The following is a 135,716-nucleotide window of genomic DNA, read 5'->3' as shown; positions in this document are numbered from 1 at the left end:
CAGGACAGGGGCCGGCGTGGCTCCCCAGCCCTGCCTGGCCAGGGGGTGGCGCACTGGGGGGCTGGGGCACTGCTCCTGCTGTGCACCCACCACTCGCCCGGCCCTGGAGCCAGACAGTCTGGTGGCGGCAGGCTGTGGTTTTGTGGACCAAACCCCAATTCATTAGTGGCATAGGTTGGGGCAAGAGGGTCGGTGTGGGCAGGGGCCGAGGCCCCGTCTGCGGTTTTCCGGGTGGCCTGGCCGCCTGGCTCCAGAGGCCTCCAGACCCCACTGGGCGAACCTGCCTCCAGCAATCAATCTGGTGGACAAAGCGTGCCGGCCGTGAATCACTCGGGCTGGCGGAGGACCGGCCAGTCGGGGGGTGGGGCACCGCACGGAGGCCGCCCAAGGTGACCAGAGCCCAGTCCCGCCTCTGAGGGGCACCCAGGAGCCGTGGGGCCAAGGTCACGGCCCCACCCTTTCCCTGTCCTGGCGTCTCTGCTGCTCCCTGCTCTGTTTCTAGGTCTCTCCGTGGCTTCTCCCTGCCTGGCCGGTAGCCTTGTCTCATCCTGGTGCACACGTCCCCTGCCTGTCACCCACCCCAAGCCGGGTCCCCTTCCCTCGCAGCTTCCAAGGGGGACATCTGCACTTCCTCACACCTAAGAAGGTCTTGGGGGCCGCAGGCCATCAATGCAGGAGGGAGTCAGGACTTTCAGATAGGGGAGCCCCACAGAAGAGGCCAGCAGCACGCCCGCCAGGTGCAGGGGCCAGAGCCCCATTCCTTGCTGGGGTGAGGGTCCCCCTGCCCAGCAGAGACCATGCTCCGGGGACCTCCTGGGGCACCCGCCAGGCCTGGGAGCTCGGCCGCCGCAGCCAGAGGAATGCCGGCCTCCCAGGGCCAGGCAGGCCTCCGCTCTCCCCACAGGGACCCTGCCAGGGCAGCATCAGGGCCCCCCGGCCCCCGGGGTGGGCCCAGCAGAACACAGTGGGGGCGGGGAGGGACGTTCATCTCTACATCTGTACACAACCCCAATAATGCTGCAAGGGCAGCCCCCCAGCTTCCTCAGGCCGCCTCCCGGCCAGCGTCCGTCCATCCGATCAATGGCCAGGCACGTCCTGAGCCCGGGGCGGATCTGCTGACCCAGGCGGCTGGCCTGCCCCATCCTGTCCGCGTCTCATCGATAGGGAATCATCCGACTGCTGTCCACAGCCCCCTAGGGAGCCGCGGCAGGACCACGGCCGGGGCCCCGCAGGCACCAGGCGGGCGCAGCCCTAAGAGCAAAGCCGGGGTCAGCAGGAGAACCCCCAGCCTCCCCACCCCACCGGTCTCGCAGTTTCTTGTGCTGGGGCCCATCCAGGCTCTGGGGGGGTGGGGGGACAGGGTCCGTATATCCCTCCCTCTGCCCAGGGGGCATCTCAGGTCTTCCCAGGATCCGGAGCAAGGCACCCCGCATGGCGAAGCCACTGCCAAGCCTGGAACAGAGCTGACCGTTCCCGTGCTCCCTGGGGACCGTGCTGCACCCCCCCAGCCCCTCTGCCAAAACGTGGCAGCGTGGGGACGAGGCAGGAGCGCGGCCCCCACGTGCTCCCTTCCGGTCCGCGGCGTCGGGGCCTGCGCGCATCTCGCACACGCGAGTCCGTCCGACCACATGCTCTGAACGAGCCGGCAACGCACCCCTCGGTGCGGTTCCCGGCTGTCCGCTCGGCGAGCACCCCGTGCGCGTGGCCCGGGCCAGACAGGGCGGGGGGCAGCGACGCGGGCAGCCCCTGGGGCAGTCACCTGGACGGGAGGCCCGCCCTGGCCGGGGAGGAGGCGCTACAAGACAGAATGAGTCGGCTCCGTGGGCGGAGTCTCCGTCTGGTCCGCCTCAGCTCAGCTCTTGATCTCAGGGCCATGTGTGCAAGACCGTGTCGGGCTCTGCGCTGGCCATGGAGCCCAGCCGGAAAAAAAAAAGAAATTCTCCAGGCCAAGCAAAGAAGCTGGAATCCGCCTGGTGTGGGGGGCGGGTTAGGCAGCAGGCAGGAGGCAGAGCCGCAGGTAAGGCCAGAGCTGCCGTCAGGTCGCTTGGCCACTGTGCGCCTTGCGGGTCGAGGGGGCAGCCAGGAGGTGTCCTGGGGCCTTGACTTAGCCTCTCGGGTCTGTGGGGCTGGAATTAGGTTCCTGCTTGAGTGCCCAGAGCGGTTCAGACACTTGTCCAGGGTCCCACAGCATCCGGGCGAGCTTGGCAGACTTAGACACGGCCCTCTGGGCCCGTTGAGGGCAATTTGTTGCAGTTTGACAAGGAACCCCCCACCCCAGGGCGGGCCCAGCCCCTGCCTCCACTTCCCGTGTGGCGGGGGCAGGGGTGAGCCCCACATGCGCAGGGGGCATTGGGGACGGTGGGATGGTGAACTGGCGTTTGGGAATATTCTAAAGAAGAAAATCAGTAAATCCCCCCGGAACGTGGCCACTGTTCTAAGTGGAGAGACAGGACAGGCAGTTTCTGGCCCTGGAAGAGCTGTGGGCCACGGAGGCTGACGTCACCCCTGCCTTGTCTGCGCCCAGCGGGTGCTGCGCCACCTCCCATCAGCCCTCCGGACGGGGAGCTGGGACCCTCAGGGCAGCCAGCCCGGGACGGGATGTCCTCTTACGCTCAGTCTCGAGCCCGGGGGCCAAGGTCCCCTCCCTGGGCCCAAAGACCTCCCCCCACCACGACCCTGCAGCCACATGTGGGCCCATGCCGGTCAGGAGACGAGCCCCGCCTGGGATCAGTCCTGGCCTGTGTTGGGGTCCAGCAGGGGTCGGGCTGGGGAGCCCTCCACCCCGGGGGCAGTGGGCAGCAAGGGAGAGCGTGGAGGGCAGAGCTGAACGCTCCGATAAACCAGCTAAGGTCACCGTAGCCCCTGCCCCCCACCCCATTCCTGTTGGTCCCCAGGGCCCTGCACCGCTTCTCTGGGCTCCCACACGGGTCCCCCAGCCTGGCGGGCCCCGGGACAGCCCCGAGCAATCCCCCCCGCCCCGAGCTCAGGCCGAGGAAGGCTGCCTTCGGAAGCCCCAGCCCCAGCCTGGCCTGGAGCGCGCCGCCCCCCAGGGCCCTCGGGCACCGCCCGCCCCCCCAGGAGAACCGTGGAAGGAGCCGCGGGCATGGGGTCTCCCCTCAGTCCAGGCTCCACAGGGGACAGGTGGGCCTTGAGGCTGTGAAACCCAGGACAGCTCGACTTTTAACAACTGTTCTGCGTCTGATAGATGTGACAGAAGATCCTGTCTTACCCCTTCTTACGTGTGCCCCCAGGGGTGCTAAGCCTGCTTTGTCCTGCGACCCTCATCCCCATCCAGCTCTAGAAGTTACCCCTTGTCCCAAACTGTTGAACAGCGACTTCCCGGCTCCCGTGGAGTCGCTGGCACCCCCTGTCCCCGTCTCCCGGCCAGGGGGCCCCTAATAGCATCCGTCCTGCAGCCGGCACCTTCCACCCAGCAGCCTCCCCTCCACGAAGCTCTGAGAAGGGGCAGGTGTCCGGCCCAGGCCAGGTGGGGGGGCCCGGGAGCGGTGGGTTTGCCCGAGGAGGCACAGGGGAAACGGCAGTGTTCGTAATGATCCCCACAGCCCTCGGTCAGCCAGTGCTGAGCTCACCATCGCCCTGTGAGGCTGGGGTGGGGGCACCTCTGCCCTCTTCTCCCAGCCCCTGGCCTCCCCTCAGGGCCACCGGAACCCAGGGAGAGGGGTGCAGGGCCCGTCCTGCGCTCCATCCCATGCGGACCCCATAACGACCCCTTTTTGCCAGGCCGGAACTGCCCTGCCCGTGGGGCCCCGCTGGGGGCAGGGACAGACTGGAAGCTCCCTGAGCACCCCCATCCTGCTTGACAAGGGCCCACTAGGGGCTGCCAGCTGCTTCTTCATCTGCCCAGCTGAGGGCTGGCTGCGCACACCCAGCTCTCCATCAATCGTGGACCCAGGCTGGGCAGGCTCCTCCACCTTGGTCTGGGCTGGGGGCTTCTGAGTGCAGTCCCCCCCACCCAGAGGCCCCCAAGAAGACTGTTTGTTTGGGGAGGACGTCATGTAGGACTCAGGGAACATGCCGGAAGGGCGGCAGCCAGGCCATCCCCCAGCAGCACGGCCCGGGCCTGGCTGGCGACCGGAGCAGGCGCCAGGGCCCTGGGCGGTCAGGGTCAGGCTGCTTGGCAACGTCGGCCCTCGAGGCCCAGCCAGCGGAGGGGCCTGAGGCTGACCCTGCTGGGGCTCTGGGCCCCAGTTTGCCCACTCGCTGGGCTAGAGACTGCGTGGGAGGCGGCCAGACCCCAGGAGGACCGGAACGGGGTCTAGCCACTGGCCTCGCAGGGTCGGCCCCTGCTGCCGTGGGGCGCCGGCCTGGCCGGGGAACAGTCTGGCAGCTCCCACGCTCTTCCCGGAGACCGTGGCCAGCCGTGGGCACGGGAGACGGTCTGGCCAGGCTCAGCAGCGGCCCGGGTCAGGACTGCCCAGCGCACTGTGGTTTATTCATACGACACCGTTGACTTATTTATGGGGCTCTTGCTGGTGGTGGCCGGACTCAGACTAGGAGCTCCAGGCCAGGGAGGCAAGGGGGTGACCCCAAACCCCTGAGACCTTCAAGGCCCCGTGGCAGAGGGGCCCACTCAGCTCAAAGGGACCAGTGGCCGGCACCAGCCTGGGAAGCCGTCCCCGCATGTCACCTCCTCCGTCTGGGTGGGCAAGGAGGGGCCACAGGATGGCTGTGCAGGGGAGTCAGGTCGCAGCAGTGCCGGACCGCACCGGGGCCGATGGCCCTCCAGGCCCGTGTTTCTCGGGAGCCCAAGCCCAGGGCGGGCCCCCAGTGCTCAGCAGACAGCCGGCCCCCGCTGCGGGAGGGCGGTGGGGATGACCAGGGCCAGGGGCCGGCTGGGGTGGCACGGACCCTGCCAGGCTCTGCAGTCGCCAGACCCCCTGCATGTCAGGGTCTGCAGCGAAACCCACGTCAGCCGGGGACAGCGAGTGATGGCTGCTGTGTTCCCCACACGGAGCACAGGAAGTACTTACGGTAAAGATGTTTTGGTGTTGATCTGGAATAATGGGCCTCTGGGGTTTTTATCTGCGAACCCGGCCGCCCTGTGAGCCACGGGCCAGCACCTGCCTGCCGGGGAGCAGCCCCAACTCTGGGGACACACCGGTCCTGGCCCGCTTTCTCCTGGGGTTTCAACCTCCCCCGTAGGCCTGGGGCCCTGCCGCTGCGGCCCAGACTAATTTGAGAAGGACAGTGTTCATTTATCGACGTCCGCTTGCTGCGTCAGTGGCCAAATTTATAGTCTCACAAGATGGGCCTTATTGAACCGAATCCACCCCTCCTCCTGACACACCAGCGCTGGGGCAGAGAGAGGCTGTCGATACAGACACCCCTGACCTTGGCCCTGCCTGTCTGCTGGGGGCTGGGGTCTCCCAGGAGAGGCTGTGGGAACAGCAGAGGAGAGGGAGTAGCTGGGTTTCACCACTGCTCCCCCCATCAGGGCGCCCCCCCCCCCAGCAGCAGCCGTGCCCTCGCTCCCAGCTGGGGGCCGGCATTGCCACGGGCCAAACTGCCCACCCTCGACACTGGGCGATGGGCACAGCTGGTGGAGAGGCCTGTGTCAGCCTGAGTGTGGAGGTGCGGCAAGGTTCTTTGGGGACAGACTAGGGACAGTGCGGGCCTCCGGGACCCCTGAGCCTCCAGGCCCACGCCCAGGCTTGCCCCAGCCCAGCGGGCCGGGGTGGTCTGGTGTCCTCCGTCCACGGGGTGGTCTGGAAATCCCTCTGGGGTTGCGGAGGGCAGGCCAGGCCCCATCAGCCACGGTGTGAGCGGGTGTGTTCAGCGCCCCGCGCGGCACTGGGGGGTGAACAAAGGCCGGGGGGCAGAGCCTGGGAGGAGGCCGTGCCCAGCCAGATGACAGGGGCTGCTCCTGCTGGAGGGGTCCCCCTGGGGTGTGCCCCCTCAAGCCCTTTCCAGGGGGTACCGGACGGCAGGCCAGGCCACGGACCAGGTGGGGAGGGGCCTGTCAGCCTCGATGGAGAATTGGAGAAGCGCCTGCACCCGAGTGGGGGCCTCCTGCAGCAGGAACGAAGGGGTGAGCAGTGGCCGTGCAGCTCAGGGAGGCCAGGTGGGGAGGGATGGAGGGGGGGGACCAGGACGGGGAGCAGGAAGAAGGAGCGGCCGGCAGCCCCTCTCAGCCCCGCCTAGGACTCCCTGTGACTGGGCTGGAAGTCCTGCTGGGTCCCTCTGGGGAAAGCAGACGAGTGAGTCGAGCGCCCAGTTTCCACACGCGCCCCCTTCCCGCATCCGGTTCAAGAGCCGCCTCTGTGGCTGTGACAAGCGAGTGTGCGCGGGACACGTCACCGTCACCGACGTCCACAGTGGACCTCCGCGCTCACTCCAGTGAGGATCCTCCGTGGGGCTGGACGAACCGGTAAGGACGTGTGTCCACCAGGACGGTGTCCCACAGGGCAGTCTCCCTGCTCCCCTGGTCCCTCTGACTGTCCCCTCCCCCGCCCCCGGCAAGCACTCATCTGTCTCCACGGTTCTGCCTTTTCCAGAATGCCGCAGCCCTGGGACCCCAGGGACGGGCGTCGTCCCCTTGCTGACCTGCACTAGGTCTGCCCCACGTCTCTCCCCTCACGAGGACTCATTTCCCTCGAGCGCTGTCCGGAGGGACCACAGTCCGTGTGTCTGTCCTCCCACCGAAGGACGTCTCGGTGGCGTCCAGGTCTGGGCGCTTGTGAACAGAGCAGCCGTGAACACTCGTGTGTAGGTTTCCGTGCGGGCGCGATTTGGGTGAATGCCAAGGAGGGGGATTCCTGGGTCTTACGGACAGGAAGAGTGTGTTTAGTTTTGTGAGAAATTTGCCCAATGGTCCACCAAAATGGCTGGGCTGCCCTGCTCCCGCCAGCCACCGGCCAGTGCCCTGCTCCCGGGACCCTCACCAGCTGCGGCTGCGCATTTTCTGCGTATTCCTGAATAACCTGCGAATAAGGCTCTTTCTTGGTTTCTGTGGTCATTCCCAGTGACCTTCCTCCCGCAGAATAGGGCTCTCAGCCCCTAACCCCCCATCTGTGGTCAGCACGTCTCCGGCTGGTCATCACTGTGAGGTGACACCCTGTGGTCCTTGGGGCCCCCACTCCCCGTGGCCACCTCCCCGCTCCCCGATGCTCACTTACTCTTCTCTGTCCTTGCCGGAAGTGGCTCATCCCACACTTGGTGCCTGCAGCTCCCGTGGGCTTCCCCAGGCCTTACTATCTGCCATCTGTCCCCTGTCCTGGGATGACCCTGTCACTGTCCTATGGCTGCTTCCCCAGGCCTCCGTCCTGCACTGGACTGTCCCTTTTCCTGGAAGTCATGTCTTTCTCCTTCCAGGTCACCTTTCCTATGCACCCACTTCCTCAGAAAAGACGAGGCAGGCAGACAGTTGGGAACTTTGCATGCTTTCTGGTCGCAAACTGGCCATGAAGGGCCACTCTGCTGTCCTCTGGTGCCTCCCTTTCTCATTCCCTTCTTCGTATGTGGCCTGCCCCCACCCCAACCTTTTAGGACCTTCTCTTAGTCCTCAATTGGAAAGTTTCCTGCTGATGTCCGCCTCAGCAGAGCCTGGTGGGCCCAGTCCCTCCTACTTGTGGGGCGGGGGGCAGCTACAGGTGTGCTGGGGAAGCTTCCACCTCTTCCTGCAAAGCTGCCCTCCCCGTGCTCACCCCACAGCCTCAGCTCCGGTGGTCCTGGCCCCATACAGCCTGGGGGGGCCCTGGCACACATGGGCAATTGGAGGGACCCCCAGGTAGGGCTGTGGCTGGGAACCCCAGTGTCTGGGGTCTCCCTAGCAGGGAGGCTAGGGCAGGAAGGAGGCTCTGGGGGTACCCCCCAGCCCCGGGCTGAGGTCACCTTCCAACATCAACCAGCTGCCTTACTCGTGGCCGGCAGAGTGGCCTGAAGCCCAACCCTGAGCCTCCAGTTCGCTCCGCAGGGAGGGAGGGTGAGGCAGGCAAAGACAGGGTCAGAAACCATGGCGGGGGGGGCGCTGCCGAGTGGTCACCCAGCCAGGACGTTGCCTTCTCCCTCCGGGGGAGGCCTCTGGCCTCTGGCTGGGTTGCCTGTGAGGTCATTTCAGATCCCACCTGAGGAAGCCTGGCACAGGACCCACCCAGCCGCCCTGTGGTTCCAGGGACCCTGTGGAATGAGACCACCCAGGGGGGCTGGAACCTCTAGCCAGAGACTGGGCTGCAGCCTTGGCCCCCCTCCCTTCCTCCCACGGCCCCTCTCAGCTTTGGAGCACCCTTGCTTGTCCCCCCCACCAAAATGTGTTATCTGTGATGTCATCTGTGACAAACACATTCCGCTGTGGGCAAATGGGTCCGATCGAGAGACCTGCTGAGCTGAACGACATTGCTTTGAGGAAATAGAGTAACGCAGGCTGGAATTAAATCCTACTTGTTTTTATAAAAACATATTGGTGATGAGCACCTGGGTGGCTCAAGGTTAAAGCCTCTGCCCTCGGCTCAGGTCATGATCGCAGGGTCCTGGGATCAAGCCCCACGCCGGGCTCTCTGCTCAGCGGGGAGCCTGCTTCCTCCTCTCTCTCTGCCTGCCTCTCTGCCTGCTTGTGATCTCTGTCAAATAAATAAGTAAATAAAATCTTTAAAATAAAGACAAAATGTATTGATGAAAGTGGTGGTTTTCTTTTCTTTTTTTTTAAGATTTTTTTTTTTTTAATTTTTCAGAGAGGGAGAGAGCGAGCACAGGCAGACAGAGAGGCAGGCAGAGGCAGAGGGAGAAGCAGGCTCCCTGCCGAGCAAGGAGCCGGATGTGGGACTCGATCCCAGGACGCTGGGATCATGACCTGAGTCGAAGGCAGCCGCTTAACCGACTGAGCCACCCAGGCGTCCCAAAAGTGGTTTTCTTTTAAGAGGGCCTCACCGCAGAGCCCTTCCCAGGTGTCCCCTCCTGCGGCTCCCAGTGACGGAGTTGTTTGCCCCCGGCTGTGTCTCCACGTGGTCCCGCGCCCCAGCACTCAGATCATGGGAAAAGCCTAGCTGGGCTCCCTTTCCAGCGGCCTGGTCCAAGATGTCCCCATCCAGCCAAGGGCCACAGGACACTCCGCTCAGGAGGAGACCCAAGATGAGGCCCCGAGGCCATCTGGCCCCTCTGTGGCCCAAGCCCGGCTGCCCAGGTCCCAGCGAGCCTGCTCCCCTCAGGCCCACCCCACCCGAGCGCTCCTCCTGAAAGACACGGCCAACATCTCCCCCGGGGCCTGGCAGGGCCACCCCTCTGGGGATGCTCCACGCCCAAGAGCCTGGCCCATGGCCGCCCCACTCCTTGTCCCTTCACCTTGTCCACAGAGCCCAGCACGGAGCCTCCCGCAACAACCAGGAGGGCGAGGGGTGGGTCTACTTCACCCTGGGGACCCTGGAGGCTGGCCCGGCCTCCCCAACAGGTCTGGGCAGAAAGAGAGCTCTGCCCCGTCAGCTCCTGTGACCTCTGATCCACCCACCAGCAGGGAGCAGAGGAGGTGGGAGATAAGACCCAGGGAGACCCGGCCCCAAGCTCTGCCCTGCCCGGTGCCCACCTGGCCCCCACTGCCCATACTGGGGGCCTCAGCGCTGCTCACAGACAAGCACCTTGCCCAGAGTGCTGGCGGCTGCCGCCCTTGGGCCTCCAGAGTCACCACACAGGAGCAAAGCCACTGACCCGGACTCCCACCCTCGTCCCCCGGAGGGCCCCTGCAGTCACGTGCTTGCTGCTCCTGCCCCTGCTCCCCGAATGGCCCTCAGACACCCACCTCCCACCGGCCTGGGTGCAGCGGGCCTGGACTAAGCTGAGGGGGGCACGGAGAGCCCAACACCCACACCCTGAGAGATAGTGCCAGCCCCCACCCCACTGAGGGGACTCTGGGTGCTGGGCCCCTCACTGTAGAAGTGGCCACCTGGTTCAGGCGTGTGTCCCCATGCGCACCCGGCAGGCCTGTGCACCCCTCCTTCCTGCCCGGAGAATGGCCGCTGGGCAGGCCCCCGACTCCTCTCCTAGAAGCTTTCCCTGCGGGAACTTCCTGCTGAGCCAAGCTGGACCTTCCAGAAGCTTCCCTGGGACACTGGAGCCCACCCCGCCCACCCTAAGCACACTGCGATTCCCCGTGGGGTGTCTTTCCTGCACAGGCCTTGGCGTGGGAGCCTGGGTAGGAACAAGCCCGCGAGCACACAGCTGCGCTTTCCACTCCGGTGCGGCCGCGTGGACCGGAGCACAGAGCCGTCAAGCGAGCTCCCCAGCGCCCTCGGGAACACGGGGCCTCCATCCCCTTTTGTGCCCGCACTTTCTGTTTTTATCTCTGAGGCTCTCCGGCGGGCGTGCTCTGGGTTTCCTGCCCGCCCCGGGGCTCGCCGCGGGCCAGGCTGGGGAGCGGCCAGGCCCGTGGGGCGGCGCGCAGACCCTGCAGCGGGTGGGCCGGGCAGTGCGGGGGCAGAAGACCCGCCGGGGAGCGGCGGGGGGCGCCCGGGGGGGCGGAGCGGCCGGCGGCTGAGGGCGCAGGAGCAGAGCGCCTCGCCCCCGCGACGCCGCCGCACGTCCTCGCCGCCCCGCTCCTCCCGCCCCGCCCCGCCCCGCCCCGCCCCGCCCCTCTCCGCCCCGCCCCGCCCCGCTCCTCCCGGGGGCGCCTCCCCGCACATGCGCATTGGCCTCCGGGCCGCCACCGCCGCGCAGATGCGGGGAGACAGCTGCGCCCGCCCGCGCCGTTCCCACCTCGCCCCTCCCGCGCACGCGGGGACAGCCCCAGGCGCCGGCGGTGGCAGCTCGGCGTGTCACCTCCCGTGCCACCCGCGCGGCGCAGCGGGCACGCGGCCCCTCCAGATGCGCAGAGCCCAGGGCCCCCGCGCGCTTCCTCGGCGGCGGGCGGGGGTCCGCCCGGGGCGGCGCCATCTGACGCGCCCCCCCCCCCGCCTCCGCGACCCCACCCCGCCCGTGCCATCTGTCGGCCGCGCAGCCGCGCGGGGCTGGGGGCCAGGACCCGGGAGCGTCCCCAGCCGCTTCCCGGGTCCGCTTGGCCGCCCCTGGGCAAGACCTCCAAGCCCCTCGTGGTGCGGGGTGACGCCCCCGGGCCAGGACCCGGGCTAGGGGAGAAGCGGGGGGGGGGCGCAGAGAGGGCAGGGTGCGGAGGGGGCGGTCCCCTGGCCTCCGCGTGGCCCCCAAGAAAGAAGAGCCGCCTGGCTCCTGCTCCCCCGAAGTGTCCGCTCTGGGGCCTTCTGCCCCACGGTCAAGCCTGGTCTGTCCCCACAGGGATACCCAGCCTTTGGGCTGGCCCCATCCCCCACCCTCCCCCGTGCTGCCAGGCTCCTCCGGTTGGTCCCTGAGGACCTTTCACCTCCATTTGGCAAGCCCCGGCCGCTGGGGAGCCCCGCCGCCCCTCCTCACGCCCACAGCCCACCTCAGGCAAAGCAGCTGAGGCCCTGAGGCCCTTGCCTTCCAGTGTCGGCTCTGGGAGAGCCCCGCTCACCGGTCCCCATCCGCCTGCCCACCGGCCTTCTCATGACATCAGGCCTCCAGCAGATCCCTAAGGGGCCTGACCCCACGCCCCCTCCACTCACCACCCCCCCAACGCTTGTCACCACTGCCCACTTCCCAGATGAGACAGTGCTGTCCTAGTGGGGGTTCCCCCTTCTCTCCTGACCAGCGGCTCCTTCAGGGAAAGGAAGAGTAGCAGGTCCTCCCATCTGACTGGGATGGAGCCGGGGCTATGAGCTGGACAAGGAAGGCTGAGTTCTCTGCGACAGACCCCAACGCAGCAGCTCCCCACGTAGCCTCAGCCTCCCCTCCCCCGCCTTCCTCAGCAGCCTTCCTACCCCCTCCAGGGGCTCTGCTCACCGCAGGAGGAGATGCGCTCAGATGGTGTGGGGAACTGACCACAGTCACCTTCCTGTCAGGCCGCTGGGTCGGGTCCCCGCTGGACAGCTCCACTACGTGGACGGGGGAGGGAGAGCCTGAGTCCCGAAGAGCCTGGGTGGTCACCGGCCAGGACCCTGGAGAGCGGTCAGAAGCCCCCTACCCCCACCCCCGGGGTGAGCTCTCGGCTCTCACGGCTCAGCTCGTGGCCGGAGGCTCTGGAACACGGTCTTCCCTGCCCAAGGCTGTGTGAGAAGTGGGCTTCCTGCTACTGGGCCAGCCCAAGTCACACCGCCTATCCTTGTGGGAGGGGAGCAGAGCCCGAGACCGAGCAGCCACAGGCCTGTGTGTCTGAAGTGGGCAGAGAGGGACAAGAGGGGCCATGGGCCCAGGGCCAGGGGGTGCAGGGAGCAGAGTCGTGAAGCCAGAGGGCAAGGGGCAGGGCGGGCTTGAGGGCGAGGGCCTCGAAGTGGGGGTCAGACCGGGAGACCGAGAGAAGGCTGGGGAGGTGACTGGGGAGGGCGCAGACACGGAAGGATCCGGGAGAGCAGGAGAGAGCTGCGGAGGAAGGGTGCGCTGGGGGCCGCCGGACAGCAGACCCTGTCAGGGGAGGGGGAGGGGCGCTCGCTGCCAAGGTTACCCTTCACCCTCCTCCAGTCTCCATCAGGCTGCTAATTAGCATCCTGACCACTCAATTAATTAGACTGCATGTGCTTCATTATGACAGAGCGCATGGGTGGGGGTGGGTTAGTGCCATCAGCCCCCCCACCGGCCCCCCAAGGAGCTGAAGTTTATTGACCAGAAAAGACACATGACAAGACCCCGGCCGCAGGGGGTGGGGTGGGGTGAGTAGAGGGGTCAGGAGGCAGGCAAGAGCCCCTCATCCCTGCGTGCTTGTGTGTGTGTGTGTGTGTGTTTGGGGTGCTCCTACATTTTCTCAGCCCGGGCCCCCAGGTCTCCCCACACCACCCTTCAGCCTTCCAGCTCCTGCCTGCCCCTGCCTCGCCTGCGGACCGAGTTACCTGGAGTAACCTGTCCCGGGTGGGTCGGGCGCATGGCCTGGGTCCCCCCCAGAGCAGAGGCTGCACATTTGCCCCTTTTCTCTTGGGTTCTGGAGCAGATGTGTGAGTCCGCCCCTCCCGGGAGCCTCTGCCCTGGGCCACCAGCTGAGCCTGCAGCGCTGTCCTCCTGCTGGCCCTCTGGGCCCGGCTGGTCGTGGGGGTCAGTTCCCTCTGCGCCCTTCCTGACCGGCAACCATCGGGGCCAGGCGAAGGCCCTCCTGGACGATGGCAGCCCACAGACACCTCCCTGGTCACTGCGGTCTGGGCAAAAAATACTCACTGTGGTACTTAATTTTCCTCAGAAGTTCAGGAGGCCATGTCTTGTGTCCTAACTAGATGATCATAAATGTGACTGGACCCTGCGTTCGTGGTGAGCTCCGGTGCGCTACGGGGCAGCGGGCAGGGCGGCGGCGGAGGTGACAGTGGTGGTGACGGTGACGGAGACGGGGACGGTGATGACGGAGGTGGTGACGGAGGTCATGGTGCTGGTCGTGGTGTACATGGCGGTGACGGTGCAGGTGGTGGTGATGGGGCCGAGGGGCCCTGCCCGGGGACGCTCCTCACAGGCTTGAGTGGGACGTGTCCTGAACGCAGCTCAGCAAGTCTGGGGAGGGCAGTGCAGGGTGTGGGCTCCTGGGCTGGGGAGGACGCTTGGTGGGGACCGGGAAGTCCTCGCCAGAGACTCACTAAGGTTCTAGGGTTCGTGTGTCTCCTGAGACCTGGGCCCGACCTCACCTTCTGCCGGGGGAAGCAGAGCAGAGCTCTGTCTGACCTCTGACCTCTACCAGGGCTGGTACATCCCAGACACACAGGAGGGTCCAGCTGCTGTGGGGGGATCCCCTGTCCTCTGTCTCCCACTGGGCCTGGGCCCGGTAGACGACAGGGACCTGGGGGGCCAGCGTGGGGAGAGGAGACAGAGAGCATGTATCCTGGGGAGTGGGAGCGGGAAAGAGGTAGGAGCTCTGGGGAGGCCTCCCAGCGGGGTCCCTAACACACCAGGCCGGGCAGCAGCCCCCAGGTTCCTGCCCGGGACCACCCACCTGTGCCTGTGACCGGCTGCAGCCTGAGCAGGGCCGGGGGTCCTTGTACCAGAAGAGACAAAGGCTCCCACCCCGCAATGGGCCCTTTGAGGAGTTCTGGAGGGCAGGAGGCTGAGGGGCTGGAGTCTCGGGCTCAGGGGCCTGCATTGCCCACACGGGCAGAGGAGGACGGGCAGAGGAGGACGGTGAGCCGGAGGGTCGTGGGCCGCGGGCTGGTCACGAGCGGGGGCAGAGCTACTGGGCTGAGAGGGCCAAAGGCTGGGAACCCCCACCCGTCCCCAGGGGTGGGCACAGGGAGTCAGATATAATTCCGCACTCAGTGTATCATAATTACCGCAAATAGCCCATTAAAGAGAAATTATCATCAATATGATATTAGCAGACGGCAGGGGAAATGAAGAAGGGAAAGTGCTTATTCTCCATTGTCCCCTTAATGGGGACAGGCGGTGGGGAGGCCGGGGCACTCCTGCTCATCGGCCTCCCCCCTCCCCCCTGCTGCAGGCCCTGGGGGCCATGGCAGGGCCAGTGACCCCGGCCGGGCCTGGGATTGGGATTGGGCCTCTCCCCGGCCCAGCCGAGGGGAGGCTCTGGGGGCCGTTCACGTCGCCAGCCCAAGCCCCTGGCTCCTGCCTTCCCACCCTCGCACCCCCACCCCGGGTTGCCGTGGGGAAAGCGCTGGGTCGGGAGAGAGCCTGGGCAGGGCCTGCGCCGGCTCCCGGAGAGACACCCAAGCCCCTCTGAATCCCGGGAGGGCAGACTTTTGCTGGACACGGGCAGCGCTGCCGGTGTCTGCCGAACAGCCACCAAAGTGACGGAGAAGGAACGGAGAGGCGCAGTGCGGGGGGACAGATGGAGAGGGGGGAGGACACAGAGCTTAGGGCTGTCGCCCCCGGAGCAGAGAGACCACGGTGGCCAAGTGTCCACAGGCGGTGCCTACTGGGTGGGGGGCCCCTGTGTGGGCCTGGAGGGGAGCGCGGCTCACCCCTCTCACCCCTTCGGCCGGCCCACCCCTGCAAGGCCAGGCCCAGGACGGGTCACCTCTGGAGGCCGCAGGTGGGACACAAATGTCATGGTCATCTTGGGCAGGAGGCAGGTGGAGGCGTGGGTCTCGGAGGGACATTGGCTCAGGTCGCCTTCCGGGGTGGGTGGGGGGCAGGCTGGGAGGGGGTTGGTATCAGGACCTGGAGAATTCCCCCAGGGGACCTGGAGGGAGCAGGGCCAGAGCCGGTGGCCGCTGGGTGGGAAAGGAGGGCCGGGCGGGGGGCTGCCTGGCGCTCGGCCATCTCCGCACCCCCTCCTCAAAGCTACTTCCCGGCCACCAGGCTGCACCAGGCCCTGTGGCTGCAGGGCAGGCTCTAGCACGGGTGGTGGAGATGCACAGACCCTGACCTCCAGGGCTGGCATTCTGGGGTCCAGAGAGGGGTGACGAGAGAGAAGCAAGCAGGGGAGAGGAGAGAAGAGCAGTAGGGGTCCCCTGTGGTGACACAGATTTCTTAAAACTAGGGGTGCAGGACTTGAAGAGGACTCTAGAGGGAGGCGGGGAGAGCGCAGGGAGTGAGGAGGGGGGTGCCTCTCGGCTTCCTACAGCATCCAGGCCCCATCCTCCTGCCCCCCCCAGTCACCTCCCCTCACGTACCCTCGCAAGCTGCCCACCTCCCTCCTCCGCAGCCATCGTCCTCCGGCCCCCCTGTCGGTCCAGCCGTCCCGCTCTCTGTCTGTCCAGCCAGCTGGCTCACGTTCACCATCCTCTGCTCACCCCAGGGGGCCAGTCCAGACCCTGGGTTCCCGCCGATGGCCTGACAGGGGTCTCAGCCGCAGTGGGGAGGCCCCAGGCGCGCCTGTGCCGGCTAAAAGTTGCGCTTTCCCGATTCCCGATTCCCGAGTTATAACTTTGATGCGGCTCCTGTGCACCCCCAGGGGTCCTGAACTCAGCGGAATTCAGCTCCCTGGCTCCGCGGGAAGTGTTGAGGGTGGAAGCAGACCTGTCCCCTGGGAGTGACCGCTGGTACACAGGTTGGTGCAGGGACAGTGTGCGGACAGATCCAGACTGGAAGCCCTGGAGGAGCGGAGGGCTGGACAGCTGTCCCCTTCTGTGCCTCCTCCCTCCCTGTCCCCTTCCTCTAGGACCAGGACCTCAAGGTTAAGCTCCTGTGAGGTGGTGGCCTCCCTCCCCACACTCTGCCCCAGGGCACCTGGAGAGCCACAGGCCGCTCCAAGTCCTCCCATCCATACAGAGCCTCCTCCTCCAGGAAGTCTTCCCAGACTGACAAAGGACTTACTTGCCTTTTTTTACTTGCCCCCCAACAAGGACCCTGTGTGGATATGGGAGTGGGTGGGGGGCGAGTTGTCTTTTTCACAGGAGACAGACTCCGCAGGAAATGTCCCCCCCCCCACCAGCTGGTGAGGGACGCAGTGGGAGTGGGCTCAGGCCTGACTCCCGCCATGTGATCTGCCGTGTAACCCTGGTGTTGGTGGGGTGGTGACCCAGTGCAGGAGCGTGGGGATCTACAGCGGGGGTCCCTCCAGCCTGACCCGGCCCCCAGGACCAGCCTCTGGCCACCGCACACTGCCTGGACCCAGCTCCCAGGCACAGGCGGCCCCCAGTGGGCTCCAGAGAAGGGACACACCGGTCCTGCTCTCTCTTGGGCATTAGGGGGCCGGCGGGGGGTGGCCTGAGGGGCCACCTGTGCTCTCTTCCAGCCGGGGAGGCCCTCGGGATGGAGGGACTGGGGCTGGGGATCTAGGCAGGGCATGTGTAGGAAGGCTCTGGGGCCAACCTGAACCTCACCACACCCACAGCGACGCAAACAACACAGGTTTTTTGTCACTCCTAGGCCACAAATGAGGAGGTGGCCAGAATGGGACAAACTTTGGTCCAGCTCTTACCCCAGGCAGCCCAGGCAGGGCACCCGGAGAACCCCGGGGAGCATCTGCCCTCAGCAGGAACAGGAGGGGGAAGGGCCAGGCCCTTGGGCGGCAGGCAGCCCACTGTGTGTCCCCCCCCCTCGCGGAGCAGGTCCTGTGGCCCTCCCTCCACAAGAGGACTTGGCCTTGTCTCAGCCCCTGGGCAGGGGAGGGAGCCTTGCTGCCAGGCCACCCCCGTCCCTGCATGGTGGCCGGTGGTCCCCTGCTCTCGCCCCCACAAGCTACAGAAGTAGGGATCCTTGTGCTGTTCCCAGCCCCAGGACCCTGTGGCCTCCCCAAGTCCTCTGCTCCCCCTGCACTCCCGCTGCCCTCCCCATGTCCCTCCAGTGTCCCTGCTCCCTCCTCCTTGCCCTGCCCCACTCTCTCCAGTGTGGGGACCCTCTCTGATTCCCTCCATTTCCCTCTTGAAGGCCCTGACCCGGCTCTCCCCCCAGAGGCGCTGAGCACCTGCATGCAGCCCCGAAGGGCCCCTGCGCGCCCTTGCGCGGCCCTCGCCCCACCCCAAGTCTCACACACACGGAGACACACATCTGGAAGTGCCACCCCTTAACACCCTGTCACGGGCAGCTGCCATCACGTGCCCCCACCAGGCCCTCACCTTCTCTGCTGCTAAGGGAGTTCAGGGTCGGATAGTCGGAGTCAGGAAGGAAGGAAGGACAAGGCTGGGACAGGGAGCAGAGGTTGCGAAGGCCACAGGGCAGGGTCTGGAGTCGTGGCTTGAGGGCACTTGGGAGCCACTGGGGCTTCTGTCCGAAGCTGAAAAGGAAGGACTCCAGGCGCCCGTCCGGAGTCACTGGGGAGGGAGTCTGGGCGGTGGTGGGGCCAGGGGCCTTGCGTTGAGGCTGTCCACCCACCCCCCACCCCACCACCCCCGCCTCCCAGGCATTGGCTGCCCCCCCCAGGGCCAGTGCCATAGAGGGGGGCGATCCTGGTCTCTGGAGTCCAACTGGGCCCCACGGAGTGACCTCAGGCAAATCCTGGGCTTCTCGGCGCCCCAGCCCCCATCTATAGGAGGGTCATCGCCTTCCCCGGCGCTATTCCTGGGATGCCACCAGGTCCCACAGACGTGGCATCTGGCACTTCCAGGTCCTTCTCTGAGGACAGGGTGGGAGGGAGGGCAGTAAGGGGACCACCTGCAGGAGAGAAGGAAGGTGGGGGCCCTGGGGAGCTAGGGCCAGGCTGAAGTGACCCAAGGCGCGGTGAAGGGCCAGGGAGGTAGGGCCACCCGGGCAAGAGCTGGAGGAATCTGCCCCGGTGGGGACCGGAGGGAGCAGCCCTGCAGGACTGCGGCCTCCCAGGTAAGTCCCAGTGCAGCAGAGGGGTGTCTCGGAAGGCAGCACGGGAGGGGGGCAGTTGCCTTTGAGACTAGAATGGCTGACCCCAGCTGGCCTCAGGACACCTAACTCAGGGCACCAGAGTCAGGGAGGCCACTGTGGAGAAGGTGACAAGGCTCACGGAGCTCCAGGACGCCAAGGGACCGCAATAGCCTGCGGAGGCGGCAGGAGGTGTTGGGGAAAATGCCCCGCCCCTCCCCGCCCCCCACCCCTGCGCCGCCACAGCCGCGAGCCCGGCTCCTCCCGCCCCCCGGGGATCGGGGCGGGGAGCGGGGAGCGTCCAGCCGCTTGGCCAGCGGAGAGGCTGGGGCTGGGAGTGTGAAAGCCGACACCTCCCTCCCCCGCCCCCAAGAAACCTGCCTCCTCCCGGGATCCCATCCCCCCGAAAGCAAACTGTCTGGCTGTGGCCTCTACCCCTGCCCGGTGACTTGGATCTGAGCGCCCTAGAAATTCAGGTTCTCCGCCCACCCTGAGGCCCAGGGAATCTGCATTTTGGCAGGATTCGGAAGCAGCGCACACTCCGAGAACATCCCTCCACCCCGAGCCAACTCGGGGGGTGACGATGCAGGGCCACTGAGCCGGGAGGCTTCCAGGAGGAAGGGGTGGAGAAGGGAGAGGAGGAACGCGGAGAGGAGGCAAGGGGAGGGGCTTGGAGGGGGAGCGGCAGGTGGAGGATGAGGGGGTGGAGAGTAGAGGGAAGGGAAGAGGAGGTGGGAAGATGCGAGAGCAGGGGTGCGGAGGGAGGAGCGGGAGGACGACCGCCGAGCAGCTCCCCAGGGGAGCGGCACTGGCCGAGCTCCGGGGGCACCAGGCCGGCCGCGCCCGGGCCGACAGGTCGCCCCGCCCCGTCCGCGGGCCAGGCCCCGCCCCCAGCCCCGGGCCGCCCTCCACCGCCGCGGGCTAATGGGCTGTGACAGCTCGAGCCCGGTGCAGCTGAGCGGCGTCACTGCGCATTAGGCCGGCGCTGAGCCCGCCAACAACCGATTACTCGCCCCGGCTCCGCTGGTGCCGGGGCCCAGCGGGAACGTGCGTGTGCGCGCGCGCGGGGAGGATGGGCGCCCGTGCACGACCCCTCCTCCCCTGTCTGTCCAGCACCGGGACTGGCCTCTCTCATCTCCCTGCAGACCGCTGCCCCCCCCCCCCCGCCTTCCACAGCTGGAGAGACACCCGACCTCCCGCCTCTGCCCGCCTGCTCCCCAGCCCTCCCTGCCTGGTCCCCAGGAAGTGTCCTGTGGCTCCTGGGGGGGGGGCTCCAAGCGGCTTCTGGAGGTGGTGGGAGGGGCGCTGCCCTGCTCCTGCACCTGATGGCTCCGCAGTGTGGGCCCGGCCAAGCCCACTCCCTGCAGCCCCACTGGCACCTGCCCCTTCCCTGCTCAGAGGCCCTCCCAGGGCCACCCACTCCTCCCGAGCTCCCACCGCCCTCACCAGGCCCCTCCATCTGTCCTTCCCCTGTCTCACCTCCTCCAGGCACCAGGGCTGGGACTCTGCCCACCCCCTTCCTCGCCCCCACTCTGTAGGCCTCTGCCCCCCGCTGTGCTGGCTGCGGCCCACCAGGATGGCCCCGGCTTGTCCAGTTCCTGGTCTGTCCCCGCCTGCTGGAATAGGCACGCAGTAGGTGCTTAATCAATACTTTGAAGTGAATGAAGGAGTCCCCTCCCACTGTTATGGCCAATTGTCCTGGAGCCAGGGGCAGCGGGGCCGAGGGTCCCTGTGAGGGTCCATGGGGGCTGAGCTTGAATCTGGGGGGCCCCAGGCCTCCTTCCCTGCACCCCCCTGGGGCCTCCGGGTCCACGGCTAGACTTCAGGGCTCAGGGACTGCTGAATAAGCGGCAGGCCCAGGAAGTGAGGGAGCTGGTCTTGCAGCCAGAGCAGCGGGAGTTGCTGTCCCTGTCCCCTCAAGTGCGAGGGACAGCCCAGCTGCTCACCTCTGGGGCTGGCTCAGAGCTCCCACCTGCTTGCTTCCCAGAACAGCTATCAAAGAGGCTTCCCAGGCTCAGCGGGGGCCTGGGGGCAGGCTGGCTTCTCCCTGCGGCTCACGCTGCCCCAAGTCCCCAGACCCTGGGCCAGGCAGTCCCAAGCGTGGCCACAGACAGGTGGTTGGACCCTCCCTGGGACCCAGAAGGGGCCATCAGCCCCAGGCTCGGTTCCTGTCTGATGGATAGGCGGGTCGCCCAGCCTGGGGCCCCTGTCTGCGGGTGGGTTGCTGAGCCCTTCCGGGCCCCACCCAGGCTGCTCCCAGGACCCACCTGGTGAAGCCACCCTGGGCACAGGGCCTCCAACCCAGCGCAGCTGGTAAAGGGCCCACCTGAGGCAGAGGCTGGGCTTCGAGAGGGGTGGGTGGGCCTAGAGAAGGCCCCGTACGGAGCCACATGCTGAAGAGCAAGGCCTCTGGACCTCGTTGCTGGCACTGAGGGGCCCGGCTGGGACGGACGTGGTCAGGAGTCCAGGGCAGGTGGTGGGGGCTGTGGGCTCCTGGGGTCACGCAGAAGCAAGCGGACAGGGGGTGACCGAGGGCAACATTGCCCTGGGGTGGCTGGCGTTAGAGGCCACACGGCCAGGATGGGAGGTGCAGGGACCGGGACAGACAAAACCCACGGGGTCCGTGTGGTGGGTCAAAGGCGTGTGCACTGTCCCGTGTGTGTGCATGTGTGTGCTCCCACGTGTGCGTACCCGCGTGGGTGCGCACCTGCGGAAGGGGTCGGGGGCTGTGGTTTGCACGTCTCAGCCTATGCATGTGGCCGTGTCTGCACGCACACGCCTGTCTGTTCCTGTCGCCCGGACCTGTGCCTGCACATGCCTCTCCTCGAGGCGGAAGAGGACACCTTGGCCTTGTGCTTGGCCACCCTAGGAGCTGGCTATAAATAGGGAACCGGGTGGGGGGGGGCCTTCGGACAGGCGCGGAGACTGGGCCAAGAGTGGCCTGGAGAGCCTGGGCTGCAGACAGAAGTGCAGTGTCCCCGCACGCAGCAGCCCTGCGGCCCATTTAGGGCCAGCAGCTGGGAGCTGGATTTCTGGAACCCCTAACCAGCTGGGGGACGAGGGGCAGCTGGGCTGGGCAGGGTGTGCACTTGTCTGGGCTGTAGGGAGCCTGGCAGGCGAGGAGGACAAAGCTCGGCTGTGGGTTCTGTGTGGGGCTTGGGGGCCTGGAGGGACGTTGGCCCCAGAGGCTGCAGGGCAGAGAGACAGCTGTGGTGGTATGGGGTACGGGGGTGCCCGGAGGGGACTCCCAGGCCTCCGCTAGGAGCTGGGGTGGCTGCAGCCTAGCCTCTAGGAGATGCAGTGAGTACAGCTGTGGCGGGCGCTGGCGTGGGGCAGTGGCCTCTGGCCAGGGACAGCTGCTGTGCGGGGGTGGCCATGCAGGGCCCGAGTTGGGGGGGGCATGTCCAGTGCACGCGGCTTCAGCGTCCACATCTGTGTTCGGGTTGGGGTGCACACATCAAGCACATGTGTGAGGCCCTGTCCCCCTACAGCACAGCCCCTTCACAGTCTCTGGTCTGCGGCCCCCCACAGGAGTCCTCCTGCCCCCCGCCCCCCCCCCCAGGTTGCCGGCCCCTGCAGCCGGCGAACCAAGGCCCCTACCTCCTCCCCTGGCACTCAGCAGTCCAACCTGCTGTCTTCCTCGGGCTCTGGGCCAGGGTCCTCATCTTGGTCCCTGCTGGGGTCCCTGTCACCGGGCACAGAGAAGTGAGCAAAGAAAGAGTGAATGCACGGGTGAGGGGCGCGGAGCCAGGCGGGCAGGCTGGACACCCTCAGAAAGACGCCTCCTGGCTCCTCCGCTGGGAGGTCAGAGCCTGGGCCCTGGGAGCCGAGGGGCTGAGGCGGGGGTGCCCCCACGGCCCCCCACACCGTCCCTGCGGGCCGCTCTGCACTCACAGACACGCGGACACTCGGAGGACCCTCTCTCCTGGCGGCAGACAGACAGAACCCCCTCCTTAGCCCGGTCGGCCCCTCCCCAGGGGGGCCGGCCCGCTGGGGGCTCGGTGGCAGCTGGGGGCGGCCAGGGGAGGCCCCGCAGAGCCCTAGGAGAGTGAGTGACAGTGAGTTGGAGCGTGAGCCGGGGCTCAGCCGGTGCGCGCAGGAGAGCTGGGAAGCCAGAGGGGTTTTCCTCAAACGGGCTGTTTTCCACGAAAAGATCTGCCTCTAAACACAAAAAGTCTCCCTCCTCCTCCCTTCCTCCCCCCCACCCCCCCCCTCCCGCAATGACTTCCCGCCTGCCTCCGGCCACCTTCTCTCCCGGGCAAGAGAAGGGTGGGGTTTGGGGGAGGAAGGAAGGAAAGAGAGAGAGGGGAGGAAGCAGACGCTAGAACAGGACAGGGACACCAAGCCCGGCTGCGGAGAAGCCCACCGTGGGCCGCGGGCCAGGGGTGGCCCTTGTGGGGACCCTCCCTCTGGGGCTCCAGAGCCCAACTCAGGCTCGGCACGCGGGGCTCCGGGAGGCCTGGCGGGCCTGAGCGCTGCTCCCTGCCTGCCACTGGCTCCTCACAGGGCCGGCCGTGGGACCCAGCGACCCTGGCCAGCCTCGGTCCTCCACGCGCCTGTGCCTGCAATCTCACCAGGAGGAAGATTCCCAGGTGGGGCTTCTGGTGGCAACAGTGAAAACTACCGGGTCCTTGTCCAATGCCGGCCCCAGACTCCGCCCATGCCCGAAAGGATACCGGCCTCCGGGAATCCCGAGTCCTGGGATCCCCTTCCTGAGGCTGGCTGGGACCTGCTGAGCTGGCTGCCCCCCATCAAGCTGCTGGCCCCCCACCTGGTGCCTGAGCTCATCCCCGCCTCCCCCCCACCACGTGCCCCCCAGATGTGTGGCCTCTGGCACTCACCGCCCCGGGGGCTCGAGATCTCAGCCCCGGGGTCGGGAATTTTGCTGAAAGCCCCAGAGACCCCACAGTCTTGATACCAGTTTTATTCTAAAGCCAAAGGGGAGGTGGCCGCTGTCACCTCTCCTCTGGGTCAGACGGGGACAGCAAGCCCAGCTCAGGCCGGCGCCCACAGAGACCGGCCGCCGTCCCAACCCCGAGGACGAGCCTTGACGGTCTCCAGACGGAAACGTGCCGGCGACCTGCGCAGCCCCGCTCAGTAAACGTGCACACAGCGGATCTTCACCGTCCTCCGTCCCTCGGTGAAGGGATGACAAGTCCCCTAAGTCCTGCAACTGCCCGGACCCTTTAGGGTGAGAGATTTCTAGAGATGCTGCTCCTCCCCACCGACCCACAGCCTGGCCTCCGCCCTTCAGAAGACAGAGGCCAGGCCACCCCTTGCGGGAGGCGGGGACTGTGGGCTCAGAAGGCATGGGGACAAGTACCAGCCACGGCCCCTTAGAGGGGCCTGAGGCCTTCCTCCCCCCCACTCCCCGGGCAGCCGGGGGAAGGTGCCTGCAGGTCCCACCAGCTGGCCGCAGCCTTGTTTACAACTCTGGTCGGAGTCTCTCTGGTGGCCCAGTTGGGTCACGGGCCTCCTTTCCTTTCTATCTGGGGAGAAACGGCAAAAACGAAAGCCACAGAAAAACCAACCAGGCTCCAGTGACTTTGGATCTAAACGGATTTATTTTGTGTGTGTTTTCCCCCTTTCCTCGGCTTCATAGCAAATGAAAAAATTATCCAATAAAACGCAACAACACAGGAAAACTTTCAAGGACTTAGAGTGTCTCCCACTCAGAACTCTGGGCAGGAGAGGCCTGGAGGGAGCACAGGACCCGCGGGAGGCCGGAGGCCTGGTGAGCCTTCAGGGACCCGCAGGCCAGGGGCGGCTTCCTCCTCCCCACTGGCTAGTCTAAAGTGCCACTGGGCGGTGTTTTTTTTTTTTGTTTTTTTTTTTAAAGATTGCACAAACAAAATGAAACACAATTTAAATTAAAATAAAAACACTTTTTTCACTTGCCCCCATGCCAGGAGGTTCAGGCTGAAACCTCCTCTTTTAAAAAAAAATTTTTTTTTTTTTTTTTGCTAGAAATACTGTGCATTACTTTTTTTTTTCTTCCACTTCTCTTGAAGGTTAAAATAAGATATATTTCCCCGGGACTCATAAATACGATCTGGTGCATAGAGAAATAGCAGCTGGGGAGTCCGGGCCAGCCCCCACCCTCAGAGCGCGGCGACCCCCCAGCCCCACCCCCACCCCCCTCCCCCCGTGAGTACAGCAGGGCAGCAGGACTGAACACGGCATAGATAATATCCCTCGGCTTCAATCTCTAGGGGACGCCGGCGGCAGGGCGGGGGGCAGGCGGGCAGGCAGGCAGGCAGGGACCGGACCCCTCCGAGCGAGCGAGCGACACATGCTGGGACACGCGGACGTCCGAGGGTGGACCCCGGCCGGGAACGAGGGAACTTCCTCCGAGGTTTTCTTAACTAATCACCGAGCAAAAGAAACAGAAATGCTTCGAAAATAAAGTCGCTTTAAAAAGGAGTCGTAGAAACGGGCAAGGAAGGGGAGGCCGCGAGAAGGCCGGCGCGCGGGGAGCGGCGGGCGGCGGCGTCGGGGCCGGGGAGCCGCGCGCCGCGGCCGGGCAGGCGGACGCCGGGGAGGAAGCCGGCTCCGGCCCCGCTTGGCCGGGAGGGCCCGCGCTCCGTGCGCGGAGGGGGCGCGGCCCCGTCCCGGTCCGCGAGCTGGGAAGGCGCGGGGCGCCCGACGGGCAGGGGCCTCCAGTCCGGCGCCGGCGGCCCGCGCGGCCCGAGCCTCTGGCCGGTGGCGGCGGCGGCGCGCGCTCGGCCCGGGCGCTCACAGGAAGAAGTCGGGTGCGCCCTTGGCCCCGCCGGGCCCGGCCTGCGGCGGCGAGGACTCCCGCGGGAAGCCGGCCCCGCCCGCGCCCCCGGGGCCGCCCCGGCCCGCCAGCTTCTCGTATTTCTCCTTGTACAGGTCCCGCTCCTTGGCCAGGCGCCCCACCTCCAGCTTCAGCTGCTCCACCTGGCTCTGGAGCTGGCACTTCTCGCTCTCCAGAATGTGCCGCTGCTGCACGCGCTTGAAGCGGCACGACTGCGCGTAGCCGCGGTTTTTGAGCGTGCGCCGCTTCTGCTTCAGCCGGATGACCTCCTCCTTGCTGAAGCCGCGGAGCTGCCGGTTCAGCTCGCGCACCGACATGGACACCAGCTGGTCGTCGGAGAAGCGCTCCTCCAGGCGCACGTGGTGGCCTGCGCCGCCGCCGCCGTGGTGGCCCGCGCCCGCGTGGTGGTGGTGGTGGTGATGGTGGGCGGCGTGGTGGTGGTGGGCGGCGTGGTGCGCGCCGTGGTGGTGGCCGGTGCCCATGTCGTCCGCGCCGCCGCTGCCCCCGAAGCCCTGGCCCCGGAAAGCCTCGTAGGCCGCGGCGGCCGCCGGGTGGTGCGCGCCGTGGTGCCCGGCATGGTGGCCGCTGCCGATGAGCGCCTCCACCGCGTCCTCGGGCGTCAGGTTGAGCGTCTCGGGGTTCAGGTGGTGCTGGTAGCCGCTCATCCAGTACAGATCCTCCAGCGCCGGCTTCCCCGAGGCGCCCCCGACGGCACCCGGGCCCCCGCCCGTTGGCCCCGCGGTGGCCCCGGCCTGCGCCGCGCCGCTGCCGCCCCCCGCGCCGCCGCCGCCGCCGCCGGTGCCCGGGCTGGGCGCGCAGAAGCTGGGCGAGGAGGGCACGGAGGAGCAGGGCGTGCTGAGCGGCGTCGAGGACAGCGAGCCGGGCGGCAGGCGGTGGCAGAAGCGCTCGGCCTCGGGCGGCTCCTTCTTCACCTCGAACTTCATCAGGTCGAAGTCGTTGACGTACTCGATGGCCAGCGGGCTGCTGGGCAGTTCGGCGCCCATCGCCAGCTCCGCGGCCATCGCCCGGGGGCCCCCGGCCCCGCTGTCGCGCCCGGCTGCGCCTCGACGGGAGGCGGCGGCGGGGGGGAGAGGGAGCCGCGGGCCTCTCCCCCCCTTCACTCCCCACCGGCGGCGGGTCTCGGCGGGGGCGGCGCCCAGACGCGCGGGGAAAAGTTTCGCGCGGCCAACTTGGGGGCGGCCGCGGGGGACGCCGCCGCTCGGGCTTCTCCGACGGCCCCGGCCGCACGCCGGGGGGCGCAGGCCGGCCCCGCTCCCTGTCCCCGCGTCGGCGGCCGGGCGGGTGGCCGGGCGGGTGGCAGGGAGGCCGCCGCCTCGGGCCGCTCGCGCTCCCCGCGCTCCGCCAGCGTCCGGCCGGCCCCGCCTCCACGCCCGACCGCCGTGCCGCGCGCTCCCCTTTATAGAGCCGGGCGCTCGGGCCCGCCTTCCTGGGAGGGGCGCGAGCCCCCAGGCCAATCGGAGCCCCAGACCCGCCGCCCTCATTTGCCTATCCCCATGGCAACCCGGAGCCCAGCTGTCAATCTCCTGCGGGGAACAGCTGTGGGAAGGGGTGATGACCGGCAGCCCGCGAGAGGAGGGGGCAGGGCCCTCTGGTGGCCGCCGCGGGGGACTGCACGCGCAGAGGGCGCGGGGCCGAGGGGTGCGGAAAAGGCGCCGCGCGGGGGACACGGAGCCCCGCCTGTGGCCCCCAGGTCTCCGCGTCCGCGACGGGGAGGCCGGGGAGTCTCGGGGAGCCGACGGGGCCCCTCGGTGCTTCGCTGTCCCCGCCGCCCCGCGCGCCGTGACCCCGCAGCCCCGCGAGCGTGACGGCGCCGGGACCTTCCGGCCTGCGGACACCGGGGCCACGGCGCGGCTCGGGCGGGCGCGGCTCGGGGAGTGCCGGTTATTTTTAGCCGCGCGGTCCGGGCGGGTTCAGGAATTTAGTCAACAAAGTTGCTGGCACCTCGGTCGGCGGCTGCACCGCGGGGCGCAGGTGGGGGGGGGCGCGGGCCGGCGGCGGGGGGGCCGGGGGCGCGGGCGGGGGGGACACCGGGCGCGCACGGCTGTGCAGCGGGGCGCGCTCGCGGAGCAGGGCTCACGACCCCTCCCGGGTGGGCGGAGCCGGGAGTCACCGGAGTGCTTGAGGCCCCCTCGGATTTTCCATTCTGCTGTTCTAGGACTTCTTGGGGTAACAAATTCAATCTTCTATATAACCATCCGTGCATCGAAAGAAGATTCTGGAAGAACCTGGGCAGGAAGTCACCAGGGCAGTTTGGTTTTCTTTTGTTCTGGGCATAAATGCCGTTATTATAACAAGAATTCATACAAGTGGGACCAAAACCTCACTTCCTAAGATGCCATGGGGGTGGCCCAGCCGGCACTGTCGCCTTCCTCCTCGCCCCACAACCCTTCCCGTAGGGCTTGCTCTGCTGCCCAGGCAGGGTCAGGCCCACCTCCAGGACCCTCCTTCCCTTGCAGGGACAGCTCAGCCAGAGGCAGAAGCAAGGCCCGGGACACGCTTGGGCTGCAGGCTACGTGGGTTGCCAGTTGCCCTGCAGGGATTGGGGTTCCCTTTAAAGCCCCCATGCCACGTTCAGACGGAGGTCACACTCAGCCGCCACCAAGTCTAGCTAAAGTGGGGACAGGTTCCCCTACATCTGGCCCCCAGATGTGCTGGGCCGTGCCCTCGGTCGCTCCCTCACTGGGCACACAGCACTCTGTCCCGCGCCCAAGCCTTCCTTCACTGCTCCGGGAAGGGGCGGCCTGGGGAAAGCAGGGCACCTGTGTCCCCAACGGCTCCGACACTGGCCTTAGAGTCAGACTAGCCAGCAGGCTTGCCTCAACTCTTAGCCACTCAGAGCCTCAGAAGCAGGAGTCCCCAGGGGAGGCCCCCAACCCCTCAGCTTCTTGCTGGGATTTGGGGGGGGCAGCAGAGCAAGGGTTATTGAGTGAGAGCAAAGCCAAGTTTATTGAGCAACAGTCCGAAGTTCCCAGAGAGGGAGGGAACCTGATGCCCGCTTTGCTGCCCTCCCTGTCTGGTCCCCGTCGCCCCTGCGGCCTCTGCCAGCTCTCCTGCCAGTCGTGGTCGGGCCACTGGGAAGGGCACCAGGGTCGCTGCCCGCGGGTTCTTGAGCCCAGGGAAGGTGTTGGCCTTCCTGGGCTCCTTCCTGCTCAGCCAGGGCTGGGGAGCAGAAGCCGTGGGGCCTGGGGCTCACCCTCCTATTGACCACAGGAAAAGCGGACGGGCGTGCCGCGGGCCCTCACAGCCAGAGCAGCGCTGTCCCCTCGGCCCCCGCGACAGCCCATCTGTGCCCAGAAGACGAGACGCTGGCTCCGCGCTGCCCCGGGAAGGGCGTTCCCGCGCCACACGTGCCTGCCAGTCCTCGCCTGAACCCTCACCTGACCCGGCAGGAGTCCACGGGGCCCACCCCCGGCTCGCCATTACTCGCGCCCCACGAATCCTTGCTGTGTTCCCGCTGCACGGCCTCGGGGTCGTCTCCGGGAAGGTGGCCCAGAGACGGGCCTGTGCTGGGAAGCGAGCGGGCGGCAGAGGGAGGACAGAGCGCGGCTCCTCATTCCGCGCCTGGGGTCCGTGTCGGCTGGGTCTGTCCCAGGCTGAGCCCCACGGCTGGGAGTTCCTGGAGACAGGGGCAGTGGGGCAGGGGGTGGCCGGAGCCACTGGCAGTGTCTTGGGGCCCCGAGTCCAGCGACTTAACCCACGCGAGCTCTGTCCCGGTGTCTGTGGCCTGCAGGCCTCAATGGCCGGCCCAGACCCCTGCTCAGGCCTCGCAGGCAGTGAAGCAGCTCCCAGCTCCCCGGCTGCAGGCAGGGCCCTTCCCAGAGTCAGAGGAACCCAGGCCCCGGCTGCCTGGTGGCTGGTGGTCCCCTCCTGACCCCGAAGCTGCCCCCCCGGGCTGCAGGACAGCCTCTGGAGGCTTCCATCTGCGGGGGACAGTCGGCCAGGTTCTGGGCCTGGAAGGGGTCCCAGGTCGTGGCTATCTCAGTGGGAGCCCCGGGAGGTGAGAGGCCGGCAGGGGGTGCTGGGAGGAGCTGGCTGCAGGGTGTGGGGACACCCCCCGCAGGCCCACGGGGGCGCACGGGCAGGAAGCTGCCGGCGCCGCGCTTGTCCTAGGCCAAGGGCACTGCCCTGGGCTCGGGCCCCACGATGCTAACTACCGCTCTGGTAGGGAGTGTGGTGCTGCACCGGGTCTGGACGGGTCACTGTTGTCCAGTCCCCGCAGCTCAGGGGTCCCATCTCCCACCACACCCCCTTTCTGGGCTCGGTGACAGCAGGGCCCAGTGCCCTCCCTGATTAGAATGAGGCAGCCACTGTGTGCCAGGCACACTCTGGGGGTGCCCACGACAGGGGGCAGGCACTTCCTTGGGGAACGGCCTCAGGCCGGGAAGACCATGCCACCAGGGACACTCCCCCGGTCCCGGGTGAGGCCAGGCCCACCCCGTCCCAGTCCACGCCTCCCCCTCGCTGCTCTCACATCCGGTGCCTCCCTTCGCCCGACTGAGGGCCCCCGGCTTACAGCTTAGACGGGGACCACGGCTCCAAGGTCTCCAGCGCCCACTTGTCTGGGGCCCAGCCCCTCCCCTCCAGCTCAAAGGGTCAGCAGAGGGTCTCCCCGCTGCTGCGGGGTCTGAGCTGGGCCACCAGCCCTGCCGTTCTGCTGGCTGCTGCCTGACCCCAGGCCTCAGCTGGACAGCCGTCCCTGCCCCGGCCACAGCAGGCAGCGGGCCAGCCCACGGGAGGGGGCCCCGGCCCAGCTACCGCCTCACATGGGGCGCCCCGCCCTCGTGCGGCCCATCTCTGAGTCTCCGCAGCCTGCCACACCAGGGCAGTCCATGGACGGGCATGGACCTGTGGCCAGAGACATAGGATCCAGGAGAGGGGGCGGCCCCTCCCTGGTCTGGGGGACCCGTGCTGTGCCCTCCGCGAAGGCCACACGCTCTGCCTGGAGCCCAGTCAGCCTCAGCCGGCAGCTTGATCTGTCTGGGTTGGTGTGAGGTGACCAGCACCTTCATCCCTGAGGGCCTCTGCTGGCCTGCACCTGACAAGGGAAGCCCGGAGTGACCAGTGGGCACTCTCTCCTCAGAGGAACTGGCCCCCTACCCCACCCTGGGCTGCCCAGGAGCTCGGACTCTGACCAGGCAGAACCCAGGCCAACAAGGTCCCCAGAGGGGTCACAGGGAGTGTGGGGGAGCTGGGCCCCTGCCCAGAACTAGGCAGCCACTGGCCCGGCCTCTCCTGCTTCCCAGAGTGCCAGCCCTTCCCGAGCCTTCCATGCTGGCCCACGGCGGTCAGACCTGCTGCTTCCGGGTGATGGGCTTCACGTGGGGCCTGTGCGTGCCGCGTGGCTTGGAGCCGTCAGGAGACTGGGCTGAGCGTGGAGCTGGGAGGGGCAGGCCCCCCGGTGGCTGTCCCGCACGCAGTGACCCAGCTGTCCAGCCGACCGTGGGGCCCCCACCCACCATGCACACAGCTGTCTACTCCACAGCCCGGGCTGCGCGTCCCCCTGTCCACTGTGAAGGGAAGAGCAGGGACCCCGGGAGGAGGTAAGGGTCTGAAGGGGCCGCAGCTCAGATCAGGCCGGACCAATAACCACGTCTCCAGCCATCTGTCCGTCTGTCCAGGCAGAGGAGGGAGCACTGATCCCCCAGCCTTGTGGGGGGTCACGGTGGAAATGGAGAGGAAGCCCTGAGGCAGGAGGGGGCAGGAGATGGGCCCGCGGCCTGGACTCCCGCCCCAGGGACTGCCAGCTGTGGGGCCCCCCACGGTCGATGCCCCACCCAGGACCGCAGCCCCTGCCCCGCTCCCCCGAGGGCCCAGCCCACAGCGGGGGCCCTGCGGCTTCCTGAGGGGGAGTCCCTTTCTTTCCAGCTGGGGCTGACTCCAGATCCACCACGCTGCCAAATCGGCGGCAGTGGCCGCGAGCACACGTCTCGGGCCTCTGGGGACGTCCGTCTGGGTTCCTGGGCGGGGGCGGGGGTGGGGGCAGCAGCGACCGTGAGGGACTGCAAACTCCTGTTCCGCCTCACTGGCCGCCTGCTGCCACAGACGCTGGCCTGGCCCCTTCCGTGAACCAGCCCCGTCCTCGTCACCTCTGGAGCTGGACAGGGATGGCCCCCATCAGTCAGGGAGCAGTGGGGCGCAGGAGCTCCCCCGCTCCCCGTCACGGTCTCGGGGGTGCTGGAGTGTCTGCCTGTCCAATGTGGGCTGGGCCCAGGAGGGCTCTGCTCTGGCCAGTGGGCCCCTCAGGGGTGCGGTGTGGGCGGACGCCTGCACTCTCCCCACTGTGCTGGCCCCTGCCAGCCAGGGCTCCAAGGGACAGGCAGAGGAGGCTGTCATGCAGCAGACCTGACCGCAGGCTGACGCGTGGAGCTGGCGGCCAGGCGAGGAGGAAGGCGTGGGGACACACTCAGGTGTGGAGTGGGGTGGGGGAGAAATCCCCAGATTGTCCCTGTACCCCTCCAATCCCTGGCCCTGGTCTCCCAGGGTCCCTGTCAGCCCAGACCCTGTCCTGGGCCCCTCAGTGGAGGCTACAACCCTCTGCCAGGCCTCCCGGGGTCCGTCTAGCAACGCGGATTCCGCCCGTTTCCCTCCCCTTCCCTGGCCCAGCCCCTCGCCCGAGACACCCAGAGGAGGGGTTGGGGACGGAACCTCAGCTTGGGGGCCCCGCTCCACCCGTCGGGTCCAACGCGCTCCTTGGCACCCCTCACCCCAGGCCCCTCACCACAAGGCACGTGGGCTTGGCCACGGTGGGGAGGCTGTCCCCAACCCTCTGAGCCATTTCTGGGAGGCAGGGAGGAGGGCCGATGTTCCTGCCCAGAGACCCTGTAGCCGCCATGGATGTGTGGCCAGCCCTTCCTCTCCCGCGGGGCACCCCATTCTTCTCTTGGGGTCTGTGGGCAGCGTGTGCCCCCCAACTCCTGCGAGCTGGCGCAGACAGGGCTGGACAGCGGCGCAACGCACTCAGAACAGCCAAGCAGACACAGGGCAGAACCTTTATTGCTGAACATAAAATACCCACCAGGGAGCCCGGCTGGAGTCCTGGGGGTAGTGGGGGGGGTTGCATGGCACAGCCGCTCTCACACGCACAGTGGGGCCAGGCCTGGCGCGGAGCCCTGCCTGGCCCCCCTCCAGGCTGGAGGTTGGGGCGCATCCTGGGTGCTAGGCTGAGGGCGCAGGGTGGGGGTGGGAGGAAGGCGGGTGTGCAGAGGGGCTGGCTGGGCAGAGCCCGGCCCAAGGATGAGGCGAGGCCCTGGGCACACACGGTCACGGGAGGCTGAGAGCCAGGTGGGCAACAACCCCGGAGATTCCGGGGGGACTTGGTGGCAGGCGGCCCCTCCTCTGGGGCAGGGGCGGGCAGAACCTCCTTCCTCTCCAGGAACAAGGGGCTGAGGTAGGCACGGGCTGGCCCCCGGGGCCCTCACAGACGGGGTTTGATGTGCAGAGTTTTCCCTGTTCCGAGAAGGGCAAAGGTAAGGTGCCAGGCGCCCCCACCGCCCCCTGCCAGGGAGGAGCACCTCTCCCTGCCAAAGCTTCTGGGTCAGGATGCAGGAAACTCCATCCAGCGCCCACCTGCCTGCCCCGGGGTCCGAGGAGCCCCAGCAAGCCGCCGGTGGGGCTATAAATGCCAGGTGCGAGCCGTCGGCACGCAGGCCCCGTGACGCGGCCACGCTCACACCTGCAGCGGGCCTGCCAGACGCACACGTGGCGGCTCCGGGCCCGTGAGCAGGGCAGGGGAGGGGCGGAGGGACCTGGGGCCCTGCGCAGAGGGACAGGGCCTGGGGGCAGGGAGGGCTTCCTGCAGAGGAGCAGGGGGCCTGAGGATAGAAAGCCACCTCCAAGGGGGGCTCCTGCCCCGCAGAGCCCACGCTCCCTGGGACTCCACGCCTCTCCCTCGGCTACGAATGCTCCAGGCCACCTCTCAGGCTGCCATCCCCACGGACCGCAGACGCCTCCGCGTGGCTGCCCTGGGGCACAGCACCCTCTATGTCCCTGTGAGCCGGCCTCGCCTCCTGGGCCACCCGCAGCGGGACCGAGGGCTCCAGTCACCTGTTTGGCCAAGCCAGAGCCCAGAGGCCAGCCGGCCAGGGCTCCAGGCCGGCACACTTCACCGGCCTCTGCCTGCTGGCCATGGCCCCTACTAGGGGGCTGCCTGGGGATGTGCAGCCCGGCCTGCTGCCCCAGAGCCCTCCCAGGCCCATCTCCTCCTGCACCTCCGGCTCCCAGCCCTAGCCAGGCCGGAGGCGGGCAGAACAGGAGTCAAAGGCTGCCAAGGCCTCGGAAGCCAATGGGGATCTCCGCAGCCCGTCCTGGGCCTGGCCCACCCTGCCGGGCCTCCACGGACAGAGGCCGGATGCTGGAGTTGGCTGCCTCGGGGTGGGGGGGGTGGGAAGGAGGGGGCCACCTGCTGCCTCCCCACCGCAGGGGGGCCTGCCCGAGGGGGGAGGGGGTGTAAGTAGCTGGTGCCCTGGTCCCAGGCCAGCAGGCAGAGGGCCCGGCCGCGCTTCATGCCCTGAAAGGGGGGGCCACGCACAGGCGCCGGGTCCAGGCCCCTCAGAGGCAGGCGTTTGAGCGTGCTCAGCGGAGCCGTCGAGAAGGCTGCGGCAAGCATCTTCCATTAACGTTACGACCGTGAAATATGACAATAAAATGATAGCCGTATGGTCGCAAATTTGCAGCCCGCCGAGCTGCGTGGGGTTTATCGTCACTCAAACGCGCGGAGAGCTGTAAAATGTTTACAGAAAGGGTCGTTTGCAGCCATAAAATCCTCTTTTCTCTCCTAAACAAGGCTGAGTGGAGCCATTTACCAAGCCCCGAATGTTCACTGGGGGAGAGGGAACATCTGTTCTCTCCAGGAGCGCGCGGTGATCTTCCAGAACAAATTAACAGAAATGGGTGCTTTCTAATTAAATCAGCCCTCGGCTGGGGTGGTCTGCGCAGCAGCCGCTGCTGTGCTCACACCTTGGCCGGCTCTGCCCCCGTGAGCGGGACGTGTGCACCTGCCACCCGTGCTGGCGCTCCCAAACCATCCAGGCCCCACCTGGGAATTCTGCCTTGGTGGGTCTGAGGTGGGCACTGGAAAAAGAGCCCTTGGCTGTGCCCTACTGGGCCCCGAGGGGCCAAGCTGCCTACCTGAGTCCTTGCTTGGGGGGCTCCTGGGGGTCCGGGCCCTGGACGGGCCTCCTGGGCTCGGCGAAGACTGCAGGGAGATGAAGGCAGGCAGCTTGGAGAGGCCGCCGGGGCCCGGTGCCGCCGAGGCAGCCTCCTCCTGCGGAGATAGCTCCTCCTGGTCCAAGGACAGGGAGGGGGAGGAGGGGGAGGAGGGAGGGGGGGAGGAGGGGGAGGGGAGGGGGGAGGAAGAGGAGAGGGGGGAGGGGGGGAGAGGGAGAGGAGGGAAGCTTGGAGGACAGGGGAGAGCCGGAGGCTGCAGCTAACACCCGTGGGGAGGAGGGAGGGGAGGCCACGCCCGCAGCCACGGAGGTAGGGGAGCTGGGCGTCTGTCTGGCAGGGCGCTGGGCAGCCGAGGCCTTCCTGCGGGAAAGGAAGGGGAGCAGGAGCATGAGGGTGGGTGGCTGCTCGGCAGGCTGGGGTCCAGAGGGCACCAGCCACCAGCTGTGCGGCACCTGTCCCAGCAGCCCCGGGGCACTGCCATCCAGGTCTGAGGCCAGCCCTCGGTCACTAAGGACAGGCTGGTGACGCCATGGGACCTCTGGCACAAGGCAGCTGGGGCGAGCCTGGCCGGTAAGCCCCGGATCCACACAGACCCTGTCCTCTCGCGCCAGAGTGCCCGCTCCAGGGACGGGTATGTACGATGTGGGGCCCCAGCTGTGACCATCACCCAGGACCCCCTTTCCTGGGGCACAGGAGTGGGGCAGCCAGAGACCCCACCTTCCTCCGTGGGGCGGGGGCTGCGCAGTCCCACAAAGGCCGTTCTGGGCCAGGGATGTCCTCAACTCTGTCCACCCTGGGGATGTGGGCTGGGGCGCCTCTGGAGGTGACATGATACTCAACCTTGAACTGAAGTTTCTTTTTGGGTCTGAAACTGTAAGAGCTGGGAAGGGACACAGAGGCTCCCCGCCGGGGTCCTGAGCATCTCCAAGAGCAGGGAGGGACTGCTTCCGGCCCACCCCTGGGGCGTCCACATGCACCCCCCACTGTCCCTGTCACCTGGGTCCATGGCTGGAGGAGGCCTTGCTCCTGGGGGGCGCGCTGCCGGGCTCCGGGGTGGGAGTGGGCCGCCGGCCAAGGCGCTTCTGGCTGCGGTGCAGCAGCTGGCACTGGGCGCCCCGGGGGCAGAGGCCCCTGCGTGAGAAGTCAGGGCACAGCAGCGTGTGCTTCTTCTTGCACTGTGGAGGGGGGGGCGACACGCTGCTGGGAGAGCCTGGCAAGACCCCTGTGCCGCATGGGCTGGCCCTGTCCGCTCTGCCCCACAGGGTCGAGGCCCCCAGCCCAGGGCAGCCTGCACTCCCTCCCATCCACACCCCCTGAGCCATCAGAAGGGTGAGGGCCAGCACTGCCCAGCTGGGCCCTGGGCCTGGATGGAAGGCAGGCACCACGGGTGGCCTGGGGGGGGCGTCTCCCGGCTGGGATGGGGATTCCTGGGACACGAATCCCTCCTCCGGGCTGCAGATGGGGTTGGGGGGGAGCTCCACGCCCAGGGGACCTTACCGCATGGGGTTTAGGCTTCAAGCCCAGGGGTGCCCAGGTCGGCCGAGGCCAGCACACACCCGATCCACCACACCTGTCGTGGTGGCTAATTATACCCAGTTTGGGGTGCGCCGTCCAGCAGGTGCTGGGGACAACACGAGGCCTCAGTCTGCCCACGGCCCACAGGGAGCCACGAAGCTCTGCCCATGGCCCGCCTTGCCTTGGCCCACCCGCTTCCGGGGGCAGGAGCGGTGGGCAGTGATGGGCCCAACTCTCCAGGCTGTTCCGCACCTATTTCCTGCCTGAGGCCCCTCCAGGAGACAGGTGCTCGGCTCCACCCACCCCTGCAGCTGGCTCAGCAGGCATGCCCGGGAGAGCAGGACTGCAGCCACCGCCCCTCATGCTGGTCAGGTGACGGGAGAGACACAGTCCTGGGCAAGAAACCCTGCACGGTCCCTGCCAGTCCCACCCAGAGCAGAGCTGAGAACCAGCCTGGATGCCGGAGCAGCTGCAGCGCCCACCCCAGCACGGGGGCTGTGCGCCGGCCGAACCACGGGGAAACGTGCCAACAACCTCGAAGCCACTTGCTGCCGGAAGCCAGTCCCCAGAGCCCGGGCCTCGGCCCTGCTCCCGGCACCCATTACAAGAGCCTGGTGGAGGAGGACCCCTCAGAGCGTGTGCCCATCCCTGAAGCGGAATCTGGGCACTGGCCCCATTCTTGGCCTCACACCTGTCCCCAGCTACCACCAACAGACCAGAAGCCCCTCACACTGGTGCTGGGGGCTGGCGGGCAGATGGGAGCCGGCTGGAACCGGCAGGGCCATCTGCACAGGCAGAAGGAGCCCTGAGTGCCCACGGCAACCCCCCGCCAGCCCATCCGGGATGGGGGGCAGACCCACCCCTGCCCCGAGAAGGTTCATGCTTGTTCGCTTGATCCTTCCCCGTGCCCTCCACCCCGCACTGAAGCCCCGTGAGGCCAGCTCAAAGAGCAGCAGAGCCTGGGGGATAGGGCCTGCCGGGGAAGGAGGGCAGTTTGGTGGGATGGAGGAACAGGGAGGGTCTCCAAGTGGAGAGGGCCTGGCACCGGACAAGAGAAGCCAGCCCCCCGGATGCCGAGTGAACGCAGAGAGGGGGCTGATGGAGGCCAGGGCCTGTGCCGCCCCGGGCAGTAGCCACACGCCGTGGCGGCAGCACATGTCCACCGCATCAGAGGAGGCCGGCGCGGCAAGAAGGAAGAATGTAGAAGACCACAGCGTGTCTCTGCCCTGACTGCAGGCAGAAGCCCGTGGCAGGTTCGCTAAAATTCCTTTCACCTCTTCTTGCTTTGCTCTTGCAAGGTGGCCCCTAGGACACTTGGAATCTCACACGCGGCTCACATCTGGCAGACCTTCTGGGCTGTGCTCGTTGGGGCTCTAAGCCTCCTGCCCAGAACAAGCACACAGCCGGGGTCGGACATAAGGAGCGTTCTCGAATCATCCAAGAGCTGCTGAGAGAGCCCGACGACGCTGGACGGCTACTCAGAAGCTTCCCAGACACAAACCAAGTCTCCCGTTCCAAGGGCCCCACATCTTCCGGCAGACCCGGCCCCCGAGGAAAGAGCGAAGCCAGACCACCAAACGGAAGCCCCAGAAAACCCCCAAATCCCTGGAAATGAGCAAAGACACTGCTAACTAATTCGCAGGTCAAATAAGACACGCGGGGGGCAGTCCTCAGGCTCGCGGCTCGGTCAGCAGAGCAGGCCTGGCTCAGCAGGTGGCGGGACAGCAGAGGACCCGGGCTCAGCCGCCAGGGAAGAAGAGAAACAAAGGAGACGCAGCGGGGCTCAGTGGGTTAAGCCTCTGCCTTCAGCTCAGGTCATGATCCCAGGTCCTGGGATGGAGACCAGCAGCGCATCGGGCTCTCTGCTCGGCGGGGAGCCTGCGTCCCCCCACCCCTGCCCCGCCTGCCTCTCTGCCTACTTGTGAGCTCTGTCAAATAAATAAATAAATAAAATCTGAAAAAAACAAAAGAAACAAACGAGATAACAAAAGAGCAACAACCAAGAGGGCAGGGAGCTGGTTCTTTGCAAATGTTGGTGACTGAGTTGGCCAAGAGGAATCCGAAAGAAAGAGGCGCCCGCCGGCATTAGCGAGCCCAACCGCTCCGCCGTGACTGTCGCCACGAAGAGAAGCGGCCCGCAGCGACACGCCCGCAGCACTCAGCCAACCAGCGCGAAGACACAAGCGAAACACCGCCAAGAAGGAAAACAAAACCCGAGCGAGCGTTGCTCTGACCGGACACGCACGTGCCTCACTGGCTGGCACACAGCGCACCCCGCGTCCTGGGCTCCCGCCGAGCGGCCGGCCGTGACCAGCCTTGCAGGGCAAGGCCGGGGCCGGGGCCGAGAGGACGCTGCTCCCCTCTGCCCGGGGCTGGGGCAACCCCGAGGGCACGAACGGTGAGAAGAACCGTGTGAAAGAAGTTACTTTCTTACTAGGAATTACGGTGCAGCTCAGGAATCCGGCGGGCACGCAACCAGCTCAGGGACACACAGGGCGGAGCCGAGAGCTCCGAGACACGGCCACGTCCGCAAGCCCACGGGAAACGGGCTCCCAACCAAGGTGCTCGGGCAAGATGCAGCTGGACCCCGACCTCACACCGCACACTGGGAGCAGCGGAGACAGACCCACGCGGGGAAGGCCCTCCAGACTTTCGGAAAGTGGCAGGAGTTTTCATACAAGACAGAGGGACAAGCTGTCAGGAAAGATCATTTCCGTTAAAATCAAGAACTTCTGTTCTTCAAAGTAACACAAGGACGAAGGGACAAAACAAAACACAAAGAAGGTATTTGCCATTTACGTGACTGACAGAAGACTAATGTGCAGAATACCTTCATTTCCGTATTTTTATGTTCATGTTTTATACTTTATAAATTCCCTGTGAATCAGCAAGAGAAAACCAACCCAGTGGAACTGTCCCTCTCTCACCTACAGAAACCAACAAAACCCGAGGTACTTTTCAGAAGGAAAGGCCCAAAGGGTCGAAACACAGGGAAGGCATCTGGCCTCATTAAGTCCAGTGGAGGGAAATTAAAAAAATACAGTGAAGTAGCTTTTTGTCCTTCAATTATTCAAAGAGAAAAAAACGTTGCCCGTCACCAAGTGCCGGCAAGAAAACAGGTGCACAAGTGTGAACGGACAAACGCCACCGGGAAACCGGCCCCCACCTCTCTGACAGCAGACCGCCCCCCCACCCGACGGGTGGCCCACACCTTGCTACAGACGAGGGCCAACACCCTGATCCCCACAGGCTGCTGGCGGAGCCCAAGACGCTGGCCTGCCCTCCAGGAAGCACCTTCAGAGGAGCGAGGCCCTGAGAGGCCAGGACCAACCTGCCGACCCCTGCTCGCGCCCACAGCCCCTGGGGCTCCAGGGTCCCCACTGGCGGCCTGCTGCAGGCCAGCCAGGCCGCTGGGCCGTCTGACTCCACACCTCCGCCCTCTTCCCCGGCCAGGAGCCCAGGCGTCCCATGCGGCTCACACACAGCGGCCCCCGATGCCACGCAGGGGCCACGCAGGGGCCTTCCCAGTCCTTCCAGGTCTCGCCGGCTCACGTCCATCCTCAGACGGCCCGGCAGCAGGCTCCACGGCCACCGGTCCCTCCTACGGGCCAGGGCCCACTCCTACTGCAAGGCCGGCGGGGTGGTTCAGCAGTGTCCCCTGTCCCCAGAGACCCACCCACTTCCTTCCCACTGCCCCACACCAAAGCTACCCCTTCCCCACCCTGGTGACAGTCCCATCCCCCCATCCCTCTTCTGACTGTGCCCCACCACTGTCCCCCTGGGGGTCAGAACAGCCCCCAGAAATGTCCATCTTCGTCCACTCCTGCGGTCATCTGGGCCCAGGCCTCCTTCAGTCATTCACTCCAAAATGGCAGCCAAATCCAATGGGCCACCCAGAACGGAAAGTGATCAGTGGCAAACCGGACGGCGTGCAGACAGCCTGGAGTCCGGCCGGCAGGAACACACCATGGCACTCCTCCGGCTTCAACGCCTAGCCGGTGCTCAGCCGGCTGCTGGTGGGGGCCGTTCTCACCGGGGGCTGCGGGAGGGGTGTGGGGCCTCTGCACTGGCTTTGTCACTTTTCAGTGAAGCCACAGCTGCTACAAACAGCGAGTTTGTTAAATGCCATAAACGAAGAGCACTGTCCGTGCTGGGCTCTGCAGAGTGAGCAGGCCCCCAGAGGAGGCCGTGAAGCAGCGGGCACTGGGCCCCACACAGGGGACAACCACGAGAAGCGCCCACCGGGGACCTCCGCGCCGGCGTGGCAGGGGTCCCCGGGACGTCCTCCTGCTGAAGAAGCAACCTGAAGTGTGCACAGGTGCAGATAAGGGGCAGCCCAGCCAGACACACCGAGACACCGTGGCCCCACCCAGGCCAGCAAAGACTACGTGGGGAGACCTGGCCCCTGCTGCCCCTTCCTGCCTTGCTGGGTTGGTGCTAGAGGAGGCCCTGGAGACACAGAAATGCGGGGCCCCTTCCTCTCCCAGTCAGGGGAGCCCCCAGTGGGAAGTGGCCTGGTGGGAAGTAAGTACCACCCAGCCAGGAGGAGTAGGAAAACCCGTCCTCAGGGGTCTGTGGAGGCCAGTGGGGACCTGGATCTCCACTTGGCAGTGGCAAGACCCCACCTTCACTCCCTCTGCACCTGTGTGTCACACAAACACCAGCCAAAACAGAAGGTTTGAATAAGATGCAGACCCTCATAATAATATAGTCAAAATGTCCAGGTTTCAATAAAAAGTGACTCATCATACCAGGAAAAGGTACAGACCTCACACGGAATGGAATTCCGGACAAGCAACACCTGGCAGCAAGAGGCAGCAGAGGCGTGGGAGTTCTCAAAGATTTTAAAGGCGCACCATGAATGTGTTTATTTTATTTATTTTTAGGTAATTTCATTTTTAAGTAATCTCTACCTCCACCATGGGGCTCCAACTCACAACCCCAAGATCTGGAGTTTCACGTTCTACCAACTAAGCTCGCTGGGTGCCCCCATAAATGTGTTCCAACAAGCAATTAAAAACATGCTGGAAACAATGAAAACATAGAAAGTCTCAACCAAGAAAAAGAAAATATAAGATAGGACCAAAAGGACATTTTAGAACTGAAAAGTTCTACACAACTAAGCTACACTCCGCGTATGGGCTCGACAGCAGGAGGGAGGCCCCGAGGAAGGCCTCCGTGCGCCGGAAGACGTAACAACAGACCTTCACCGATCTGACTGCTGGGAGAGAAAGCAGAGTCTCTGACACGGAGAGCCCTTCAAGGGCTGCAGACTCAGAGGAGAAAGAACACAAGACTCATGGCTGAAAATGTCCCCAACTTGCCAAAAAACACAAGCCTACAGATTCAAGAAGTTGAGGGAACCCAAACAGTAAAAAGCAGAGAAATCCACCAAAAACTGCACCACAGTCAATCTTGTAAAAGCTACAGCCAGCCAAAGAGGACACTTACCCTGTGCGGGGAGAGTTCAGGTGCCAGTGGGTTTCTCCTTATGCACCGCTGAGGCCAAAGGAGAGGGTACGACGCGTGTGAGTGCTGAAAGGGAAGAACTATGAGCTCAGAAGCCTATGTTCAGCAAGAAAATATCCTCCAAGAATGTGGGGAAATCCAGACATTCTCACAGGAAGGAAAACCACCAGAATTTGTCACCAGCAGACCTGCCCTAAAAAATGGCTCCAGTAAGTTCTCGAAACAGAAAGGAAACAATACGAGACAAAGCCTTGCAACAACAGAAAGGCAGACCGAGGTGACAAAACATGGGTAAACATACCAGACTTTCCTGAAGTCTCCTCAATTATGTTTAATTATTGATGCAAAAAACTGTCAGTGTCTGTTGCGGTTTTAAATGTCTGTGGAAGACACACGTAAGGCAAGTGCCGATGGAGAAGGGCACAGGGACACAAAGGAGGGGAAGATTTCTACACTTCACCTAAACTGGTAAATGAGAACACCAGTGACAAGTTATGGGTGTACAATACAATGCTTAGTACAACCACTAAAAAAGCTATAAAAAGATATACACACACTTGGGGCGCCCGGGTGGCTCAGCGGGTTAAGCCCCTGCCTTCGGCTCAGGTCATGATCTCAGGGTCCTGGAATGGAGCCCCGTGTTGGACTCTCTGCTCAGCGGGGAGCCTGCTTCCCCCTCTCTGCCTGCCTCTCTGCCTACTTGTGATCTCTCTCTGTCAAATAAATAAATAAAATCAGATACACACACTAAATAGCACAGATAAATCAAAATTCTAAAATTGTTCCAGTAATGCATAAAAAGACAGAAATGAAATACAGAAAGAACTAACAAAACAGGGGTGCCTGGGTGGCTCAGTGGGTTAAAGCCTCTGCCTTCGGCTCAGGTCATGATCTCAGGGTCCTGGGATCGAGCCCCACATCGGGCTCTCTGCTCAGCAGGGAGCCTGCTTCCTCCTCTCTCTCTGCCTGCCTCTCCACCTACTTGTGATCTCTGTCTGTCAAATAAATAAAATCTAAAAAAAAAAAAAAAAACCTAACAAAACACAGACACTAACAGAAGTCAAATTACAGGCTTAAGCCTTAATACAGCAATAATTACATTAGGTGTAAATGGCCTAAATACATCAATTAAAAGACAAAGATTGACAAAGTAAATTTTAAAACATGACCCAACTATATGCTGTCCACAAGAAAGGTATTTCAAATATAATACGATAGGTAAGCTAAGAGCAAAAAGGATGGAAGTTATGTCAAGCCAACACTCATCAAAAGCGAGCAGAGGGACGCCTGGGTGGCTCAGTTGGTTGAGCGGCTGCCTTCAGCTCAGGTCATGATCCCGGCGTCCTGGGATCGAGTCCCACATCGGGCTCCTTGCTCGGCAGGGAGCCTGCTTCTCCCTCTGCCTCTGCCTGCCACTCTGTCTGCCTGTGCTCGCTCTCTGTCTCTCTGACAAATAAATAAAATCTTAAAAAAAAAAAAAGGTGAGCAGAAGTGGACACATTAATACCACACAAAGTGGACCTCAGAATAAATAAAATTACAGACAGAGAGGTACATTTTATAATGATGGAGGATCGATCCATCAAGAAGACCTAGCAATCCTAAATTAACATGCACAAAATAAGAGATCTGTGAAATACATGAAGTAAAAACTGATTAATAGGAACGGAGGAAGAAAGGAAGAAACAAATCCGTAATTACAGGTGGTGACCAATGCCCCCTCACAACAACTGATCCAACAACTAAACAGAAAATTGGCAAGTAAGCAGAAGAACCAAGAAATATCTTTAACCAACAAAACCTAATCAACATTTATAAAACACTCTACTCAATAATAGTGGAGGATATATTCTTTAAAAGTGCCCACACAGAACGTATACCAAGCATATCCTGGACCATAAAACAAAGACCAAGAAACTTAAAAGAATTAAAATCATACAAAGTATATTCCTCACCATCACAGACTCCAACCAGAAATCAGTGACAGAAAGACAATAAGAAAGTCTCCGAAGACTTGGAAATCAAATAAAAGTCTGTGGGTCAAAGAGAAAATCTCAAGGGAGGGTGAGGGGGGGTGTCAACAAGCAAACAACCAGAACTAAATGAAAATATATCTCAAAATTTGTAGGACCCAGCTAACTAAATTCATACATAAGGGGAAAATTTTCATATCAACAGTCTAAACTCCCACCTCAAGACCCTACAGGGGAAAAAGAGCGAAATAAACCCAAAGCAACAAGAAGAAACAGTAATGATATAAGCAGAAATCAATAAAACCAAAAAGAAAAAAAACCAATAAGAGAAAAAAAATCAATGAAACAAAGAGCTGCCCCTTTAAAAAGATCAATAATATGGACAAACCTCTAGCAAAACAAACAAAGAAAAAAGATAAAAGTCACAAAGTTTCCAACATCAGGAAGGAAAAAGAGGTCATGACAGAGCCTGCGGCCATCAGGAGGATAATTCGGGCACACTTCAAACAACTCTACACGTATAATTTTGACAACTTAGACAAGATGGACCAATTCCTACCAAAACTGACTCAAGAAGGAAAAGAAACTCTGGACTAGCACTCTGTATCTAAGGGGACTGAATCAGTAATCAGACTGACCAATAAACAGAAGCCCAAGACCAGAGGGCTTCGCCAGTCAATTCTACTAAACAAATAGGGAAGAATGAGTACCAATTCTCAAATTCTTCCCCAAAACTGCAGAGCAAGGAATCCTTCCTCGCGCCAATCAGCCGAACACCATGTGAGGCTAGCCTTACCCTGACAGCAGAATTAGACAAAGATACTACAAGAAAAGACACCATAGATCAATATCTAGCACAAATACAGATGCGAAAATCATCAACAAAATACAAGAAAACTGAATTCAGCAATGGCATTTATTCTTAGGATGCAAGGATATTCAACATCCAACTATCAACCAACATGACTGTGGTTCAAGGTGGTCAGTAGGATGGGCTGGCCGCCTTAACAGATGGAAGGGAGAAGAAAACAACATGATTACCTCAACTGATGCAAAAAAGATCGGACAAAATTCAGTACCTTTTATAATAAAAACATCCAATAAACTAGGACTAGAAAGGGACATTCTCGACAGGATAAACATCATGTGAGAAGCCCACAGCGAACATCACACTCAACAGTGAATGACTGAAAGCTTTTCCCAAGACAAAGAACAAGACCAGGATGCCCCCTTTTGCCACTCTGATCCAACACAGTACTAGAAATTCTAGTCAGAGCAATTAGACTAAATAATTATATAAAAGATATATAAAATCTTAGTTTAAGGGGCGCCTGGGGGGGCTCAGTCATTATTAAGCCTCTGCCTTCGGCTCAGGTCATGATCCCAGGGTCCTGGGATTGAGCCCCGCATTGGGCTCTCTGCTCAGCGGGGAGTCTGCTTCTCTCTCTCCCTCTGCAGCTCCCCCTGCTTGTGCTCCCTCTCTCGCTATGTCACTCTCTATCAAATAAATAAATAAAATCTTTAAAAAAAAGAAAAATAATAATTATTTAAATGATATATAAAATCCAAGTTTAAAAGGAAGAAAATTATCTGTTAGTAGATGACATGATCTTATATATTAAAAAACCCTAAAGATCACACAAAAAGAATTGCTAGAGCTAATATATGCAGTCAGCAGAATTCCAGAATATAAAATCAACACACACACACAAAATCAACATATTATTACACACTTTGGAAGAACAACAAAAAAGGAAATTAAAAAAATTCCATTCAGTAACATTAAAAAACTTTAAGATACTCAGGAATAAATTTAGCCAAGGAGGCAAAAGACTTACAAACTAAAAACTACAAAATGCGGCTAAAGAAATTAATGCAGGCCTAAAGGAGCGGAAAGACATCCATGTTCATGGACTGGAGGACTTCCTATTACCAAGACCACGATACCACCTGAATGACCTACAGATTCAGTGTGATCCCTACCAAGATTTCCAAGGTCCCCCCGGCCTTTGTTAAGAAGAAAAGGCCCATCCTAAAATGCATATGGAATCTCCAATGACCTTCAACAGTCACAATAAGCTTTGAAAAGAAAAATAAAATTGAGGGATTTATAGTTCCTGATTTAAAAACTTATTCAAGAGCTGTTGTAATCAAAATACCTAAGGACAGACGCAGAGACCAGTGGAGCAGAACCCGGCACCCAGAAACGAACGCCCGTCCGTGGTGAACGGACTTGCCACAAAGGGGCAGCGGCCGTTCGTTGGGAGGAGGACGGGCTTCTTAGCGCGCGGTGCTGCGCCAATGCCCGCGCGCGGGAGCCTGGCGCTGGGCCCTCATCTTACGCCACATACAGAAACGGACTCGAAATGGACCAAAGACCTAAACTTAGGAACTGAAACCATTAAAGTCTTATATATTATACATTATATTATATATTAAAGTCTTCTATAAGAAAACACAGGGAAGGGGCGCCTGGGTGGCTCAGTGGGTTAAAGCCGCTGCCTTCGGCTCAGGTCATGGTCTCAGAGTCCTGGGATCGAGCCCCGCGTCGGGCTCTCTGCTCCGCAGGGAACCTGCTTTCTCCCCTCTCTCTCTCTGCCTGCCTCTCTGCCTACTTGTGATTTCTCTCTGTCAAATAAATAAAATCTTAAAAAAAAAAAAAGAAAGAAAACACAGGGAAAAGCTTTGCTAACATTGGGTTGGACAAGTATTTCTTGGATATAACAGTCAAAGCACATGCAACAGAAAACAACAACAACAGAAAAATTGTACTTACTCCATGAAAAGCTCTCATGCATCAAAGCACACTGTCGAGAGTGAGAAGACAGACCAGAAGGAAAGAGTCCTACATCCTCTTCCAACAAGGGTTTAATTTTTATTTATTTATTTGACAGAGACAGATCACAAGTAGGCAGAGAGGCAGGCAGAGAGAGAGGAGGAAGCAGGATCCCTGCTGAGCAGAGAGCCCGATGCGGGAGTCGATCCCAGGACCCTGAGATCATGACCTGAGCCGAAGGCAGCGGCTTAACCCACTGAGCCACCCAGGCACCCAACAAGGGTTTAATTTCTAGAACATATAAGGAAGGGGCTCCTGGGGTGCTCAGTCAGTGAAGCCGCTGCCTTCGGTTCAGGCCAAGATCTCAGGGTCCTGGGATCGAGCCCTGTGTCGGGCTCCCTGCTCGGCGGGAAGCCTGCTTCCCCCTCTGCTACCACTCCCCCTGCTTGTGCGCACGCGCACGCTCTCTCCCTCTCTCAGATAAATAAAACCTTTAAAAAAGAAAAGGAAAAGGAAAATTTTGCATTATACTTATTTTACCACAATTAATTAATTTAACAATGTAATATACCAAAAATCATTCTATATACACTTAAACAGGTGAATGGTACGCTATGTGACAGGCGGGGATACTCACCACTATACGAACGAGGACCGGCGTTTGGTACGCTATGTGAATTTTATCTTAACAAAATTATTTTTTTGGTTTTTTAAAAAGATTTTATTTTTTTAAAAAAAAGGTTCCTTACAGAAAGAGAGAGCACGCAGGGGGAGGGGTAGAGGGAGAGAGAAACTCAAGCAGATGCCCCACTGAGCGCAGAGCTTGACGTGAGGGCTCGATCTCGCCACCCTGAGATCCTGACCTGAGCCGAAACCAAGAGTCCTCGCTCCAGCGACCCCGCGCGCACGCGGGCGCCCCCTCGGCAACACCGTTCCAACAGAGAGAAAGCTCCGCCGGCACCCACCGGGCTCCACACCAACACCGTCAGCGGTCAGGGGACGCAAAGGGAAGCTACAGCCAGACTGCCTTGCGCCACCTGGGGGCTGAGGTCAGCAGGACAGACCCAAGGAGCTGGTGAGCACGGGACACCAGGACAGCCTCGCTCGCCCCCGGTGGCACAGCTCGGTGGCGCAGCCGCATGAGAAAGCAAGCAGGGAGGCCTGCAGCCCCCTTCCCTGGCACCGGCAACCCCACTCCCAGGCACCCACCCGAGGCATTTGAGAGCCTGTGCTCACGAGGACTCACACAGAAACGTCCACGCAGCCCCGCCCCGGCGACAACCCGAACGTCCACCCACCAATGGATGGACACAACGTGGCCTCTGCACATGACGGAGCACCACTCGCCATGGACAGGGGCACAGGCCTGACCTTGACCACAATGTGGTGACCCTCAAAACCAGGCTAGAGGAGAGAAGGTGGGCAGCAGAGGCCGTGTGTTGCGGACCTTCCGCTGGAGACGTCCAGAAGAGACCAGTGTACGGGACGGCACGTGAGCCAGCACTGCTGGCGGGGTGGGCACAGTTGGGACTGGCCACAAAGGGACCGGAGGCGTGTCTGGGGTGACAGGCGTGTTCTAGAGCCAGATGCCGGGAATTGCTGCACAACAGCCCCCCGGGGCGGTGAACCAGACGACACAGGAGCGGCGCCCCCATAAAGCCGGGCTCCCCAACACGGGCCCCCAAAGCAGAGAGGGAAGGCGCAGTCTCACGCGCAGTCCGGGGCCCGGGTCCGACTTCACCCCACAGCCAGCTCAACAACGGCTAACACCTGCCCCAGGCCTGCTGCAAAGGTGACAAAAGACGCCTTCCTCACCACCATCCCCACTGCAGCAGGGACTCCCATCAGCCTCATTTTACAGAACAAGAAGCAGAGGCCTGGAGAGGTCAGGTAGCGAGTATGGGGTGGGACAGGGTTGGGCTCGAGCCCCTGCCCCGGGCCTTCTTCTCGGGCCCGCTGCACTGAGCAGGGTGAACATGGACGGACTCTGCCCCCCAGACACAGGAAGGATTTCAGCCGAAGGAAAGACACCACTGCCAAGGCCAACAGGTGACGGAAACTTGGCCTATGACCTTGAAGCCAAAGGGTGATGCCTGGAGGACATGAGACCTTGTGTGAAGCAGGACGAGGTAGGGGACAGGAAGGGCCGTGGAGCGGTGGACTGCCGGGAGCCTCACCAGCGCGCGGAGCAGGCGGTACAGGCCGTGTGCCGCCACGCGGGGGCCGGGGAGCAGGGAGGCCAGCAGCGGCCACGCAGGGAGAGCGCTGGGCTGCAGCAGGGCTGGTGGCCAGGCACCTGGCTTCGGTCCGGAGGCAGCCGTGGACCCTGCACGCACACAGGCATCTCCCAGCCCCGCACGCCGGCGGCCGGCAGCATCGGGTGAGGCTGGAGCGCACCGAGCGCCCGCAGCCAACACGGAGGGCCACGGGACGCGCGGCAGGAGCCCGGGGTCACAGCCACGCACACGCCTCAATGGGGAGAAACGGGTGCCGTGAAAGAGAAGGGGGCAGGCGAGAATCGTGGGGGGGGCTGTGAAAACTAGCATGGGGTGAGCACGGGGCCTCCGGAGTCCCCCAGGGCCACCCTCAAACACACACTAGCCCGAGAGGAGACAGCCAGAGCGCAGGCACCTCGGCGGACATCCCGTCGAGGGAGCACGGGGAGCACGGCCCTTGCCGGGACGGGGGTGTCCGAGCGTCAGCCCCCCGAGGTGGCGGACGTCCCAAGGCAGGACGGCCGTCCTTGCCCACGGGTCCTGAGCGGCCGAGGGACGGAGCGGAGGCTCCTGAGGGACGGAGCGGAGACTGGTCGGGGGCCGGGGGCGCGGGGGGCTGGAGCAGCAGGTCCTGCAGCAGGCACGTGGCCCCCACGGAGGGAGAGCAGCGGGGATGTCATCCTGGCCCGAATCACGCACAGGAAAAGGGAGCGTCTCTTTAACAAGCCGTGGCTTTACGAAGCCAGGCTAACGATTTCACTTGATTCAGTGGAATATTATAAACTCTCTGGGGCCCGTTTGAGGACTTGTACATCAGGCACAAGGCGACGACTCAGCACTTTTTATATTATTTAGAGAATAAAATTAACCCTCACGGGCCCAGGCTGCTGCGTCCCCTCCCGCCGGATCCGGCCTGCTCAGCGCTTTCCCGTATAGAATTACACGCCGCCATCCATCATGCCGCGGCCACGCAGCGCCAACACGCCGAAAGGGACGCAGTAAGCACTTCCACTAACAGAAGCAGAACTTAAATGCCACTTTGATATTTCCATTTACATCGGGATATCTTACAATGATCACGCACAGCCTCCGTGGGGGGGTCCCGCCGCCCCCACCCCTACCCCGGCCAGGGCTCTGGGGATCCTTCAAGGTGACCCGCTGGCTCCAGGTCGGGTCCCCAGGTCTGCAGAGCCTAGCCGGGCCCAGCCCCTGGCCTTGTGGCAGGAGGGAGAGGGTGCGGGGAAGGAAGGGGCACGGGCCCCAGGGCGTGAAATGGAGGGCGGCTGTCAGGGCCTCAGGCTGTCCCGGCCCCCCAGGGGCCCCCACGAAGCCCCAGCTCTGGTCTCCCCAGTCCAGACTGCAGGCCCCAGTGCTGATGAGCAGGCTCCCGTCCAGGGGCTCCCAGCCCGGGGCCCTGCCACCCCCGCAAGCCCACGTGGGGACGAGGAGGGGCGGCAGAGTCCCCTCCGGAGAGCAGGACAGTAATGCAGAAGGGGAGGCGCCAGTGTGCCCGGCTGCCAGAAATTCCCCGGCATGGCAGCATTCCGGTGGACAGGCGAGGGCGGCAAGCGGCAATGACAAGCCCGCTCGCCGGAGGCCCTCGCGACCCAGTTCCCTAGCTCCCTTTGCAGCAGCCCCCTTCCACCCTCGTCACCCTGGGGAGCTGTGAGCTCCAAGAAAGGCGCCGAGGAGCACAGCTGGCCACCGTGGGGGCTGCCTGCCACCCACCAGCGCCCCTTACCTTCGCACCCAGCGGGCAGTAGCCTTTGAGAAAGTCCGTGCAGACCTCCGCCTTCCGGGACACGTAGACGTGGCTGTAGGGACAGTTGCTGTTGCTGCAAATCCCCTTCAGGAAGTAGGAGCACACGGGCATCTGTGGGGGCGAGGGGATGGTGCTGAGGGCCAGCAGGGCCCACGGCTCCCTGCGGCACACGCCCCCCCCCCAAACCTCCATCAGGAGCCTGCACCTCGCTTTACAGGTAGAACACCTGAACGGGAAGGACCTGCCTGGGGCTCCAAGGCCCGGTGTGAGCCACACAGAGACCCTTCCCCAAGGGAGAAACGGATACACAGCGCTGGCCAGCAAGGGGGGCCAAGAGGAGCCAAGAGCACCTAGGGCCAAGCCAGGAGAGGGCTGCCCACCCCAAAGGCAGACCCCCAGCTTCCCCAAAAGGCAAAGCTGTACGGGCAGGGCACGCGTGCCCTCAAGCTGCCCAGCTGGACATCCCTGCAGGACAGCTAAGGTGTAGGTGCTCCATTTCCAGGTGGTGGGGCCGTGGTGGGACGGGCCAGGAGGATAAGGGGGACAAGAGCATAGGGACTCTAGGCAGGGCAACAGCCTACAGGGACTGGAAATTCAGCCGATCTGCCAGCTGCCTGGACACCTGGCAGTGTCCATGGGCTAGCGACCAATTCCACCCAGGGAAGCCCAAGGATGGGCTGTGGTTAGGCAGAAAGATGCCGTGGAGCAGCCTGGGGCTGCACGGACCGCAGGCTGGCACTGTGGAGGCGTGGCAGGGGGCCTGTCTCCAGCGCCCTGGCCACCAGCAGGTGGGCCCAAGGAAGACAGGGGAGGGGCGGGGGCGGACATGGAGCAGGCAGCCTGGGCAGGACTAGGCAGCATGGGAGTCCCCGGCCCCTAGACTAGGAGAGAAAGCTGAGGCCTGAGGGCCAGCAAGGAGGGGTCTCTGATCTTGCCCACCCTGACCTCTGTGGTTGCCACTGTGCCGGACAACTCCTCCCTGGGGCCCCTCCCTGACCATCGGTCAGTCCCCTGGGGGCCTCCCACTTTCCCCAGGCCTGTTACCCCTGTAGGGGCCTCTCTGGGAACTCGCCTCTCCTCCTCTGCCTGTCAGACCTGCCCTTCATGTGCCCCACGGCAGGGGGTCTCCACCATCAGACCTGCCAGGAGCCCCACCAGGGCAGAGGGGAGCCCAGGGCGGGAATGAGGGGAAAGCGAAGAAACAAAGGGCGAGTCAATGTGCACAAGTTTATTTTTAATTGTCTTTTAACTGCAGCGCACAAGGAGAAGGGCCGGCCCGTCCGGGGCTGGCACTGTGGGCCTGCAGACAATTCCCTTAATGTGGCTTTTGATATAGAGCCCAAATTAGCTCTAATAAAAAGGGATAATAAAGCCAACTCTTACACCAAACGGAACTCCTCCTAGCTGTCAGCACAGCCGTTATCGAGAGGAAACTGCGTTCTCATTTCAATTAACCTTGTTTGCACCCACCACGTCCACACAAATAACAATAACATTAATTCAGGGCACGAGAACGGCGCCCACATTAGACAGCTCAGAATGTGCACCGGCTCCGGAGCCGGAGCTAATGAACCCGAAACTCGACGTGAATTTCCAAATTGCTCACAACAGAGTTTCAAAGCTCTATTAGGGAGAAAAATGCTGATTCTTTTCAAGTTCCTCAAGGGGAAAAGCTGTTGCAGCAGCAGCTCGGCCAATCCCGCCTCCCTTAACCTTGTGGCGGCCCCGGAGCGGCACCACCCAGGCTCTGCCCCCCGCAGTGGGTGCCATGTGCAGGGTCCCCCTTGCTCATGGTGGCTGAAGGGGGAGGCCCCCAGTCCCCCGCCGGGGAGAACGGGGGCGGGGCTGCGGGAGGCCGTCGGGGCACTCACCTTCTCCTTGGACACGTGGTGGGAGAAGGGACACGTGCCGTCCGTCTTCTTGCACGTGCCCCGGAGAAACCTGCGCGGAGGGAAGAGGGTCAGTGGCGCTGCGGAGGGCGGGGTGAAGCGGCCCCCGCGGCCCCCCACTCCCTTCCCCCAGGCCCGGGGTGCGGGGGCGAAGAGCACCTGGTGCACACGGCCACCTTGTCGGGGTCGTGGATGTAGGGGCAGCGCTGGCCGTGGTGGCACCTGCCGAAGCGGTTGTAGTACATGCAGTACTCCGGCTTCTGCTTGCGCCGCCGCTGCCTCGCCTGCCGCACGATGGCCAAGCTGCGCTGCACCGCACGGCTGTGGACAGGGACAGAGCTTCGTCAGCCTCGGGGGACCCCCACCCCCACCCCACCAACCCGGGAGCCCCGGGCCCAACCCTGGGGGACGTACCTGGCCAGGGAGCGGCTGCAGCTGCCGGCAGGGTCCCCGCGGCCTGTGGGCGAAGGGGCCGCATCACGCCTGGTTCTCCCGCTACCCCCAGCCGCTCTGCACAGCCATCGGGGTGCCCACTCTCGGCACATGCACCGCTGCCCCCCGAGGGAGACCGCGTGCCCTCCCTTAAGAGTGGGGTCGTCCACCCTGCCCAGACCCTGGCAGACCCGACCTGGTGCGGGCCGCCCAGTCCAGGGACCAGATCTGGCAGCCGCTCAGGGGCCTCACCTCAGCGCAGGTGGTCCCAGGACCGGCAGGTGCGGGTGGTGGTGGGGGGCTCCCTGCCACCTCCCTCTGCCGGGAGCAGGGCCCAGGGAACTCCCCCTGGCTTCCTAGTGTTGGGGAAGGACTCTTGTGTATTGACAGGGTCATAGGACAGAAACAGCACAATAGGGATGCAGCTGTGGAGCCCAAGGTCCTCGATCCCAGTCTCTCCAGGGAGCCCCGGGCCATCCTCAGCCTCCACAGGCCCCAGGTAAGCACGTCTGGCCCTGAGGCCCTCACTGGCCATGGCAGGGGCCCATTCCTCAAAACCCTAAGCACAAAGACCAACCAAGTCCTCTGTGAGGTCACCGGCTGTGGCCCAAAGGGGAGCTGTTCAAGAAATGACCAGAGGTGACCAGAAGGAAGCAGGTGACAAGATGCCCACAGCCAGGATGGCTGGGCTGGGGGTGCCTAGGGCAGCAGGGGACAAGGAGCAGGAGGGCAATGCGTGTCCTGCCCGAGAAGCGGGAGGGAGTCCAGACTAACGTACACCCTCCCACCTCCCTTTCAGGCTCAAGGTCACTGCCCTCCAGGGCCAAGGCGGGCAGGTCGGGGCCAGAGACTGCTCAGATGGCCACAGAGGCCGGAGGTTCGTCTCTCTCTCTCTCTCTCTCTCTCTCACACACACACACACACACACACACACACACACACGCGCGCGCGCGCACGTTTTCAGACCAGATTCAGTTTCCCACAAGCAGCTGCTGAAATGGATCTGCTGGTAAGAGGCAGAAATGACGTCACCCAGAAATCCTAGGGACCTGTGGCAATGACAAAGCATCCCAGGCTTAAAAAGGGATGTCCCCAAGCTGCCTGGCCCTGAGCCGCCCCCATCTGAGTTGCATGGGAGGCCCCGGCAGGTGGCCCTCCTGCCACATGGAGGCCCCTCCCTCGACCGCCCCAGGACGACCTTTGCCAGGACCCAGGCAGCTCAGTGCCCTCTCCTGAGTTCCAGCCTTGGGCACACAAGCATCCCAACGCTTTCCGAGACCCATCCATGTCCAAGCTCCCCTATGCCCCCAGGTTGGACCTTCAGGCTCTCCTCTCTGTATCTACTAGCCGTCAAGCCCTCTCCTGGCAGCCAGCGCTGGCCAGTGTCTGCCCCTCTGAGCCTCCATGTCCTCAAGCTGGGGTGGGGGGGTCTCCAGGACTGAGCAGCGAGACCCCCAGTGGGAAGGAGGTGCTCTGGCCAGTGGCCCTGGCCCAGGGTCAGGCCAGGGTTGTTTTTGGTGCAGGGGGTAGGGGGTGGGCGGGGAAGGAGCTGGGCCGCCCCAGGCCACAGTGCCGTCCTGGCTTGGGGGGGGGGATACTGATTGGGGGTTCACACCGGAGGCTGGCCCAGGGGGCACGTGGTGCCGCACATCTGACAGCCCGGGATTGACAGAGCGTCATCGGATGGTGGCGGAGAGCACGGCCGCCCAGGCTGTCCTCCAGCCGCCGTGGCGCCGTCTGCTCCCGCCAGGGACCGCTGTCAACACGCGTCTGCCTGTCAGACTTGGGCCCCCAGGCCTGGCCTCTGAGGGGGCGGGGCAGGGTGGGGCGGGTTTACTCCCCTATAGACTCCACAGTTTGCTCTTAAAAATGCTGGTGTAGGGCTCACAGTGGGAGGCAGCCACCCGCCAGCAGTGGCGCAGTGTTAAAAAATGCACATAAAGTAGCTGGCTGGGAAAGAGGCCTCGGGTGCTGAGGGGTGCTACAGGGCTCAGCTGAAAACCCTCGGCAGGCCGGAGACCTTGCGCTTGCGCTGCCCCGGGATCTTCCCAAAATAGACACCGCGCTCTGCCGGCCGCCCCACCCCGCCCCTCCACACCAGGGAGCGCCTCACCCTTCCCAGGCTGGGGAGCCCCATGCAGGGGCTCTGGGGTCAGAGGGAGTGGCCAGGCAGGGCTCAGCCCCACACACCCCTCCGGGACTCACCCTTCCCCGGAAATCATGGCCCTGGGCAGGGGGAGTCCCAGGAAGAGGCACTGGTAAGGGAGGGAGGCAGCAGGGTGGGGCCGTGGCCGCCTGGCTGGGGGGGGGTCTCTTGAGCCCTCTCACGCCGTCCTGGGTGGCTTCTCAGCACACAGGGCGGGGTCAGCAGGTCACGCGGGAGGAGATGAGGCACAGGGACCCGTGACCTGCCCAAGGGAGTGTGGCGGCCAGTGAGAAGCAGGGACTACAGACCCGCCTCACTCCGGGACCGGGAGCCAACCATGCAGCCTGGACCAGGGAGGGGCTCTGGCGATGGGCGCGGGACTTCTGCTCTGCTGCAGGGACCCCAGTAACACCCCACCAGGAGCATGAGCCAAGCCCACACCTGGGCGCCCCTGGGGAGAGGTCACAGGGCCAGCAGACCCTCTGGCTGGGCAGACCTTGGACCCTGGGGAGGAGGGTGTGGACAAGGTTCTGCACCTCCCTCCCTGCCCCCCCCCTCCCCATGGCCCGGGGCCCCACACAAGGGCCCACAGAAGCCCCGCCGCGGGAAGTAGCCTGGAGGAAAAGCCAGGAGGAGAGGGGGGCGGGCTGTACGCTCCCACCAGAAGTCCAAGTTCTGCTGACACCAAAGGAGAAAATTTATTCCTTTAATTATTATTGGCCTAAGGAGGCCGCTGGTCAGTGGGCGCTCCTGCAGCTGGGAACACCCCACCTGCCTCACAGCGAGGAGGCGGCCCCCACATAGGGGTCTGGGCAGCTGGAGCCGCAGGCGGCAGGTGGTCTCCTGGGCTCGGGCTCAGGCTCGGGCTCGTACCTACCTACTCGCTCGCACCTGCCCCAGGCTGGCCCCGCACTGTCTCCAGGCTGGCCCCGCACTGTCTCCTAGCCCCCGACAAGGAGTGTGGCCTCCTGGGAACCGCCTGGCCCTGGAGGCCTCTGTCATCCCCGCACTGCTCCCTGCGGGGCCCCGAGGCCAGGAGGCTGGGGCAGGCGAGCCTGGAGGCCAGGTAAGGCCACACTTCACCGGAGGGGGACGGCGTGACTGCACGGAGGTCAGCCCGGCAGGGAGTGGGCTGGGCGAGGCGCCCTCCCTCCCTGGGGAGACAGGACAGCTGCTGGCTCTGGTCCCGTGAGGCCAGTGCCGCCGAGGGAGGGAGCGGCCCACAGCCCTGACGCTGTCCCCCTTCACAGCCACTCTACCGCCTCGCCTGTACCCTCCCCTCGAGCAGTGGCCAAGCGGTTCAAACCTGTCCCTTCCTGTCTCCTGGACCTCAGGCGCCAGCCCCAACCCCAAAGGCCCATTGGGGTCCATGTGGAGGGGCCCCCACGCAGCCCAGGGCACATGGGCAGCAGGGTGCCGGTGAGGGCCAGTGTAGCCCCTAGCTGTAACCCACTTCCGGGTCCCTGCAGGTAAACAGTGTGGATGCCGGGACGGCCAATGACGTCTGGACAGGCCAGGGAGGAGCCCCTCAGACCTGATGTGAGTAAGCAGCACAGGGCATCACTGGGGCTGACCTGGATGGCAGGGAGCTCAAAGGGGTGTGGCCCTGTGACGTGCTTGGCTCAGGCAATGGCAGGAGAATGCCTGCCCCCACCCCATAAGCTCCGTCCAGCTTCCAAAGGAGGAGAGCAGGGAACAAAGTCTGAGTCCTGCCTGCTGGGTCGGCTGTGGGGTCAGGGGTGGCAGTCCGGGGCAGAAAGGATGATGGATGGGAAAGGCCAGCTGGGGCCCTTCACTAAGGAGGCCCAGGGGGAGGCTGGGGCAGTGGGTGAGACCCACAGAGAAGGCTCCTGAGTCAGGCCGAGCAGAACATCACTCCACAGACAGGCGGCCCAGAGCCCTCTCTGGCTCCGTCCAGACACCAGCCTGGCTAGGGACAGCTCTGCGAAGGACCAGCTGCTTTGTGTGCAGCCTCAAGGACCACGAACACCCATGCTGAGCCCTGACGAGCCCCGGGGGTCGGAGGCTCAGAGTAACTCTCGAGCAGGCCCTGTGAGGAGGCCCAGCCGATGCTCTGGACCTGTTCCTCCACCAGGTGAGCCTCCGGAGGCCCTCAGACCACACAGTCCAGTCCCTCAAAAGGGACCAGGCAACAATGGCACAGAGGAAGAGCAGGGGCATGGCCTTTGGGCCTTGGCCAGGGCGCCCCGTCTGGAAAAAGGCAGCCAGGCAACCCATGCCTCCCTCCCTGTAGTCCCACAGAGGCCCTGGGGACACAGCTGGGCAAGGGCTTCCGGGAAGGGCCCCCATCGTCCCGCCCCTGGGCCTCTGCTGTCCCCGTACTGCCTGCCACCTCACCCTTTTTTTCTTGGCAGAAAAGGATGGGGGTAAAATTGGACTGAAACCGAAGTATTTTCTAGTTAATTTGTATAATAAGCAAATCCAAAGCATTTCCTTCTCCTTGGCCTGTTTCTCTAGGCCGCGGGCGCGGTGGCAGCGCGGCCTCCAGATATAGTTGGGGGCGTTGCCAATGAGATTAGGGGCGCCACGGCCCCAGGTGTTCAGCCGCGAGTGCCGTGCTCACCAAACCTGGCCCGTCTCCTTCATCCAGGAGCGAAACATGGAAAGACAGGGCCTGCTCAGCCAAGCACGAGGCCGTGTGCTCGGGGGCTTCCCCGGGGACGTGGAAGCCGTGGATCCCCACCCCATGCGGGCCCCACTGCTCCGGCCGTCTCGTCAGCTCCAGCAGGAACAGCCTCAGAGGCCCCAGAAGCACCGAACGGTACCACGAACGCCTGGCCTGGGACAGGCCCGTCTGGGAAGCAATCACTCGCCCAGGCCCGCCCACCTCGGTGCCCCATAAGCCTAGGCCGCGTTCGTGATGCACACACAGGCGGGGAGTAAAGCCCCCCACAGGAGCCTCACCTGTGCGCAGGAGCAGCCTGTTCCCGCTGTCGCCGCCGGGCCGGCCGCAGGTCTTGGAGAGCTTATTGGCCGACACCTTGTACAGGACGCCTCCGATGCAGCGGAAGCCTCTGCTCCGCCACCGAGGGGAGCTGGCCTGGCCCTTCCCGCCCCCGGCAGCGGGGCGCAGGCGGTTCAGCACCAGAGACCTGCGGAGACAGGGAGACCCCGGTGTGTCAGGCCCCACGGCCCCACGGTCTGTCCCCTCCCCTCCTCCCCGCCCCACAGGTGAGCAGAAAGGGCACAAGCAGGGCACGAGCGTCCCCGCTTCCAGCACATACGCTGCTGGGCCGGGATTGTCCGGGCCCCTTGGGCAGGGCGTCACAAGCAAGTCCCCTAAGGGTCCACACCGCAGCTGGTGGTCCACACCACCGCCCGGGAACATCTTCCCCCACATGCTGCCCCAGTGCAGGCCACCCAGGCTGCTCGGGTCAGCAGGCTCTACTGCCTGTCCCCTCTGTCCACCGCGTGGGAGCCCAGCATGGAGAGAGGGAGGGCACAGCCTCACAGAGCCCCGTCCAGGCAAGCTCTTTGGGGGAAAGGCTGGAGGCACCTTAAAGTCACGGGCTGAAGAGGTCCGGGACAGCCTTTGGGATGAGCTGAGTGGCTGACCCGGGCCAGGAGAGCAGACGTGTGCCTGGACGGCCCCGGTGGCCACCTGACCACTCCCTCCCTCCACATTCTCCTCCAACCAGGTCCCAGGCCCTACCCCAGCTGGACCAGGAAGCCAAGGACAGAGTGGGTTGGGAGGAGGCCCCAGATGCCCCCGCTTCGAGAGGCCTGCCCCTGCAGACACCACGGCCGCCGCGGGCAGCAGCTATAGGCCCCCAGGCTTGGGGTGCTAGGCCAGCACCCCAGGCCAGGGCTGAGCTGCTCCCTCCCAGCTGTCACACGGGCAGGCGGCCACCGAAATGAGGGGACAAGGCCCTCCCCCCTCAGGACTCATTTCAGCAGTAATTTGTTTATGCAAATTAACCTTAATTCCATAATAGCCCAGACTCTGTTCATAATGTCGTTACCACCAGAGTGCACACACCGCGCCCACTGGCAGGCCTGGGCCTGTGCGCCCCAGAGCCCCCGGGCGGCAGGAGGGGCCGGGCGACGCGGTCCTCACAGCAGCCCCTCCACCAGCGCGGGGACCTGTGCTCCGGCCCGTGCGGGGCTCTCCCATGGTCCCGCAGTGCACGAATGGCCATCCCCATCTGCAGCGGACACAGGTCTGGGACGGGGCAGGCCCTGGGGCATCCGGGCACACAGGCTGCGGGGGCCGCCCCAGCGCACCTGCCTGGAGCTGAGTGCGGAGAGCTGAGCAGCCCCGCTCTGGGGTGCAGCTGCCCCCGCCCACTTAGCCCCGGGGTCCCCTGGGCCTTGGTCTCTCGGCCATCTGTGGGTGACTCCTGCCAGCGCAAAGCCTCTGAGGGCACGTTAGAGAGGCCACCGTGCACAAGTGAGCCGGGCACTCAGGGGACCCAAAGCTGCGGCGTAAGACAAGGCCAGGCGGGGAGTGCCGAGGAGGACACCGCAGCCCAATGGTACTTAACCCAGTTTTCTTTAATTAAAATTCAAGTTGACAAACACTGATCTCGGAGAAAAAATCCTGCCAAGGGACCCCTGCCAGCCTGGCTCATGCTGTCCACACCCTTACAGGCTCCAGGTGTCCCCACACAGGGTGCATCTTGGCAGGAAGACGGTGGGTGGGCGGGGACCCTCACGGGGAGGCAGACAGATGCCCAGGTTTTCCCCAGACCGGGGGACCCCAGCTCTGCCCAGACTGGGCCCGGGGCATCTATGTGTCCTATATGCTTTGTCCTCTGGGTCACTCAGAGGCCAGGCCAAGGTGGGGCCAGGCAGGGCCATCTTCTGTGGGGCCCTGCCCCAGAACCCCGAGCCCTCTGCAGGAGCTGTGCTCACGTCCACAGCGCACAGCTCGGCCGGTGTCCTAATCCCCGGAGCTGAGAGCCGGACCTAAGGCTGGGGCCACCACGGCTCGCTGGGCCAGAGGGCAACGGGCCCCCTCCAGCCCCAGCCCCCAGCCGCACGGTGTCCAGAGCCCTCCGCGGTCTCCCCACCGACAAGGCAGCTGCCCTTCTGTACACCCACCTGGGCCAGGGCCAGGCCTGGGCAGCATCCATTCCATCAGCCTGGAGGCTGCGCGACCCGCAGCAAGGCCGGCCCCTGCCCACCAGATACTCACCCCTCAGGGCCAGGCCCCAGACCTCCCAAAAGGCCCTGCCCCGAGGCTGTGCGACAGCCGCTCACAGAATTGAGGACGCCACTCTTAGCTGCCTCTTCCCTCAGGGCACGGACCCCTCCACTCCTGGGCCACCGCCCTCAGCCAGTCCCATCCGCACCACCGCCGCCCAAGCCCTCCCGACGCTATAAACCACGAGGGACGGGTGGGCAACCAGATGCGCCCAGCATCTCAGGACCCCACATCCCCAGAAACCCAGCCCTTCGAAGGGTAAGGAAGCTCACCTCGGGGCCCCTGGCTGAGGCCAGACAGGGTCAGACCATCACTTCCAGGGGCAGCCACTCAGGTGAAGCTGCAGAAAGAAGCAGCCAGGCCCAGATAGGGACCCACGAAGGCTGGCAGGATCTTGCTTCAGAAGCAGCTAAGAGCTTCAGGAGAGATTACGTCCTGGCCCCGAGGGGGCTCCCATCCACGGAGCCTCGGTCTGGGGCGGTTACCGGCTCACCCTGAAGAGTGAGCCCCAGGGATGCCCTCCTGGCTCCCAGGCTAGATGCCAGGGCCAGACACATCAAGTGCCCTCCTGCAGAGAAGCACCTTTCACGACTGACTTTCCGGCCGCATCTTCCGCCACCCCCCTCCCCCGCGCGGTGCTGGGTTCTGCGGCGACTTCTGCGGACGCACAGCACTCATAGATCCCACGCTTCTTCCACCAAAAACCATACCCCTGGGTTCTAAGGCAATTACCGGGTGAGAGTCGGCCACCGGGGGGGCGACGGGGCAGCCGGGAGGCCTAGCGCCTCTTCGGTTCTCACGCCCCCGCCCAGGGTCTACGCACACGCACCGGCCGAGGGACCCCCGTAGGCCGAGGGACCCTGCCTGCCCAAGGGTGTGGGGCTGCGGAAGGGCCCACCTGCCCAGGCAGAGCCAACCCAGCAGCCTGCGGCTGCAGAGACCACCTCAGTCCTGCCCTCGCCCCTGCCGGGCCTGCTCACTGACTCGGGACCTGTGGCCAGGCGGGCACTGGGCGGGCAAGGGGCTGCCTTGTAGCTTCTCATGGCCGTGGTGTCACAGCACTCCAGTAAATTGTTCCCCTAATGGAGAGGACAGGCTTTGGAAACCAACTGCATTGAGAAGAGGGGATAAAATTAATGAGATAATAGCCGGGCCAAGGACCCGGAGAACGCTCCTGCCCTCGCGGCGAGGGCCCTGTAATTCCTTTTCTACAACAGGAGCCTCAGATCTAAAGGCTTCTCCCATCCGTCCGGCAGGCCCACGCCGCCAGGAAATTTCATTAACGCTGGAAAATAGGAAAGGTATTAAGCGTGGATAATGAAGGCCAGGGAGGGAACCGTGCCTTAAGATAGTTCTCTTTCTCGCCTTTGTAATGGGAGGCATGAACTTTCCCTTCAAATCCATTTCTAATCCATTTGAAATACTACAGCAAATTATCTTTCCTTCAGCCCGAAAGCGGCCAGCCAATTTACTCCGAATAGAAGTGACAATGCCCCAGGATTTATCACCATAACCTTGACTACACCAGGGTGAGGGCTGGGCCCCCTCACCCCCCCCGGGGGGCACGAGGAACGGGTGGGGGGAGATAACATTTTAAATGAATAGCAGTGGTAATGGGGAGACAGACACACACACCACAAAAGTCGGTTTAAGAAGAAAAGCTGTCCACGTGCCTGGGGCCTGGGGCCTGGGCAGCAGCTGGCAAGTACGAACCCGAGAACGCGGAGCCCGGCAAGGTGCTCTGCCGTGCCGGGTGCGGACGGTCCTCGGGCCAAGGTGCCCAAGAGGAGGGGAGGTGAGGGTCTGGGCAAGGCCGAGGGAGGCCTGCGCCGAGAAGCTGGGCATGAGTGTGGTGTGTGCCCTGCTCGGCCTGCAGGGCCGTTCACCCCCTCTGCCAGGGCGCCCCCGCCCTCCAAGGGCTTGGAGGGCAGACCCTGGACACGAACACTTCCCACCCCTGCGAGCATCCCATGACCACCGCCCATGGCAGGTCCACAGGGCCCCCACCCCTGTCCGCGGGGCGCCCCTAGCCACGGGTCTGGGGCTCAGGCTACGGGGCGAGGCAGGCCCGTCCCAGGTGTCGGTGGTGGCACCACCTGTGCGCAGGTGCACGAGGGGCCGGACGGGCGCAGCAGCTCCCAAACACAGGTGCACACGCAAGCACTGGCACCCCGCCCTCCCCGGTCACGGGACTGGATAAAGAGCAGCCCCTCCCAGAGCCCTGCGGGGGTGCTGCGCTCTGCACCCCAGACCCGGGGGAGGGACGCACAGGCAGCCTGCCCAGGCCAGGTCAGGTGAAGGCCCGGGGGAGGTTCACTCCTGACTGAGGGCAGACTAGGGTGTAAGTGGGCGAGGGGCAAGTCCCAAACAGGGGACGGTGCCCAGATGCCCAGACCTCCTCGGCAGGTCCGACGGCACCTTAAACGGATCCCACCTCCGGCCACCCTGCACGGCCACAGTGGAGCTGGATGGCCCCAGCCCCCATTCGGACTCACTCAGGCCTTGGGTTTTCCTGAGGAAATAGCACAGAGCACAAGGGCCTACGGCAGCCCTTCCCAGGCCACGTGGACCCAGAGAGGGCGGGACAGGCCCTCCTCCTGGGGACAGGGTCAGGCCAAGGGGCCACATGAAGGCTGGGCACAAATCTGCGTGCCGGACAGAGGTCCTGTGCCCGGACAGGAAATCACCGGAGAGAACCTGCCAGGCACACAGAGGTGCTTTTGCTGATGGATTCTTCCCAACCCCCTTGGGGAGACTCCTGGACCCTGGATATGCCCACTGTCTGTTCCCCACCTTCCACACGGACTCCTCCTCTCTGGACCCTTACCCAGCCGGTGACCACAGGCACCAAGGAGACCTACTTCACCGATGCTGGCCCACTCTCTCCCCAGACGCAGGCTGGGGGTCCCCACCCTGATTTACAGCTTCCTCGGGGCACCTGCACCCCCATCCCACCAAGCCAGCTGGTTTGGAAACAGCCTGTGTGAGCAAGTTCTGTCCCCATTCCACTGACACCGTGCAGCGGCCCCCATGCCCCTCGTGGGGAGGTCTGCCAGGAGACGCTGCCGTTGGGGCTGTCTGGTCCTCAGGGACCACTGTCCCCACATGCCCCCACCAGCCAGGACTCCAGCCACGCTGGGCAGTTCCGCTTCCTGTAAAGTGATGGCGAGCATGAGTGTGTGTGTGTCCTGCCGGGCCTTGCCGGGACCTCTGTACACGTACACTGGATGGCTGTGGTCAGGGTCACCCCTGCGACCAAGCTCCGATGTTGGGTCCGCAGGAAGCCTTCCCCGACCCCCCAATGGCTCGCAGGGACCCCCCCACCAAGAGCCACGTTGCTGTGGGCAGCAGGAACTAGGGGCCGGGGTCCCATACCCTGCAGGCCCCTTGGAGTTCAGGCCAGGTGAGAGACGCAGAAAGGACACCTGTGCTGGGTAGAGAGACCGGGCCTGAATGCACAGCTGGCACTGCTGGAGGAAGCACCCAGGGGCCCGGACCCTTGGACGTGAGCAAGGTGGGTGGGTGGACTGGAGTCGGGAGGCTACGGCCACCGCCTAGGGCTGGGCAGGCAGAGGAGGGGGCAGCAGAGGGCTGAGGCCGTGGGTTGCTAGCGGAGGGGCTGGACCTGGCTCTGGGACAGAGCTCGACCTCCCATCCTCCCGGGCTGGGGGCGGGGGTGTCTGTGCGTGGCCAAGGACCCAGCGGCCTCCAGGACAGGCCATCCCAGCCCGCAGTGACCGTGCAGGAGGTGGGCAGGCTGTCTGGGGAGAGAGAAAACAAGCGGGGAAGCATTTTTCAGGAAATGGAGCACGGTTGTGCGAAGCTTCGAGGCGAGCCGGGAGTGCGCCGTCAGCAGAAGCCGAGAGCCGGGGGAGGCGGCTCGGCACCGCGGATCCCAAGTAGGTCAGGCTCAGCCGACACCGTGACAGGCTGCAAAATGCTTAAGTGGGCTTTCCGCGGAAGCGCTGACGGGCGCCACCTCCGCCCGGCACGCAGGGTGGGAGCATGTCCCCGCGCTGGACCCCGCTTGGAGCGGCTGTGGGGGTGGGGGGCTGGGAGCGGAGCTCTTGGCGGGAGAGGCCTGTGCAGGACCGGCCGGGCAGGGAGAGGATGGCCAAGGTACGGGCCTCGGGGAAGGGGCTCAGCGGGGCTCAGCGGCCAGGGACCTAGTGGATGGCACAGGCCTCGCGGCGACTGGCTGGCCGCCCTCCGCAGACCCTCCTCCAACGGCACAACGGTTCCTCCCAAATGAGGCGCAGCTGCTCCAGGGACCCCCCCCCTCCAGCTCCCAGTGAGGTGGGGCGGGGCTCCAAGCCCAGCGGGGGCCGCACACTCCACAGCTGGCTCGGGGTGCTGACCTGCCCACGCGTCCTCGGGCCATGCCGGTGCAGGGCCAGGCCGACGGCTTGGCCTTCCAGGACCCATCTCGCAGCAGACAGGATGAGCCTGGGCAGGAGTGGAGGCCCAGGGGGACCGTGTGACCCAGGCCGGGCAGTAGGGGCAGGATGCGCCCGGAGGGGAGCTGGCCCACAGTGGAGGCCGAGCACCCGACCGCGGCCCTGGAGGGGCAGTGGGGGAGCCCGACTCCCTCGACTCCTGGGCTGACCTGGGGGTCACCTGAAGGCTTCAAGGCTGAGGCTGCCCCTGTCCCGCAGCTCCGCAAGCGACGCAGGGGCCCGGCCAGTGCGCAGCCGGCGGGCGACGCTCATCGTGCCCGCCCCGTGACACAGGCGGCCGCTGCGGCACGAGGGGCTGGGACTGCTTCGTGTGCTCGCGGCTACTCAATCGGTATTTCGATCAATGGATGCATTACAAGCTTTCCCTTTAAGAGCCTAATAAACAACGCGATGGAAAGTAAAATTCTCCGTAAACTGACACTCTGAAAATGCACTTCAGCTGCTGCTACTGGTGTCTGTGTGTCAGCGGCAGAAGCCACGCGTCACCGGGTCTCGGGGGCCCCCCACGCTCCACCAAGTCCAGCTCGTGGGGGGCGGAGGGCAGGCGCTCAGGCTGAGCAGCCTGGGGCGGGGCCCTCCATCCCGTGTCCCCGTGTCACCCTCTGGACTGGATTGTCAGCCCAAGACCGCCTTGGCCCCGTGACGGCCTGTGAGGGGCAGGGTGGGCCCTTCCTCTGGTCCTTGCCCATCCCCCCATCTGTGTCTCCCACCGGCTTCTCTGTCTGTCCTCTGTCCCTCCCTCCCTTCCTCTCCCTGCCCCCTTCACCCCGTTCACTGTTCACGTGGAGGCCCGGCGGACCATTCCCCCAGCCCTGAACTGGTCCTCGCCCCCAGAACTCCACGCACAGGAGGAGCCAACACAGAGGCGGAACTCAGCACAAACCTCCAGACCGAGGGAACCCGGCAGCTGGCCCACGCAGCACGGAGGGCAGGACAGACGCGGGACCGGCCGGCTGCAGCGGGCAGGGCAGGGGAGTAAGATTCAGTATGGCTGGTTCGGGGGCTGATCGGTCGGGAAAGGCCGAGAAACTGAGCCAGCGTTTCTACCATTCATCTGGGAGAACAGTGCTCGGGAGCGATGGAGACAGGCAGCCGTAAGGACACGGCAGTGTCTCCAGTCCCTGGACACCGGCAGACTGAGTGCCCGCTTCACTGAACGTGTCCCTGGGCCGCCTGGGGGCTCCGGCGGCTGAGCGTCCGACCCTGGGTTTCTGCTCCGGTCATGATCCCCGGATCACGGGGCCAAGCCCCACATCAGCTGCGTGTTGGGCGTGGAGTCTGCTGGAGGCTCTCCCCACCCCGTCCCTCCCTGCCCTGGCTCCCATCTACAAACCAGGCTTGGGTGAGACGCCGGTGCACCCCTGCAGCCTGCAGCCGCGGGGAAGACGGAGCTCCAGGGGCTGCCGAGGCCATGGGGGCTGGAGGGCTCTCCTCCCGCCGAGAGTGCGCAGACGAGGACACCCACCACAGCCCCATCCCGACCTACCGCGGCGCGGCACCCCCCACCCCCGCCCCCGGAGCAAGTCCACAGAAACCAGGGCTCTGGGTCAGTCGGCGACAGGCCCAACAAGACCAGGGCGCAGCAAAGACCAGAAACGTGACGTGAACGCGTCATCGCACACGTGACCAATCTGCGCTATGCCCACAGACCTCGCGGGAAAAGAACATGCTATCGCTACCCACAGCGTTGCACGTGGACCCGAGAACAGGGTCTCAGCTGGCCGGGGCTGGCAGACAGCGCCACAGACTGGGAGGCTCACACAGCAGGAACCCATTTTCTTCCAGTTCTGGGGGCCCCAAGTCCAGCGCCCTTGGTTGCAGGTAAGGCCCCACCTTCTCCCCGTGTCGTCACACAGGCCTTCTTCCGCACTCCGGCAGCCAGCCAGCTCTGGGGTCTCTCCCTCTACCTGTAAGGGCTCCAGTCCTATTACAGTAGGGCGCCCCCACCCCCGTGACTTCATTTAACCTTGATTATTTCTCGAAAGGCCCCCAACGCCACGTACAGCGACAAGGGGGTCAGGGACGCAGCTCATGAGTCTGTCGGGACAACTCCGTGTAACACACGGTGGGCGAGTGACGTCAGACAGCGATCAGTGCCTCCTGCATGATTCTGCTCCTGAAGCTCGAGAACCTTGAGGAGCCTGTGGGGATGGAGCACGGCCTGAGCCGTCATCTGTGGGGGTGAGACGCGGTGCAGGAGGGGCGTGAGCAGGACCTGGAGGCAAGGCAGGAAGTGCGCAGCCCGTCTGACCTGGGGGGCTGTACGCAGGGTAAGAAGTCTACAGTTCTGACCACTGAAGATACAAACAAGAAGGTTTTAAAAAGGGAAGGCCAAAGAGGAACATCTATGCAGAGAGCCAAGTTCGGGAACAAGCATTTGTACAAGATAAAAGGGACATTTTCTAACAATGGCAAAACCCTAAGAGGTAACGAATGGCCTAGACAATCAGATAACTATTAAACAAGATGAGCGGTACCTGGGGGGATCCCTGGGTCCTGGGGTCAAGTCCCCACTTGGGGCTCCCTGCTCCGTTGGGAGCCTCCTTCCCCCCTCCTCCCTGTTTGCGTTCCCTCTCTCGCTGTCAAATAAATAAAATCTTAAAAAAAAAGAGAGAGAAATTAGGGGCGCCTGGGTGGCTCAGTGGGTTAAAGCCTCTGCCTTCAGTCCAGGTCATGATCTCAAGGTCCTGGGATCGAGCCCCGCATCAGGCTCTCTGCTTAGCAGGGAGCCTGCTTCCCCCTCTCTCTCTGCCTGACTCTCTGCCTGCTTGGGATCTCTCTGTCAAAATATACTTAAAAAAAAAAAAAAATCTTATACCATATCTCTAAATAAATTCCAGGTAGATTAAAGTTTTTATTTTTTTAAGATTTTACTTATTTATTTGACAGACAGAGATCACAAGCAGGCAGAGAGGCAGGCAGAGAGAGGAAGAAGCAGGCTCCCTGCTGAGCAGAGAGCCCGATGTGGGGCTCGATCCCAGGACCCTGCGATCATGACCGGAGCCAAAGGCAGAGGCTTAACCCACTGAGCCCCCCAGGAGCTCCTAGATTGAAGTTTCAAACGCACACTCTGAAACCGCAGCACCAGAAGGAAATCTACCTGAGCTCCTATAACCTCGGGCTGGAGAAGGCTGTTCAAGCACATCAACGAAGTCTTAGGAGACTGACAGATTTAAGTACTCAGAAAAGCAAAAAGATCTGCTAGAAACCCTCATAACTTTAACGGGAAGGCCGGCAGGCCGATTCAAACCGAGGAAACTGAGGAACGAATGGTGGATCCTGTCGGGCACACAAACGGTGACACCCGAACACGTGCGAGTCCTGCAAACTCGGAAGAAACAGGCTGGAGGCAAACGAACATAAGCATAAAGGATGTGGAACTTGACCAATAATGGGAATGAAACTGAAATTAAAACTGGACAGCATCCTGGGGCGCCTGGGTGGCTCGGTCCTTAGGCCGCTGCCTTCGGCTCAGGTCATGATCCCAGCGTCCTGGGATGGAGCCCTGGGGGCTCCCTGCTCCGTGGGGAGCCTGCTTCCTCCTCTCTCTCTGCCTGCCTCTGGGCCTGCTTACGCACACGCTCTCTCTGACGGGTAAATGCATAAACAAATACATGATCTTAAAAAAAAGCAAACTGGATAGCATCCTCCTCCACTCAAGTGTGGACAGGCTGTGGCAGTGGGGCTGCCCCAGAAGGGTGGGGGCAGCGGAACTGGTGAAGACAAAACAGCAGGGGGATGAGCGCACCCTGAACTGCCCCGCCGGAGGGATAGAAACCCCGGAGCTGTGCCTGCCTCCTCCAAGAAGCCTTCAAGTCGGCAGTCTGCAGCAGAGACGGGGCTCCTCTACTCCCGTCCTTCCTCACACTAGCGCCCTTGCCAGCACCCTGGGGCACGGGCTCAGGCAGAGCCAGGCCTGGGGTGGGGGCGGGGATGGGGAAGCGGGGCGGGGGTGTGTGCGTGGGCCAGGCGCCCAATGCCTCAGACCCCCACGGGCACTGCGGGGGGGGGGGGGGGGCAGCTAGGCCTCCAGACCGAGCGGCCCCGCCCCACCCGGAGGCTGGGGCGGGGCCAGGGGCGGGGCAGGGCCGGGACTGGACCGCCTCCCCTCCCGCCCCGCCCCCAAGCAGAGGCACGCCTCGGGACAGAGCTGGGCCGTAATTTATGCCCCCGCCCATGCTTTATGGCTTTCTTAATTCGGCTCCTGCTACTATTAATGTAGTTAATGCTGAGATTATATCTATTTTCTGGCGTCAGGCGGTGATTTATTCAAGCCATTTTTCCGGTGGAGGCTCCCACGCTGTTAAATCAAGTGCCTTGCCAATTAAGTGCTGACTTGGGAAGTGGACGCAATCTTAACAGACATCTAACCGCAAATTAAACCGGGGCTCCTTACTCTGGGGAGTGGGCGGGGCACCGGGGAAACCTTGCTGACTTGGAGGAAAGTCACAGGAAAATCAAACCACTGTGCACCTGCCTGCTGGTGCTGGGGCAGTGGGGCGGGGTGTGGGCCTGGAAAAGCCAGGCTCAGCAGAAGCTGGGTAGGGGTGCCCCCCAGCTACAGTGGCTACCCAGCAGGCAGGGGTCACTGGGCCTGTCCCCAACACAAGGAGGTCTCTGCAACTCCAGCCCTCACCCCCCTGAGACACAGCATTTAAAATGACCTGTCAGCCAGCCCCACGACTCCTGAACACCCCGCCCCCTGCCGGTCTGCACATGAAGTGGCACAGGGGCCTGTGGGCAGCCTTGGAAGGGTACAAGACGGGAGATGGAGGAGGTGGATGGCCCCCAGCGTGGGACAGGCTGCAGCCCGGCTCAGTAGCTCTGACCCATCAGAGCCCAGAAGGGCAAGGGAAGGCCCCAGGAAGGAGCAGTTCCCGGAGGGCCACACAGGGCAGGGCGGGGCGGGGCGGGTGAGTACAGTAGGAAGGTAGACAGGGGTGGGGGAGGGATGAGGCTCCCTGCCAGGACCACAGCAGGGCGAAGACACCTGTCCCTAGAGCCCAGCATCTCTCTGGGCGCCCCTGCGGGGGACACAGGGCACGGTGGATGCTGGTGGGGCAAAGTGAGGCCCAGGGACGAGGTGGCAGCTGGGGGCCAGAGTGAGTCCTCGCTTGCAGGGCTCTTTCTTTAGCCCTGGTCCCCAGCCGCTGCGGGGCTCCCCAGAACCTCACATCCTTCAGTGGCCTGCAGAGGCCCCAGCCCAGCTCTGAGAGGGGACCTGTGGTTTGGGGTCAGAGCAGGCTGAAGGGCTGACAGATGTAAGGAATTAAGTATGATATCGATCATCGGAGCAACGCTTTACTGCTGCCTCTAAAACCAGGACAAAAGTGGTATTTAAAGCGCCATTTCAGCATGTAACGTACCCAGGTACCGCCAGGCGACACAGATGTTTTATTTCCTCCTGTCAGAGGCAGTGTTTTCAGCTTCTCCTGCCCTCATCTCCAGGGACATCACGGATCACCAGTCCGTCACAGGAGGGCCCTTGGTGCTGGCCACGTGTGGCCAGGGGGCTCAGGCACGGCCTGAGGGTGATCTTCCCGGGGTTCCACAGGGCAGACCTAAGAGGACCTTCTGAGGCTTCCTTCCCAAAGGTCCTGCTATTTGCAGAATGAAACTTCCTCCAGCAAACCAACGGGACGTGCTCTCTCGTTCTCTCCTGAGAACCAGCCCCAGCCGAGGGGTCTCCCACTCCGAGAGCCACTGTACTGTTACCACCGGCCCCCGGAGGCCACACCAGGCTACGGTCTGTGCTGCGGCAGTGGCATCTCACAAGGTCCTGCCCCCCGGGGTCTGCACCCACAGGTGAGGCCTGGAGAGGCGCCTGTCAGCCTGACCCCTTTCCCCCTGCTTCCCCCGTGCGCTGGTTTGAAAGCTGCTTCACGGGCGTCAGCCACTCGAGCCAACCCGCAAAGGGCAAAGAAGCCATCCACATGTCACACGGATCAAGACTCAGGGCACGAGAGCAGGAGGGACAGGCTGGCCCAGGCAAGCGGGAGTGAGCTTGCCGGCACAGCCGTCCAGGGTCAGATGGCCCAGGGCCCTCACAGGGTAGGGATGGGATGTGGCTGGGGAGAGGCAGGTCCATCAGGGCTGGCAAGGTGATGGGGAGGCAGGGAGGCTGCCAGAGGGGCTGGAACCTGGCTCGTGGCCACCGCGAGGCCCATGTGCATGGAGGCTGGACAGCCCAGGGTACCCACCTGTCCTGGCTTCCCGACAAGGAAGGAGCCCTGCTCCAGGAACCCACGGCGTGCCCACAGTACCAGGGTGCGGCACCCACACCAAGAGACAAAGCGCCAGGCGACGGGAAAGGACTGAGACACACACTCGTCCGTGGAGAAGCGGGGACAAAGGCAGCAGCAATGGGAAGGACACAGACACGTGGAAGCAGTGACAAAGGAAGGCCACAGGCCGAAGGCCAGAGACCTTCCCAGAAGGGATTCACAGCACAGCACACTGGCCTTCCCACGTGGGGCTCTAGCCCCAGCAGGGCCACCTACCTAGCAGGATGGCCTCTGGGACACAGATACCAGGGACCAGCTCCCCATGGGCCCAGAGAGGGACGTGATCAGCCCGAGATCCCAGCAGATCCCAGCCCGAGACGAAGCAAAGGGGAGGGGGTTCTGACGTCTGCCCCACTCCCTTCCCACAAGGGCCTCCGCATCAGGCCTGCCCTGGAGCCCCTCCCTTCCCACAACATCCACAGACAGAGCCCAGGTACCGCGTCAGAAAACACGGTCTCACCCCAAATACTCTGGCCACAATGCCTGTCAGGCCAGATGCCAGCAGTCCCCATGGCCAGGGAGGAAATAGTGACACAAACACCATATGGTCACAGGAGCCATGTGATCACTCAGGAGGGCAGGCCAGAGGCTCAAACTGAGAGGGAGATGGCAGTTCAGTCCCATCCGCCCCCACCCCCATGCCAGCATCCTCCACTGAGGCCAATGCCCCACCCCCCAGCCTCCGCCTGGGAAAGCCAAGGAGGACGCAGCTGGGAGCGGACTGAGGTGCACCCCTGCCTGAGCGCAGGGCCACGCAGCACGGTGGGGGCCCAGCCTAGCGTGGCCTCCCCTGGGGGCTCTGCATCCTCACTCTGGACCCTCTCACTGGCCTCCATCATTTCATGGGGCTGCCCTAGAGGTGTCCACACTGGTGGGGACAGGAACCACACACTGGTGGGGACAGGGACCAAACGTGTGAAGAGACCCTGGACCCAGAGGGACCAGCTGGTCTGCTGCTGGGGTCCTGAGGGCCCGATGCCAGACAGGGCTGCCCTGGACCACCCCCCATGGGGCAGATGGCAGGAAGGCCATCTCAGCTTGTGTACCAGTCAGACCCCGGCACCCAGAGGCCCTCTCCTCCCTTCTCAGGATCCTGCGTCCTAGGCCGGTGTGGCCAGCGAGGGGCCGACTACCAGCCCTGCCCAGTAAAGGTCCGCCTCTTTGGCATGAGGTCCCAGGGGGAGATGAGGCGTTTTTTTTTTGTTTTGTTTTGTTTTGTTTTTTTTTTAAGATTTTATTTATTTGACAAAGAGAGAGAGAGATCACAAGCAGGCAGAGAGGCAGGCAGAAAGAGAGGGGGAAGCAGGCTCCCCGCCAAGCAAAAAACCCAATGCGGGGCTTGATCCCAGGACCCCAAGATCACGACCTGAGCCGAAGGCAGAGGCTTAACCCACTGAGCCCCCCAGGCGCCCCAAGGCGTCTTTGACAGTAAGCATCATGGTCGACGGGGCTGGAGGCAGGCTGGTCCCCCTCCCTTACCTTCCATCGAGGGGGCAAGGCCCTACATTCCCACCTGAGCCCCGGCCCTTCCCCACACTCTGCCAAGGGGCTCGGGCAGGTGTTCTGGCCTCAGGAGGACGGCTCAGCCCCGCTGCCATGGGGCTGCTGACAGTTGAAAGGGCCGCTTGCTTCAAACAGACACAGAAATAAATAAATCAGGCAGGCGTGCTTTGAACCGATTTCCAAATTAAGAGTTGCATCCTTGCTGTCAGGCCCCCGCCAGCACTCTCCGCAGCACCTCCCGAGCAGAAACGCACCTCAGCCCATTTATTAGAATGATGAAGGCAAAGGGACCTACAATCGCACTCCTTCCTTAATGAGCAGCCGAAGGGATCGGTAAGCATAATTTCAGAGGCCAGTAATATTTTATATAATCGCCGAGTGGTTTAAATTGAAAACCCCCAACTGAATCAATATTTACTGCGTTGAAACGAAATGAATAGTAATAAGTCACTAAGCTCCCTGTCCTGTTTCATAAAATAAAAAATTATAAAAATGAGCAGAGGCGCGGGGAGGCCATCACATTAACTTTTACGGCACTTGGGGAGCTGTAACCGCCTGTTCTCATAAAATAAAATTCTAAAAAACCTGCCGGAGGAGACCTGCTTCAGCAGTGCTCGGGGAAGCGGGCAGGGCCCGGGTCACCCCCCACAGGCTCTCCCCGAGAACCCTGCCTGGGGCCCCCCAGCACGGAGGCCCAGAGGAGACTCGGCTCCAAGTCGGCAACTGCCCTGTCTCCCCCAGGCTCACCCCCTGCTCTCACTTCTTGACCTTACAATGGGACAGGACAGGCGACAGCTGAGGGGTGTCCCCCGCGGGGGAGGGAAAGGCCAGGGCCCTGGGCCGGTAAGGGACGTATGTTGAGTAGGGGTGGAAGAGGGGGTCCGGCAGATGCACCCCATCGGAAAGCATAAAGCAGGAGCCTGCCCTGCCTGCATAGGACCGCAGACGCCTAGAAAGGCCAGGCTTTCCCTGGGGAGCTCTGGGTCCCCCAGGGAAACCAGAGCCAACAGGGGTCCTGGGAGCACTTCTGCGACAGGGGTGTTGCGGTGCTGACAGGGACTAGAGCCAAGAGACAGTGCCCTGGGAAGGGGGACTGTCCTACTAAACTCGGCCTCTGAACAAGGGCTGGAGACCGGCAGCCGGCAGCCAGAGGGTCCAGCCCCCCAGAGACTCCTGGACGGGAAGCAAGACCACGTCCAAGCGGACACACACGGGTTCCCCGCGCTCCTGCAGCTTGAGAACGAAGCACAGACCAACTTCAAAACGGGCTAACGAGCCCATGTGGCCTTGAGTAAGCCGATGAATGAGTGCTCCCTGCGTGGCCCCTCAGGGAGGCGCAGAGTGAACCACGGTGAGGTGCCCACACACGGAAAATATGAGTCAGAAAGACCGTAACAGCAAGCACCGTCATGGGGACAGAAACAGCACCTCCGCTCGGGGGAGAAGTGGGATGGCGCACTTTTCTGTGTCCCCGCGGGCCCCTGCTGGGCACGCACGGGATGAGGACACAGGTCTCTGTGGGGCCGGGCGGGAAGAGCCGACAGCCTTCGTCCGCCGTTCTCCACAGCGGGGCTCCCTTCCGTCTCCAAAGACAGGACAGCTACTAACCAAGGAAGACGATCGGCAGTCAAAAGTGAAGTCTGGGGGCGCCTGGGGGGGCTCAGCGGGTTAAGCCTTTGCCTTCTGTCCAGGTCATGATCTCAGGGTCCTGGGATGGAGCCCCGCACCGGGCTCTCTGCTCCGCGGGAAGCCTGCTTCCCCCTACTGTCTCTCTGCCTGCTTCTCTGCCTGCTGTGATCTCTGTCAAATAAATAAATAAATTCTTAAAAAAAAAAAAAAAAAAAAAAAAGTGAAGTCCCGGCACTCGAGGCGCCTGGGGGCCATGGGCCGGAACCGGGGAGCGGAGGGCGGCAGAGGGATGGGGGGATCTCAGCTCCAGCCCAGCAAGTCGCGCGGGGCAGCGGGGCAGAACAGGCATCCTGGGATCCTGGATGTGGGCTGGCGACGGGGAGAGCGCAAAGGCACTCAGGGTGGCAGGAGTCCTGACCCTGACCGGGGTCCGACCGACACAGGCGCGTCATTGGTCAAAAGTCTAAGCTCCGTACACTTGGATTCCTGCATCTCACTAGATGTAAATTTTAGCTAAAAAAAGACCTGTAAACAAACGGGGAGCTCTAGCGAGTGCACATCCTAAGAATAAGGGAGCAGGTGACCCCGGGAGCAGGTGACCCCATCGCCTAAGAGCCCCAAGCAGGCCGCCAGGGAAGCAGGAGGGAGCCGCGGCACTGGGCTGAACCGGCGGTGTGAGCCCGCGCGCCAGAGCCCGGCCGGACGGCAGTGTGTGGCCGGACGGCAGTGTGTGCAGACTCGGACTCAAGACGGTCCTCCTGCCGAGACTCCCCTTCCACGCACCCCCGTGCCCCCAGGGCCACAACACCCTCGCAGTGGGGGGCCGTGAGCCGAGAGCCCCTGCGCTACCAGGAACCGGGTTCTGCAGGCAGGTGGCCAGCCCCGGGCTGGGGAGGGAGCGTTCCTGGTGAGCCTGGAAGCCATGGGGGGGCCACATGGCAAGGACCCAGGCTCCTCAAAGGGGCTTCCACACGCCACGTGGGACAAACTGATGGTCGAAGTGAATCGCTATGAGAACCGATTACAGACTGCCGGGTCTCAGCACAGGAATCTGGAGTCCACACTGTTAGAAAGTGCAGCAATGGGACAAAAGGGACAGGATTCCTGGCAGGACACCCTCCAGCAGGTACAAAAGGGGACAAGGGCAGAAATCACGAAGGGTCTGGAAGGTGCGGGCGAAGCAGGAGCGCGACGCTCTGCGCTGGGTCGACAGGCCGCTCTGCTGGCACCTGGAGTGAGCGTCCGGCAGCCAGCCGGCCGCAAGGCCCCAGGGCCACACGGAGGGGCTGCCCTCCTGGCGCTCACGGTGGCCTCCAAGCCCGGGACGCTGCAGGAAGCACCCGGCCCCCGCTCTCCGAACCATCAGGGTCAGGAAAGACGGAGCCAGGCGAGGGCCGGACGCCAGGACTCTGACAAGACACGACACCCAAATGCCGGGGTGGCGTGCACAGCCCGCTCTGCCCCCAGGCGGCCCTCCCCAAGCTGGGGACTGCACCTCAGTGGCCAGTCAAGGGGCACCGAGTCTCCAGCTCCCACATGGACGGTCGTCCACGAAGGGAGGGAGAGAATGACGCGGCAGATGGGGCAAAGCGTAAGTACTCCGGGAACTGTGGTGAGGAATACAAATTCTGCAACTTTTCTCTACGTACAAAAATATATCGAAATGAAGTTACTGGAAAAAACTAAATGCAAGAAAGTAACCTGGGTGCCAGCCCCAGAGCACGTCTGCCTCAGGCAGGCGGCAGCCTGGCCACGACTGCCCACCAGGCTGGCCGGAGACATGCGCCGGCAACACATGCCGCACCAGGGCCAGCACGGTCCTGGGTGGCCAGACGCCCCCGGGCAGGAGCAGAGCCAGGGTCACCCGCTGCCTGCCCAGCCCTGCCGAGTCAAGGCCGCCCAATGGGCTCCGGGGTACGGTTAGGCCTGCCGCCTGAGGCCCAGTCAAGCCGCTGCCCTTGAACCTGCCTGGCCTCCTGCTCAGGCTTCACGCGGGGGGCGCCGTGTCCTCTGCCCGCGGAGAGCCCGCCACCTCCGGTTCCCTGCGGCCAGGCCTGGGCGACACGCACACATCCCAGGTGGCCACGCGTGTCAGCACGCTGGCCCGGCGACATTCTGCCACTGCCTGCTCAGGGTCTATCCCCCACCGGGCCGCAGCTTCCGGACAGGTGGCAACCTGACCCGGGGCAGCCTCCACAGACCTCAGACTGGAGGCCGGCTTGGGCCCCCCGACCCCGTTCCGCCAGGAACCAGGGAGGGAGATGGCTCAAGTACCACCCAGTTAAGAGCCAGGACTCAAACCAGCCCCAAATCTGGCCTGGGTCCAAGGCCATCTTCCCACCGCATTCGGGGCCTAGAAGCCCCTGTTGGTGTGGACAGGCGCCCCTTTGCACCGAGTGCCCCTGGCCCAGACACCAACAAGCCACCTACATGGTCTACACCCAGTGGGTGGCCCTCCCCTCACTCGCCCTGTCCTCTGAGGGGACCGTGGACATGGAGATGAGTGGGGGTCACCCCCCCACAGGCCTAGCCATCCCAGTCAGTACTGGGAACCCCAGATGTGGATGGTGATGCCCCCACGCTCTCCTCCCTGGGTGGACAGGACCAGGCGCCCGTGGGCTCTTCAGGCACCGTCAAGCAGAAGAGTGGGCCGCAGTGCCTGCCCAGCGCCCAGGGAACAGGCCATTCCTGGGGGCCAGGCACATGCCGCCTAGGCAGGACAAGCAGGCACATACCCACACCTGAGTCCAGCAAGGAGAGCCCGTGCGGGGCAGAGAGCAGTCCCCGCGGCACACACCAGGGGCTCCTCCCGAGCTGCTCTCGCCCTCTGGAAAAACGCTGTCCCTCCCACAGCCATACCCAGCAGGGCAGAACCCCAGAAGCATCCAGGCCAGGCCTTCCCTGCATCTGACAGACAAGCAGGACCGCCCTGACGGCCCGTGGCACAGAGCAGGCCACGCCGGGAATGGCGTCCCACACCCATACCCCAGCTGGCTCCATGGGAAAGCAGCCGGACAGCTCTCTTCCCTTGATGGGGACACTTCTACTTGTGACAGAACCAACTCCAAGTCCTGCTGCCTGGGCCACGGTCTCTCAGCACGTCGCGGACAGTGGGAGCCGTGCCTGGCCTGGCCCCCTTCTCAGGCTGCTGGGACAGAGGCTGCCCTCACGGGGCAGCTGGGGGAGCCGGGCACGGTGAAGGCTTCCCAGGCTGCACACCAGAGGGAAGGCAGGCAGGCAGGCACCCCCAGGAACACGCCAGCAAGGTCAAGACCAAGGTTGGCCACAGCACATGCCCTGGGCCTGAACACGGCAGTCGCAGCCTGGGAAAGGGGTCTGCCAGGCAGAAGGGCCGCAGCCCCCCTAACGCACCCCACACCCCCACTGGCCCAGCAGCAGGGCTCAGGGCCCAATTTCAACACCACCCTTTGGGCGGCCTCTGCCCTCTGAGCGAAATGTTCTGGGCTCCCTCCCCAGGTCCCTGTGAAAGGCCCCCGCAGCTCGGCCCACACTGACCGCAGCCGCCCCACCCCTAGAGAGGCCTTCTCTGGGCGTCCTGTGGCCCTGTGCACCCTTCCCAGCCCTGACCACCCCATGGAGGTGCCTGCCTCCAGCTGGAGGGGAGCACTGTGGGCCAAGTGGGCCCGGCACGGGACGGTGGCACCCCTCTGTCTGCGGGGGAGCCCCGCTGCCTTGTCCCAGGCTATTAGCCCCGTCACAGGTCCTGGCCTGGGCTGAGCAGTAGGGACCCATGGGCATACCACCAAGCAGGACCCTCGCCAGACAGAGCCAGGCCTGAGGTGTGGCCGTGACGTGGAGGGGGCACCCCATCACGGGGGGACTCCCTCAGAGCTCCTCCCACTGCCACAGCCTTTGAGGCAGGTCGGGAGGCTGTGGGAGCCCCAGGTCCATGGGCCCGGTCAGGGCAGGTCCGGGGAGGGGCAGGCATTCCCCAAAAGAATCAAACCTCAAGTCCCATCGTGGGGTGGTGTCGGGACGTGCGCCTGTGGGAGGGGCTCAGGGCTCCAGTTGTGAGGACGGGGCCCCACGATGGGACTGCTGCCCACGACGGACTGCTTGGTGGTGTGCCAGCACAGGGCCGCTGCCGACGCTCGGGCGCGTCTCTGCCTCGTGGGGCGGTGGCAGGAACGCAGCTCTCTGCAGCTGGGCCGGGAGCCCGCGGCACCGCCGCACGACCCCAGACGCCGGCCTCAGAGCTGTGCCCGACAGCCCGGTCCCGGGGCAGGCGGACGGCGGAGCGCGGCCACGGCTGGGCATGAGGGGAGCACCGGGGACCCCACAGCCGGCCCCCAGAGGACACAGCCCCTCCTCCGGCTCGACGACTCTTTAATGAGACGTCACTTGGGAAAAGCATTTCAGAGCCTTCAAAATCGCAGCCCGAAGCTCGTCAAACCAGCCGGAGATTACTTAAGATTTACCGCACAGACACAAAAATAAAACAGCCTGGAGCGAGGCGGCCCGCACGGCACTGACAGCAGCATTTGTAGCCGGGACCGCGCCGCCTCCAGCCTCGGCCGCGTGAGTGCAGCGGCTCCCGCCTGCTCCGCGCTGTCACGTCAAATGAATTTGGTAAGAGAAAAAAAGCGACAGGCACTTTAGGGATATAAGTCACATTTCAGCTTCAGTTCAGATTAATGACCTCGCCGGGAGCCGCCGCTGAGGGCACAGGCAAATCCGCAAATCTGAGAACAAGAACACGAAACCCGTGCTCAGCGTGAGCCTCAGCCCCCCGGGCGCTCCAGGACCCACTTCCACCCTCCAGGGCACCCCACCCCCCGGCGCTGGTTCTGGGCACCGGCAATACAAGGTCCGAGGGGCCCAGCCCGGCCTCCTGCGGGTCCCGAACCGATGTGGCCCACAGCCTCCAGGGCCATCAGCCACTGTCCCCGTGTCCCGGCGGCCGGAGGCCAGGAGCCTGCCAGCCCAGCGGGGAGGGGGACTGGCCGGCACCGCAGACACAGCCCCCCCGACGCAGCTCAGAGTCCTCGCCAGGGAGGGCTGCTCTTCCCCAACTCCACTGGCAGAGGGAGTCACGGATCCTGGACCCAGCCTCCAGGGACAAGGCTGGCAGCAGCCCGTGGTCTCCACCGTCATGCTAAGCAAGTCCAGGCCCCCGGGGGCGCAGGGCCGAGGGCCGTCACCCCACCACAATGAGCGCTGTTGTACCGCGCAACAAGGAGGACAGGCACTGGCCATGGCCGCTGGCCGCAGCTTCAGCAGGTGCTCAGGAGGCCTGGCTTCCCGGGGCCGACAGCCCTGCCCCCGGCCCTCCTGCCTGCCCCGGGTCACACAGCCTGTGCTACTCCCCGGCGCCCCGCAGGCTCCCCGGGGAGGCATCGAGTGTCTGCAGGAGGGCGGGGTCAGGGGCCAGCGCTGGCCCTCCTGGCTCCTGCGTCACCAGCCTTATCTTCCACCTGTGATCAGCCCCTACATTTCGACTGAAACTTCTAGGACTGCTGGGGCCTGTCTGCCGCAACCCCCAGAGGTGTTTTCCTCTGAGGCGGGTACAGAGCAGGAGGCCCCAAGAGGGCTCATGGCCCGTGGGCTCAGGCTGGCTACCTGCTTTCTCACCACCACAGCCCTGATCCCACACTGCCCGGGGCCCCACCATCAGCTCCACCCCTCCTTCTGCCCAGGGAAAAGTTGAAGAGCCTGCAGATGCCCAAGGCAGAGGTCAAGGCCACAGCCAAGGCCAGTTGGCCACACAAGGCCGTGGGGCCCGCTGACAGAGCTGAAGGCGGCAGGAAGGTGGGCCCCACACCGGCTGCCGTCCCCGAAGACAGGCCTTTTCTGCTGCCTCGACAGGCCAAGCCCAGGCGTGTGCAGCCAAGAGCACGGCCAGGCAGCCGCTCTGCAGAGAATGCAGCCCCCCAGGGTCCGGGTGACCTTGGGCAAAGGAAGCCCAGTCCACCGGCAGACACATTTGGGACCCTGAGCCACTCAGCCCTCAGGAGCCACCCCCTCAGCCTGCAGGCCTGGCAAGCCCACCAAGCCCAGTGGCCTGGCGTCCCAGGAACCCAGGGCTCTGAGCTCAGGCCGTGTCCAAGACACCTGAGGCAACATGGTCAGGGCAGACAGAGACCCCAGTGAACGAAGCCTCCACACGCGGCCTGAGCTGATGTGCAGCCGTCCGGAGGGTGGGCTCAGCCACGCCTGCCGGCACAGGGCGGGTTCGAAGGCCTACAGCACCTGGGGACCTGGCCTGAGCCTGTTGCTGCCCAGCACAAGCCAGGGCTACGGCACCTGAGCCGTGTGGCCCCCAGCATGGCCTGGGGGAGGGCTGCATGGAGCCAGCCAGGACGGCGCCCTAACTGTTCCCACCCACCAGACCCCCAGGTGGGCCCCTGTGCCAGGGCACCCAGACAGCCACGGCCCTCCCTGCAAGGCAGCCGGCCCAGCGCCGTCTCCGCTAGGGTAGGAGCTTACAGGGCACAGCGGCCGAGCAGGATTGGCAGCTGGATCTGTGCCCATCCATTCGCAGCCTGGCCTGGGGCACACACAGTCCACCCCATCTACCTGACCCGAGGTCCGACCTCACAGGCCTGCCCACACGGCTCTGCAGTTCCCACACTGGGGCGAAGGCATATTCCCCGTCCTGCTGCTGACTGGGCTGTTCTCTACCTAATGGGCTTGACGTTCCAGCTGTACGAGGCGGCTACTGCACAGCGGCACACCCGGCCACCCCTCACCCACCCATCAGCCCTCGCCCCCCAGGGCCTGGCTCCTGTTTCTGCTCGGTGACCCCTGCAGGGCCCAGCCAGCTCAGCACTGGCCCAGCGGAACCCAAAGCAGGGGCCTTGGTGGCACTCAGAGACAGAAGCTACCCTCAGCCCCCAGCCACACCCCCGAGGAGAGGCAGGGCCTCGTAGGGCCTCGATGTGGGGCCGGAATGCGGACTGCAGGAGGGGAGGCATGAGCAGGAATCAATAAATCTGAACCTCATTCACGATGATCTGGGGCTCTTATTAAGTAAATTAATTTAAGTTAATTTAGCTCGATCATGACTCCCGATCACAGTGATTTAGTGAGGGGGAAATTGCATTAGGAAAGGCCATGCTCACTAGATAGGAGAACGGAAGAAAATTAGACCCACTTAGCACTGTGAATTAATATGGAAATAGCAGGTGTAAATTTAACCTTATCGAGAGAGTGAAAATTATCTTCATAAATTTGTAGAAATAGCCCCCAAGATACTTATAAATCTATTTAAAACAAAAATATTACAAAAACTGCAGTAAAATTAATTTAAAATATACTTGCAGCTCTTGCCTCCAGAAAAACTGGCAGCAGGGCCAAGTTCAGTGCAGCCTCATGGGAAGGGAAGAGGTCGTGGGCGCTGCTGCCTGCCTGGGTGGGTTGGTCGCCCAGGACACGAGGCGGCTCCCCCTTTCACAGCCTAGAGCCCAGCAGCCACTGGTTGGGGGAGGCTCAGAGTAGGCTAGCGGGATAGCCCCTGCCCAGGACTAGAGGTGGTCCAGCCCCTCGGAGCACAACGATCCCCTGCCCCACAGCCTCTAGCCAGAAGTTACATGCCCTAGAGTGCCCGTGGAAGCCAGGAGGAGGAGTTCCCACACTGCTCCCCGAGGAAGTAAGCTCCCGGTGTGGGGGGGGGGGTGAGAGAGGACAGAGGGAGGGGTCTGCCACTGCCTGGTTTTCCTCCCCACCCGCCAGAGCTGTCACCCTGTCACCGAAGGAGGAGCTGCACCCCGCGCTGTATCTCCTGAGGCCACAAGACTGAGCAGGCTCAAGAGAGAGCCCCCAGCTTTGGTTCCCTAATGGTGCTGCCCCAACGAGCCCTCTCGTTTCCAGGCTTGGGGCACCCAGAAAAGGGGGCCTGCACGCGGTCAGCCAGAAGCAGCCTAGAGCAAGGCTGCTGCGCACGGGGGCAGCACGGAGGGGCCCACAGCCTCACCTCCGGCCCTGCACTGCAGCTCCCCGCTTCCGCGGCACTGCTCGGGGCCCAGACCAGACTCTGACCGTAAGTCTCCCCGTGAAGGACGCCCAGGTGCAGCTCGGCGTGACCTCGCCGGTCTGGATGGTGGCTGTCCCCTCGGTCATCGCCCACCAGCTGGCAGCTTCCTGACAACAGTGGGGGGGCTCACGCGTTCGTGCACGCAGCCCACACGGGCCGGCTGTGTGTCGGGACAGAGACCGCTGAACGGAAAAACGAGCCCATTCCTCCGCCAGCAAACTGTGGGCCCAGCACTTCTGTGTGGCAAGCTCGGGCCCGTGGCAGCCTAGACGAGAGCCTCCTACCTGGATAGGGAGAGCCGCCGTGCCCGCCAGGAGGGCAGGGACAGGGGAGCCTGGGGGGCGCTGAGAGGGGACGCTGGCGTCTTCTTGACAATGCGGTAGCGGGTCTTGATCTCTCTGCCGGCGGGAGGGCTCCTCAGGGTGTGCGGACCAGACGCTGCGGAGAAAACCCACACAGAGCAGGTCAGAGGAGGTGAGCAGGCCCTCCTCTCGCCTCCCCTCGAGGTACACATGCATCCCCAGGGCTGCAGGAGAGCTGGGCCCAGGCCCCCGCAGTGACAGGGGCAGGGAAGGCAGCAGCCAAGTCTCCCAGGCCAGCCGGAAGGAGCGGCAGCATCGGCAGGCCACAGCCCCCAGAGCTTCCTGTGAGCGGTGGCCGGGGGTGGGGGGGTGCGGCGCACCGCAGGCTGGTCCGGGAGGCCAGGGGCGCAGAGTGCTCACCCCCCTCTCCGGGCACCCCCCCCAACAGAGATTTATGTATTTAATCGCCACTGTTTTCATAACACCTTGTGGGGTGACGAACGCCACAGCTCTTTTCTTGCTGAATGTTTCATGCAATTACCAGGGATCTGTTTTGCCCGAGTTCCCCTCCACTTGATAGCCGGCAATTTCTCCACAGCTTCGAGGAATGTACCTAATTGCCCGGCTCTCATAATCTACGGCTCTAACTGCCCGGATAATTAAAGCGAACGCAGCACGGACGCAGGCGCCGAAGCCGCTCCCGCCCAGGCCACGGCCAGCAGCCTCTCCGGGAAGCTGCCCTCTGGGACGCGCTGGGACCCAGCACCCTGCGGGCTCTGCCTGGCTCCATCCCACCTGGCCACCCAGTGCCCGGGAGCATGGCTGGGAAGGGAGGCCGCCAGCCCGGGACTCCCACCCACAGAGACACCCACACGAGGAACTGACCGCAACGCCCCCCGCAGGCAGCCGGGCCGTGGTGGGGGGCATGTGTGCCACATGAGGCCACCAGGAAAACACACATGGTCTCGTTGCTGGAGCATCAGCACCAGAGCGGGACCGTGACCCTTTGGAAGAAGTGCGCCCAGGGTCCAGGACCGCCCAGGAGAGGGCACAGGGCAGACACGTGACAGCCCCAAACCTGCAGATCCCCCGCCGCAACTGTGCCCCGTGGCAGCCACTCCACTCCTGACAGCAAGGCCAGCGCACCATGACCTCTGTCTGCTCCCCTGGGCCCCAAGAGGCACCGTCCCAGCACCCATAAATCCCGAGCCAGACTGGGAACCTCCCTGTCACCAGCCCACAAGGAGCCCTTACGGATCTACAGACGGCATCTAGAATTCATCCCCGGGAGCCCTGGACCCGACAGACCTCTCACCCGCAGCCAGGCCCCACATCGGCACCGTGGCCCACAGACCTCTCCAGGCTTGCCCAGCCTGCCGGAGCCCACGGTACCCTCTCAGCTGGCTGGGAGCGAGCAGAACGAGCCTACCCTATAGGCACCACTGCCCCCGCACGGCCAGTAACTGCCTGCCTCCAGGTCCAGATGTCAGAAGAGCCCCTCCTGCAGGTGTCCCTCACCTTCTGCCAGGGTTCCCATGCGCCCACACGGCCAGGCCAGGACACAGCGTGGTTCACAGCCTCCCGAGTGCCCCCAGAGGATCTGCCTCTGCTGCCAGACCAAGGACAGTGTGGACGCCCCTTGGACATGGGGCTTGGAGGCCCATAGAGTGCGCGAGGCAGGGCAGAGCTCTTCCCATATAGCTGCCGCCCCCCAAAGGGAGCCACGACACGTGCAGGCGAGGCTGGGCCAGACACCCCAGCAATGGGACAGTCCCCCTCCCCCACTCGTCTCTGTCCCTGCCTCTGTGTCTCTTTCATTCTGTCTCCCTCCAAAAGCAGCAGCTCTGGAACTCACGGAGAAAAAGGAAAAGCTCAGCAAAAGCAAAGGCAACACGGTATGACCAGGGACACCTGGTCTTGCTGAGTGGCCACAGTGCACAGACCTCTGCTCTGGCCACCGCATGCACTCTTGGGACATAGGGGAGAGGCTGGCGTACAGCAGGCGTCAGTAGACAAACACCTGCTGAACTAATGGTCAAGGTCTTGCGGGCGAGGGTAGACCAAACAAAATCAGTACCACCTTGTTCCAGCTAACTGACTTCCTTGGAGTCCTCCAGGCCCACAGCCTCCCTGCTCCCACAGCCCTTGCATCTGGACGGCACACACACCTACAGCCCCCGACCCCGGCACAGGGGCCTCCCAGGGCAGCCACTCCCGCTGCTCTGGGATGTGAGGCGCCCCCCCACCCCCACTGGCGCCACGCAGCCCTGGCTCTGTGGCCAGATTCCTGCTTGGGGGCACAGTAGCCTCACCACCCTCGTCCCATTCCTCCTGAGCCCAGGGAACCCTGAGCCCAGCCCGGCTCTGCTCTCCTCTTCAGAATGCACTACCCTGCCACCTCCTCCAGGAAGCCCCCAGACCCCATGCCCAAAGGCCCAGGCTCTGCATTCAAACTAACAGGCAGCAGCATGTAGAACGCGTTCCTGCACAGTGCAGACCTATCGTGAAGCCAATTTTTTGCTTAACCTACTGCATTTTACTTATTAGTGCCCCATTACCATTTCTAGGAAAGCACAAAGTCATAAGGCAGACCTCCTCTTAAAAGGCCGGCTGGTGTCCATTCCTTCACACTGGCAAGCGCCAGGCCTCCACCAGGTGGAGGTGGAGGGGAGAGGGGGCACACCTACCCACGCCCTGCCCCCACTGCAGCCTGCAGGCCACTCCTGCTCCCCGTCTCTCCCCGACAGGCAGTGCTGGACACAGGCAGTGCAAGTGCCCATGACCGTGACCCCGGGAAGACTGTCCGGGGCACCCCTACCGAGGGCACAGAGGGAGATGGGCGGTGTGCCCGCACGGCCAACGGACGTAAGGATCCTGAAGTCGCGCCCGGTGCTCGGGGACCAGGAAGCTGGGGCGGGAGGGAGTGGGGGTGTCCCGCTCCGGAGCTGGAGGGCCTGCGCAGCCAGGCCAGGAGGCGGCGTCCCCGGGCCGCAGGCACCCAGGCCCTGCCCCGACCCCGTGGCTGGGAAGGCAGCCCCAACAGCCTGCCATTCCTCTGGGCTGGCGGAGGGTTTGTGTAGATAATCATGTTATTGAGAGAGGATGTGGGTTTAATTCCCTTCATTACAGACTCCCAGGGTTGTAATTTTTTTCTCCGCATGATGTATTCCCCGTGGCACATTTCACTCAAATCAAACCCTTCGCGCCTTTATTGCCAACGAGGCCCGGGCGCCGCGTTATCAGGCCCACACACACAGCCCTCTCCGCCCTGCCGTGCAGAGGTCACTTCTAATGACTAATCGATCTCATTAGCTTTCCTAATTAAAAACTTTACTACCGCAATGGAAGACAAACTACAAAAAAACTGCTGGCATCATATCTGAGTGGGATATGAGCTCATCTATCAGCAGAGCCCGCGCGCCTGCAGTCGGCCCCAGGGCTGGCCTCCCCGTGTTCCCCCACTCAGGGGCCCTGCGGGGGTGGGGGAGACACCCAGGCCGCCAGGGGCCTTCCTGTGCCAAGGACAGGTACAGCACACACAGGCAGGCCCGCTGCCGGGGTAGGGGGAGGCCGCCGAGGTCCACAGCGCCTGGGACCCGAGTGCCGAGCCCCGCGGGTGCCGCCCTCCGTGATGCGGCTGCGGAAGCAGGGAGGACGCCAGCCCCTGGCCAGTCCCTCACCAGTCCCTCCCGGGGCCGCCGGGCCCTGGGCGGGTGGCAGAGAAAGGAGGACCGCGGCCCAGCCCGTAGGCGGAACGCCCCCCCCACCCCCGGCTCAGAGAAGCCACCACAGATGGCAGAGCCCATCCCACGGAGGTCACGGCTCCTTCTCTGTGTTACTGCAGAGCAGGAGTTGAGACGGAGTTCAAATTTTTATGGAACTTCAAAGGGCAATAACCAGGTAGAAAATGAGTTGCCAATCTCACAATTGTTTAATGAGTAAGGAAAAGATAAAAACCGTGCAAAGCTGTGACCAGCTGGTGTGCAGGGCGTCCAAAATGGGCCCGGCCAACCCAGGGCCACTAAATGTCCCCTGCAGCACCCGGCTGTCCGCGTCTGGCTCCCTCAGGAAAGGCCTTGGGGGTGGGGCAGGGATCACGTGTCCCAGGCCCCACAGCTTCCCGAGCCCGCTGCCAGCAACAGGCCACAGATGGGGGCACCGGGGCCTCCAGAAAGAGGCCAACTGGGCAAGACGCTGAGGACGCCAAAGGAAGGCGGCCAATGAGTCCACAGCCGGGCTTCCCACCCTGTTCCAGAAGCCTCTCCCCTAAGGCTCTGGGGGCCAGGCAGCATGAGGGAGCCAGGGTGTTGCTGGTGGAGGTACAGCCCAGGGGCACGGCCGCCTCGGGCCCTTCATGCCAGCTAGGGGATGGGACTGCTGAGCGGAAAGCCAGTGACCAGCACCTGAACACAGAATTCACCAGAATCAGCCACATGAGCCACCTGTGCCCGCAGAGCAGGACTGGAGACCCGTGCACGGGGAAGCCCATCTGCCCAGAAACCCAGCTGTGCTCCTGAAGGAGGGGCACCAGGCCAGGCCCCAGACCTCCAGCTTCTCAGGGCCACGGCAATGTGGTGGGGGCGGGGAGAGCCCTCCGACGGGGGATGGGGCGCCCAGCTGCCAGGGAGGCTGCGGCGGTGGGCCTCCCACCGGCCCTGAGACCCACCTCCCGTGCCCACTGCCAGCTCTGCTCCCCAGACGGCGACGCAGACACATCAGCCCCAAACAGCCCACGCCCTTTGCTGGCTGAGGACCAGCTACAGCTCCGCGGTTCAGGAGCCACAGTGGCTGCTCTTCTGCTCCTAAACCATGCTCCGGTCCTCGTCGGCTCAGGTTGCGGTGGGTCCGTCCCCATGACGCCAGCCACCCGTGCCTCACTGGGATGGGGGGGCCCCTGGCCGCCCAGGGCCTGTGGGTGCCAATCACAGGCCTCCACAAGCCCAGACGCGCTCTTCCGTGGTCGGAAAGGTCTTCTTCCTCCCAGGCAGTTCCGGAGGAGGTGCCAGCTGTGGCCCAAGATCTGACCTTGGAGTCCTTGACCCCGGGAGGGGGAGCTCTGGCATCAGGCAGATGAGGGGACAGGGTAGGCAGGGTGTCGAGCCGTGGGAACCAGCCCAGTCTCCTCCTGGGCAAAGACGCGGGCCAACGCCTGGCCGTGGGGCTGCTGGTGCACCCCAGAGAGAGGGCAGGAGGCCCCCGCACACTGAAGGCTGGTGGTGTGGGGCACACTCCCAGATCCCCTCTCTGCAAGGCCTGTGCCTGAGTCTCGGCGCCCACAGCTTTCAGGGCAAGCCCTGGCCACAACCCCGTTCTCCGGCAAGAGCAAGACTCCCAGACCAGCCTCCCGCTGCCAGCTGCGACCACACTGGAAGCCCACCCATGTGCAAACAGGTGCACTCCAGAGGCAGGACTGCCGGGAAGCACCCCCAGCATTGAGTCCGCTGGCCTGGGTGGGGGAGGAGGACCCTGAGCAGGGTCAAAGAGAGGGGACAGCATGGCCATAGGCTCTAGGCGGCCAGTGCTCTGGTTTCTCCTGGTAGACATTGGAGGGGGCCTCCGGGGGCTACTGGAACCCAGGGAGGAGCTGGCTAGCACGGGGTCAGGCCTGCCCTGCACTGCCTCAAGGGTAGCACAAGCTCACACCTGCGGCCGAAGTCTCCCCTTGCTCCCAGACTCCGTGTCACCCCAGGGACAGTGACACGGACAGACATGGGGACGGGCTGAGCCAAGCAGGACAGGTGGGTCCAGACAGTGTGCAGGCAACAAGCAGCCCACAGATCCTGAGCTGAGAAAGGGTCCCCAGAGAGCCAGGCCCTTACCTTCCCATGCTTACCTGGCGGGGGAGGGGACAGGGGAGGTGCAGGTCAGCCCAGAGGCCCCTGGTCTTCTCGGCAGCAGGAGGTGCCCCGGAGTGCACTTCCCCCAACCCCCAGCTGCAGGAGAGCCATGCAGTGGACACGGAACCTTGCACCAGAGCAGCCTCGCAGGACCCTGGCGAAGCGGGCCAGGGTGGGGACTCGGTGGGGCAGCCCCTCCCGACGACAGGGGAGCACAAAGAGAAGCTTCCACAGGGAGCACCGTTGTCACACCCAAAACCCTCCCATGCATCTGAGCTGTCTCTGGGCCTTGAGCCTGGCAGGAGCGCCGTGGCCACCACTAGAGGCAGAGCGGAAGTCAGCAGGACGCTCCGTCTTCCCTGGGCGGGAGAGGCTCTGCCCGCAGGGGCACAGACATCCTGCACCTCTCGGCGGGGGGTTAGGCACCAGAGCAGCTCTTAGAGGCGCAGCAGCCCGGGCCGCGGCCCAGGGGAAGGGCTGTCAGGCCCAGAAGAAAGTGAGGGGCGCCTGCCCTCTCTAGACACTGGCCGTCCACCAGGGCATTTCCCAAAGCGGCTGTCATCTGAGCTGTCCCCTTAGTGAGCCCTGTCAGCCTGGAGAAGGTGACGCCAGACCAGCATCTGGGGGTGAAATGGGCCTGAGACCCTTTGGAGGGGCGGGCCTCCCCAAGGCCCGACCGCACACTGCTCCATGGTGAGACGAGAAGCAGGGAGATGGCCTGCCTCTGTCCCTCTGGTCAGCATCCCCTGTGCACCCGTCTAGGTCCCCCTGCAGCCAGGCTCGGCTGCGGTGTGGGCCAACCATCGCACACACGCACAACCCTCGCCTGGGCTCTGGCGGCCTCAGGGAATCTCTGCGGCCCCCCACCGCGGCCTCAGACACAGCCGGCGGCTGAGCGAGTGCCCCAGGCTCCCCGCCCGCTGCTGGCCGCTCCCCACCAGGCCCCGAGCAGGACCACGGACGCACACGGGGCCGCACGGCCTCCCAACCGCCTTCGCGGAGTCAGCGAGGGTCACCGCGAGGGCCTGCGGGAGACGGGCACTGCTGAACACGACTTCCCACCCATCAAGCGTGAAGCCAAATGCCTGCAGGTGTCCACACAGCCAGGAGGCGGGCACTGGTAGGCGCCGGGAACCCCACCGCGGCCTGTGTGGACGCAGACAGAAGCAGTTTCCATAAAAGGCTCCCAGCCCCTCTCCCCCAGCCCCCGCCCCACCCCCCCACCCTCTAAGCCCCTTTGCTGTCTGCAGGGGAGGACCCAAGTACCCAGGCAGGGTGGGCGGTGGTCAGCTCTAGTGGGACATCCCCATACGAAGCTGGGGGCCTCTGTGTCCTCATGTCCTCCACAGAGAGCACACGATGCCCAGCGCGTGGCCGAGCCGATAGGGCAGGTCGGGTTCTCAATGCACAGATGCAGGAAGCCCAGGCTGGGGGGCCAAGGGGCCTCCGTGCAGGGTCCCAGAGGAGGGACAGAATGGACAGAGGCTCAGCTCGCACGGACACCAGCCAGAAACGCGGCTGCCGGGAGGCCCACATGCCCCCAACCCGTGAAGGCGCGCCAAACGTGCCTCCAGGCAGGCACCCTCTTGCACAGATGCCCTGTTCGCCTGGCCGAGCCTGCTGTCCCCTCGGCCCTGGACAGTCCCAGCCCAGGCAGCGGGTGCAGGGAGGTGCACAGAGCACACGGGAGGCAGGGCCCGGCCCGCGGAAGCGCGGCGGCAGCAGGTGCTCACGTGCTGGCGGGGCCCTGACCGGCTCTCCCAACGAGGCGTGACAGCGGCCCAGGCAGAAGGCAGCGGACACCCCGCCCCCGCGCTCACGGCAGGAGCTGCCACACACGGAGCGCCAACAAGCTTCAGGAACGCGAGGACCGCAGTCACAAAGTATGAATTTTTATGAGTCTAATAAATCACTCCACTTTTCCTGTGTTTGATGGTTCCCAGCCCTTCGAACGCTGGAAAAGCCCAGCTGCGGTGAGACGGTCTGGCCCTCGTCTCCAGTGGTGGCCACGAACAAGGACACAGGGCAGCTGGAGAGGCTCCCAGGCACCCAGGATGCCCCTGCTCTGCACGCCGAGGCCACGGGAGGTCAGCGCTCCCACGGGCTCGTCGGGAAGCTCTCAGGAGGGCTCTGGCTCCCTCTGCTCAGAGACCAGCCCGCAGAAATGCCAGGAGCGCTGAGGCAGGGCGTCCCAGCCAGAACCAGCATGGGCTGGTGTGGGGAGGCCAGGCGGATGCGAGCACGCACACCGCCGGGACAGAGGCGCAGGAGGACCCCAGAACCTGGGGGGTGCGATGGGCAGCGGCCCGCCCCGCCCTGCTGGCGCCCCACGTGCACCCCGCGGCCCGCAGGTGCTGGCCGCCCGCCTTCCCGCAGCACGGTCACGGCCGCGCCAGGGATGGGCCCTGAGAAAGCTCCCGACGATCAAACCACAGAGGCAGCCCGACAGGCCGTACGTCAGCCGGCAGCCCACTGATGACAAACAAGCACGGTCGGCTGCCTGTCCCCCAGCGGGCCGCGCTCGCCGTCGCCGCACGCTCCCTGCTGTTTAATGACGACACCGTCAGCCCAAGACGTGGCGCCGCCGCCGCCACGGACTGTCAGGGCCCTATTAGAGGGAAGATGGAGACCCTACTCTGCTCGCACTCACTCAGGCAACTCGAGCCGCTCGTTCCTATAATTACGGCGCGCGCGCCATCGATCGCGCCGACACCTGACCCGTCTGTACGAGATGGCAGTAGTTTGCTCCGTGACAGTCGCTATAGATTATGGGGGGGGGTCGTCCCTCCCCTTTTAACCACGCTGCCATGGGGGGAAGGGGGAAAGTGAGCCCTTCTCACCACCCACCCACTCACGGGCATGGTCCAGAGGGCAGGGACGCCCGCCCAGCCCCGGGAGCTCAGGAAGCTCCCCTCCCCCACACCGGGAAGGTCAAGGCGGGGTGTGGCAGGCAACTAGGGGAATCCAGGCAGGGAGAGAACCTCCAGGCCAGGCACTCCACGCTGAGGGGGCCGCCCTGCACCAGGAAGACGCCCCACCCACCGGGGCCCTCCTTCCCAGGCGAGGAGCACGGCTGAGAAGCTGGGGAGCAGGGCCGGCCTTAGCCGCTGCCCACCCCGCCCGCAGCAGACCCGGGAGGCTTGCTCCCTGAGGCAGCCCGGCGGAACTTGGGCAGAGCAGCTCGGCCAGGATGTCCTGGGACTGGGCATCCCTTGACCTGCCTGCAGCCGCCCGGGCGAGACCACCTCCCGCAGTGAGGGCCGACCCTCCTTGGGCTCAGCAGGCCCTGGAGGGACTGCGGCACCCCAGGGCAGCGTGTGGGAAGCGCACGGGTGTGCGGGGGGCACAAAGCGTCAGAAGCAGTCGGACCCATCAGGGCACAGGGACCCGCCATACTGCATGCTGGGTCCTGGGGCTTCAGCCTCACGGAGAAGGAGCTCATGCCCCGGGGACCTAGCCCACGCCTCCTGCCCTTACCACATGTCACAAGACAGGCCTGCACCCTCCCGTGCTCAGACCCCAGCCCTGACCTCGGTGACCCTGGGAACCCCTCAACGTTGCATCCTGAGCCGAGGCAGCTGCTGCCACCTGCGCGCCCCCACTGGATTTACTTCGGCCTGTGGTACTCGGGGTCAGTCGGCCACAGCAAGAGACTGAGCCAGACCAGCCTACCCCACAGCTCCCACTTATGTGGCCTGGATGCCCACACACTACTCGCGGGGGACCGAGTGACCCGGGCCACAGAACACCTTCAGGAGAGAACACGGGCAACACGAAGCTCCAGAAGCGACTGAAGACCAAGGAAGAGCCCGAGAAGGAGCGGACCTGGCACAGGGAGGGCCGTTCAGAGGTGCGGCAGGTGGGCCTCCCGCAGCCCCTGCTCGGTGCACCCCAGACCCGCCCCGAGCTTCAGGGAATCTGGGGACCAGGACCACAGAAGTACTGGAACTCCTCTCGAGACAGGGCCCAAATGACCCCACAGTCCTGCCTGCCTGATGCCAACCACTTTCCCTCTACCCACTGCAGTCCTTGCCTGGCAGGACCCAGTGCCGGCAGCCCGTCCTCCCTGTGACCTAGATGGGACCAAGCACAGAGCTGGGGGCCGCCCACCAGGCCCTGTGCGGGTGAACAGAGCTGACCCCAGCACCTCCTCCCACATCCCTACCCCTGCCCGGGGACAGGACCTGAAGCCAGCCCAGCAGCAGAGGCCCTGGAGCAGCCCCAGGGTCCCAAGGCCTCAGCCCTAAGTGCCAGCCAGACCAGGTGCCAGGCAGCACCTGATGGCACACGGGCCCCCCAGCGCGTGCCCTCACGAAATGGCCAGTGCTCTGTCATCTCTGCACCCAACTTCCGTTTGCGGGCCTGGTCCACCCAGGGCCAAGAAGGCCAGGAGAGACAGCCTGAAAGGTACAAGGTCATTCACATCCCTCAGCCCGGCCGAAACCCCAGGAGACCAGAGGCTCTGAGGAGCAATGTTCGGGGGGCTCCTAAGTCCCCCAGTGAAAGGCGAGGCCACAGCCACACTCACTGACAGCACCAAGGCCACTCCAGCCGGGCCGGTACAGCCAAGGGGACACAGTCGGCCCACGAAGCAGAGGCCCACCTACCACCCCCGGCAGCTGCTGCCGGGGGGGGCGGCTGGTGGGCAGGAAGGGGCTGGACGTGCCCACCACACCCAGACAGACAACCCCGCACTCTCAGCCGCGATGCGGAAAGGGCCAGTTCCCTGTCCTGGGGGCCGGGGGCAGGCAAGGCGCAGAGCACTGCGGACGGTGACTCCAACGGCGAAGCCACTAGAGCCATGCAGCCCCCGGGGAAAGGAAGGGCACGCGCAGAGCCTGCCTCCTCCGGCTGACCCCCGTCCTCTCCCTCAGGGATGGGGGCATAGTGGGGGCAGCTGCCCCCACAGGCACAGCAACCCCAGCCCGCAGGGCAGCGGGCACAGCCACACGGGTGTATGACGTGCACGGGCTGCAGCCGTCGCAGGGAACTGCCCAGGGGAGTCCCGGGGCCCCTCTCCCAGCCTGACGTCACCAGGACAAGGCCTGGCCAGAGTCCATGGGCGCTGGGGAGCTGCCAGGTGGCCTGCGGTCCAGGCGCCCAGAGGAGCCCAAGGCCTCCGGTCAGGGCACAGTGTCCCACTTGCCACAGCAAGGCCTTTTCTCGGGTCACCCCACTGCTTCCTCTGAGCCCAGGCTAAAGGGAGAAGCCTGCCAGGTAGCCTGGAAAAAACCTCTAGAACGAGCAGCAATCACTCACAGAAAACCACGCATGCCTATCCTAGAACCCAGGCTGCCAGGCTGGCCTTTGCTGGACCAGCACTAGGGAAAGGGTACCAGCCAGGTGGGCCATGCCCTGGCATGCTCGAAGATGGCCCACCTCTGCCCAGGGCAGGAGCCCCAGAGCCCAAGGCTCCCCAGCAGGAGCCCACAGAAGGGCAGGCCGCAGCTGCAGGGGGGAGCTACAGGCATCAGGCATCAGGTATCAGGAAGGAAGGGGGAGCAGGGAGGGAGCAGAGAGGTCAAAGGAGGGGCTGTGCATGCGGGGCGGGCAGGGCCGGCAGCTGCAGTGACAGGCGGACAGACGTCCCACCACATGCTGCCCCCACACACTCCCTGACAGCTGCCGCTACCCCAGGGTCCGCACGATGTCCTCACAGGGGCTGAACTCACGCGCTCCCAAGCACTAGGGTACACCCCTGCAGAGCGGTGGGGTACACCCCGGCAGGCAGGCCGGGTTTGCAGACAAGGCAGCAGTCTGGCCAGCCACCAGGGCGCAGACTCAGCAGGGAGGGAACGCGGTGACAAGAGCAACTTTGGACCGGCCCAGGCTTCAGGCTTCGGCAGGGCACTCCAGACACCGGGCAAGGGGCTCAGGCCCAGGGCCCATCCCAGCTCCCCCAGACCTCCCAAGTCAAGCGACGCCCAGACACAGAGCAAGCCTCCCAGAGTCGTTCTTGCCCGGATTCTGAGGTGGGGCCTGGGGCTGGGGAGCTGGGGAGCTGGGGTTTTCCAAACCCCCTCCCGGTGGACACCAGGAGGTAAGCCCCATGTAAGCCCCACGCCCCCAGACACGCCAGCCCCTGCTGGCCCACCTGGCACCCCCGGCCGTGATCTAGAGCGAAGACCACCACTGGGCCCATGCCCCGCGGAGCCCAGGGGGTCTTCCGCCTCAGGCAGGTGTCGACCCCTGGGGGGTGCAGTTCCCATGGCCCCTCAGACAGACCCCCTGCCCTCCTCCTCCCATCTTGCCGTCTCCCCAGTCACGCGAGGACCCCGGCCCCGAGAGAGAAAGCAGCTGCCCAACCACCGGGTTCATGACCGCACCGCCCCCCAGGCACGCACAGGGCGGCCTCCACCCAGACACGGGCCTGGGAGGTGGAAGCCGGCTCTCAGCCCCAAGTGGGGAAGACAGCAGGCGGGCGGCACAGACACGCCACGCTCACCCGCGCAGGCCGTCAGCGGCGGCCACGGGCCCTGCAGTTCCGAGCTGCTGTCTCGGGTCCCAGTTAGGCACGACTTGGGGAGGGCATCAGCTTGGAAGGGGCGTGCCCGCAGGCGCAGCACGTGCCCTGCCCACTGTTCCCCCAGCCTCCTGCGGGGCCAGGGAGGGCGGAGGGATAGCAGTAAAACTTGTAACCGTCAAGAAAACTCCATGACCTCGTCAAAGCAGAGCCCCAACCCCCGCAGCTAAATCCAGTGCACCGGAACACGCCATCCCCCTTCAGGGGCCCACAGGTGCCTCTCTCTGACGAGTGTCTCGTTTCCTTTGACTCACTGCAAACCTACTGCCCTTTGGTCTTTGCAAGAGCTTGTCACTTAGCACGGCCCGGCCCAGCCCTTCTCGCTCGCTGCACCTGCACCTCTAAGGACAATGACCAGAGCGGTGCAGGCAGACGCACCCGAGGCAGAACCCTAGTCCCCACAAGGGGCAGGCCAGGCAGTGGGATGGGGACACTCCTCCTTTGGGCTTGTGCCCTGCCCAAAGAGGCAGGGGACCGAAGGGACCAAGGACCATGTCTCTGCTCCCCAGAGCCAGGCAGGGGCAGGGCACCACAGGAGGCCCTGAGGAACACCTGGCCAGGGGACCAAAAATCAGGGCACCCGGTCACCCTGGCCTTTCCCATCGCTGCCCACAGCCCAGAGCTGGCAGGCAAAGCCGGCGGTCTACTGGGCCTAGGCCTGGCTGTGACAATTCAGGGCCCAGCAGGCACACACGAACTCTCGGTGCACTGTGTGCCCTGCCCTGGAGGCACCTTGGAAACGGGGGTCCCCCTTCCCTCTATAAGAGGTCTTGGCCCAAAACAGAGCCCCATCTGCACGCCGGCTTATGTCCGGCTTTGTACGCTCCCAGGGCCAGGGGAGGGCTCATCGCCCCTGCCCAGCTCAGGCGGGCCCTCTGCTGTCCCACAGCCACAGCCCATGCCACGGCCGCCTTGCTGCAGGCACAGCTCACACCACGGAGCGGGCTCCCGAGGCTGCAGCGCCCCGCCGCGCCCTGCCACTTCCTCGCTCTGCCGCTGACGCCGAAAGGGCAATTAGGAGAGGAGCTGCCAGAGCCTATCACGGATCTGAGCGGCTCGAAAAGGCACAGCACAAAGGAAGCACAGCAGCTCCAGAATTAATTCGGGAAGGGGGGGGCACAGGGAGTGGGGGCGGGAGACAGGCCCGCAGAGCAACAACAAACAGGCCAGCCTGGGCGGGTGGGGGGTGGGGGGGTGGCAGGAGGCAGGAACAGCAGCCTGGGGGGCGCGGGGGGGTGCTCTGCACGGAGGCCCCAGGGCACTGGACGGCCACAGATGGGAAGGGCAGGCAGAAGGGGCCACACAGCTGTCAGGTCCCCACCACAGCCCAGAACGTGAATGAGCTGGGAGGGGATGCGGGGGCCGGGGACAAGACCGTGGCATCCCACAGAGCCCTGTGGACCCTCGGGCCGGAGACACCAGAAGGGCACAGGGCCCTGGGGCTTATCCGAGGCTGGGGCTCCGTCCTGCTGGGCCTGGGAGGCGCTCAGGCAAACCAAGAAATCACTGGACACTTAACAGCGACAGACTTTGGGGCTTACGGTCGCTGCATGCGGCTGTAGGTTCCCCTGAAAATTCCGTTTGTTCTACGCACACATCAAACCTCCTCGCGGAAAGGCTACTGGAGTGAACAGGAGAGAGCCGGGCCGCACGCACAGTGCCAGGCGGCTCCGTCTCAGGCCCTCACAGCGGGGCCTGGGCTCCACCTGGAAAATGCTCTGCCCGCCGCCACCCCGACCCCCTCGAAGGCCATGGCAGGCGGCCTGGAGCAAGGGCCCTCACGGTAAACAGGTCATGGCCAATGACCTCGGAGCTCGAGGGAAGCCGCTAGCACCTCCCAAGCTCCCAGCAACGGGGCAGAGAAAGCAGGAAGGCTCAACGCGCAGGGCCCAGGGCCTCAGGCACCGTTGCCAGGATCACAACGTCTGCCCAGAAGCTTGGACAGCTGAAGTGGCGTTTGCAGGGGACAGCTGAACCCACCCTTTCTGTGACACCCTAGGTGTCCGTCCCTTGGCAGAGCCACCTGCAGGCCCCCAGCAGGACAGACCCAGTGGGCCAGGGAGGCCCATCCTGAGGGGCTCCGTCTGTGTCCACGTGGTCCTGCGCGGACACGGAGAGGAAAGGTCCCCAGCACACCTGCAACGTCGAAGAAGGCATTAAGAGACGTTCTTCAATCAGGAGGGAAAACGAGACAGGAAAACGCACAGGGCGATCTGGGCCGCGCCGCGTCTGTAAACCGGCTGGAGAGGGCTGAAGCGCAGGGAGAGCCCGGGCAGGGCCGGTGTGGCACAGCAGTGGGAGGGGACAGAGCTAGCGGGTCCCTCCCGGCATCCCAGAGGAAGCACAGCGTGCGGCGCGACCTCCGACCTCCGGTGAGAAAGAACAGAAGAACGGCTAGTGCGCGGATTGAGGGGAGAATGGGAGAATGGGATAAAAAAATCTAGAGGAACGAAGAACGGAGCACCTGGGCGGCTCCCCGCCGGGGTGAAGCCACGCAGCCGAGAGCCGGACGGACAGAAAGCCTGGGGGGAGTCAGGAGACGCGACCAAAACACGTTAGTGATTACAGGGAGCGTGAACGCGCCCGCTCTCGCTTCAGAGAGACAACCTCAGGCTGCGGTCAAAGCTCCTTGTGCACGTAAGTCTCCGAACATAACGGAGAAGCTGAAAGCACCCCCGGGTGTGAGCGCGTCTGCTGGTGCCCGCTGGGACGGGGCCGGTGCGCGATGCCAGCGTCACAGAAAACAGCCTTCGAGGCAAGAAGCGTTACTGGAAATAACGAACATTTCACAACCTTAAAAGGCTGCATCCGCCAGGTAGACCTGCCGGCCTGAACTCGCGAGCCCTCGGTGCAGGGGCCGCCGCCGGCGCCCTGCAGAACGGACCGCGGGGACAGCAGGCCCCCACCAGCACGCCTCCGGCCGTGACCGCACGGGGCGAGAACACCCCCGGCCCTGCCAGCTGGGCCGTAGGGGCAGGAGCCACACGGTGAGCGCCCGCGCCCCACGCCAGCGGCAACCACCCCGCGACCTGCACAGCCTGGGGCCGGGCACGCGGGGCCCCTGCACCTCGGCGCACCCCAAGGGCCTGAGCTCCCAGTGGCGCGCAGGCTGGGCTGAGGCTACAAAGCCGCAGCCACAAACTCCTCCGAAGCACTCACAGGTTTGGGAATGACACAGAACACCCGCGGGTCAGGGAAAGATTAGAAAAAAATTTGGAGGGAAACAGAAATCACTAACTTGCAGGATACAGCTGTGCTTAGGAGAAACCTGTAACGGACAACTGCCTATTACTCTTTATAAAAGATTTTATTTATTTGACAGACACAGATCACAAGTAGGCAGAGAGGCAGGCAGAGAGAGGAGGAAGCAGGCTCCCCGCCGAGCACAGAGGCCAAGCCGGGCCTCAATCCCAGACCCTGAGCCTACGACCTGAGCTGAAGGCAGAGGCTTAACCCACTGAGCCACCCAGGCGCCCCAACTGCCTATTTTTCAAGAGACCTGGGCCACCCGTGCAAGCACCTGAGCAGGGCCTGCTGTGGTCCGTGGGGGTGTGGCTCTGACTCAGAACAGCAACCCTCACCCCTACCCTCTGCTCCCCACCTGCTACCCCTCGCGAGGACCTGTGCAAGACCCCCAAGGGCACACACGCCCGCCAGCACTGGTGCCCAGGACAGCTAGAGGGCTGAGAGGACTCTGCAGCCCTCCAGCCATTCCCTCCTTTACAAGCCAAGGGAACAACATGGTATGACCCCCCCAACATGGCACCTTTCCCCTTTAAAGCACAGGAGTAAGGAGAGGAGGCTACAGAGAACCCCAAAGGAGAGACCCATTCCAGGCCTCCTTGGCGAGATGCCCACCACGGCCCCTTGGAGCCCCACGCCAAGCAGAGAAACCTCAAGGGCAGCTCGGGCCTGACTCAGGGCCACACCGCTAGCTCGCTGCCGGTGGGCACGGGGCCAGGCTGAAGTAGGCAGGGGAGGGGGCCTCCGTGCGGGCCCCTCGGAAGCCACAGCCGCCTCACCCTGCCCCTCCCACGGGCCCACACACCAAAGACACAACCTTCCGGCTGCAGAGCCCCCAGAAAGGGAAAGACGCCAGGACTGCCGCCCCCACCAACTCAGCTCTTGTCCCCCTCCAGAGGACCAGAAGGCCCAGCCTGAGGATACCGTGTCCGTCCCGGTGCCCTCCTCCTCCACCCAGCCGTCCCCAGCAGGAAGAGCTCCACAGGAGGCTCAGGGCCCAGGAGCAGCTCTTCCCAGGCAGCTCCCAGCACCCCTCCCTGGGGCCACCGTCCCAGGGCCAGAGACGGATGCTGCTCCGCACCTCAGCGGCCCCAAGAGGACGATGCTCCCCCGGCAGTGCTCCTGGGGGCTCCAAAGCCACACCCTTGCTCCTCCTCCTTCACGCACACGCCTGGGCCGGGAGGTACCAAGGGGCCAGCTGGGTCATACCCCCCAGCCCAGAGCCCAGGTTCCAGCCGTAAATGCCACAGGGAGCCACAGGCAGCAGGTCGTGTCCACAGCCCCCGCCCTCCCAGGGCTGGCTGTAAGCCCTCAGTCCTCGAGGAGGAGTCTGCTACTCCCGCGAGCCCAGGACAAGAGGGGCACTGAGAGGCCACTGGCAACGAACCGGATGCACCAGACGCCCCTCAGGGCCACCCCCACCCACCTCCGTGCCCTTGTCCACCCGCAGCTACAAGGGACGCACCCGCTTTGCTCCTGGTCGTTGCGCGGGGATGCCGGCACAGCCTGGCCATCAGCCTGCACCACAGTCTTACCAAGGACCCAGGGCAGGGCCTGCAGACGAGAATAGGGCTGGGGCTGGGGGCTGGGGGCAAGGAGCAGGGAGGCGCTGGACTTTGCTGGTCACACAGCAGCCCCTGTGCCTGCCACCCCCACCTGGACCGTTGGCTTCCTCCAGCCCCGGCCCCGCTTTACGGGGAGGCCCAGCATTTGCTCCGTGGCTGGCATGGAGCCCAGAGCATCGCCCCGTCCTGGAGGCGTGGCCTGCAGGCCGCAGCAGGGGCCTGGGCCCACGGTCAGGTGCAGGCTGCCGCCCACAGAAAGGAAGGCCCTGTGGCTCCCCAGGCTCACTTTCTGCCTCTGGGAGTCAGATCACCCCAGGCCCAGCCCAGACAGCCCACACTCAGCAAACTGAACTTGGCCCTGTGCCCTCCCTTGGCAGCCTCCGTGTGAGCCCAGTGCCCAGGACGGCTCTGGTCTGTGTTGCGCACGCCTGTCCGGGCAGGAGGAGCCTGGCAGCGGACGGAGGTAAGGCAGGAAGACAGTCCTCACACTCCGCTGATGAAGCCAAAGGGGCAAGGGCCTCGCAACCAGCCGTCCCGGGGCTGGAAGTGGCCGATGGCTGCGGGCCTCCTGCTGCCTGTGGGCCTCCCCACGTCCCTTTGTTCTAGGCTCGTCCAAGGGAAGGAAAGCCCATGTTCCGCCACCCGCCCTGGGCATGCTGTGCTCACTGCTCGGGCCACCCCGCACTGCGTCCCCAGATTCCTCACCAACCTCTGGCCCTGTGGAAGCCCTGGCCAGGCGGGTGCCCCCACCCTGCTCCCTGCCAGTGGGCCAGTCCCTCCCCGTCTTCCTTCTGCCACAAAGAGTCACATCTGTGCTGCCATCGCTCCCTCTCATCCCCACACTGTGGGCCTTTGCTGACACATACGTAGCAGTGCGTAGAGCATAGTGACCCTCAGTGACATTCACTTATCAGAGGCAGAAAGGGCACAGAGTAGTGAGTAACAGGAAGACCACGGGCCCCACACGCGGGGCCAGGAAGCACGGGCTGAGCTGTCAGCTTTCACACAAGGCTTCCTTCCCTGTCCTGCCCCGTCCCCTGCCCTGCAGCACGAGCCAACGGGAACCAGCACTTCCTTCCCGCTATGACCGCGGCCCAACATGCCGGCACACACGCGGCATGGGAAACGGCCGGTCAGGTGTGAACACGGGGACCCCTGATGGGGACCCACACCCACGTGGACTTCTGGCTTCCTCGAGCCCTGCCCTGGAGGGACTCCCTCAGCACAGAGCACGCCGAGGTCCCAGTGCCACTGCAGGTGCCACGGCAAGGGTTCCGTGGCAGGACCGGAGCTGGGGCGGAGGCTACTGCAACAGGAGACGCGGGACCCCAGGCCTGGGAGAGGAGCCTAGAACATTCTGACAGCCGTGGAGAGAGGTGCCAAGTTCGAGGCCCAGAAGGCCGCACACTCCTGCCCTTGGAGGCAGGCGAACCCACACGCTCTCACCAGGTGGCCCCACTGAGGCCGGCGCCGTGCCCCAGAGGTGCAGGGTTAGACCCGGGAAAGCTAGAAGGACAGAGCAGCCAGAGGGCGGTGGCAAGAGGAGCCCCAAGGCCGAGAGGGAGGCTGCGCCTTCATCCTGCACCCCAGTGCCCACGGATGGGCAGGTACCCGTGGCCCCGGCCGAGAGGGACCCTCACGCCAGACGTGGGGTTGCTCCAGCCTCAGCACACCCTGACCACCAGGCCCACGGCGCGGCCCAAGCTGTCCCCAACCCGGGGAGACCTTGGCCCACAGAGGGCTGCTCCCGTTCCGCAGGGCCAAACGCCGTCCTAAGGGCGTCTCCCCCCTCCCCAGCCAGGCCGGCTTCACTTCAGGGTACCACTTGGGAGCCCCCAGCTCAGGGGCAGTCACGACTTTCCTAGAGGCGCCGAATCCGCCCAGGGCCACGGGAATGCCACGCGCGAACACGCACACATGCCGTCCCACGCCAGGGCCACGCCAGGCCTCGTGGAGTAGCTCGTAACCAGGGACAAAGCGCGATCGAGGCCACTGTGCCCGGTAATTCACGCGGGGCTCAAGGGGCTTGGCGCTTTCTGTCCCCTTCCGAACGCGGGACCGCAGAGCTGACAGCTCTGGACGCGTGGCCCCTGGTGAAACCGCCCACGCGCTCCAGCCGGCAGCGCCAGCGGCCAGAGCCCTCTGCGGCAGGACTGTCTGGCAGCCGTCCTGGCCCAAGCCCGCGGCCACCCAGCTCCCATGGTCGGCACAGCGGCCCTGTCACAGGTAAGGAAACGAAGTGAGTGAGGCTCCGGGGCCCTCAGCAAGGCCACAGCACCCACGCTGGCTTCCCAGCACCCAGGGCACAGGAGGGACGCGCCTCGTGGAAGTCCCCAGCCCTGCCCCCACCCCCGGCGCCCCGCCCCCGCCATGATGGCACCGGCCCTGGGGGGCTCAGGGCCCTCTTGGGCCTGCGGCCAGAATTACCGCACACCCCTGCCTGCAACTTGGGTTCCAAGGGAGGCGTCCCTGGTGTCCCCTGCAAGTCTCCCGCTCACACACGAGGCTACAACCACTGGCCTGGGGCAAACTCAGCAGAGGACAGCCAGCCAGTGCAGGAAGGTCCCAAGACCAGCCCTGCGTCGTGCCGCAGAGGCTGGCCCTGGGCAGGCAGTGATGCACCTCACCCGTAGGTTTCTGGGCTCCCCAGGCACCGTGCACCGGAGTCAAGCAACAGCACAGCCTGCACTCCATGATGGTCAGCCCCCCCGCCCCGGGGAGGCCACCTGCACAGAGGGTCCAGCCCAGGGGTAGAGCCACTAAAAGCCACCCCCGACCCCAGCCAGCCCAGAGTGCCCTGCAAACGCCTGGGGTGAGGATGGGCCTCCCTCCAGCAGAGGCCCAGGGCAAGGCCTGAGGCTCTGCCCTGTTGCTCTCAGCCCGCCCCCTGCCTGGGGCCTTGAGGCCAGTGCAGACCTCCCAAGAGCCCCCGCCAAGCAGCGGGTTCTGGGGCTGCCTCCCGAGACCGATGGTGCAGTGCTGCGGCCTGACGCCCCCCGCCCACCCGGCTGCTGCTTGAGGGGCAGCTAGAGGACAGGGCCAGCAGCAGGGCAGCCCAAGCCCCGTGCGGGCACGTGCCCAGCAAGAAGCCCACAAACGTCCCTGCGCAAACTGCACACGCCCAGCTGGGCGTCCACACCCAGGATCTGAGGGTGCACTTGCTCTGACCTCTCCAGAAACAAGGGGACAGCCCCAACGTGGGCCCTTCAAGCCCCCGGAACGCGTGCCAGGAGACTCGCCTAAGGAGCCAGGAGCAGGTGGACAAGGAGCAAGACAGCCCGGGGACGGGGGTGAGGGGGTGGGGCGGTGGGGGGGTGGGGAGACACCCCTCCCCCGCAGAGCAATCACTGTGGGGCTCCGCTCAGGGGCTAGGGGAGGTACAACAGTCAGCTAAGTGGCCTGGGGAGGGACCCAGGTACAGGAGGGAGGTGGGGGGGTCCAAGGGGGGCTCCCATGGGGAGAAACTCCCTGAGTACTTCCTTGGAGAAACTTGGGACACAGGAAATGGGTGTCCCACTTCTTTCTCTTAAAGATTTTATTTAGGGGCGCCTGGGTGGCTCAGTGGGTGAAGCATCTGCCTTCGGCTCAGGTCATGATCTTGGGGTCCTGGGACGAGCCCCGTGAAGGCTCCCTGCTCAGCGGGGGGCCGGCCTCTCCCTCTCCCTCTGCTCCTCACCCCTGCTCACATTTCGTTTACTCTCTCTATAAAATAAAATCTTAAGATAAAAAAGACTATTCTGAAGGGGAGAAAGACAGCACACGTGACACGGAGGAGAGAAGCAGAGGGAGAGGGACAAGCAGACGCCATGCTGAGCGCAGAGTCCAAGGGGGGAGCTGGATCCTGCAACACCAAGGTCGTGACCTGAGCCGAAACCGAGAGTCAGGCACTTCCCCTACAGAGCCCCCAGGTCTGGCTGGAGTGGGAGGGGCCCCCCAACACTGGGCGATCCCCCCAAAGGAGCCTCTCGCTACGTACCAGCACCAGGGGACTGTCACTGGGGTGAGACCCAGACAAGGCGCCAAGAGTACCGCTGCCTTTTCTGCCGGTGACCGAGGCCGAGTGGACACGCCACAGAGGGGACGGCAGCCTCCCCGGACTACACGGCCGATACAGCGGCCTAAGCGACGGGCCAGCTCTCACCCAGAGGCCAAGCGGCAGCACAAGGCCTGGCTCGAGTGAGAGACTTAGGCACCCCCAGGTCTGCCGAAGGCCACCGTGCTAAGTGGGCTGCAGCCCCCCCGGCAGCCCCGAGTGACCTCCGAGACCCCCACTCTCAGCCACTGCGCCACTCACCTGAGCCATCTCGGGGACGCTGTGCCAGCCCCCGGGTTCAAGGTGAGGCCAGGGCGGGGGGGGAGGAGGGCAGGCGGCCACTGTCCCGGGCAGGTGAGCCAGAGGGGCTCTCCCACCAAGTGACTTCTGGGAGGTGACACGCGCCCATCCAACCACGGCTTCTCCTCGGCACACAAAGGCCACCATGTCCAGGTGGCAGGTAGGAATCCCACAGCCCATGGCCGCCGTGGAGCCCCTCAGCCTAGGGCACGGGTGCATAAGCGCGGGTCAGCGCCCACTCTGCATACAGGAAGCCTGCCACCTTAGGATGGCCCGAGCCCCGGCCCTGGGCCCTGCACAGAGCGAGAACCAATGGGAGCTGCACACGCTGTCAACACAAGCCAGGACCACTAACTGCCACAATTACATGGGTGGTAAATTGGAAACCATCTTTGAGGTCTATAAAAAGCTTCTTCTCTGCACTTTCTCCAGCATCTGTCGGCCCTGAGACAGATCAAGCAGGGTCTCTATGCAGCCACAATGTGGTAGACCCCACCAGCCCTCAGCAAACCAAACCTCTCTGGGGCTCTTTCTCGATTTTCGTCTCTTGATTCTCCCCTGCTGCCAAGAGACTCACCACCAGGAGCAAAGTGAAGGGAGGATGGCTAGAGGCAGAGACAAGAGGCACAGGGGTAGGGTGGGGGGTCACATAGTGTCCCCAAGTGACCAACTGCCCTATCCCCCTGCCAAAGTCTGACTCTGGGTGGAATGGGCAGGAGGGTCTCAGGGCAGGGGAGCTGGGGAGAGGAGGCAGAGGAGGGGAGGCAGGAGGAGTGAGCTTCATAAGGCTCAGTCCCCAGGCGCAAGGCACCAGCGGCCACACGGCTGCTGAACAATGCAGTTTTGAATTCAATTAAAGCGATTATCTGTTGTGCCAAATAAATTGTGTACAGCATATATCCTGCGGCACTTTACACCTCCGGGCTCATTATTCCCTAACTGTTTCCTCCTGTTTATGCGCTCTCAAATTAAATTGCTGATAATATGCGCCAAAATAAAAAATGAGCGCACCTTGTCCCAAGAAAATTGATTCTCCCTTTTCCTGAACCGGCGATTGCCAGGTTTTATATACTCTGTTCCTGGTGATCATTAGTAATTCAATTTTCTTTTTATTAGCCCCCTTATCTGCTGAGCAATATAGCGGCAGAGCTGACCTCTTTCGCGCGGGTAAATGTTTAAAATCTTTTCCCTGATTAATTTTGCCAGTTAAGAAAAAGAGGAGAAATGGCCCGGCTCTTAGCCATCACAATGAATAAAGCTTAATGTTGATTGTGATGGAATTTCTAACGCCAGGGAAATTGATTGAGCGCGGCAATTACACGGGAACAGGAGCTCCAGGGAGATGGGATCGCTCTCTCCTGGCCACAGCCTTTTGGTTATTTAAAACAATCCAATTTGCAAGGATAATTATGTATTAGTGTTTTATCTGCCACTTGAAATGAACAGGGGAGTTTCGATACTGGCCCAGCATTAGCAGGTTATTGCCGCAAATTACTTGATATCTGCTTTCTTTCACATAAAGAGGAAATTAGGCAATCAATTACCAGAAAGAGGTGGGCTCAGGGATAAAGAGGGGCGAGGGCGCCCTCTGCTGGCCACCGGCGGCTGGGCGGGGCTGAGGGCGGGGCTGAGGGCGGGCCCTCCCCCTCCCCTCCCCCTCCCTCCCTCCCTCCCTCCGCCAGGCAGGAGCCCACTGGGGGTTGGGTCCCTCCCCTACGTGGCTTTCACGGAAGTCCGGACCTGGACCAATGATCTGTCAGAGGAAACGGGGAAGAGAAGCCTCGAAGCAGTCAGTCCACCGCAGGGAGGCACCTCCGGCCGGCCGGGAGCCCCGGAGGCCTGGGTCTGCACCCTAGGTGTCCACAGAACCAGCAGAAAGCCACTGGCAGCTGGCTGGGGTCTGCCCAGGAGGCTCCAGCCCAGAGCCTGGGGGCCGGAAGGTGGAGCAGGGCGAAGAGGAAGACGGAGAGGGAAGCCGGTGGGCCCTGCGAAGGAGCTGCTTAGGGGAGCTGACCACCCACCCCGTAGCCGCCCTCAGCCCAGCGAACCCTCGTCCTCGCACCCGGCCCTGCCACAGCCGCCTCTGCCAGCCCCGGGCTCTGGGGCTGGTGTGTCTGGAGCCTCCTGCCCAGTGTCCCAGCGTGCCCGCACATCTGCCACGAGGGCCCCGGCCACTTCTAAGAACGAGGACCCCGCTCCTTGGCCCAGCATTCAAGACCTTGCCGAAGGCTCTTCCTGGCCCCCTGCCCCGTCAGGCCCGCCCTCCCTCTGGCCTCAGCCCCCAGCCCCGGGCCTGCCACACAGGACCTCCCTCTGCCCCTGCCACGCAGCAGAGCGCGTCCCACCTGAGCCCCTCAGCGGCGGCCCGGCGCGCTGTCCACTCCCCCCGCCCCCGCAGGCCCCCGATCGGCGGTCATCTCCTCGGGCGCCAACGGCCTGCCTAAAGCAGCCCGCCCCCCACGCAAGTCTCCACTATGGGACCCGTTTTCCTTCCTCGGGGCGCGTCACCCCCCCCAGCAGCACCCGCGGCGTGTTTAGGAGGACCCGAGCGGCTGTGCTGACCCTGCAACGCGGCCCCGTGGACGCACGACCCGCGGCCCACCTCCCTGCACCACGGCTGCCCCGCGTCCGCCTGCTGGCTGGACGGCAGAACAGAGGGTGGGCAGGGGACAAATGAACGGAGGGTGACGAGGCACGGATGGTGGTAGGTGGAGACAGACGAGGGGCGAACAGATGGGGAACAGGTATGGTGTAGAGAGGCGGGCAGATGCACACTGGGGGGCGGAGGGTGGACGGATGGGCAGACGGACGGATGGATGAGGGAGCAGAGGAGTGAGAGGCAGCCTCCTCCAAGCCCTTCCCCGCACAGGCCTCTCCCCACCCTCTCCGCGGTGCTCCTGCAGCGCCTGTGCCACGGCTGTCACATCCTTCCATAACCCCACCCGCTCACCTCCTAGTCCAGAGAAGCAGGCAGGCAGGGCCTCCCGACACTCAGCAGCCACCGCCCCGCCGCCCTCCGCCCCAGCAGGAGGCAGCCTCTGCACAGCGCCGCAGCCGGACTGCTCTGGGCCCCGCGAGAGCCCGTCACCCCAGGCCCAAGGCACCCGTTACACATCAAGTGGGCCGGACGCACACCGCCTTCCGTGGCCCCCTTTAATCTGCAGGCACAGCGTCTCCACCGGATCCTTAACTCTCTGGACCGTCGTCCACCTGGCTGCCAGCGAGGGCCCTAGAGCACCGGGACCTGCGTCCCTGTGTGAGGGTGCCAGCCCCCGTGTGGCCAGGGTCCTGCTCTCCCCAGTGGCCCGTAGCCAGCAGCTCCTGCCGCGAGCTGGGCCTCCGGCAGCCCCCGGCACAGCGGGCAGGAGCACAGCAGTCCCGCCGCGCGGTGGGAAAGCGCAGCTGTGCCCGGAGGGTCCCGGGGCTTGTCCATGCGTTACCCCTTCTGGAAAGGAGGTCTCAGCGGCAGGCCGTCAGCACAAAATTTCTCCAACCGAACGGCACTCCTTCCTCAGGGCTGCCTGCCACAGGGACCGCTGCGGTCAGGCCTGTCTGTCCCCAAACCAGGTTCCCTAGGGGCAGGGACGGGACACGCCTGGCCAGGCCACAGTCAAGGCCAGCTCAGCTCAACTCCTGGAGGGCGGCAACACCAAGAGCATGGGCCAAGTGTGTCCATCTGGGACGCCCCGCCAGCCCCTCGGTGCCACCTCTGCATCAGGACCGGGAGTCCCTGGCAGGGACCGATCTGCGGGAACCCCACCACCTCAGCGCCCAGCTCAGCACCTGCTCTACAAGCACTTGCTTCCATGCCCCGCAGCTGCCCGGCGGTCCTCCGGGAATCCTGTGCTCCGGAGCCCCCCGGCCCCCAGGCAAGCAGCCTCCGCCTGGGACACTGCTTCCCCAAGCCGCCTCGCACACATCCTCACCGCACACCCCTGTAACTCAAATCTCACTGAAATACCGTCATCTCGGGACATCCGGCTTCGCCGCCCGTCGCCGTCTGCCTTGACCCACTCTCCCTGCGCCAAGTCAAGGCGAAAATGCCTCGGGGCCCGTTGGAGCCCCCGCACCTGTTGCAGGATACGAAGGGGCCCACGGATACACCGCCGGCCACAGCCAGGCCTGAGGCCTATCACCACCAGCAAGTGCTCGTCCCCATGCGAAGACTCCTCTGTGGGGACAGATCTCTGTCGGCACCTTCTCCTCCTCTGGCTCAACCTCTCTGCCCGCTGAGACACAGCAGCTGGGTGGAGCCATGAACCCCTGCACAGGCCCGGACGCCTCCGGGCCCCACTTCCTGATCTCTCTCCTGGCGGCCCCAACCTCCCTGGACGCGCAGCCACCCGCTGCCAGCCTCCCAAAGCAAGGGCGCTCTCAACCCGTCCTCCTCTGCCCGTCCTGCCACGGCCTGGCCATCGGTCCATCCACGGCCTTCAGCCCACTCCCCGTCAGCTCCGTAGACAGAGCCTTAGTGCAGCCCCCTCGCCGTGGCCACCAGGAACACCGCGGGGCTCCCTTTGCTCCGTCCACCCGGGATGGGGTCCGCACTCACTGCGGCAGCCGAAAGTCAGGTGGGGGCCGGCAACCTTCAGCCTCGCTTCCTCACACCCTCCCGTGGCCCCTGTGCCCCGCTCTCCCGCCACTGGCTCCCACTCAGGCGCTCGGCTCGGCCCAGGCACAGCCTCCTCCCGGAGAGGAGTCCGAAGCCCCTATGGCCCCTCCAGGGGCTCCCCAGATGCCCGGCATGAAACAGCCATCGGGTTGCAAGTGCCAAGTCCGAAGAAGGCCCAGGGCCCAAACCCCATCACCTCGACTCCACGTGCGCCGGCCCAGGGAGCCACCAGCAGGCACCTGCCAGACGCTCAAAGGGGAGAAAACGGGGCTACCACGGGACACGGTCCACCCAGAGCAGCCCAGGCTCGCCAAGACACAGCGTCACGGGTGATCCCCCCTCCTCCCGATCCCGAGACCACCGATGCGTGCCAGCTCCCCCAGTGTGCTGCCATCGCCGCTCTGGGGGGGACCACAACCCACAATGTCCCCCCTGCCCTTGACCCTTCACTAAACACCAGCAACTCAGGAAGGGGGCAACTCGAACTCCTCCCGGGCCAGCTCAGGGTTCCCAGGGAAGAGGCAGCAACCAACAGGGAGAGGAGGGTAGGCCTGTCGGCCCAGGACGGGCGGCCGAGGCCTAGGATAGGAGAGCCCGGGGCAGCATACACCACCCCTCCTCCCCCTGCAGGCCGGCGAGGCTCCTGCCCTCTCACCCACTTTCTGGCTCCTTCCACCAAGAGAAACGTGACGAGGTCTACCAGAGAGACCTGCTAAAAAGGCCACCACACACCTGCCCAGACGTACCACCCCCACCCAGAGTGCAGGATACAGCAGCCCAGGCCTTCCCCTCTGCTCTCCAGCCCGAGCTGTCCCCTGCCCAGCGGGCCACACATTCTCAGGCTGGAGCGCTGACCTCGGGCACTGCCGGTGGTGCCTGACGGGCCAGCAGAGCAGAGCCAGCGGAGACGGAGGGAGAGGCGAGGCTCACAGACCGGGCACAGCAAGGGCGAGCCTTCCAGAACCCCTCCTCTGGGTCGTACCTTCCTTGCCGGGGAGGTGGGCCCGGCCTGGAGGCGGGCAGCACAGCCGGTGCCTGGTGACCTGCATCAGCCCCTTGCTGGGGGTCCTCCTCGGCACGGGGCTGCTCTTGCCCCGGAGGGCCTGCCTCCGCCGCAGGCTGAACTGGCTCTTGGCAGTGGTGGCAGGTGGGGGGCTGCTCTTCTTGTCCCCGGGAAGGCTGCAGAGACAAAAAGCAGGCAACTCCCAATGGGCGCCCTCACTAAGGCCGTCCTCCCCCCGCCTCCACCCAGACCCCCGCACCAGAAAACCAGCCCTGGAGGCAGCCCACCCCTGCGGGAACCAGCCCTCCACTGCAGGAGCAGCAGCCGTCTGAGGACTGTCACCTGCTCCTCCCCTACAGAGCCTGGACCCGGGATGGAGGGAGGGTGGCCCCAACCCTTGACCCCCACCTGGAGCATGTGCTCCAGGTCTCCCCGGGCTCCCCAGTCCAGATGAACTCTCCAGTGGGGCTCGGGGAGGCCCCAGGGAGCCACAGAGGAGGAAGAGCTTCCCCGGCCTCCCGCCATCTCGGCGGCAGGGGCTATTTCCCACGGCTCCCCCTTCCACACCAGCTGAAACACAGGCAGGCCACCATCCAGAAAAGGCGGGGGAGCCCATGTAACCTGGCACCCGTCTGGGAGATCAGGGCCAAGAACAAGCTCAGACGGCAAGAAGGACCTCCAGAGCCGGACTCCCAGCGAGAGCAACTCTGCCCTCGAAGTGAACAGCTGCCGGGACTAAGCCCCGAACCCCAGCCCCGGGCCCCAGCCCCGGGCCCCAGCCCCGAACCCCAGCCCCGAACCCCAGCCCCGGGCCCCAGCACCGACCCCAGCCCCGAACCCCAGCCCCGACCCCCAGCCCTGACCCGAGCCCCAGCACCACTCCTCAGCCTCCTCACAGTCCTTAAGGCTGGAGGGCCAGGAGAGTGACGCCTACTCAGTGAGACAGGAACTCACCTGGCCACTTGGCTGCCACCAAGGGGACAGATTTCCTCCCTAGTGCACTCTGGATCTGGGCTGGATGGAAAGCCATCACTCACAAACCCCGTGGACCCCAAGTTTTAAAAGCTGCCCGAGCAGCCTCCGGTCTCTCACCAGGAGCAGGCTGGGCGGGTCGGCACTCGCCTCCACCCGTCCTCTCCGGCTGGGCCCCCGCTACTGAGCTCTGAGGGAGAGCAGTAACCCAAGCCTCGCTGGTCCTGGGCACGAGAAGGCCGGCACACATGCCCTGGCCCAACCCCGCGGCCAGTGATGCTTCTCCTCCTCCCACGCCCCCACAGGTAGGCCGTCCCAGGGGTTCCGCACACCAAACAGGGAGCGCTTGAGGCCCGGGCCTGCCCGCATGGGACCTGGGGTGGTGGCAGGGCACCCACCTGGCAACAGCCCGCCTACGGACGATCTTGGTGCGGCTCCTCACTTTGTAAGCCGAGAGCGGAGTCTCAGCGAACGGGGGCTTCGAACTACTGGGGCCCACAGCTGCTCTGTCCCCTGGTGGGGACCGAGACGGGACCGGAGGGAGCTGGGAAGCGTGGTCCTTGCTGCCAGCTTCCGACTGCCAACGGAAGGAGGAGGACGAGGAGGCCGAGGGGCTGGATGCTTTCCACTTGTACTTGCTGGGGGAGGCCCCGGCCGTGGAGGACGCCGCCGACCTCCTGGGCCTGGCATCCGGATCGGCGCTGAGCTGGGACTTCTCCTGTTCTGCTGTGCCACAGGGGGCCTTGCACACGAGCTCGGAGGCCGCTCTGGGGCTGAGCACCCTCCGAGGGGCCCGGGAGCTCTTTGCCGAAGCAGCCACCCACTTGTAGTTATTCTTCCGGAACTTGGTGCGGCAGGGCACGGGCAGGGAGGACTCCCGGGCCTGCCTGGGTCCAGAAGCTGGTCTAGCTGGGCCGGCCCCCGTGCCAGAGGAAGCCGACTGATCTGCGTGGCCGGCACTTACCCTCCCGTCTCCAAGGAGGTGTGCGACACAGCTGGATACAGAGTGTGAGCCCAGCTTCCGGCCCACAGCCACGCCGCCGCGGTGGGGCAGGGTGGGGGATGGGAAGCGGGTCTTGACGGCCACCGCACTCTCACTGACCGTGCGCCGGGGCTCCGAGGGGCCGTCGCTCACGCTGCCCGCAGACTTCACCACCCGAGGCTTGCCAGCTTCCTTCTGACAGACCGGCCCGGGGTCCTCGGAACCGCAGCTTCCCTTGACTCTTCCTGGCTTTGGGAGTTGCCGCTGTGCACCTGGGGGCTCGCCCTCCCCCTCCTGAGGCCTGTGGTTGCTCCAGGGAGGTCCCTCAAATTCTTCCAAGGAGCCCCGAGGGACGCCCGCAGCATTAGCTGAACCCGGTTTTGATGGCGGTTTGATTTTGATAACCATGTTCTGATCTGAACTCAGCTGCACCTGCCTCTCCAGGACGTACTGCTGGGGATCGGGACTCTGGCTGTCCCCGGCCCTGAGAGGCGTTTGCACAGCACCATCACCAGGCCGGTCCGAGGACGCTGGGGGCCGATTCACAAGGGAGTATTTCTTGCGCCAGGCGGGCCCGCGGTTCGGAGAGAAGCCCCTCCGGCTTGGGCGAGGGTAGCTAGCACTGAAGGCCCGGCTGCTGCTGTAAGCAGGTGGTTGCCACCGGGAAGCGGCTGAGACGCCCGGGACAGAGCCACCGCCATGGAGGTTTTTGTAGTCATCAATCAGACCTGAGGAGGCAGAATCAGAGGTTCCGTTAGCGACACAGTGAACGTAAATTCAACGACAGTCCCCCGGAAGCGCATCTGGGGACAAGACTCCCCACAGACCCAACCTCACTCCTGAGCTGCTACCAGGCCGCAGCATGGGCGAGGCAGCCCGGGAGCCTGAGACCATGGACATTCCCTCGGCCCACCGATCCCGAGAGCCTTCTCCCACTGGCTCTACTTCAGCCCTACCTCTGGGTGTTTGTCCCTGCAGCACGACACCCCTAAGTTGCCAGGAGAATCATTATCCTGGTTCCACAATCCTTCGAGGGGATGTGCCGCTCGGTGTGAAGACACCGGCAGGGTCCCCAGCAAGGAAGCCCGTCAGCCCCCGCGGCCCTCTGGGGGGCCCACAGGAGGAAGGTGGCCAGGAGCGCACCTTAACAGGTTCCCTGCCCGGCGCACAGGACAACGAGCACGAGCCAGCGGACACCTATGATAGTCCACGATTGACAAGAGTGTCACGCTGTCGTCCTCGGAGGGGAGAAGGGCCGCAGCAGTGGGCTGCGCTGCCACCACAGACCTTCCAAGGAAGCCCCTGGACAGTCATCCTGGCTGGCGCAGGAGGGAGCGGCCCAGGGGCTTAGAACTCCACCAACGAACCCGAGCTGGCCCCCAGTTGCACACTTGCCCGCACAAGTTCTGTCCCCAGGCCCAAAGCCAGCGGTGCCCTGACCCGGGGACACCCCGGCGCCGGCAGGACGGAAGCCCCAGAAGGCACCGCGGGCGGGCTGCCGACCCTCCCCATGCACGCTCTCCCGCTCCTTACGTCTTCCCCGTAGGGGATAACTTTGAACGGGAGATTTTTCAAGGACAGAACCGCACGTCGGGTCTAAAGACAGGAGAGCTGTGAACCTGAGGCCGAGGACTCGGGCCGCGAAGTGTTCTGTGTGGAGGGCAGCAGCCGGACGAGACGTCCGGGGTTCCGCCCGCCGCCCCGAGAACGAGCCCCCCGCCCCACTGTGTGGCCCCGGGAGCGAGAGGGCGCCGGCCCGCGGAGGGGGGGGTCGCCTCCGGTCGGTTACTAAGCGACGGCCCCGCCGCCACCCACCGCAGCGCCTGAAGGGCCCGCACTAGTCGTCGGGCGAAGCCCGGGCAAGGGGCTGACCCGGCCGGCCCGGATGCCCCTCCAGGTCCCCCGCCGCCCTTCCCACCCAACCCGGCCGGGCCGTCGAGACCGCAGGCGGAGGGCGACCCTCTTCGGGGAGGCCGGCAGGGGCCCGCCGTGAGGTGCCGGGAAAGAGAACGACGCGTGACCTGGGCCCGGCCCGACCCGACCCACCCTGCAGGAGACGGATTTGTCGCCGTAGTTGCTCCTTTTCCTCCATCTCCGGAGTCCGCGACGCCCGGCCAGGCCCCCGCGACGTCATCGCGGCGCGACTGCTTCCCCCGCTCCGGCGGGCGGGGTGGGGCGGAGCCCGCCGAAGCGCGGAGACTGCGCACTACAGCCAGGCCCGGGCGTTGGCGGGGCCGCGAGGGACGCGCCGTCGCCCTGGCAACGCCCGCGGAAAGGCGGGGCCCGGCGCGCGCCGAGCGAGGGGCGGGACGACGTCAGAAGGGAGCGCCGGAAAGTGGCGCCAGCGCACCGCGGGCGGGACGACGGCCACACCGGGCTGGTCCCCGGGGAGGCGGTGGCTGTCTCTAGACCGCGAGCGGCGGAGGATGGGGCTCTAGGGACGCTGCGAGGGCAGCCCGGGGGCGCTGCTAACGCCGCTCCGTGGGCCCGGGCGGGAGGAGAAAACGAGAACGAGGAGCCCCGGGGTCAGACCTCGGCCAAGCAGGGAGATTTCGGTTGTCGGTGGGAACTTGTGTGGAACAGACGTTCGCACGCTCGTCGGCCGCCGGCGCGTGAGACGGGGCGGCCGCGGGGGGGTGCGGGGCGCGTGAGACGGGGCGGCCGCGGGGTGCTGGGTGGCGGGACGCGTGAGACAGGGATGGCCAGCGTGCGCCCGCTGAGGATCCTGTCCGGCCGAGACTCGGGGACGGAGGTGCTGATGGCTGCGGCGCTGGACGTTCGCACTGACCCCGGATTGGAGCCTGCAGGGTCGTCGCGGGGCAGCTGAGACGTCGTGACTTTTGGCGCCACCGAGTGAAACACGCGTCTGCTGCAGACCCGCACGGCAGCCAGTGTCCCGGGAAAGTCCTCCGGCGGCGCGGACACATGGGCATGAAGGCGGCAAGAAGTGCAGAACTTGCTAAGAAACAGTTACCGCAAAAGTAATAAAAACGGGAGGAGCAGTCCTGATCGCACCCGCGGCGCGCACCGCGGCGGACGTGAGCCCTGCGCCGGCGTGACACCCAGATCCGTGAAGGTGTCCGTGGAAACTCGTCGTTCTTGCCGCGTGTGCCAGTGCAACACGGCCAGCAGGGACAGCTGCAGGCCCGCCCAGCGGCCGCCTCCCGGATCAGCGCCCGGCACCCTGCCGACCCACAGATCTCTGCAGAGAGGCCAAATCTATCTGGAACCATCTTTGCTTCCTGTGTCCTTTCTGTCCCTTCCATCCTCTGCCGTACCCTCTCCTCTGCTACTGCACTGTCCTGGCTGAACCCTAACTACAGGGTCCATGTCTACCCCCCTACACCCCCCCCCATTCCCACAAGCAGCCAGAGGCACCCTAGGGCGGAGGCTTGTGGACGGCTTGGAGTGACTTACCTATCAGGATTGGGGTAGGAGCCTTTGGCCTTGGCAGAACTCTGAGGGCAGGGGAGGGGATTCTCAGAAGATCTGAGACGGGATTTCCCACGTGGGATCTTGGAAAGCTCTCCTGTGGGCCTGCCCTGAGTTGCTTCTTTGGGGACTCAGCCGGCCACCGGCTTGCGAACGAGTCAGGGCGGGCAGCACGTGTCCAGTAACACCGCTGAGCCCCTGACGGCCATCAGCCAGCCAGCTCCAAGCCGTGAACTCCGGGCAGCCACCCCTGCGGCAGAGAGGACCCCTCCAGCTCAGGTGGACGACTCACACATTTATGAGTGAGGAACAGGTGTTTACACCGACGAGGTTTGGGGTAGTCTTTTCCCCAGCACACACCGAGACTCGTGGTCTAGCACTGAGCCTCTTCTGCGGCAGGACAGGCTGTCCAGACCTGGGGTGGCAGATGGTGTCCAAATGGATGCCCCGTTTGGAGATCAGCTGCAGCCGACTTACGCAAACCGGTCTTAGCAGGCACAGCCACAGTGTCTCCCTGACGCCCCTCAGATGGGCAGACACGGGAACAACCTGCCTTCAGTGTCGGCCCCGGGGAGGGACGCAGAAACACACCACGTACTCCGGACATCGGCAGAGCCTTTGCTGAAGGGGAATTTGCAAAGTGTGCGGAGACCCTGAGTACTTTTTTGAGTAGTTTCATTTTTAGGAACTCTCCTCAAATGACCCGTTCCTTATGAACACCAGGCAGAAACCTTTGGCCTGTTTATAGCCCTTCACTGTGAGCCTGGCCCCACCCCCGTGTCAAGACTCAGCACGCTCGGTTCCCACAACAGCCGTCTTCCGGGTCACTTGAATCTTCCGGGTCACTTGCATCTTCCGGACCTCATCTCTGATCCTCCTCATCTGGCACATCCTGAGCTTCCTGCTGGCTGGCCGTGTCCCCCACACTCCTTGGGTCTTGCTGATTACCCACACTCCGGGCAGCCTTCCTCCACCGGACCTCAGCCCCCCAAGCCAAGGGGCTCCTTCCCAGGGGGCTGTGCAGGTGCCGGAATCCATCATGAGGGACTTCTCTGTCCTCGCAGGGCTGTGTTCTCCCCAACGCCTCGTGGCCCCCACCTTCTCCCACACACAGCTTCCCCTTTTGCTTTGGCGGGTTTTCTCTGCTCTGCAGCCCAGGCGGGCTGCTTCCTTCCTGAGCTCTTCCCACTGCAGCCACTTCTGCCTTGACTCCCAGCATGAAGCCAGCGAGCACCCCTCCTATCCTCTACACACTGGGCCGCAGCACGTGTTTAAAGGCAATGAGCGATCAAGCACACTTTAATCACAGAATTTGCACAAAATCTCCAGTCCGTCCTGCCTTATCAGCCTCCTGCTCCCACCCACCCAGCCTGCACACGCACCCCTTGGGGACGCCACTGCCCACTCCTTCCCTCTAGATAAATAGGCCCCTGGGAGTCCTCAGGTGGGAACAGGTGGTTGGTGGGCTGGGACCACTCCACCACGGGTGCCCCCTCCCCTTTCCTCCCAGAGGGAAGGGAGCAGGAAGTTACTGCAGAAGACAGCCGCCCTCGGGGACCCCAGGGACGCTGCTTCACCCGGCATCGCACCCCACCCCCAACCCTCACTCAAAAGCATGACCCTCAGACGCTCTGAGCCAGATCCTTCTGGAGAGAAGTGTTGGGGTCTACGGTTCCCTCGATCACGGCATTTCCCCAAGGCTCTTGGGGACCAGGATGGGTGGATCTCGCGGAGACCGTCCTCACGGCCCAGCACTGAGCAGACCTCTTCTAGGGTCCCGCCGGTGACTCCTCCCCTCCCGCCCCAGCAACGCCTGGACTCCATCCAGCAGCAGTGATCGCTTCTCCCAGCCTGGGCAGAGGGGGACTCAGAAAACCGGAAGCCAGAGCGAGGGGGCCGCTTCCTGGAGCAGAGGCCCCGTTGGGATGGAACCACCCTGTGGCGTGGGTTTCTCCGCAGCAGGTGGGAAGCTCAGGGAACCCGAGAGATCGCAGTAGGGGACTCTGAAAGGAAGCTGCCTTCCTGCCACTCACACCCCTCCTGAGTCCAGGGGCACCCCTGAACTGCCCCTGAACCACCAGGGCCCCCACTCTGGTGCTGGCCCATTCCCCAGAGAGCTCCCCTACTTGGGCCAAGCTAGTGCTGGGAAGAGGCACCCCAACGCCTGGGCTACTGACAGGGTGGCCACCGTGCTGAGCAGGAGGAATGCCCCGCGGGGGACTCAGTCCGCACGAGATGGGACTTCGTCTGCGCTTGGCCCTGCAGCGGCATCGGGTCAGAGGTCTCCAATCCTGACAGCGTCTGCTTTTTGGAGCAAGGGCTCCCGGGGGTCAGAGGGCGGGACAGAGATGTGGGCAGGTCGGAAGGGGAGACGGGGTGGGGAATGTCTGGGGGAGAAGGGTAGGTAGGGGCAACCGCTGGAGGAAGGGGAACCCAGCACCCAGGGCGGCCTGCAGAGAGCGAGGGCGACGACCTCCTGGCACCGGCACCGCATGAGCTGAGGGATGTCCATGGGAGAGTCAGCACTGGGTGAAGCTGACCCTAGGCTGCTCGCCCTTATGGGGCGGGGTAGGAGGCGATGGGTTGCACGGTTGCCTGTCGCGGACCCAGCAGAACCTGGGGCCCCTGGCGCCGGCCCCTGGTGCCCACCACCCCGAGCCTGGAAAGCAGCTGCCTCAGGCCACTGTCCCATCTCTGAGATGGGGCGGCTCCCTCCAGAGCTCTCTGGGTTATCTTTGGGATCTCAATGGCCTGTGTGACTGCACTAATTGCCACCACCCGCCCTGCGCCAGCCCCGGCCAGCCCCGGCCAGCTGACGGATGGAGGCAGAGTCCCTGGGTGCAGCAAGTGTCGTCCACCTCAGGGCACCCACACGGAAATAGCAGGGCCGTCAGTCTGGGGTCATGGCTTGCCTTCAGAGGTGTGTCCTCCCTGGCTGTGGACCCCCAGGGCAGCCCCACCCGCTTCAGAGTAACGCAGGGTGGGCTCGAGGTGGACATGGTGTCGCCCCAGAGCTCCTGGCCCTCGCCCTCAGTCCTGGTGGCCCCCTTGCTCTTTGAAAGGGAACCAGGGAGGGGACAGGGCGCAGGGCCGGCACCTCCCACCTTCTCTCCCGCTCCTCTCCCGGCCGGCTCAGTCCTGTCCTGTCAGGCTGACCTCTGACCTCAATCAAGAGTCAGGAGTCCAGACGTCCCGGCGAGAGGCCCTGGGCCTGGCAAGTCCCTCTCACTCTGGTTATTGATGGAAAACTGGAAACAGGTCCAAGAAAGTGCAGCAGACTCACCACCACCACCACCACCACCCCCCGCCCCAGCACGCCAAGCCTGAGGTGTCCCAGCCCCAGGCAAAGGACTCAAGGCAAGCAGGAACCGTGGGCCACGCTCCGTGGTCACCGTGGCCCACGTGGCCCAGGTGCTGCCCCTCCTGCCCGCCGATGGCTCCTGCCGGGCGCCCCTGCCTCACACCCGGTCCCCCAGAGGCGGCTGCGTGCAGGGACCAGGCAGGGACCAGACAGGACAGCCTTCTGGTACCCGCAACCCCGGGTGCGGCACAGGCCTGCGGCCCCCACCCCGAGATCACGCACAATACACGCAAGCGTGTACAGACCCAAACACGTGCATGAGCACACACGTGGGGCGCCTGGGGGGCTGTTGGGTGAGCGGCGGCCTGCCGCTCGGGTCGGGACCCGGAGTCCCGGGATGGATTCCCGCGTCAGGCTCCCCGCTGGATCGGGCTCTGCTGCTCCCTCTGACCTTCCCCTCTCACGCTCCCTCGCTCCCATTCTCTCAAATAAATAAAATCTTGAAAAAAAGAAAGAAACAAACGGTGTACGCGTCAGCCGTCACTCCCCGACCCCCCTAAGCCGGCGACCTCTCATCTACTCTGTCTCTAGGGCTTGGGCCTGCGTTTGAGGCTCATCCGTGTCCCGGGCCGTCAGTATGTCCTTCCCTCCCTCCTGGGTCTTCCCCTGGACGGAGGTCCCGAGCCCTTTCCTCGGCTGATGCGCCTCTGCGTTGCTTCTACGTTTTGGTGTTTCAGGGGACGCCGCGTGAGCCTTCGCGGAGGGCTGGTGCGTGAACAGACGCCCTCGTTTCTGTTGAACCCACGCAGGAGAGGAGAGGGCGAGGCTGAGCGTGGTTGTCGGTGGCCCCGCAGGGTCCCTCTGCCCCCGACCCCTGCTCTGTGGGGTCTGTGACAGCCGCAGGCAGGCGTGCAGTGGCCTCGCGCGAGGCCGGGGCCGGGCTGGCGGCTCCCAGCTGGGTGTGGATGCGCACATCTCCACGGCATTGCCGGCCGTCCGCGCCTTCAGAGCCGTGTCTGTTGGGCTCCAGCTGTAAGAAGGAAGCCACGGGAAGTACCTCCCGCTGGAGGGGGAGGCGAGGGCGCTGGGGCCGCGGGTGGGGCCTCACGGGGTGCACTGGCAGGGGCGTTTCTGGGAGGGCCGGCCGGTCACGTCACTAGACTCAAGTTTCACTTTTGGGTCTGGGCTCCCGCAGCCGTGCACTTCCCTGCACGCTTCCCAGCTCCGGTCTGCAGGGCGGACCTGCTTCCCGTCGTGGGCCCGGAACCAGGGGTGACCGTCGCGGTGAGCTGCAGCCCACGCCCAGTGCCGTCCCCACTGCCTGGTGAGGGGGAGCTCCGGCTGAGTGGGGGCGATGCCGCCCCTTTTGGGCGACCACGAGGTCCCAGCACCCTCCCAGGCAAGCTTAGGGAAGCCTGAGGCCTCTAGGAAGCCTGTCTGGGTTCGGGTTCGACCGCAGGGGGGCCCCTTCCCGGTACCCCGTGGCCCACTCCGAATCCAGACCCACACCGAGGCTCAAAGGTCTCCGCCTGGCAGGAGTGGTCGGGAAAGGCCGGCTGCTCTGCCTGGGGCCCAGGCCTCCTGTGTGCTGGGTCAGGCCTGCTGTAGGCTCTGGTCCCTGAAGCCTCAGCCTTGGGCTGGGGGCTCATGCAATTCTGGGCACAGGAAGAGCCTCAGAGGGCATCCCTGGAAGCTGGGGACGCTGGGGCAGAGCCTTGTGTGGGCCCCTTGCCAAGTCCCCAGAAGCTTGGTGGGCCCTGCTGCTTCTCCTGCCCTCTGAACGCCTCACCCAGGGAGACGGCCGCCCCAGTAACGAGAGCGTGGGGCTGGGGGCACCCTGAGACCTCTGGCCTCCCCTGGCCCCTGCTCAGCAAGCACTAAGAGTCCCAGGCTCTCCGGGGCTTCCCGTGGGCACTCCGGCCACAGTCCTGTTGCGCGGGTGGCCTGAGTCCCACAGAGGCCTGCGAACCCCATCCCAGCCTAGAGGCGCTCAGCAGCCCCAGGCGCGGCTGCGAGGGGGTGGCGGGCAGACACTGTTCCTGTGCTGAGTGGTCGGCAGCAGGAGTGGAGCTTTCTGCCCGTCAGAGCGTCCCAGGCCGGCCTGTGGAGGAAGAGAGCTCCCTGCCGGTGGAGGCATCCAAGCAGCGAGTGGTGCCCCCATCCCCCACTGTTCTAGCCGGAGGGCAACACGGCTGGCCCATCTGTCCTCCTCAGGAGCCATGGCATCCACCTTCGAGGACGTGGTCAAGAGAGTGGTCCGGGAGCTGGACCACGGCGGCAAGCTGATCCCCGTGGACAGCCTGCAGAGCTCCGCCGGCTTCCAGCCCTACTGCTTGTTGCGCAGGAAGCTCCCAATGTCGCGATTCCAGAAAGCCCGCTACACGGGCCTCAACCTGTCCATCAGGGACATTCTGGAGCCTGGCGCCCCAGAACCAGGTACCCCGTCCTCTGGGAGGGGAGGGACGGGGGGCCTGCTGCGGGCTCCGCGCTTCTGGGCTTTCAGCCTTCCAACAACACGGCCTTTCCAACCCTCTGCGCGGGAGGGGCCGGGGACCGACGGGGGGACGGGCCCTCAGCTCTGGTCTGGCTCTAGACGTGAAACAAAGCACGCCCATCCGCGTCTTCGACTGCACGGACGGGGAGGCACAGGGCGGCGGGGAGCTGGAAGCCGCGGGACAGGGGAGGCTTGCGGGCCAGGCGTCGGTGTCCGAGTACCTCAGGATCTCAATGAAAGTGTGCACACGGCAAGTGGACCCCAACGTCTGGGACGCCATGAAGCGAGAGAGGTGAGCCCCCGGGCAGCCCCCGGGTCACCAGCCCGGGGCATCAGGAGTCACCAGGTGGCCGTGAAAGGCCAAGGGTCAGCACGGCGGCCGGGGTGGGGGGAGTACAGGCCCCGGGGGCCCGTCAAGCCCGGCAGAGGGGGACGAGGCTGCCGAGGTGATGGGTGACGGCATCCTGAGGGCCGGCGGGGCCAGGCCGAGCCGAGCCCACACGGGACAGGGGTGAAGAGCAACAGTAGTTCAGGGTAGAGTTTTGAAATTTCAATCCAGGGAGGGGCAGCAAGTGGGGGAAGGAGCGGCTAGGTGAGCAGCGGCCGAGGGTTGGGTATCGCCAGGGTCTGCCGGTGTCCACGGAGCACTCCTGGGTCTGTGCCTCCCCCACCATGGCCCACCCCCCAGGAACACTGTTGGGAGCTCCCCGGGAGGGAATGATGGGAATCCCGGGCCTGGGCCCCCCCGGAGGTCCTGGGCTCCTGGGCCGCAGCAGCCCCCAAGCAGCGTGGCCCACAGAGGGGGAGGGCAGGACCCCCTGCCCCCCACCACAGCCTCCAGGTCAACCACCTGCCACAGGCGCCTGCGGCAGCCGGAGCACAAAGTCCTGGGGCAGCTGCGCAACTGCAAGAGCGACGTGTGCGTGGTGACAGAGGTCCTGCAGACGCAGGAGGAGGTGACCGTCAGCCAGACCCAGAAGCACGAGGGATCCGGCCAGTTTGCGCTGCTTGGAGCCTTATCTTTCCAGGTGTGCGGCGAGGGTCGTGAACTGGGCAGGGCTCGGGGAGGCCAGCGGGGTGTCCCCAGGCAGACCCCCCCACCTGCACCCAGCCTCCTCAGCCCATGACCTAAGCCCAGGCCCGAGCCCCTCTCCACCCCACAGGGCCAAGGCCAGGGCCGCCGGAGCCGTAAGAAGAAGGTCAGCATCCCCGCGGGCACCGTCCTGGCCTTCCAAGTGGCCCAGCTGCTCGTTGACCCTGACTGGGGTGAGCTGGGATTGGGGTGCCTCCTGCGGCCCTGGCAGAGAGGCGAGGAGGCCCAGCTTCCCGGGCGGCCTAGGAGCCGAGGTCGGGCCTGGGAGGGGACAGGGTAGCCCCCGGGGGTGAGGCAGAGGCTGGGGTCACTGGGCGACCTGCCCCATCTCTGCTCCCCCCGGACTACAGATGTCCTCCTCTACTGGGACAAGAAGGGCAAGAGGCCGAAGACCTTCATGCCGCCCAGTGAAGGTGAGGTGGGCGCCTCCCGCCCAGCCCGGGGCCTTCTGCGCAGCTCAGCTCGGCCGGCAGGCCCCGGCCGGGATCCCCAGTGCCCGAGGAAACTCACTCGCACCGGGGACAGGGAAGCTCTATGGACACAGGAACACCAGCCCCGCCCGGCTTCACCCCTGCCTCGGCCCAGCCTCTCCCCTGCCCTGGGCTGCCAGGGCTGGGTGGTGGTGATGGCCGGTGAGGCCCAGGGGCCTGCTCCCAGCCCTGACTTGCCCTGCTCCGCCCAGACCGCAAGCTGGTTTTTGAAAGCCCCACAAGTGAACACTTTTACTCCGGACGCGAAGAGTTACAGTCAGGTCAGACAACAGCTCAAGAAGCCCGGGAACGTGGGCGGGCACCCCTTTCTGCCCCCCGGGAGTCTGCCCTTCCCCACCAGGGCTCTCCAAGGTCAGTCCTAGTCCTCTCCCCACAGACGGGTTTGCTGAGGTCGGTCCTGCGTTCAAGGGAGACTTCCAGGACCTGCAGGCAGAGGTGTGGGCCCACGTCCGGGCCCTCCGGTGCTTGTCCCGGGAACTGTGCGGGCAGCTGCTGGCGGGCTTGGCGCAGGTGCTGCGGGAAGAGCGGGCCCTGCAAACTCTGGAGGACGAGGTGAGCAGCCCCGGGGCAGGAGGGCCGGCGGGAGGGGCCCGCACCCGGCGCCTGGACTCACCGTCCGGCCCCGTCCCCAGCTGGAGCAGGGCCTGAGCTGTGGGGTGGTGCCCACCCTGGAAGGTCCAGCGGGCGCCGTCCTGGAGTGCCTGGTGAACAGCTCCGGGGAGCTAGAAGGGCAGCTGGCGCGCCCTGTCCTCTACCTGGTGGAAGCACTGGCCGGTAAGAGGCTCCTGCAGTGGGGCCGGGCGGGGCAGGGGTAGGGGCTTGTCGGGCCAGGCCTTCTGGAACCCCCTCTGAGCGGAAGTCTCCCCCCAGTGCTGACTGAGACCCAGCATGCGGTGCTCGGGAAGATGCTGGAGACCGGAGAGCTTTCTGGGCGGTTGGACCTGGTAAGACACATGTGGGTGGCGGGGCCAAGGGGTGAGGGGGGTCCTAGGGAGGAGCGATGGGGGGAGGCGGGCACGCACAGCTCACAACAACCTCCCTCCTTGTTCTAGCAGGTGGGGAGCGTCTTGGAGCAGAGCAGTCCCTGGCAGCAGTGTAGGGGCGTGTCCCTGCCACCAGAGGTCCTGGGGAGCAGCTGGGACCCAGAGACACCTGCCTGGGTCCTGCTGGAGGAATGCGGGCTGGAGGTGCAGGCGGACGCCCCCCAGGTGCGCTGGGAGCCACAGGCCCAGGAACGCACCTGCGCTCTCTTCGCCTGCCTGCTCCTGCTGCTGGGACTGAGCCCGGACAGCTGCTGGGGCTGAGCCCCTCTCTGGCTCCCCCAGGCAGCTGCAGGGACACGGGGGTGGGACACAGCTTGAGCCCACCCCTGCACCCCAGACAGCCTGTGGCCCGTTCGTCCCGGGGCCGGGCGTTGGGAGAGTCAATAAATGTGGTGTACGAGGGAGAGAGGCTCACAGAGTATTGAGGAGGTCCCAGAACCAGGCGGGGAGCACGGCGGGGCAGGGGCTGCTCCGCGGTCCCACTTCTGTTCTGCCGTGGGGCTAAGGGGTCTGCCAGGTGTTGGGACCCGGCCCCGCAGGAGAGGACCGGCCACGCAGCTGGGCCCCGGCCCTCCCCTGAAGGCCGGCCTCCCCGAGCGAACACGGCAGAGCAGCTTGCCCAGGGAACTTGAGGACGTCCCGCTGTGGCCTCGAGGACGGAGCGGAGACCAGAGCACGGCTGTCTGACAGGCACACAGACTGGTCCTCCTGGGGGAGGGTCTGCGTGGACCTAACCCTAACCTTCGTCTGAATGGTCTGGTCTCGTCCAGGCACATCTGCTCAAGGCTAAGAGTCTGTCCCTGTGCGTGGGTGGGGTGTCCTGGCCCCTGGGGTGCAGATCCCTGGCCACTCGCGGGCCTCAGCCACCCACGGCAGAGGGGGACCCGAGGGCAGGCACAGGCGGGACCCGACATGGCCTCGTCGCCAACAGTGTGCACAGTCCGGAAATCGGCCTTTCGTGGTGGGAACCGCAGTCGGCCTTCCTCTGCGCGCCGGCAGGGCGACGAAGCGGGGGTTCCGCCATGGCTGCCCCTGAGAGGGGGCCCCAGGACTCACCGAACAGGAGGGACAGCAGTCTCAGAGCAAGGACCTTGGCCCCAGAGAACATCTCGTGTCCCAGCCCGAGAGCGAAATGAATGCAAGGACTAAGCGGGCTGCGCCCCACACGCCCTCCGTCCTCCCACCTGGCGGGCAGAGGGTCTTGGGGGGCATAGCAAGCTGGGGGTGGCCACAGGACCACGAGCCGGGGGACACACTGTGCAGGACAGAGCCTGCGCTCCTGTAACCGGGAGGGCGGTGGGCACGACGGACCTGGGGCGGAAGGGGCCGGGTGCCGCCTGCCCGAGCCCTCCGCGGAGCCCGGGGCCTCCTTTCGAGAGCGCATCTCTGGCCGGCCGTGCCCTGCTTGGTGACGGAAGCGCGCGGCCATCGCTCAGCCCAGGTTGCGGCTCCTGGGCGGCGGCCCTGGGGGGCTGGGCCTGCTTCTGACCTCAGCGGCCGTTACTGAGGGGAGCGTGAGGCTCCTGCCCCAGCCTCGGGCCCAGATCAAATCAGGGGCTCGGAGGACGTCCCCGCACACACCCGCTGCCTCGAGGGACACCGAAGACGGACACCCAGCCCTGCCCTGCTCAGCGTCCCCATCCTGGGAGCTGCGGTCCTGCCCGACAGGGGACTGGCTCGAGAGCCCCCAGGCCCGCACAGCCTCCCAGGACACCCCCAAACACCCCTCTCCTTCCCTCTCCCAGCCTCCCTCGGGAGTCTGGGGGCCCCCGGAGGGTCGGTGACACGTTTCGTTAGTTCTAAACGGACACAGCAGACCATACCCGCTGCTTCCACACTGACCCGTGCGCTTGGGCCTCGAGGACCTAACGACCTTCCTGCCTGAGCTCCGGAGCTTTCTGTCCGTCTCAGGTGAACCCTTGCCTTCCCTGGCCGTAAACACGGACCCTGAACCGGCCTGACTGTAACCCCCGGCGGGCGGACCCTTACTCCTCGCTCGATACTCACTGCCTTATCTATCATCCCAGCCTGAGCCAGACCCGGGCCAGGCCATGGTCATCAGGACTCCATGCTTGGCCCAGACCCGGTTCCAGACTCATCCCAGACCCCTGTAACGCACCTGTGTTTATTTTAACCACTTGCCCCAGGGGCCAGGCGGGACCCCAAGGGGGTCCCCAGACGGGGCGGGACGGGTCCCAGCCCTCCAAGAGGACTGGTCCCCGCTCCGTCCTCGAGGCCACCCCCAAGGACATGGCATTGGGGGGTGGACCCGGAAAGGCAAGAGAACGTCTCAAGACAGGCATTCCGGGCGGAGGGGCCCACCAGGACCCAGAGCCGCTTCCTCCCAGCACGTGCTGTCACGCTGCCCTCGTTCCAGCCCAGGGAGGGCCCTGGGGAGCCACCTGGGGCCTCAGTCTGGAGGGGGCGGGAGGTGGCACCCCACACCTGAAGCCCACCCCCAGCCTCCAGCGGGGAAGTCAGGGGGAACCCAGAAAAGGTCTGGTGACCTTTCTGTGACGCGACGCACAGGAGTGTGGGGGCGATGGTGACAGGCCAGTGAGGAGTGGGACATGTGATGGGGGACTTGGGGCCACTGGGGAGGACAGCCCAGACAGGCAGGGGAGGCAGAGTGGGGAGGCCATGCGTGAACCCAGCAAGCAGGCGGCCTCTCGTGGCAACAGCTCCCGGGGTTGGGCCAGGGTCACCGTGCCCCCATCGGACCCCAGCTAGCTGCCAGGTGCCATCCAAGCTGGGGGTGGGGCACACTCAGGTTGCTGGCCTGAGTGGGGACAGATGGGCCCACGCGGGCAAGGCGGGCTGAAGGCAAGACGGCGCTTGGACAGAAGGCGCCCCGGTCCTGGGTCGCGTGGCTGTCGGGGCGGGGCGCCCCTAGAGAGGGAGGGTTGGTGCGCATCCAGGCCCGGGCCCAGGGTGGGGGGCCCTCAAGGGGAGCCGCTCCTGCACACCTGCCCCTGCCAGGCCTGGCCCCGGAGCGGAGCGCTGCCCGTCTGCGACCCCGGGGACCCTCCAAGCTGGTCAGGCTCAGGTCCAGCTGGGTCCCAGGCAGCCCCAGCGGCCTATGACGCTCCGGGGCTGGAACGGGCTGGTGGGGTAGACTGGTGGGGGCCGGGGGGGCCGGCTGGGGTGCCAGAGGCCTGGGCCGAGGAGAGGCAGGGGCAGGCGGAGGAGACCTGGGCTGAGGCGGCGGGGCCCGGCTTGGGCGCGGGCCAGCAGCGCCACCTGTTGGGCGGACGCGTGAGCCGCGGCGACCACGGCGGGCTCTGGGTCACTCTGCAGCTGTCCCAGGTCTGCAGGGACAGGGCAGCTCAGGCAGGGCAGAGAGCTCTCAGAACCACAACGTATCCCAGGCCCCGGGCCCTCCACCCGTCCCTTCCCATCCGCTGCGACCTCGCGCCCCCTGCCTCTCCAGGACCCCACACGCCGGTGAGCCAGCTGGACCCTCACCCTGGAGCAGGGAGTCCAGCAGGTCCTGGTTGACACGGCCAGGGCTGGTGTGATGGACGAGGAAGCCTGGACCGAGACATGCCCGTGAGCGCTGGCCGCCGGCGCCCATCAGGGAAGGGTGGTCCGGCTCCCAGAGCTCTGAGCGCGAGGGACGGACACCAGGACTGCCTCACTCACCTAGGAGCACGGCCGCGGCCCAGCGCAAAGGGGTCTGTGGGCTCCGCAGGTAGCCCTGGGTCTGGCTCAGGAAGCTGGGGGTGTGACTTGGGTACCGCTGAACCTGGGGGCAGACAGGGTCATGCCGGTATCCCAGGACCCATGGCACGTGGAGAGCAGGTGGCAGACGTCAGCCCAGGGCTCGGGGGCCCCGGGGAACCCCCAGGGCAAGGCCTCAGGGCCAGAGGTCTTAGACATGCCCCCACCTTGTCTGGGAGAGTGAGGAGACCGGGTTTTGGGGGTAGAGCCTGGTGCATACCGGGCCAAGTGGGCAGCTGACCACACCCCATCGCTGTCACCGTCCTCCCCCTACTGACCAGGCAGTGGCAGATGCGGCTTAGGGCCTCAGGGCTGTCGTAGTGGGCCACAGTGACCGTGTCCTCCAGCAGGCCCCAACGCAAGGCCTGGTCACAGCGGGCCAGGGTCCACTCTGAACTCTAGGGAAGGGGAAGGGAGCAGGGTTAGAGTCCAGAAAGTGGCTGGAGGGACCCCACGTGTGGCCAGGATGAGAGGTGGAAGAGCCCAGGGCATGTGGTCCAGGAAAGACCAGGAACCCGGGAGCCCTGGACACTCGCACCTGAGGTCCTCATAGAAATACGAGGAGCGGCGCAGGGTGGGGACGGGTGGGGGTGGGTGGGGAGAGCAATGGGACAGTCTTGGGGGACAGCTGACCTCAGCGGCATCGCGGCTGGGATCTTGCAGGCGCAACAGCAGAGGGATGACGCTCTGGAGCACCAGCTTCCGGAGGGGGCCGCGGAGCCCCACCCGGAGCCCGCCCCGGCCCCGCCGCACCAGCGTCCCGAGAAGCCCCACGGCCGAGGCGCGGACCGACTCCCGGGCCTGCGTGGGAGGGCGCGGTCAGGGCAGACGGAGCAGGCTGCGTTCCCGACGGTGATCCGGGGGCCTGGTGGGCGGGGGGTTCTGCGGCGGGGGAGGGATGGGCCGGAACGGGGGTGGGGCGGCGCGGGGGCGAGGCCTGGGGGGCGGGGCTTACGTCGTCCAGCAGCCGCGGGAGGCGCGGCCCCAGCTGGGCGCTCAGGAGCCGCACGGGCGCCCGCGGCTGCCGCAGGAGCCTCCCCAGCGCGCCCAGCGCCGCGTCCACGAGCCTCGCGTCGCCCTCGCCCAGCGCACCCAGCAGCGCGGGCAGCAGCCTGCTCCCGTGCCGCACCTGCGGGGGCAGCGACTCGTGGGCGGCCCCTCGCGGCCCCGCCCGGTCCCCCGCCCCCGGCCCTGTCCCTGACCTTCCCGCGGTCCAGCGCCAGGTGGCTGAGGCCCAGCAGGCCCAGCCAGCGCACGGTGGGCTCGGGGTCGCCCTGCCAGGCCCGGAGCCGCTCCAGGATGACCTCCTCCCGCAGGAGCCTCGCGGTGGGCCGACTCTGCAGCAGCTGAGGGGGGGGGCGGGGAGGCCTGTGGTCAGCGCGCGCGAGGGCGGCCGCGCGCAGCCGGCGCCCCTCCCCGGCCGCGTGGGAAGCAGGCTCACCCCGGCGAAGAAGGCCATCGCCGTGAGGCGCTGCGCGTCGTCGGGGCTGCGCAGCTGCGGCAGCAAGTTCGCAAACAGGCCTCGCAGGTGGTGGTCCGCGTGGGCCACCATGGCACTGGATGGGGAGGAGATGGGGCGCTCTCTCGTCTCCCCTGCAGCCCCTGGAGAAGCCTCCAGCCGGCCCCGCCTCCCGCCCCCGCCTCTTCCCCCGCGCCCCCTCCCGCACCTGGCCAGCAGCAGGACGCCTTCTAGGTGGCTGTGGGCTCCGACCAGCCTCCTCCAGCCTCCGGCCTGCTCCATGCACGTGACTACCATGCGGCCACCGTCCCCGGCGAGCAAGGCCTTCAAGGCCTCCACCGCGCAGCTGGGTAGGGGCAGGCAGCGGGTGGGTGGAAGGGCCGGGAGGGCACCGGCCCCAACCCCCTTCCCTGGGCCGGGGCTGCGGGCCCTCACCTGGCGTGGCTGTGCGGCGGCCCCCGCTGCAAGGGGCCCCACACCTTCGGGGAGCCCGGGGCGCGCACGCCCCGCGCTAGCTGGTGTAGCTGCGTGACCAGCAGGAGCAGGAGCTGTGGGTAGAAGCCCCGCGTGGCACCCACGCAGCCAGACACAGCCAGCATCTCCCCAAGGGCCCGAGTGGCCTGTGGAACAAGCCGCCCGGCTCAGGCTCCGCCCCGCAGAGCTAGGACGAGGCCTCGGACCCTTGAGGAACGTGACCAACGCGCCGGGCCTGCCGCCCTGGTGCCCCCACCCCGGGGCCCGACCCTCCCACCCCCTAGGTCCTGGGGGAGGCCCCCGGCTGCGTGGGCCCCTCACCTACCGCCAAGGCCTCCAGCTCCCGCCCGGCCTGGTCCTTCAGCGCCCACAGCAGCTGGACCAGCACCTGCCCGTTCACGCACTGATTCCGGCTCAGGCTGGGCCACAGTTCAGCCGCCGCCCTGGGGGTGGGAGCCCCTGAGACAGGGTCTGATGTGGGGAGTCCCCAGGTCAGGGTGGGAGGCACCCCGAGGACTCCAGCCTGGGGAGGAGTCGGGAAACCGACCCCAAGGCACTCCACCCGCACACCCCAGAGGAAAAATTTAAGCTGCCCGGCGGGGGCCGTTCGGGGCTCCCTGGGGCCACCAGCAGGGCGACAGACCTGGTGTTGGGCACAGCCCATGTACAGAAGGAAACCCCAGAGACCGTCTCCTGGGCAGAGTGACCAAAGAGCCAGGGACGCTTGGGAGAAGCCGCCACCTGGCTTGCTCGTCCCACTTTGGAGCCCCAGCCTGGGCTCCCAGTGTGACCTGGAGGAGGAAGGCAGGCCCCCACGCCAGGACAGCCCTGAGGACCCCGGAGGACCCCCGAGGCGGGGGTTGGGGGTGTGGGGGTGTGGGGAGAGGATGGAGGACGGGAGTCGGGTGGGGGCGGGGCAATTCAGAGGCTCCGCCCCCCACCGCCAATCAGGAAGGGGGAAGAGAGCTGTTTGGGGACCTTGGGGATGTGGCTGCTGGCCTGGGGGAGGCGCGTTACCGGTCTGGGGGCAGCGAGCTGCGCAGCAGTGCACGCACCACCTCCCGAGCGTGCTCCCGGGCCAGCGCGCTCAGCACCCGGAGGGCCGCCCGCCGGGGCCTCCCTTCGGCTAGGCTGGGCACCTGCGCCAGCAGCTGGCTCACCAGGGCATACACCTGGCGGGGAGGAACAGACGTCAGCGACCTATGGCCACACCCCCGCGGGCAGGTGCAGCCGTGCCCCAACCTTAGAACTCAACAGCAGGAGCTGGGGCCAGGGAGGGGGCGATGGCTCACCTGCGCCTCCAGAGGCTCGCCCCGGGCCTCCGGAGCTGAGGACAGTGTGAGCGCTGTTGCCTGAGTCCCCACAAAGCCGGCCTCCTGCAGGCAGGCTGCGGTGTAAGCTGCCAGGTCCGCAAGGGCCCCCTCCTCCCGGGAGCTCTGGGGGTCCTAGAGCAGGGGTGGGATGGGCCAAGTGCCCTTGACTCTCCCAGCTGTCTTCCCCAGCGACCCCATCTTCCTTCATGTGGTCTCTGCAGTCTCCCTTCCCACTCACCTGACAGGGTCCCTCAGGGGCCTCACAGACCGGGGCAGGGACGGCACCCACACTCTTGGGATCCGACTCGGGTTCAAGCCCACGTCCGGACTGACGGCCAAGGGCAGAGCGACCTGGGGTCTGCCCCTGGTTGGCCTGGATCCCTTCAGCCAGAGCTGTCAGGGTTAGAGCCCCCACAGGGCCCCCGCGGGCCTGGCCCCACGCCCCCCAAGCCATGACCCCCGGCACACCCCAAGCCGCGCAGCCAGATCCAGAAGCGCCTGCCGCTGCTGCTTCTCGGAAGTCGTGCCCAGGCCTGACCTAGAAGCTGGCCCTGGACAGGCAGGACCGGGGGCAGGCGTGGTGGCGCTTCCTGGGTGGGGGCCGGGGCGCTCCCAGACGCACCCCCAGGTGTGAATATCCGGGGCGCGTGAAGGGCCCTCCTGCCCTTGCTGCTGGCAGGGAGTAGCTGGCCTGAAGCTGGAGTGGGGGGGGTGTCCGGTCTGTCCTCTGTTCCCCGGGGCAGGCATAGGATCCCTGGGAGGTGGTTCTGCAAGAAGGGGGGAGCGGGGCCCTTCTCCCTGACATCCGACCCCTCTGGGCTGGTGTGGACAGCCCTGAGGAGACCCCAGCAGGGCCCAGGTCCAGACAGAGGTCAGGGTCCAGCTCTGAGCTCAGGCGCTGCCTGGGGCCCCGAGCTGGGCTGTCCCCCCGCCATTCCGACCCAGCCAAACATCTTGGGGACGAGGATGGTTGAGACAGGTGTCACCACCTCTGAGTTCAGGGCGGCCTGGGGTGGAGCAGAGCTGAGGGGGCGGCCCCACCGGCACCCAGGTGCCCTTACAGGGGCCTGCCACCGTTGGGGTGGGCCATCTGGGTCCTGGCCCGTTCTGAGGCTCCCCCTCCACCCGACCCTGGAGCACAGGGCTCCTGGGTCCTGACCCGAGGAAGTGTGCCGCTGGGCAGCAGTGCCCCATGGGTACCTGGGCCTGCTGCCGCTTGGGTGTTTGTGAGTCTGTATCTGTCTGAGCCTCTGCCCCACATCCTGTCACCCTCCCCCAGGAATGCAGGCCAAGGCCCCGCCTAAGCCTTGGGGTCTGGAAGAGCCAGTCTGGCCACAGATGCTGGAAGAGGTGACCTGTTCTGGGAAGCGCCTCCGCACGCCAGAACCCCGCCTCGCGTGCCCTTGCCACCCAGTGCTGCCAGGGTCAGAGAGGCCTGGCTCCACCGCCCCACAGGGCCGAGGACATCTCTCCCGGCTGGTTCTGGTGCAACCCGAGTCACCCAAGCCAGCGGACACCTGACCAGGTTCGTCCACACTGGAGCTGGACCAGCCCAGAACTGCTCATCTCTTCGCTGGCTTAGCACACCCACCAAAACTTCCTCTCCTCAGTAAGGCTACGGGGTCCAGAGCTGGCTTACCCCAAGGCCAGCCTGGGTGTCCCCGTGGCAGATGGTGGCGTCCAGGAGCACAGCGACCCCCTGATAGAGTCCCGCAGGGCGGCCTCCGCAGTGCCCAGGGACGCCCGGGCTTCTCCTGGGCTTGGCAAGCATGAGGCGTCCCGCTGACCCCTCCATGGGGTGCCCTTGGCCAGCGTGGGAATCTGGGGCCACGCCTGGATCCCGGAAATCCCCAAGACCCTCTCGGTTCCTCAGCCCCAACCCGTGGCTCTCCCTCCCCAGCCTCCGGCAGTAACCGCATCAGCTCCTAGGTGGGCACCATGAGCCCCCCTTTCCCTCCGGCCTCAGACCTGGCCCCACAGCCCAGATGCACAAGCCTCCCACTGCCAGCCTCGGCCTAGCGCCCGGCCGCCCTCAGACCCCAGCCCCGGGGCCATCTCCCCACCCTGGCAGTGCCTGGGCCTCCCTGGGAGCTGGAACCCAGGCGCTGACCCCCGAGGGCAGCCTCCCATGCAGGCCCTGGGGGTCCGGTGAGCAGCAAGATGGGCAAAGAAAGACACATGACACGGTGTGCAGGACAGAGAGTGACTCGTGTTGGTCTGTGGTGGCCCTGACCCCGTCATGTTCATGAGGACCCTCCGGCCAGCAGGCTGGCCACCAGTGTCCGGAGCTTATCAGACAGCGCCACCTACAGGAAGGAGAGAGGATGATGGGTGGCCACAGGGATGGAGGGGAGGCTGGGGGACAAGGGGGCGAGGGGGGGTGGGGGTGCATGGAGGCGCATGGGGGCGGGGTTGCACCTACGGGGTAGGGGGCAGGCTGCTCCAGCCGCTTGTGCTCCGGGCTCAGATGGCTCAGGGACAGCTGGGCGAAGGCTCTCGATTCGGCCAGAGATGGGAGGGGCTCACACAGCTGGAGGGAAGAGGGAAGGCAAGGGTCGGGTCCGCAGTCAGGGTCAGGGACCAGGGACCAGGGCTCCACCTGGGTTGGAGGAGCAGACTAAGGGAGGAGGAGGAGGCTACCTGTCCCCGCTGGACCCAGAGTCTCAGCAGGGGCTCCACACGGGCAGGCTTCACGGTCCAGGCTTCCTGGGCCCCTCGAGGCCAGACCCTGAGCTCTCGGCCAGCCTGGGGGGGTTGCTCCTCCGCCAACTGCAGCACGTCCAACAGCGGAGACCCTGAGTGTGTGCCGAGAATAACGCGGGGGGCCTGGGGACTTGAGGAGGACCAGGGAGGCGTGGGAGGCGTGGGCCGGGCCTCACCATCGGCGCGCAGGAGCCGGTAAGCGGCCTTGCTCCCAGGGAGCGTCTGTTTCCCGGGGTCCTCGGTCAGCTTCATGCGCGGCTGGTCTCCCACGGACACCAGCTGCAGAAACGGGGCTTGCCGGACTCTCCTCCCCCGGCCAGTGGTCCCTCAGGCCCACCCCGCTGGGTCCCAGATCCCACCCCGACCTTATAGACGCAGCCCAGGGAAGGCTGGCGTGGACACGTGACCACGCTGGTGCCGATGCCAATGACGTTGACCTCACTGCCCTGGACCAGGAGAGAGAAGGTGGCACGGAAGCCTGTCAGCGTCTGCAGGCCCAGGGACCCCTGAGCCCCCCTCTGGCCCGCCCCTGCCCTACCCCACCTCCTGGGCCAGCCGGGCCAGCTCCTCCTCGCCAATGTTGTTGCTGACGGCGATGGAGATGGATTCCAGCCAGGGCGTCTGGAACCTGTGATGGGGGCAGCCCCTCAGATGGTCCCTGGTGCACCGATCCGCTCTCCCTCCCGGTTACGCACCCCTCCCCCACAGCTGACCGTCTGCCTCCGGCCACCCGGGCGCTGGCCTTTTGCTTATGAGCCCCCGAGCGAACCCATCCCTGATTTCCCTGCCAAGGTCCCGATGTCTCTGCTGGCAGCAACCAGGTCAGATCTCCTCCCTTGGGGAGAGACACACTGCTCCCTCCTGGGCCCCGGCCCAACGCCCCCGCCCCCAAGAGGATCTCTCAGTGGGCATAAGCCGCCCCAGGGGACTCACTGGACCGAAACTGTCCTGAAGACCCTGCGGATCTCCTGGGCCTGCTGGAGCAAGTCACCGCTGTCCAGTCTCACACCCACCGCTCGGTAGCCCAGCTCCCCCAGCGCCAGGGCCACTGCCAGAAAGTTAGGGACACCGCTCCTGCCGGCAGGAAGGACGAAGGTCCAAGAGGCCGCAGCTACTCTGCAGGGCCCACCCAGGGTAGAACCTGGGCCTCACCTCTGCACACTGTACGTGTCCAGCAGGCCCTGAAAGGCCCGGGGGAAAGCCAGGGCATAGGCCACAAAGGCCGCCCGCTCCCCCCGGTGGGGCTCCCGCACCCCTAGTCCCAGATGGGCACACACGCGATCCAGCCACGCCTCTGCACGAGCAGCCAGATCCACTCTGGGGCCCTGGCCGGCAGCTGGGGCCAACGTCTGCGGAAACGGCTTAGTGAAGGCCGCGCAGCCCATGGGGCAGGGTGAGGACCGCCTAACCCCTGGCTGAGGGCTGCCCGCTCCCCCACGCAGCACTGGGTCACCTGCCCGGGGGCTCAGCTGAGCCGGGCTGACCACTTGCCTGTGCAAAGCCGCGGCCAGACCGTCCCTCCCCGGCAAGGACTGGCTTTGGGGTCTGCTCTCTGGGGCGCAGCCGCAAGGGAGAGAGGTACTGACCGGGTCAGGGGGCACCTCGGTGCCTAAAAAGGACGTGATGAAAGAGTGAGCCAGGGTTCCCGCCACGGGCACGCCCTGCAGCTGTCCTGCCAGCACATTGCTGCTGCACATGCACCCCTTGGGGACGCCCCTGTCAGGTGGGAACAGGTGGTTGGTGGGCCGGGACCACTCCACCACGGGTGCCCCCTCCCCTTTCCTCCCAGAGGGAAGGGAGCAGGAAGTTACTGCAGAAGACAGCCGCCCCCGGGGACCCCAGGGACGCCGCTTCACCCGGCATCGCACCCCACCCCCAACCCTCACTCAAAAGCATGACCCTCAGACGCTCTGAGCCAGATCCTTCTGGAGAGAAGTGTTGGGGTCTACGGTTCCCTCGATCACGGCATTTCCCCAAGGCTCTTGGGGACCAGGATGGGTGGATCTCGCGGAGACCGTCCTCACGGCCCAGCACTGAGCAGACCTCTTCTAGGGTCCCGCCGGTGACTCCTCCCCTCCCGCCCCAGCAACGCCTGGACTCCATCCAGCAGCAGTGATCGCTTCTCCCAGCCTGGGCAGAGGGGGACTCAGAAAACCGGAAGCCAGAGCGAGGGGGCCGCTTCCTGGAGCAGAGGCCCCGTCGGGATGGAACCACCCTGTGGCGTGGGTTTCTCCGCAGCAGGTGGGAAGCTCAGGGAACCCGAGAGATCGCAGCAGGTCCCGCAGTAGGGGGCTTTCAAAGGAAGCTGCCTTCCTGCCGCTCACACCCCTCCTGAGTCCAGGGGCACCCCTGAACTGCCCCTGAACCACCAGGGCCCCCACTCTGGTGCTGGCCCATTCCCCAGAGAGCTCCCCTACTTGGGCCAAGCTAGTGCTGGGAAGAGGCACCCCAACGCCTGGGCTACCGACAGGGTGGCCACCGTGCTGAGCAGGAGGAATGCCCCGCGGGGGACTCAGTCCCCACGAGATGGGACTTCGTCTGCGCTTGGCCCTGCAGCGGCATCGGGTCAGAGGTCTCCAATCCTGACAGCGTCTGCTTTTTGGAGCAAGGGCTCCCGGGGGTCAGAGGGCGGGACAGAGATGTGGGCAGGACAGAAGGTGATTTGGCCAGGGATGGGGGTGGGGGGGGGTAGAAGAGGTAGGGAGGGGGAGGGGCAGCCACTGGAGGAAGGGGAGCCCAGCCCCCAGGGCAGCCTGTGGACAGCGTGGGCAATGACCACCTGGCAAGGTCATGGGTACCACAGGAAGCTGGGGAATGTCCCCGGAGGAGTCAGCTCTGGGAGGAGCTGGTCCTGGGCTGCTCCCCCTTCCGGGCCGGGCTGGTGTGGTGATGGGCTGCACAGGGGCCCGTCGTGGACCCAGCAGAACCTGGGGCCCCTGGCACCGGCCCTGGTGCCCAACACCCTGAGCCTGGAATGCAGCGGCCTCGGGGCACTGTCCTGTTGGGGTCCGTCATCAAAGGAACGAGACTGAGACAAAGTGAAAGTAATGCAAAGCCTTATTCTATGCCAAGCATTAGAAGTCAGACTGACCGGCCAAGGCCGCCTCCGAAGAGAGCGACCCTGTCCCGATCTCACAGGCCAGGTGGTGTTTCAGGGCATAACCGCAGACCCAACGTACCTGGCTTCTATTGTTAAGGCGTTTACTCCTGGAATCGATACCCGGAACCATACCAGGAAGGACGGGGGCGTTTATTCCCGGATGAAGTCCGTGGGTGTAAACAACAACACGGCTACCTGGGCAACATGGAGTCGCTCTGGCTCAGCAGCCCTAAGAGTTAAACAGGTTTTAACATTAAAACGGCCCTAACAGTCCCATCTCCTCCGTGATGGGGCGGTTCCCTCCAGAGCTCTCTGAGTTATCTTTGGGATCTCAATGGCCTGTGTGTTTGCCCAGGGTTGGGCACCCGCACG

At 64.8% G+C, this 135,716-nt stretch overlaps 5 protein-coding genes across 7 annotated transcripts; 1 reads left to right on the top strand and 4 right to left on the bottom strand.

The window, feature by feature from the left end:
- Positions 1-24,678: 24,678 nt before the first annotated feature.
- On the bottom strand, positions 24,679-26,309 carry MAFA (MAF bZIP transcription factor A). Its single transcript, XM_044247060.1, has one exon. It carries the CDS (start codon positions 25,972-25,974, stop codon positions 24,910-24,912), a length of 1,065 nt encoding a protein of 354 aa, XP_044102995.1. The 5' UTR covers positions 25,975-26,309; the 3' UTR covers positions 24,679-24,909.
- A 5,639-nt stretch (positions 26,310-31,948) lies between these two features.
- Positions 31,949-112,851, bottom strand: ZC3H3 (zinc finger CCCH-type containing 3). The gene is made up of 13 exons (XM_044244836.1): positions 112,768-112,851; positions 110,138-111,449; positions 108,747-108,943; positions 81,634-81,787; positions 57,242-57,429; positions 52,153-52,195; positions 51,898-52,059; positions 51,721-51,790; positions 49,829-49,960; positions 35,135-35,313; positions 34,356-34,498; positions 34,100-34,294; positions 31,949-32,419 (listed from the first exon to the last, which is right to left on the bottom strand). Exons 1-13 carry the CDS (start codon positions 112,811-112,813, stop codon positions 32,388-32,390), a joined length of 2,853 nt encoding a protein of 950 aa, XP_044100771.1. The 5' UTR covers positions 112,814-112,851; the 3' UTR covers positions 31,949-32,387.
- A 5,776-nt stretch (positions 112,852-118,627) lies between these two features.
- On the top strand, positions 118,628-122,979 carry LOC122905493 (gasdermin-D-like). 3 transcript variants are annotated; one of them, XM_044247057.1, is made up of 11 exons: positions 118,628-118,738; positions 119,669-119,890; positions 120,048-120,240; positions 120,808-120,976; positions 121,112-121,214; positions 121,392-121,454; positions 121,724-121,792; positions 121,909-122,084; positions 122,165-122,306; positions 122,403-122,476; positions 122,585-122,979. In XM_044247057.1, the coding sequence occupies exons 2-11, from the start codon at positions 119,674-119,676 to the stop codon at positions 122,834-122,836; spliced, it is 1,458 nt and encodes a 485-aa protein (XP_044102992.1). In that variant the 5' UTR covers positions 118,628-118,738; positions 119,669-119,673; the 3' UTR covers positions 122,837-122,979. The 3 variants fall into 3 exon arrangements, with proteins under 3 accessions (XP_044102992.1, XP_044102994.1, XP_044102991.1); XM_044247059.1 differs by having other exon boundaries at positions 118,628-118,778; positions 122,588-122,979; XM_044247056.1 differs by having other exon boundaries at positions 118,628-118,778.
- A 2,638-nt stretch (positions 122,980-125,617) lies between these two features.
- On the bottom strand, positions 125,618-129,995 carry LOC122905286 (maestro heat-like repeat-containing protein family member 6). Its single transcript, XM_044246955.1, has 14 exons — positions 129,780-129,995; positions 129,521-129,673; positions 129,246-129,400; positions 128,554-128,671; positions 128,190-128,374; positions 127,963-128,100; positions 127,737-127,851; positions 127,498-127,641; positions 127,251-127,424; positions 126,929-127,096; positions 126,574-126,693; positions 126,218-126,320; positions 126,041-126,106; positions 125,618-125,883 (listed from the first exon to the last, which is right to left on the bottom strand). The coding sequence occupies exons 1-14, from the start codon at positions 129,993-129,995 to the stop codon at positions 125,618-125,620; spliced, it is 2,121 nt and encodes a 706-aa protein (XP_044102890.1).
- Positions 129,996-131,730: 1,735 nt separating this feature from the next.
- LOC122905492 (nicotinate phosphoribosyltransferase-like) lies at positions 131,731-133,754 on the bottom strand. Its single transcript, XM_044247055.1, has 8 exons — positions 133,397-133,754; positions 133,178-133,318; positions 132,788-132,872; positions 132,610-132,690; positions 132,421-132,523; positions 132,182-132,336; positions 131,964-132,071; positions 131,731-131,847 (listed from the first exon to the last, which is right to left on the bottom strand). Exons 1-8 carry the CDS (start codon positions 133,627-133,629, stop codon positions 131,785-131,787), a joined length of 969 nt encoding a protein of 322 aa, XP_044102990.1. The 5' UTR covers positions 133,630-133,754; the 3' UTR covers positions 131,731-131,784.
- Positions 133,755-135,716: the final 1,962 nt, after the last annotated feature.

This window comes from Neovison vison, chromosome 4 (assembly GCF_020171115.1).
Source record: "Neovison vison isolate M4711 chromosome 4, ASM_NN_V1, whole genome shotgun sequence".
In the NCBI taxonomy this organism is placed as follows: Eukaryota; Metazoa; Chordata; class Mammalia; order Carnivora; family Mustelidae; genus Neogale; species Neogale vison.
The sequence above is the reverse complement of the archived record's forward strand: the minus strand, read 5'-3'. Positions and strand labels throughout refer to the sequence as shown.

Coding starts and splice junctions, on each gene's coding strand:
- LOC122905492 (XM_044247055.1), bottom strand. CDS start 133,629: ATGGGCTGCGCGGCCTTCACTAAGCCGTTTCCGCAGACGTTGGCCCCA. Junction 132,691..132,787: donor TGGCCCGGCTGGCCCAGGAG/GTGGGGTAGGGC, acceptor CTCCTGGTCCAG/GGCAGTGAGGTCAACGTCAT. Junction 132,524..132,609: donor CCCTGGGCTGCGTCTATAAG/GTCGGGGTGGGA, acceptor CCGTTTCTGCAG/CTGGTGTCCGTGGGAGACCA.
- LOC122905286 (XM_044246955.1), bottom strand. CDS start 129,995: ATGGCTTGGGGGGCGTGGGGCCAGGCCCGCGGGGGCCCTGTGGGGGCT. Junction 128,375..128,553: donor GGGAGCTGGAGGCCTTGGCG/GTAGGTGAGGGG, acceptor CTTGTTCCACAG/GCCACTCGGGCCCTTGGGGA. Junction 128,101..128,189: donor CCGCCGCACAGCCACGCCAG/GTGAGGGCCCGC, acceptor GCCCCTACCCAG/CTGCGCGGTGGAGGCCTTGA.
- MAFA (XM_044247060.1), bottom strand. CDS start 25,974: ATGGCCGCGGAGCTGGCGATGGGCGCCGAACTGCCCAGCAGCCCGCTG.
- ZC3H3 (XM_044244836.1), bottom strand. CDS start 112,813: ATGGAGGAAAAGGAGCAACTACGGCGACAAATCCGTCTCCTGCAGG. Junction 108,944..110,137: donor CGTAGGCGGGCTGTTGCCAG/GTGGGTGCCCTG, acceptor TTGTCTCTGCAG/CCTTCCCGGGGACAAGAAGA. Junction 51,791..51,897: donor AAGGTGGCCGTGTGCACCAG/GTGCTCTTCGCC, acceptor CCCTCCGCGCAG/GTTTCTCCGGGGCACGTGCA.
- LOC122905493 (XM_044247057.1), top strand. CDS start 119,674: ATGGCATCCACCTTCGAGGACGTGGTCAAGAGAGTGGTCCGGGAGCTG. Junction 120,977..121,111: donor TTGGAGCCTTATCTTTCCAG/GTGTGCGGCGAG, acceptor TCCACCCCACAG/GGCCAAGGCCAGGGCCGCCG. Junction 122,085..122,164: donor TGCAAACTCTGGAGGACGAG/GTGAGCAGCCCC, acceptor CCCCGTCCCCAG/CTGGAGCAGGGCCTGAGCTG.